Here is a 139667-nt window from a genome sequence, read left to right as displayed (position 1 = left end):
CCTTAGTTCCATCTAAAAAAAAAAAAGAAGGAATTTTGGCTGGAATTAGGGGGTGACAGTGGACCCCCCCCCAAATCTCATTTTTTCTTTGGGATAGAACGTTATGCCTCCCCCTTCCTCTTCCCAAAAAATCCTTATCCGAGGGGAGAGCAGCGCTCCGGGGGTTCCGGGATTATCCCTGGAATTCGGGATCCCGGGGAAAAGCGGAGCCTTGGATGAGGATTTTGGGAAGAGGGGGAGGGGAAGCCAGGCTCTATCCCAAAAAACCCCGACGGAATTTTGGCTCCGACCTCTCTCCCGGGGCTGGAATTCGGGGGGGGTCTCTGTCATTCCCGATGATCCAAATCCCATTTTTGGGGGGGGCTAGAACCTTCTCGCCCCCACCTTCCTCTTCCCAAAAATCCGAGGGGAAAGCAGCGCTCCGGGGGTTCCGGGGGTTCCCTGGAATTCGGGATTCCGGGAAAAGCAGAGCCTTGGATGAGGATTTTTGGGAAAGGGGAGAGGATCCCGGCTTGCATCCCAAAAAACCGCGGGATTTGCTCATCCAGAGGGGTTTGGATCACAGCACACCCCAAAATTCCAGCCCCGGGAGGGAGATGGGAGCCAGAATTCCTTTGGTTTTTTGGGATAACCCCCCCTCAAATTCCTCATCCGAGGGGAGAGCGGCGCTCCGGGAGTTCTGGGGTTATCCCTGGAATTCGGGATCCCGGGAGAAGCGGAGCCTCTGTTCGCTCCTTATCAGCGCCGAGCCCAAACAATCCCCTCGGCTCCGCGGCTCCGCGGCTCCTGCCGGGATAAACAATTCCCAAAAACCCGCCGGGAACGCTCATCCCGACCCCTCGCACCTCGGAAATGACGGGGGCGCGCTCAGGGGCGCCCTTGGAATTCCAGAGCGGGGGGAGCTGGGCTGGTTCCCAGCGGGATATAAGCGCGGGGCCGAGGCTCGGCGCTGGGAATCCCAAGGATTTTCCGGGATGCGCTCCCACATCCGCCTCCTCCTGGCGCTGCTCTGCGCGGCCCCCGCGGCCTCGGCGCCTCCGCCCTGGGAGCCGGCGTGGAGCGATCCCAATCCCAATCCCTGGGGCTGGGGGGACGAGCAGCCGCGTTCCCATTCCCGGCCGCATTCCCGAGCGCAGCTCCCGGTGGAAGTTCAGTGCCAGGAGGCGCAGCTGGTGGTGACCGTGCACCGGGACCTGTTCGGCACCGGCCGCTTGGTCAGCGCCGCCGAGCTCAGCCTGGGCCCCGCCGCCTGCAAGCATTCCCGCCTGGATCCATCCCAAAAAACCGTCACCTTCAGCGCCGGCCTGCACGAGTGCGGCAGCACCGTCCAGGTGAGCCCCGCCTCTCATCCCCGGCATTCCCAACGGGATTCCCAACGGGATTCCCAACGGGAGCGGCTCCCGGGGTCCTGGGGATTCCCGGGTTTGAGTCTTGTCCCGATCCCGGCATTCCCACCGGGAGCGGCTGCCGGGTCCCTGAAAATCCCTGGTTTAGAGGGAGACCCAGGTGAGTCCCGCCCCGATCTCGGGATTTCGCTCCTATCCTGGGATTCCCCACCGGGAGCGGCTCCCGGGGTTGTCCGGATCCCAGGTTTTGAGGGAGATCCAGGTGAGTCCTGTCCCGATCCCGGGATTCCCACCTGGATCGGCTCCCGGGATCGTGCGGATTTCCCCAGTCCTTGTCCCGATCCCGGGATCCCGCCCGGGAGAGGCTCCAGGAGATCCCGGCGTGTCGGGGGAAATCCAGGTGAGTCCCGTTCCCATCCCGGGATTCCCACCGGAATTCCCACCGGGAGCGGCTCCCGGGCTCGTGCAAATCCCAGATTTAGGGGGAGATCCAGGTGAGTCGCTGTTCCCATCCCGGGATTTCCAACTGGAGCCGCTCCCGCGGTGTCCGGGGAGATCCAGGTGAGTCCTGTCGGGAACCCGGAATTCCCACCGGGAGCGGCTCCCGGGATCGTGCGGATTCCCGAGTCCTTGTCCCGATCCCGGGATCCCGCCCCGATCCTGGGATTCCACCCGGGAGAGGCTCCAGGAGATCCGGAGGTGCCGGGGGAGATCCAGGTGAGTCCCGTTCCCATCCCGGGATTCCGCTCCTATCCCGGAATTCCCACCTGGAGCGGCTCCCGGGGTTGTCCGGATCCCAGATGAGAGATCCCCGTGAGTCCCGTTCCCATCCCGGGATATCTCCCGGGAAATCGCGGGATGTGGGACAATCCGGGTGAGTCCTGTCCGGATCCCGAAATTCCCGCCGGGAGCGGCTCCGGGGCCGCGCCTGTTCCCGGTTTCGCGGAGATCCAGGGGCTGGATCCGGGATCGTTCCAGGGGAAGGAGCCGCCGCGATTTCCTGGGAATTTGAGCGGTTTTCCCGCAGCTTTTCCCATTCCTCTGGGAAAAGCCTCTTTTCCCTTGGGTTTAATTCAACTCCCTAAAAACTGTTATTTTCCATTCCTTTTCCCCCTTTTCCACCCCATTTCCACCCCATTTCCCCCCTTTTCCATCCCTTTTCCCCCTTTTCTCCCTTTTCCACCCCATTCCCCCCTTTTCCATCCCTTTTCCCCCATTTCCATGAATTCCCCCAGCATTCCCAGTCAGCCCAGTGGTGCTGCTGGGATGAGGAGCGGCCTCTCCTGTGGAATTCCCCACTTTTATTCTCAAATCACCCTGAATTCCCCGATTTCTTGGAATTCCCACTCACCCTGCTGACACCCCTGACTGGAGACCCATGGAATCCCTGGTTTTTATTCCCAGATTCCCCCATTTCTTTCAATTCCCTCATTTTCTGGGTTCTCTTTTCCCATGGATTTCCCAGTTTTCATTCCCGGATCACCCCAGATTTCCTCATTCCTTCCACTTCCCGCTCACTCGGGGTTAAGGAACCCCTTTTTCCCCAAATTCCCGGTTTTCATTCCCATATCACTCTGGATCCCCTCATTTCTTTCAATTCCTGCATTTTCTGGATTCTCTTTTCCCATGGAATTCCCGGGTTTTATTCCCAGATCACCCCAGATTCCCTGATTTCTTCCGCTTCCCTCTCACTCGGGATTGAGGAACACTTTTCCCACAGAATTCCCAGTTTTTATTCCCAGATTCCCTCATTCCTTCCGCTTCCCTCTCACTCGGGATTGGGGAGCCCCTTTTCTTCTGGAATTCCCGGGTTTCATTCCCAGGTCACTCCGGATTCCCTGATTTACCGGACGCTCCTGAGCTACGATCCCAGCCCCGGCAGCAACCCGGCCATCGTGCGCAGCGACCCGGCCGTCATCCCCATCGAGTGCCACTACCCCAGGTGCTCCCGGATCCCATCCTGCCTTCCCAGCATTCCCAGGAATCCCATTTTCATCCTGGATCCCATCCTGCCTTGCCAGCCCTCCCAGGAATCCCATTCCCGTCCTGGCATCCCTTCCTGGCCTTCCCAGGAATCCCGTTCCCATCCCAGATCCCATCACAGATTCCCGGCATTCCCAGGAATCCCATTCCCATCCTGGGGTCCCTTCCTAGCATTCCCAGGGATCCCATTGCTATCCTGGGATCCCATCCTGACTTCCCGTCATTCCTGGGAAACCCATTCCTGTCCCGGATCCTATCCCAGATTCCCAGCATTCCCAGGAATCCCATTCCCATCCAGGGATCCCATCCCAGATTCCCAGCATTCCCAGGAATCCCATTCCCATCCCGGATCCCATCACAGATTGACGGCATTCCCAGGAATCCCATTCCCATCCTGTATCCCTTCCCAGATTCCCAGTGTCCCATTCCCATTTCCAATTCCCTTTCCCAGGTGGGATAATGTCACCAGCAGCTCCCCATTCCCACTGTCCCCATTCCTGCCCCACTGTCCCCATTCCCAGTGTCCCATTCCCATTCCCACTGTCCCATTCCCATATCACAATCCCATTCCCTTCTCCAGGTGGGATAATGTCACCAGTGGCTCCCCATTCCCAGTGTCCCCATTCCCAATTTCTCCATTTCCATCCCGATGTCCCCATTCTTGTCCCAGTGTCCTATTCCCAGTTTCCCAATCCCCAGTGTCCCCATTCCATCCCAGTGTCCCCATCCCAATCCCATTCCTGATCCCATTCCCGACCCCATTCCCTTTTCCAGGCAGGATAACATCTCCAGGAGCTCCCAATTCCCAATGGCCCCATTCCCATTCCCGATCCCATTCCCGACCCCATTCCCTTTTCTGGGCAGGATAACGTCTCCAGGAGCTCCCCATTCTCAATGGCCTCATTCCATCCCAGTGTCTCCATCCCAATCCCATTCCTGATCCCATTCCCGATCCCATTCCCAATCCCATTCCAACCCCATTCCCTTTTCCAGGCGGGATAACGTCTCCAGCGGCTCCATCCGTCCCACCTGGGCTCCCTTCAACTCGGCTCTGGCCTCCCAGGAGAAGCTCCTGTTCTCCCTGCGCCTCATGAACGGTGCGGGATCGGGGCTTTCCCACACTTCTCCTCCTTTCCTGTCCCTTTTCCCTCCCCTTCCCATCTCTTTTCTCCCTTTTCCATCCCCACTTTTCCCGACATTTTCCCCTTTTTCCCCCTTTTCCCCTTCCCCATACCTTTTCCCCCTTTCCTATACCTTGTCCCCTTTTTCCCCTTTTCCCCATTTCTCCATCCCTTTTCCCCTTCAGGGTGGGTTTGGGGTTGACCCCATTGGGTTTTCCAGAGGACTGGAGCTCCAAGAGGGTCTTTTCAGGATTCCCCCTTTTCCAGCCCTTTTCCCCCTTTCCCCCCATTTCTCCATCCCCTTTTCCCCCTTTTCCATCCCTTTCCCATCTGTTTTCCCCTTTGGGATCGCTTTGGGGTTGATCCTGTGGGGTTTTCCAGAGGACGGGAGCTCAGACCGGGATTTCTCGGGATTCCCCCTTTCCCATCCCTGTTCCCATTGGGTTTTCCATAGGACTGGAGCTCCAAGTGTCAATTTTTCAGCATTCCCCTTTTCCCATCCCTTTTCCCCTTTTGGGGTCGCTTTGGGGTTGATCCTGTGGGGTTTTCCAGAGGACTGGAGCTCAGAGAGGGATTTCCTGGGATTCCCCCTTTCCCATCCCTCTTCCCCTTTTGGGGTCACTTTGGGGTTAATCCCGTGGGGTTTTCCAGAGGACTGGAGCTCAGAGTGGGATTTTTTGGGATTCTCCCTTTCCCACCCCTTTTTCCCTTTTGGGATCAGTTTGGGGCTGACCCCGTGGGGTTTTCCAGAGGACTGGAGCGCGGAGCGGGATCTCTCGGCGTTCCGCCTGGGCGACGTGCTGAACATCCAGGCCGAGGTGGGCGCCCACAGCCACGTCCCGCTGCGGCTCTTCGTCGACTCCTGCGTGGCCACGCTGGGCCCCGAGCGGGCACCGAGCCCCACTACGCCATCATCGACTTCAACGGGTGCGCCGGGGCTGCTGGGGACATCTGGGGACATCTGGGGACATTTGAGGGTGTTCTGGAGACATCTGGGGATGCTTAGGGTTTATGGGGAAGGTGGCAGCTCATCCTGCCCCACTACGCCATCATCAACTTCAATGGGTGCGCCGGGGCAGCTGGGGACATCTGGGGACATTTGGGGATATTTGGGGACATTTGGGGATATTTGGGGATGTTTTGGGGATGTTTGGGGACACTTTGAGGTCTGGGGGACACCCAGGGGGTGGTGAGCTCTCCTTGTCCCGCTACGCCATCATCGATTTCAACGGGTGCGCTGGGGCTCTTGGGGACATCTGGGGACGTTTGGGGACATCTGGGTGCATTTGGGGATGGTTTGGGGACATTTGGGGATGTTTGGGGATGGTTTGGGGACCCCTCAACGGGTACACTGGGGACATTTGGGGACCTCTGGAGATGTTTGGGGTTAATTTGGGGACATTTGGGGACAATTTGGGGTCAGGGACACAGTCAGGGGGTGGTGACACCTCGTCCCTCCCCACTACTCCGTCATCTACTTCAATGGGTGGGTTTGGGGACCTTTGGAGACCTTTGGGCACAGTTTGGGGACATTTGGGGACAATTTGGGGTCTGGGGGGACACACGGGGTGGTGACTTCAATGAGAGAGCTGGGGACATTTTGGGCACATTTTGAGATCTAGGAGGTGCTGAGCACTTGTCGCTTCCCCAGCCGATCTGGGGACACTTGGGGACGCCGCAGTGCCAGCCAGGGCTGTGACCCTTCTGTCCCCAGGGCTGTGACCCTGCTGTACCTGGGGCCATGTCCCCGTTGTCCCCATGAGTGTGACCCTGCTGTCCCCAGGGCTGTGACCGTTCTGTCCCCATGGCTGTGTCCCACTGTCCCCAGGGCTGTGACCGTTCTGTCCCCATGACTGTGACCCCACTGTCCCCATGGCTGTGACCCCATGGCTGTGACCCTGTCCCTATGGTGTGACCCTGCTGTCCCCATGGTGTGACCCTGTCCCCATGGTGTGACAGCTGCCTGGTGGACGGGCGCTCCGATGCCACCAGCTCGGCCTTTGTCACCCCCCGGCCGCGGCAGGACGTGCTGCGCTTCCAGATCGACGCCTTCCGCTTCGCCGGCGACCCCCGCAGCCTGGTAAGGCCCCGGGGACACCCCGGGGACACCCCGCTGTCCCCAGCGCCACCCCGGTGGCCCCGCGGTGTCCCCAGCAGTGTCCCCTGGCGCAGATCTACATCACGTGCCACCTGAAGGTGACACCGGCCGAGCAGAGCCCGGATGCGCTGAACAAGGCCTGCTCCTTCAGCAAGGCGCGCAACACGTGAGTGTCACCTCCCTGGTGTCACCTCCATAGTGTCACCTCCCCAGTGTCACCTCTGTAATGTCACCTCCCTGGTGGCACCTCCCCAGTGTCACATCCATAGTGTCACCTCCCTGGTGGTGCCTCCCTGGTGGCATCTCCGTGGTGGCACCTCTGTGGTGTCACCTCCCTGGTGGCGCCTGCCCACCCCGGTGGCACTGGCTGACGGTGTCACCTCCCTGGTGGCAGCTGGGCGCCCGTGGAGGGGACAAGGGACATCTGCAGCTGCTGCGAGCTGGGCAACTGTGGCCGGAGGCCAGCAGAGCCCTGGAACGGCCACCGCTACCGCAGACACGCCGGGGACGGTGAGGGGACAGCAGGGGACAGCGTGGGGACATGGGGACACTGGGGATACCAGGGACATGGGGACATGGGGACATTGGGATGGGGGACAGCGGGACAGGAGGACAGTGGGATGTGGGGACAGGGGGACATGGGGACTGTGGAGAGGGGCTGATCCCTCCTCACTGTCCCCACTGTCCCCTCTCTCCCCTCACTGTCCCTCACTGTCCCCTCTCTCCCCTCACTGTCCCTCACTGTCCCTTGTCCCCAGGTGCCACCTCCGAAGCTGACGTTGTCATCGGTCCCGTGCTGCTCTCGAGTGCCCAGCGTGGCCAGCGCCCCGAGGGCCAGCAGGGTGAGTGCCTGAGGTGACACCGGTGACACTGGGTGACACTGGGTGACACCAATGACACCGGGTGACACTGGTGACACCGGTGACACTGGGTGACACCAATGACACTGGCTGACACTGGGTGACACTGGGTGACACTGGGTGACACCAATGACACCGGGTGACACCGGTAACACCAGCTGGCACCGGTGACAATCCCCGCTCCCCTCCGTGTCACTCGGTGTCCCTTTGCAGGCACTGTGGCACCGCTGGCTGTGGGGACAGCGCTGGCCTGTGCGGTGGCCGGCGTGGCCGTGGCTGGAGCCGCGCTGGCCATCGGCCTCAGGCGCCGGAATTCCCTGTGAACCCCGGAATGACCGACGGAAATGCCGATAAATCCCACAAGGACCAATGGAAATCCCAAACAATCCCACAAGGACCTATGGAAATCCTGATAAATCCCACAAGGACCAATGGAAATGCCGATAAATCCCACAAGGACCAGCAGAATTCCCAATAAATGCCACAAGGACCGATGGAAATCCCGATAAATCCCATGACCCACGGTGTTCGAGGGGTCACTCTGGGAGGGAATCCCGGGAATGGGGCGGGGAGGGTGACCAGTCCTGTCCCAATGTCCCCATTCTCATCCCAGTGTCCCCTTCCCATCCCAATGTCCCCATTCCCGTCCCAGTTGTCCCAATTCCAGTGTCACCATTTCCAGTGTCTCCATTCCCATCCCAGTGTACCCAATCCCATGTCCCCAATCCCAGTGTCCCCATTCCCATCCCGATGTCCCCATTCCCATCCCAATGTCCCCATTCCCATGCTGATGTCCCCAGTCCCACTGTCCCCATTTCCACTGTCCCCATTCCTGTCCCAGTGTCCCCATTCCCAATGTCCCCAATCCCATTCCCAATGTCCCCAATCTCAATGTCCCCATTCCCAATGTCCCCATTCCCATTCCCAATGTCCCCATTCCCATTCCCAAGGTCCCCAATCTTGATGTCCCCATTCCACTCCCAATGTCCCCATTCCCAATCCCACTGTGTCCCACTGTCCCCATTCCCAGTGCCCCCATTCCCAATGTCCCCAATCCTGTTCCCAGTGTCCCCATCCCATTCCCAATGTCCCCATTCCCAGTGTCCCCATTCCCAATCCCAATGTCCCCAATCCAGTGTCCCCATTCCCAATGTCCCCATTCCATTCCCAGTGTCCCCATTCCCAATCCCACTGTCCCCATTCCCAATGTTCCCATTCCCAAGGTCCCCAATCCCATTCTCAGTGTCCCCATTCCATTCCCATTCCCAGTGTCCCCATTCCCAGTGTCCCCATTCCCAATCCCAATGTCCCCAATCCAGTGTCCTCATTCTCAATGTCCCCAATCCCATTCCCAGTGTCCCCATTCCCAGCGTCCCCATTCCCAATCCCAATGTTCCCAATCCAAGTGTCCCCATTCCATTCCCAATGTCCCCATTCCCAATCCCAATGTCCCCAATCCCATTCCCAGTGTCCCCATTCCCAATCCCAATGTCCCCAATCCAAGTGTCTCCATTCCCACTGTCACCATTCCCGACCCCATTCCCAGCCCAAAATTCCCAAATCCCAACTTCCGCTCTCTCCAGCAGGAAAACAGAAAAAAAAACAACCCTAAAAAAATTTATGGGATTTCCCTCCCCAAAATTCCCAGGACTGTTTCTTTCCCCCCACTTGGGGACATTCCCAGAAATTCCCAAGGATTTGTAGGATCACGAGGATTTTATGGAGCGTTTTGGGGGTCCCTGCTTTGATTCCAGCCTTGGATTCCCCCGGGAATGCCGGGAAAATTCAGGATAAAAACGATTCCCAGGAGTCCTCGTGGCTTCCCCTCTTTTTATTGGGAAAAGGGGGAACTTTGGGAACGCAGCGGAGCCACCTCGGGAACTTCCCGGGAAAGGGGACGGGTGACACTCCTGGGGTCCTGCTGCCATCAGGATCTGCAGGGAAAACGGGAAAATCCCATAAAATTCCATGGGGAAGGAGGAAATTCCCAATTGCCACCCCAAATCCCAGAAAATTCCATGGAAAAGGAGGAAAAAACCAACCCCAAATGGGCAAATCCCATAAAATTCCATAGGAAAGGAACAAAATCCCGATTCCTACCCCAAATCCCAGAAAATTCCATGGAAGAGGAACAAAATCCCAATTCTGGCCCCAAATCCCATAAGATTTCATGGAAAAGGAAGAAATTCCTGATTCCCACCCCAAATCCCATAAAATTTCATGGGAAAGGAGGAAATTCCCAATTGCTACCCCAAATTCCAAGGAAAAAGAACAAAATCCTAATTCCAAAAATAACCACCCCAAAAAATCCCCAATTCAAAAAAATCCCCATTCCAAAAATCCCCATCCCCCAAAAATGGGGATTTTTTTGGGATTGGGATTTTTTGGGATGAGGGAATTTTGGGATGAGGGTTTTTTGGGGATTTGGGTTTTTTTGGGATGGAGGATTTTTGGGATCAGGGTTTTCTGGGGTTGGGTTTTTTTTGGGATTGGGGTTTTTTTTTGGGATGGAGTTTTTTGGGATGGGGTTTTATTTGGCTCGGGGTTTTTGGGATGGTTTTTTGTTTTGAGATGGGGTTTTTTTTGGAATTGGGATTTTTTTCAGGATTTTTTTGGGGATGAGGATTTTTTGGAATGGGTTTTTTTGGGATGGGGTTTTTTTCTGGGATGGCGGGTTTTTTTAATTGGGTTTTTTGGGGATCGGGGCTTTTCGAGACAGGGATTTTTTGGGATTGGGGATTTTTTCGGGATGGGGTTTTTTGGGAGTTTTTTGGGATCAGGGTTTTTTTTGAATTGGGGTTTTATTTGGGATGGGGGATTTTTAGGATGGGGTTTTTTGGGGGATGGGTTTTTGGGCTCCGGGTTTTTTAGGATCAGGGTTTTTTTTTAATTTGGGTTTTTTTGGACTTGGGTTTTTTTGGGATCAGGTTTTTTTTGAATGGGTTTTTTTTGGGCTCAGTTTTTTTTGGGATCAGGTTTTTTGGGCTGGGTTTTTTGGGGGGGGATGGGGTTTTTTTGGGTTTTTTGGGGGGGATGGGGGTTTTTGGGATTTTTTTTTGGGAGATAGGGTTTTTTGGGATCAGGTTTTTTTTATTTGGGTTTTTTTGGGCTTGGGTTTTTTGGGGATCAGAGTTTTTGGGGATGGGATTTTTTGGGGATGGGTTTTTTGGGACCAGGGTTTTTTGGGATGAGTTTTTTTGTGATGGGATTTTTTGGGATGGGATTTTTTGGGGGATGGGATTTTTTTTGGGATGGGTTTTATTTGGGCTCAGGGTTTTTTAGGATCACGGGTATTTTTATTTGGGTTTTTTTGGACTTGGGTTTTTTTGGGATCAGGGTTTTTCGGGATGGGTTTTTTTTGGGATCAGGTTTTTTTGGGATGGTTTTGGGTTTTTTTTTGTGATGGGGTTTTTTGGATGGGGTTTTTTTTCATGATGGGGTTTTTTGGGATGGGGTTTTTTTGGGATGGGTTCTATTTGGGGTGAGGAATTCCTTACTGGGCGATGCGGCAGTTGGAGGCGGACACGAAGCGCCCGGTGTAGTGGATGTGGCAGCGCACGACGTTGTTGGTGAAATCCGACTCCAGCACCAAATATTTGGGATTGACCTGGACCTGGGGTGGGGGAAAAATCCGGGAAAAGGATCCCAGAAATCAACAGGGAAAAAAAACAGGGAAAATCGAGTGGGAATGGGGGAAAGGGAAAAAAAATCCCAAAAGGGAAAAGGAGAATTAGGGGATATCCCAAAATAGGGAAAGGGAAGGGGGAAAAAATCCCAAAAATTAACAGGGAGAAGGAAACTAAAAAAAAATCCCAAAACAGGGAAAAGGAAAGGGAAAAAATCCCCAAATAACCAGGGGAATGGGAAAGTCAGGGGGAAAAAAACCCCAAATATAACCAGGGAAAAGGGAAGGGGGGAAAACCCCCAAAATAACCAGGAAATGGGAAAATAGGGGAAAAAAAACCAAAAAATAAACAGGAAAAAAGAAAGGAAAATAAAAAACCAAAATAATCAGGGAAATGGGAAAATCAGGGTGAAAATTTAAAATATAACCAGGGGAAAGGGAAGGGGGAAAAAATCCCAATATGAGGAAAAGGAAAGGAAAAAAATTCCCCAAAATAACCAGGGAAATGGGAAAATCAGGGGAAAAATCCAGAAAATTAACAGGGAAAAGAGAAGGGAAAAAAATCCAGAAAATTAACAGGAAAAATAAACAGGGGGAAAAGAATCCCAAAATTAACCAGAGAAATAAGAAAATCGGAGGGGGAAAATATCCCAAAAACCAACAGGGAAATGGAAAAATCAGGAAGAAAAATCCAAAAAATAAACAGGGAACAGGTAAAATAAGGGGGGGAAACCCCCAAAAAATAAACAAAAAATAAACAAAAAAAAACCCCAAAAAATCAAGAAGGAAATGGAAAAATCAGAGGGAAAAACTCAAAAAATAAACCAGGAAGAGGTAAAATAAACTGAGGGGGGAAAAAATCCCAAAATGAGAGGGAAATGGGAAAATCAGGGGAAAAAAAGACAAAAAAATCAAGAGGGAAACGGAAATCAGGGGAGAAAAACTCCAAAAATAAACAAAATATCCCAAAAATGAAAAGGGAAAATCAGGAAAAAAAATTCCCAAGAAGTCAATAAGGAAATGGGAAAATCAGGGGAAAAAATCTCAAACAATAAACCAGGAACAGGCAAAATAAACAGAGGGAAAAAATAGAGGGAAATGGGAAAATCGGGGGGGAAAACAACCAAAAAATCATGAGGGAAGGGGAAACTGGGGAAAAAAACCCTTGGGAAATAAAGAAAATATCACAAAAATGAAAAGGAAAATCAGTGGGGGGAAAACCCCAAAAAATAAACAAAAAAAAATCACCAAAAAAATCAAGAGGGAAAGGGAAATCAGGGAGAAAGAAACTCAAAAAAAAAACCCCAAAATACCCCAAAAATGAAAAGGGGAAATCAGGGGGAAAAAAACCTCAAAAAAAACCCTAAATACCCCAAAAATGAAAAGGGGAAATCAGGGGGAAAAAAACTCAAAAAAAACCCTAAATACCCCAAAAATGAAAAGGGGAAATCAGGGGGAAAAAAAACCCAAAAAAACCCCAAAATACCCCAAAAATGAAAAGGGGAAATCAGGGGGGAAAAACCCAAAAAAATAACCCAGGAAAAGGGAAAAAAGCAGGAAAATCACCCTGGAAAAAAATGGCAGGGGTGGGAAAATCCCGATCTGGGCTGGAATTGGGATTTTCCACCCCAAAATCCCAGATGCCCCAAATGTCCCCAACCTTGAGGATGTAGTTCCCAGGGGGGACGTCGGTGATGTCGATCCACTGGCAGTCGATGTCGGCGTTGTAGGTGTCATAACAGCCCGGGCTGAGCCCCTGCAGGGGAAAATGGGGTGAGAAATGGGGAAATTGGGCAAAAACGGGGGAAAGGGAGAAAAAAGGGAAAAAATGGGGAGAAAAAGGGAGAAAAAAGGTGAAAAAATGGGGGGAAAATGGGGGAGAAAAGGGAAGGCTTGGGTGTTGTAACAGCCTAGGCCTGAGATCCTGCAGGGGGAAATGGGGTTAGAAATGGGGAAATTGGGCAAAAATGGGGGGAAAATGGAAAAATGGGGAAAAAGGGGGCAAATGGGGAAAAAAAGGGAGAAAAATGTTAAAGAATGGGGGGGAAATGGGGAAAATGGGACCAAGAGGGTTCTGTAGGTGGTGGTGTCATAACAGCCCAGGCTGAGACCCTGGGGAGGAAATGGGGTTAGAAAAGGGGAAATTGGGCAAAAATGAGAAAAATGGGGAAAAATTGGGAAAAAACGGGAAAAAAGGGAGAAAAAAGAGGTTAAAAATTGGGGGGAAAATGGGGAAAAACTGGGGGAGAATGGGGGAGAAAAGGGAACCCTCGGGTGTTGTAATAGCCTGGGCTGAGACCCTGCGGGGGGAAATGGGGTGAGAAATGGGGAAATTGGGCAAAAATGAGAAAAATGGGGAAAAATGAGAAAAAAGGGGGGAAAAAAAGGTTAAAAAATTGGCGAAAAAATGGGGAAAAAAGGGGAAAAACAGGGGAGAAAAGGGAACCCCTTTGTCCTCTCAGTGTCACCTGGGTGCGGGCAGTGCAGATGTAGTGCCACAAATGGGGACAAAAGGGACAAAAAAGGGACAAAAAAGGGACAAAAAATGGAGAAAAGGGGACAAAAAAGGGACAAAAAGGGGCAGAAAGTGACAGAAGTGCCAAAGGGTGCTGTCCCCTGGTGTCACCTGGGTGTGGGCGGTGCAGGCGTAGCGCTTGAGGTGGCCGAAGTCGCAGGTGGTGTCCTCCAGGCAGAAGCTGGCCTTGTGTCCCTCGGCCACCCGGCGGCCCGAGGTGACATCCAGCAGGTCGTAGTGGCTGAACTCGGCCATGCTGTGGTAGTGCCTGGGGACATGGGGACACCGTGGGGACACCGTGGGGACACCAAGGGGACATTCAGGGGAACACTCAGGGGACACTCAGGGGACACTCAGGTGACATCCAGCAGGTCGTAGTGGCTGAACTCGGCCAAGCTGTGGTGGTGACTGGGGACACCAAGGGGACACCATGGGGACACCGTGGGGACATCACATGGACAGGCTGGGGACACAGGGACACTGTGGGGACACCAGGGGGAGAGGCTGGGCACACCATGGGAACAGGCTGGGGACACCATGGGCACACTATGGGGACACTATGGGGACAGGCTGGGGACACCATGAAGAGTGTCCACTGTGGGGACATTCAGAGGAACACTCAGGGGACACTCAGGGGACATCCAGCAGGTCATAGTGACTAACTCCACCACGCTGTGGTAGTGCCTGGGGACATGGGGACACCGTGGGCACACTATGGGGACGGACACCGTGGGGACACTATGGGGACACTCAGGGGACACTCAGGGGACATCCAGCAGGTCATAGTGGCTGAACTCCCCCATGCTGTGGTGGTGCCTGGGGACACCATGGGGACACTTTGAGGACGCTCTGGGGACAGGCTGGGGACACTCAGGGGACACTTAGGGGAACAATCAGGGGACAATCATGGGGACAGTCAGGGGACAAGCTGTGGGATAAATCAGGGGACATTCAAGGGGACACTCAGGACACAGCGGGGGCACCCAGGGGACATTCAGAGGAATAATCAGGGCACAATCAAGGGACACTCTGGGGACACTCAGGTGACATCCAGCAGGTCGTAGTGGCTGAACTTGGCCATGCTGTGGTGGTGCCTGGGGACACCAGGGGGACACTTTGGGGACGTTCAGAGGACAATCAGGGCAATGGGGCAATCATGGGGACAGTGAGGGGACACTCAGGGGACAGTCATGGGCAGAGCCAGGGGACAACCAAAGGAATATCTGGGGACACTCAGGGGACACTCAGGGGACATCCAGCAGGCCATAGTGGGTGAACTCAGCCGTGCTGTGATGGTGTCTGGGGACATCATGGGGACACCATGGGGACGTTCAGGGGAACACTCAGGGGACAATCAGGGGACAGTCAGAGGACAGCAGGGCACAGTCAAGAGACAGTGGGGACAATCAGGGGACATTGAGGGGACATTGAGGGGACTCCTCCACGCTGTGGTAGTGCCAGGGGACACCATGGGGACAGGCTGGGGACAGCTGGGGACACTCACTGGTGGCAGCTGTGCCACTGCCACCATCATGAATGGTGGCACTGGGGACAAAGAGCTGAAGGAAGACCCCAAAACAAAGCCACCAAATGGGGAAATGCCACCAAAGTGCCACCAAAGGCCTTGGAGCTGCCACTGGTGTTGGTGCTGGTGTTGGGGACAGCCGGGGACACTCACTGGTGGCAGCTGTGCCACTGCCAGCGGTGGCGGGGCTGGCTGGGCAGGAAGTCGGCCGTGCCCTGGTTCTTGACGCGCTGCGGGAAGCGCAGCAGCACCCGCACGTCGTAGTCGGTGGCCTCGGCCGCGTACGCCGTGCTGGGGACGGGGACAGGGGACACCGCTGGCACTGCTGGCGCCGCCCCGGCCCCTGCCCTCGGGGGCAATTCCCTTTTCCACAGGGAACTCTCTCCCGTGGGAAAGGAAGGGAGGAAATTCTGGGCTTGTTCCCGATGTCTTTTGCTTTTCCTTTTCCTTTTCCTTTTCCTTTTCCTTTTCCTTTTCCTTTTCCTTTTCCTTTTCCTTTTCCTTTTCCTTTTCCTTTTCCCCTTCCCCTTCCCTTCCCTTCCCTTCCCTTCCCTTCCCTTCCCTTCCCTTCCCTTCCTTCCCTTCCCTTCCCTTCCCTTCCCTTCCCTTCCTTTCTCCCTTTTCCCATTTCCCTTTTCCCTTTTCCATTCCCTTTTTCCCTTCCTTTTTTCCCTTTTTTCTTCCCCCTTTTTTTCCCTTTCCCCCCTTTTTTCTTACCCCTTTTATCCCCTTTTTCCCTCCCCTCCCTCCACCCTTCACTTCCCTCTTCCCTTTCCCATTTCCCCCTTTTTCCCTTCCCTTTTCCCTCTCCCCCATCCCTCCCTCTCCCCTTTTCCCCTTCCCTCCTCCTCCCTCTCCCCCATCAGCACCTCCCCCTTCCCCACCCCCAACCCGACCCTCTCTCCCTGGGGTATTCCCATCTCCCCTCATCCCAGGATTCCCCCCTCCATCTCCCTCTCCCCCTCATCCCAGAATTCCCTCTGTCCCCATCTCCCCTCACTTCACCCCCATCCCCCCATCCCCTCCTTCCCAAAATTTCCCCATTTCCCGCTCACCCCAGCCCCCTTCGCCCCCCTCCCTCCCCGCTTTTCTCCCCTCATCCCCCCAGCCCCAGAGCGCTCCCATTCCCAGGAATCCTCTCTCCCATTCCCAGGAATCCTCCCTCTCCCATTCCCGGGAATCCTCCCCCCATTCCCAGGAATCCTCTCCCCCATTCCCAGGAATTCTCTCCCATTCCCAGAATCCTTTCTGGCATTCCCGGGAATCTTTTCTCTCCCATTCTCGGAATCCCATCCCACATTCCCAAGATCCCATCTCTCCCATTCCCATATCCCATGTCCGATATCCCATGTCCCATTCCTGGATCCCGTGTCCCATATCCCATATCCCATACGCCCTATCCCCTATCCCGTATCCCATATCCCATATCCCATATCCCATATCCCATATCCCATATGCCCTATCCCATATCCCGTATCCCATATTCCCATATCCCATGTCCCATATCCTGTGTCCCTTGTGTCCCTCGTATCCCATCTCCCCTGCATTCCCGTGTCCCGTGTCCATGTGTCCGTGTGTCCTTGTGTCTGTGTGTCAGTGTGTCCATGTGTCTGTGTGTCCGTGTGTCCGTGTGTCCCTGGTGTGTCCATGTGTCCGTGTGTCTGTGTCTGTGTGTCCGTGTGTCCATGTGTCCCCGGTGTGTCCATGTGCCCCCGGTGTGTCAGTGTGTCGGTGTGCCCCTGGTGCGTCAGTGTGTCCACGTGTCCGTTTGTCCCCGGTGTGTCCCAGGTGTGTCCCCGGTGTGTGCCCGGTGTGTCTGTGTGTCCTCGGTGTGTCGCTGTGTCCGTGTGTCCCCGGTGTCCGTGTGTCCGTGTGTCCCCGGTGTGTCCCAGGTGTGTCCCGTGTCCCCAGTGCGTCCCTGGTGTGTCTGTGTGTCCCTGGTGTGTCCGTGTGTCCCTGGTGTGTCAGTGTGTCCCTGGTGTGTCCCTGGTGTGTCCCCTGTGTGTCCGTGTGTCCCCAGTGTGTCCCCGGTGTGTCCCCGGTGTGTCCGTGTGTTCTCGGTGTGTCCGTGTGTCCATGTCCCCGGTGTGTCCCCGGTGTGTCCCCGGTGTGTCCCCGGTGTGTCCGTGTGTCAGTGCGTCCCATGTGTGTCCCTGGTGTGTCCCCAGTGTGTTCCTGGTGTGTCCCCGGTGTGTCCCTGGTGTGTCCCCGCTGTGTCCCCGGAGTGTCCGTGTGTCCCCAGTGTGTCCCTGGAGTGTCCCCGGCATGTCCCTGGTGTGTCCATGTGTTCCCAGTGTGTCCGTGTGTCCATATCCCTGCTGTGTCCCCGGTGTGTCCCCGGCGTGTCGCACCTGGCCAGGCAGCGCTCCTCAGCGGCGCAGCGCAGCGAGTACAGGTGAGCTCTCTGCACGTACGTGGAGGCCTGAACGTAGTTGGGGTCCGGGACCAGGTCTGGGAGCCCTGCGGGAAACGGGATCAGGATTGGGGAAACCTGGGATTAGGGAAATCCGGGGTCAGATCTGAGACCTTCCGAGAAATGGGATCGGGATTGGGGAAACCTGGGATTGGGGAAATCCAGGATCAGATCTGAGACCTTCCGGGAAACGGGATTGGGACTGAGGAAATCTGGGATCGGATCTGAGACTGGGAAATGGGAAAGGGGATTGGGAAAATCTGGGATTGGGGAAATCTGGGAGCAGACCTGAGACCTGCCGGGAAACGGGATCGGGATTGGGGAAATCTGGGATTGGGGACAATGATTGGGGAACAGAGATTGGGGACAGGGATTGGGGAAATCTGGGAGCAGATCCAAGACTGGGAAATGGGAAACAGGATTGGGGAAATCTGGGCTGGGGAAATCTGGGATCAGATTTGAGACCAGCCAGGAAATGGGATTGGGATTGGGGAAATCTGGGATCGGATCTGAGACCTGCGGGAAACAGGATCGGGATTGGGGAAATCTGGGATTGGGGACAGTGATTGGGGAACGGGGATTGGGAACAGGGATTGGGGAAATCCGGGATAGATCCAGGAGACCTGCCAGGAAATGGGATCAGGATTGGGAACAGGGATTGGGGAAATGCAGGATCAGATCCGAGACATGCTGGGAAATGGGATTGGGATTGAGAACAGGGATTGGAGAAATCTGGGATCAGGTCCAGGAGACCTGCCGGGAAATCGGGAATATGGACTGGGGACAGGTATTGGGGACACCCGGGATCAGATCAGGGAGATCTGCCGGAAAATGAGAATGGGGAATGGGGACGGGGATTGGGGAAATCCAGGATTTGGAACAGGGAACAGGGATTGGGGAAATCCGGGATCAGGTCTGGGAGATCTGCTGGGAAATGGGAACAGGGACTGAGGAAGTCTGGGATCAGATCAGGAAGACCTGCTGGGAAAATAGGGACATCACTGGGGACAGGGACTGGGGACAGCCAGGATCAGACCTGGGGGACCTGAGGGACACAGGGACATCCCCTGGGATTGGGGACACAGCTCCTGGAGACCTGGGCACCTTTGGGATTCGGGTCTGAGCGTGGGGACATCCCTGGGGACAGGGACTGGGGCCATGCTTTTCCCTGGTTTTCCCCATTTCCCCCATTTTTCCCCATTTTTCCTTGTTTTTCCCCATTCTCTCTCATTTTTCCCCATTTCTCCTGGTTTTCCCTCTTTTTTCCCATTTTTTCCCAGTTATTCTCTGTTTTTCCCTATTTTATGCCTGTTTTTCCCCTTTTATCCCCATTTTTCCCCATTTTCCTCTGGTTTTCCCGATTTTGCCCTGGTTTTCCCCTTTTTCCCTCTTTTCCCCATTTTCCCTGTTTTCCCCCATTTTTCCCCATTTCCCTCATTTTTTCCCCACATTTTCTCCATTTTCACCCATTTTCCCCCCAGTTTCCCTCATTTTCCCCCATTTTTCCCCAGTTTTTCCCCATTTCACCCATTTTCCCCCCATTTTCCCCCATTTTTCCCTGGAAAGGAGAACAATGCCTCCTTGTTTCTGGGCCTGCCTTCCCGGGAGGGATCACGTCATTCCTTTGGAGCTCATTTCCTGCCCCATTCCCGCTGATGTAATTCCCGGGGGGACCCAAAAAAAAAAACGGGGAGAGCTCGGAAAAAAACTTCTCCCCCCATCCCTTAAAAAAATTCCTAAAAAAAAACCCATGGAAAACCACCCCAGGCCGGCCAAGGAAAAGTTTTCCATCCTTTTTCAGAATTTTTTCCTCCCTGCTGTTGTTTATTCCAAGGAATTCTTGGAAGCCCCGGAGCGAAATCCGACTCCAGGACCAACGGGGAGTTTTATGGGATTTGGATTTTCCCCTTTCCCGCTGGATTCTGCCCTGGGATGGCCCCGTTGTTTTTATAGGATCTCACTCCTCCTTTTTGGGGTCAAACCTCTGGAATTCATGGGATATCGGGATTCCCACCTCTGGAATTGTCCCCATCCCACCCCAAATTCTGGAGGTTTTTGCTGAGGTTTCCCAAAAATCCAGGGAAAATCGGCCCCAGATCGGGACAATCCCATTGGGAAAAGGTTTTTGGTTTTCCCACCCAGCCCCTCGGCCGCCCCGGGAGCTGCCAGAGGAGATTTCCATCCATTCCCGGGGAAAATCGGGATCATGGGCACTGTTTGTGCAGGTGTATGGGATCAGCGGGAAAATCCCACAGGGAGAACCCCATGGAAAAGTGGGAGTGGGGGAGGCTGGGAATGGTGGGAGTGGGGATGGCCGGAGAGACCAAGGGGATCCCAGCTTCCCATCCCATCAATCCCATTCCCAATCCTAATTCCAGTTCCATTCACAACCCCAATCCAATTCCATCAATCCCAATCCCATCCCCATCTCAATTCCAATCTCATCCCATCCCATTCCACCAATCCCAATCCCATCCCATCCTATCCCAACCCTATCAATCCCAATCCCATTCCCAATCCTAATTCCAGTTCCATTCACAACCCCAATCCCATCCTATCAATCCCAATCCCATCCCCATCTCAATTCCAATCTCATCCCATCCCATTCCATCAATCCCATCCCATCAATCCCAATTCCATCCCATCCCATCCCAATCCCAATCCCTCCTCCATCCCCATGGATTCCCGGGATTCCCAGCCCCCAGAACCACCCCAATCCCAAATCTGACCCCACCACAGGGAGACTTTCCTGGGAATTCCGACACCTCCCGGCCCCTCCGGGGGTGACACCAAACTCCCACTTGGTGGGACCCAAATCCTCAGTGCCCCATGGAATTCCCAAATCCCGCTTTCCTTCCAAACCCAACCCTGGGGACCCAATCCATGGGGTCAGGGAGAAAAACCCTCCTGGAGATGGGATCGGGGTTGGGAAAGCACTGGGGCTGGGATCAGGGTTGGGATCGGGATGAGGAACCCCTGGACATGGGATTGGGGTCAGCATTGGGGTGTGGAACCCCAGGAAGTGGAATTTGGGCAGGGACTGGGGCCAGGAAGTTTTGGAGATGGGATCTGGGTTGGGATCGGGGTGAGGGAACCCCTAGAGATGGGATCGGGGATCAGGAAGCTCCCGGAGATGGGATCCAGGTGGGGATTGGGATGAGGAAACCCCTGGAGATGGGATCTGGGTTGAGATTGGGGTCGGGAAGATTTTGGAGATGGGATCAGGGTTGGGATCAGGACGAGGAACCCCTGGAGACGGGATCAGGATGACGAAACCCCCTGGAAATGGAATCAGGTTTGGGATCCGAGTAGGGAAAATTTTGGGGTCTGGATCCCCTTCCCTTCCCCACCCCCCAGAGCTGCCCCTGTCCCTCCCACCTCTGGATCAGGCCTGGAATTTTCCCAGCCCCCGTTCCCAGATTTCCCCAGGCCCCCATTCCCCCAGAAACCCCAAGAATTCCCGGCTGGAAGCAGCGGGATCGGATTCCGTCCCTCATTAACCCCGGCCGGGGGCCGGCAATGCCGAACATTCCTGGCGGATCCGGCCGGGATTAGGAGGCTCCCGAGGAGCTTTGGCCATGGAATTAATCATTAATAATTAACAATTAACAATTAACACCGGATCCGGTGCCAGCCATCGTTTGCTCCAATTAGGATCCCCAGGAGGTGACAGGGAGGTGACAACATTCCCAAAACACCGCGAGTGGCCCGGAATTTGAGGGGATCAGCTGAATTCCCGTGAAATTTCCCCAGGAAAAGGGGGAAGCTCAGGGAATTTGGGTGTCCCGAATTCCCTGGCAGAGCCACCGACACCTCGCGGGATCCTGGAAGGACACGGACGCTGCCAATGGGGAACTTGGCCGGAATCTTTCCCGGGGAATTTGGCCGGAATCTTTGCCGGGTCATCGGCAGGGCAGCTGTCCTCGAGTGTCCCTCCAGAGCCTTGGGAATTCCAGCATTCCCTGAATGTGTCCCCAAATCCCTTCCATCCTTCACCCCCCGTGCTCCATTCCCAGTTTCTCTGCAATCCCAAAAATCCCCATTCCCAAGTTTTTCCTGCAGCGTTCCCCCTCTGTTTGTGTAGGGCAGGGCTGGGTCCTTCCCACCAACCCAAATCCTCCGGGATGGCTTTTCCCAGAAAGCTGGGATGGGGCTGGGCAGGGCACGGGGTCAGGCTGGGATGGGATTCCCGAGGGATGGGCTGGGAGCGGCTCCGAGGGCTCGAAAACTCTTGGAAAGCTCAGCCCAAATCCATGGGATTTTATCGGGATGGGGAGGGAGCGACCCCAGAGTGACCCCGGAGTAACTGGAGCACGGATCCATCTGTCATTCCCAAATATCTGGGAATGGAGCTTGTCCTGGCTGGGATAACCAGGATCCAGCCCTGTCCCATCCCAAATATCCCATGGAAAAATGGGATCCAGCCTGTCCCATCCCAAATATCCCATGGAAAAATGGGATAAACACCCCACGGATAACCAGGACCCAGCCCCATCCCATCCCAAATATCCCATGGAAAAATGGGACCCAGCCCCATCCCATCCCAAATATCCCATGGATAACTGGGATCCAGCCTGTCCCATCCCAAATATCCCATGGAAAAATGGGATAAACACCCCACGGATAACCAGGATCCAGCCCTATCCCATCCCAAACATCCCATGGAAAAATGGGATCCAGCATGGAGTTACCTGGGACAGACCCCAGGAATGCCCTAGGACACAGCACAGCTCCATCCCATAAATATAGGATTACCTGGAACACAGCCCAACCTCATCCCACAAATTTGGGGTGCCCTGGGACACGGCGCAGCACCATCCCAAAATTATGGGATGACCTGGATACAGCCCAGCCCCAGACCCCGGAGCGAGCCCTGCTCCTCCTCTCCCCGTTCCCATCATTCCCAAACTCCCTGTGGCGAATCCCGGGAATTCCGCCCATCCCAAGGAAACCCCGAACTCACCTCTGGCCCCAAAGCTGGGCCTGTAGACGCTGCCCACGCTGAGCCGGGCTTGGCTGTCAGGGACGGCCTGAGGAATTTCGGGAATGAAGGGCTCGGGATGAGCGACCCCAAAGGATTCGGGCGCCCGGAACGGCGGCTGTGCCTCGTGGGGCGGCGGGAACTGCGCCCCAAATCCCAGATTTTCCATGGATCCCGTGCCGGTTTGCGCCTCGGGGCCGCCGTCGTGGTACAGGCTGTGCGAGTAGCGGCGATCCAGCGGCACTCCCGCCGCTCCGTAGGGATGCGGCTCCTCCCCGAAATCCTCGGGAAGCGCGCGGGGCTGGAGCGGGAACGCCGCCCCCGTCCCTGTCCCCATCGGGGTCCCCATCCCTGTCCTCAGCCCTGTCCCCATAGGTGTCCCTACTCCTGTCCCCATCGATGTCCCCATCCCTGTCCCCATCCCTGTCCCCATAGGCGTCCCCATCCCTGTCCCCATCGCTGTCCCCGCCGCCACCGCGCCCCGCGACGCGGGGACACCCTCGGGGCGCTCCCCGTGCGGTGCCACCCCCGCGGCGACAAAGGGCGGCTGTCCCGCCACCCCCGCGGCGACAAAGGGCGGCTGTCCCGCCGAGGCGAAGGCGAACGACGACACGGCCACCCCCGAGGCTGTCGCCTGCCGCCCGCGCGCCGCTTGTCGCCGCTGTCCCCCCGCGCCGCCGTCGCCCAGCGCTCCGTCCCGCCAGTTGGGCGGCACCTGGCCGAAGCCGAAGGGATGTCGCGCTTGTCCCCGCACTGTCCCCGAGGCGGGGGCCTGGCGGCGGACGCTGCCGGCTGTCCCCGCTGTCCCCGCTGTCCCCGCGGTGCCCGCGGTGCCCGCCAGCCACAGGCGGCTGCCCGCGGGCCGCTCCTGCCCGGCGGGCACGAACTCGGCGCCGCTGTTGAGCAGGCTGTAGAGCCGCCCGTTGTTCTCCCACTGGATCAGCTGCCGCCACGGCTCCTGCGCCGCCGCCAGCAGCAGCAGCGCGGCCCAGAGCGCCCCGCGCCGCCACAGCCCCGCCGCCATCGCCGCCGGACGGCCCCGGGTGGCTGCACCGCTGCTGGCACCGCCGCTGGCACCGCTGGCACCGCTGCTGGCACCGCCGCTGCTGGCACCCCCGGCCGGGGCAGCGCCGCTCGGGCCCGTCCCGCTCGGAGCGCGCCGGGAGCGCGGGGCCGGCAGCGCCTCCTCCTCCTCCTCTCCCTCCTCCTCCTCTTTTTCCTTCTCCTCCTCCTCCTCCTCTTTTTCCTTTTTTTTCCTCCTCCTTTTCTTCCTTCTGCTTCTCCTCCTCTTTCTCCTCTTTTTCCTTCTCCTCCTTTTCCAAGCCTTCCTCCCTCCGCTTCCTTCTCCTCTCCTCCTCCTCCTTTTCCTTCTCCTCCTCCTCTTTTCCTCCTCCTCCTCCTCCTTCTCCTCCTTTTCCTTCCTCTCCTTTTCCAAGCCTTCCTCCCTCCTCCTCCTCCTCCTCCGACCCCGCCTCCTCCTCCTCTTTTTCCTCCCCCTCCTCCTGTCCCTCCTCCTCCTTCTCCTCTTCCAAATCTTCCTCCCTCTCCCTCCTCTCCCTCCTCTTTTTCCTTCTCCTCCTTCTTCTCCTTTTCCAAGCCTTCCTCGTCCTCCTCCTCCTCTCCCTGTTCCTCCTCTTTTTCCTTCTCCCCCTTTTCCGAGCCTTCCTCCCTCTCCCGGGAGGAATCCTGCTGGAATTCGCGGGATTCGCTCCAAGGCTTCGCTCCCAGAGCGGTTCCCGCACTCCGGAAGTTCATCCAGGCGGGAAAAAAAACTTGGAATTTTCACTTTTCCCCACTTTTGGAACCCCGGGGTGACTCCCGGAGTGAATTTTGGGTGGAATTCCTCGGGATTCAGTCCCTGGAAGCGCCTCCAGAGCGGGTCCTACCCTCCGGGAGAAGGCGGGAATTGCGTCCAGCCGGGATAAAAAAAAGTGGAATTTGCCTTTTCCCCACTTTTTGAACCCTTCAAAAATCCATTTTCCCGCCCAAATCCCACCACTTCCCGATTTTCCCGGGAAAAGCCCCTTCCCAAAGGAAAACCCTGCCCAAAAATGGGATTTTCTCCCAGATTTTGCCTCTTCGGGGCCATTTGGTATTTTCCCCCCGGATATTAAATCCTGAATTATGGGAGAGAACGCCTGGAATTAATCGGGAATTTGGCTGGAAACTCCTTCTTATTTTTTTGGGATGTTGAATAAAAAATGGGATTCGAGGAGGGAATCTCCAAATCCCAAATCCTGTGGCTGGTGGGACCCCAAACCCCTCTGGATCCCCCCAAAATTCCAGGGTTTTTCTCCTCTGGGAATGCCGGAGTTGATGGAGCAGGGCGCGATGGAACTCCGGGACAATTCCCAAATCCCAAACCCAAAATCCCAGATCCCAAATACCCAAGTCTCAAATCCCAGTCCCCAAACCCCAGATCCCAAATCCCTGTTCCCAAACCCCTAATCCCCAATCCCAAACCCCAAATCCCCAAACTCCAAACCCCAGATCCCAAATCCCATACTCTAAACCTCAAATCCTGGATCCCAAATCCTGGATTCCAGATCCCAACACCCAAATCCCAAACCCCAAATCCCAAATTCCCAAACCCCAAATTCCCAAACCCCAAATCCCAAACCACAGCTCTCAAATCCCACATCCCAAATCCCAAACTCTGGATCTCAAATCCCAGATCCCAAATCCCCGGATCCCAAACTCCAAATCCCAAACCCCGGATCCCAAATCCCAAACCCTGAATCCTGGATCCCAAATCTCAAACCCCAAACCCTGGATCCCAAATCCCAAATTCTGAGCCCCGGATCCCAAATCCCAGATCCCAAACCCCGAACCCTGGATCCCAAATCCCAAATCCCAAATTCCGAGCCCTGGATCCCAAATCCCGGATCTCAAATCCCAAATCCCGGATCCCAAATTCCGAGCCCCGGATCCCAAATCCCGGATCTCAAATCCCAAATCCCGGATCCCAAATTCCAAATTCCGAGCCCCGCGGGTGCCACGGGCGGTGTCGCGGCCGCCAGGGGGCGCCAGGAGCCCGCGCTGGAGCGGCCAATCCCGGAAAAACCCGGGAATTTTTGGGATCGGGATTTCTCGGGATAGCGGGACCGGGGAATCCCAAACCCCCGGCTGGAACTGGGGAATCGCCTCCGTCCCGACATTTCCAGCAGGAATTCCCCGCGTTCCAGAAGGTTCTGGGGCTCCGGAAGGTTCTGATCCCAACACCGGGGCGGGAGAAATTCCCAGATCCAGGGGGTGGAGAGAATTCCCAAATCCCCAGTCTCAAATCCCTAAACTCCAAATCCCCAATGCAAATCTGAAATCCTTTGGATCCCCCGCTGGGGTTTCTTCTCTTCCCAAAATCATTCCATGGATTTTATCCCTGGATCTGCATTTCTGTTCTTCCCATAAATCCCTGTCCTGATATTCCCCCAAATCCCTGTCCTGGTATCCCTGTGGATTTTTGGGATGAGAACATGGAATTCATTTCCTGGGATGTCCCCATTGTCGCAAGGTGGGAATTACAGAAGGAGATTCCCACTGGGAATTCCAACACTTCCCAGGCCTGATATCATCCTGGGAAAGGCCATTCCTATAAATCCCTGAAGTCCAGGGACAGAGCCCTGTTGTGACGTGGATGGATATTCCCAGATGGATTCTGGGTTTGGAGTGAATCCCTCCCATGCTGGGATCCCGCCCATCCATCCATCCATCCATCCATCCATCCATCCATCCATCCATCCATCCATCCATCCATCCATCCATCATCCATCCATCCATCATCCATCCATCCATCCATCCATGGATGTTTCCCTTTCCTGGGATCACTCTCCCCCATCCCAGTTGGGTTTTTCCCGGATCCCACAAAAATCATCCCCAAATCCCCCTGCATGCGTCCATCCATCCATCCATCGAAGGAAGGGGAGAAAAGCAGGAAAAGGGAGACACATCCCAAGGGAATGTCCCCAATGCTGCCTCAGTTTCCTGAGATCCTATTCCCACTCCATCCCCGCTCCATTCCCCATCCCTCTCCCCTCCCCCATCCCTGTCCATCCCTCTAAGGAAAAGAAAAACACATCCCCGGCCCCTGCTCCATTTCCTCGCTCCATCCCCGCTCCATCCCCGCTCCATCCCTCTCCATCCCCGCTCCATCCCTCTCCATCCCCTCTCATCCCCGATCCATCCCCGCTCCATCCCCTCTCCATCCCTGCTCCATCCCCTCTCCATCCCCGCTCCATTCAAGCTCCATTCCCTCTCCATCCCCTCTCCCTCCCCGCTCCGTTCCCGCTCCTTTCCCGCTCCCGGTGCCTTTAATTCCCGTTTTCCCGGCGCAGGCCCGGCCCCTCCGGTGACACAGCAGCGCCGGCGCGGGGCCGGGCGGAGCGCGGCGAGGCTGCGGCCGGCAGGGCCCGGGCCGGGCCCTCCGCCGCTCATGGCCCTGCCCGGGGCCCGCTCCGCCCGCCCGGAGCCCGGGGAGAGCCCGGCCCTGAGCCCGCAGCGCCGCCGGTGCGTCCGGGGGCCCCGGGAGAGGGGAGCGGGAGGTCCGGGCGTGCGGGACCGCGGGGAGGCTCCGGTGCGTCCCGGGGGAGCGGGAGCGGGGATGGGGGCACCGGGGGAGGCTCCGCCCGCCCCGAGCACGGGGACAGCCCGGCCCTGCCGAGCCCGCAGCGCCGCCGGGGCGTCCCGGGGGTCCCGGAGAGGGGAACCGGGTATTGGAGACGGGATGCGGGAATTGGGGAATGGGGATGCGGGATCCGGGGATGGAGGAGGCAGGGAGCGGGAACCGGGGATGGAGGAACCGGGGATGGAGGATTCGGGAACCGGGGATGGAGGAACCGGGGATGGAGGAACCAGGAACGGAGGATTCAGGAATAGGGGATGGAGGATGCGGGAACAGGGGATGGAGGATCCTGGGATGGAAGAACCGGGGATGGAGGATTCGGGAATGGGGAATGAAGGCTCCGGGGATGGAGGAACCGGGGATGGAGGATTCGGGAATAGGGAATGGAGGAACCGTGGATGGAGGAACCGTGGATGGAGGAACAGGGGATGGAGGCTCGGGGAATGGAGGATGAGAGCGGCGGGGACAGACGCAGGGGGATGCGAGGAGCGGGAATGGGGAATCCGGGAAGAGGGGATGGAGGATGAGAGCGGCGGGGCTGGAGGATTCGGGAATAGGGGCTGGAGGATTCGGGGCTGGAGGATTCGGGAACCGGGAATTGAGAATTCGGGAAGCGGCTCTGGAGGATCCGGAGAGCGGGGCTGGCAGGTGCGGATACCGGCACCCTCCATCCCCGGAGCACCGGAGGACGCGGGGACCGGGGCTGGGGGATGCCGGTACCGGGAATGGAGGTTGTACCGGGGATGGGGGATGCCTGTACCACGGATGGGAGATGCCGGTACAGGGAAAAGGGAGTGTCGATACCGGGGATGGGAAATGTCAGTACAGGGAATAGGGGTGCCGGTACCGGGGATGGGGGATGCCGGTACCGGGGATGGGGGATGTCAGTACAGGGAATAGGGGTGCCGGTACAGGGGATGGGGGATGCCGGTACCGGGGATGGGGGATACCGGTACCGGCGAGGGAAGCGCGGCCCTACCGGCTCCCCCTCCCCGTGCGCAGCCCCGAACCGGCTCCCCCCGCCCCGCCCCGCTCCCCCCGCGCCGTTCCCGGTTCCCGGGGGGCACTCGGGGGCACGGCGCGTTCTCCCGCCGTCGCGGCCGGGGCGGGGCCGGGAGCCGGAGGGGGGGATGGCGGCGGGAAGGGCTCCGGGAGGGGCCCCGGGGCCGCGACCACCCCCCCGTGGGGCTGTCCCCGCCGGTAACGGGTCCCCCCCGCGGCAGCGAGCGGAGCAGAGCGGCCCCGGGCCCCGCGGGAAAGCCCTGAGGGAGGCGGGAGCCGGCGGCGAGGAGGAGGAGGAGGAGGAGGGGGAGGAAGCGAGGGAAGGAGCCAGGGGAAAACAGGAGCGGGAAGAGCTCGGAGCGGAGCCCGGGAGCGGCCGGAGCGCGCCGGTGAGTGCGGAGTGTCCCCGTGTCCCCCGGGGCGTCCTGTCCGTGTCCCTCTGTCCCTGTGTGTGTCCCTCTGTCCCCGTGGGTGTCCCTCTGTCCCTGTCCGTGTCCCTCTGTCCCTCTGGGTGTCCCCGTGTCGCTGTCCGTGTCCCTCTGTCCCCCTGGATGTCCCTCTGTCCCTGTGCGTGTCCCTGTGTGTGTCCCTCTGTCCCTGTGTGTGTCCCCCTGTCCCTCTGCATGTGTCCCTCGGTCCCTGTCCGTGTCTCCCTGTCCCTGTGGGTGTCCCTCTGTCCCTGTGTTTGTCCCTCTGTCCCTCTGCGTGTCCATGCCCCAGAGGTCCCACCGTGCCCAGGCTCAGCCTGGCGGGGACTGAGGGATGCCACAGCGGGGGGTGACATTCCCAGTGACATTCCCAGGCCCCATCCTGCCCCCCACAAACTGGGGGAAGGAGCGGCCAGAGCCCTTCCCAAGGATCTTCCCGGCCCTTGTCCCTCTGTCCCCGCAGGAGGACAGCCGGACACCCCCACAGCCAGCACCGGACCCGCCACCTCTGCTCGGCGACACCGCGCCTCCCTTTCCCGCTGGAATTCCGCTTCCCGGCAAACCCCGTCCTCTCCTCCTCCTCCTCCTGCTGCTGCGGCTGCCAGCAGCGGTGTCACCGCAGGGCCACCAGCGGAGTGTCCCCGCATGGTGCGGCCGTGAGCGGCGGCGTTAAGATGGTGAGAGCTGCCCGGGCCGGGCCGGGCGGGGAGCAGCGGCATGGACACCGGCCCGGCCGCCGCCTAGGGAACGATGGACTCGCGGAGCCGCCGGGATGCGCAGCGCACGGAGCGGCCCGGCCCCGCCAGCACCGGCACCGGCACCGCCAACACCGGCACCGGCACCGGCAGCGGCCCTAGCGAGGGCGAGGGAGAGCGGGAGCGCATCCGCGGCCGCATGAGGATGGTGATCGGGCAGCTCGAGGGCATCCTGCGGGAGCTCAAGGAGGTGGCCAAGGAGCTCCGCGAGGTGGGGAAATCCCGGGAGAACGCTGAGCGGGAAAAGGGAAGGGGTTGGACCGGGTTCGGCCGCTCCTGGCTCGGGATGGGGCAATGCCGCGGGGAATTTCCTGAGGTGGATTTCCAAAAGAGAGAAGGAAGTTTGGGAGTCCCTGAGGTGGATTTCCAAAAGAAAGGAGGAAATTCGGGCATCCCCGAGCTGGATTTCCAATAGAGAGAAGGAAATTTGGGTGTCGCTTAGGTGGATTTCCAAAAGAGAGGAGGAAATTCAGGAGTTCCTGAGGTGAATTTCCAAAAAAAGGAGGAAATTCGGATCTCCCTGGGCTGGATTTCCAGAAGAGAGGAGGAAATTTGGGTGTCAGAGAAGAGGAAATTTGGATGTCCCTGAGGTGGATTTCCAAAAGTGAGGAGGAATTTCAGGAGCTCCTGAGGTGGATTTCCAAAAAAAAAGGAGGAAATTTGGGTGTCCCTGAGGTGAATTTCCAGAAAAAGGAGGAAATTCAGATCTTCCTGGGCCAGATTTCCAGAAGAGAGGAGGAAATTTGGAAGTCCCTGAGGTGGATTTCCAAAAGAGAGGAGGAAATTTGGGTGTCCCTGAGGTGGATTTGCAAAAGACAGGAGGAAATTCGGATCTCCCTGGGTTGGATTTCCAGAAGAGAGGAGAAAATTTGAGTGTTAGAGAAGAGGAAATTTGGATGTCCCTGAGGTGGATCTCCAAAAGTGAGGAGGAATTTCAGGCGTTCCTCATTGGTGGCTCCAAGCTGAGGTGGACTGAGGTCCCCTCAGGGCCACCCAAGTGTCCTGGATTGGTGACATTGGGGTGTCCCCATGGAGGATTTGGGAATGTCCATCCCAGTGTCCATCTCTGCTCAGGGCCACCAAAGTATCCCGGCAGTTGTGGCAATGGGGTGTCCCCACGGAGCCACCATGGAATGTTTGGAATGTCCCTGGCTGGTGGCTCTGAGCCGAGGTGGGATCACGGATTGGGGTCCCCTCAGGGCCACCAAAGTGTCCTGAACTTGTGACATCCTGATTTTCCCGGTCTCCCTCCTTCCTTCCTATCCCTTTGTGTCCAGAATCATTCCCGGGCGTTCTGCGCTGGGGGAAACAGTGATTAAAATCCTTGGATGGAAAAATCCTGTTCAAATCCCCCAAAAATTCCCATGGGAAGGGCCCATCCTGTCTGGAATTTCTGGAATGGGATCCAAGGGGTTCCCTCCCAGCCTTTTCCCTGGAAAAATCCTGTTGGTGATTCTCCATGGGAATAAATCCCCTAATAATGCTGAGATCAATAGGGGATTAACTGGGAATGCTCAGGAAGGTCCGGGGACTGTTATCCCAAAAATAACAGCTTTGGGAGAGGGTTGGGAATTATTTAGGAGCAGGGCTTTGGGGAATTTTGGGAGCTGGATTTGGGGGATTTTGGGAATGGGTTTGGGGATTTTGGGGAGCTGTGTTTTGGGGGATTTGGGAACTGGGTTTGTGGGATTTTGGGAGTAGTTTTGGTGGGATCCAGGCCTGGATCTCTCCATCATGGGCCTGGATTGACTTCCAAATCCTCTTCCCAAATCCCTGCGGGGATGGAGGGGGCATCAGATCCCATCCTTTGATCCCATTGCATTGCAAACCCTTGATCCCATCAGATCCCACCCCTTTGATCCCATTGAATCCCATCCCTTGGATCCCACCAAATCCCATCGTTTGATCTCATTGGATCTCAAGCCCCTTGAACCCATCAGATCCCATCCTTTGATCCATTGGATCTCAAACCATTGATCCTATCAGATCCCATCCCTAGGATCCCATCAGATCCCTTCTTTTGATCCCATCCCTTGGATCCCATCCCTTGGATCCCATCAGATCCCAACCCTTAGGATCCCGACATCCCAACCCTCTGACCCCATCAGATCCCACGCTTGGATCCCACCGGATCCCACCCCTCTGATCCCAGCCCCAAATCCAGGATCTGGAGCCACCAATCCCAATCCCCAGCAGGAACCTCCAGCTTGGCCTACAGCCAAAATTCCCCAAATCCCATAAAAACAAGGATGGGGCTCCAGCTGTCCCACATCTGCCTGAGCTGGGTGGGAACATCCCAGATGGGATTTAATTGGGAAGCTCCTGGGAATTCCCCCCAGTTCCTTGGGAACATCCCAAAGGATTCATCCCAAACCTCCTCCCCTGTTTATATAGGGAAAAATCCCCTGCAATTCCCTGGGGGACAAATCCCCCCAGTTCCTTGGGAATATCTCCAGGGATTCATCCCAATCACCTTCACGTGCTTGGAGGGAACAATTCCCCCCAAATTCCCTCATCCCAAACCTCCTCCCCTGCTTGTGGGGGATGAATCCTTCCCAGTTTCCTGGGAATGTGTCCCCTACAAGCAGGAAAGTGGGTTTGGGATGTTCCCAGGGAATTGGGAGGGATTTTCCCCCCTACAAACAGGGGAGGACGTTTGGGGTGAATCCCTGGGGATGTTCCCAGGGAATTGGGGGGATTTTTTCCCCTATAAGCACATGACGAGGTTTGGGATGAATCCATGGGGATGTTCCCAGGGAACTGGGGGGGATTTTCCCCCTACAAACAGGGGAGGATATTTTGGGGTGAATCCCTAGGGATATTCCTGGGAAATTGGGGGGATTTTTCCCCCTCCAAGCTGGAAAAGCTCCGCCAGCCTCGGTGAGGGAGGAAAAGGGGGGGAGCAAATCCCAAATCCTTCTTTCCGTGTTAATCCCCCGTGGGAGCCGAGTGTCACCGGGGGATTTAACCCCCGGCTTAAAATAGGGAACGATCCTAAATATAGCCTGGAGTGACACTAATCCTGCGATGGGGACAGCCACAAGTGACACCAATCCCGGGATGGGGACGGGATTGGGACTGGGATGGGGACAGGTGTGAGTGGCATCGATCCCAGGACGGGGACAGGATTGGGATGTGTCTGGAATGGGGACAGCTGTGACAGCCGTCCTGGGATGGGGCTGTTTTTGGGATTGGGATGGGGACAGGATTGGGATGGGGGCAGGACTGGGATGGGGGCAGGACTGGGATGGGGACAGGATTGGGATGGGGACAGGATTGGGATGGGGACACGACTGGGATGGGGACAGGACAGGGATGGCGATGGCCATGAGTGGCACCAATAATGGCTGATTTGGATTGGGATGCACTTCCTGCTGTCCCTGCTCAATCCCAGTCCCTTCGGTGAGGCTGGGAAGGGACCTCAGGTGACAGGGACATGCTGGCCCTGTCCCAGAGCTGAAATTCCCGTTAGGAACAGAGGGGATCCCATTCCAGGAGAACCATTGGGTAACAGGGTATTCCCAAAGATTCCCAAGCTTCTTCCCAATTTTTCCTTGTCCCAAAAATAAAGAGGTCAGAAAATCCCTTTTTTTACTCTCTTTCTCAAGTTCAGCTCTTTCTTTTCCCAAAAAGAAGAAAAAATAAAAGGAAAGGGGATCTGGAAAGGGAAAAAGGAGTTTTCCTGATTTCCAGGCTTCCCTGGGGATATTCCCAACAAGCTTCAAAGCCGAAGCTTGAGAGATGGAGGGATCCCACTAACTCTGGAAGTTTTGGGGTGGGAAAACAACACAGAAATCCAAGGGGAGGAGTGGGGACCATCCATCCATCCATCATCCATCCATCCATCCATCCATCCATCATCCATCCATCATCCATCCATCCATCCATCCATCCATCCATCCATCCATCCATCATCCATCCATGGATCCATCCATCCATCCATCATCCATCCATCCATCCATCCATCCATCCATGGATCCATCCATCCATCCATGGATCCATCCATCCATCATCCATCCATCCATCCATCCATCCATCCATCCATCCATCCATCCATCCATCCATCCATCCATCCATCCATCATCCATCCATGTCCATCCCCATGTCCATCTCCCTCTCCACAGGTCGTGTCCCAGATTGACCGCCTGACGTCGGACTTTGCTCTGGACCTGGAGCCGGACGCTTGGACTCCGGCCACGGCCAGCAGCACGTCCAGCAGCGACCGGGGTGGCGCCAGCCTCGAGCTGGGCCCGCTGGACTTCGCCGCCTCCGACGTCCTCTCGGACAGCTGGGAATTCTGCTCCTTCCTGGACGCCTCCACGCCCTCGGACCCCGGCGACTGCCCGGAGCCTCCGCGGCCGCCGCCGGCCCGGCTGATGAACGGGGGGGTCCCCGTGGCCAACGGCCCCCGCGGGGGCGGCGGGACCCCGTATTCCTCCAGCGAGGAATGTTTCGGGAGCGCCGCCGTTCCCAAAATCCCGGCCCAGCGGCCGGCGGGGACGCGGGAGCGCGTCCGCTTCAGCGACAAGGTGCTCTACCACGCCCTGTGCTGCGACGACGATGGCGACGCTGACGACGGCGCCGACGTTCCCGACGATCCCACCAGGAAGGGGCCTCGGGAGCAGCTCCCGAGGAACCCGGGCGTGATCCCGATCCGCAGGGCCACGAGGAACAGCAGCACCCAGACCGTGGCCGACAAGAGCACGCAGACGTTGCTGCCGTACGTCCCGGCCAGGCAGAGAATTCCCAACAAAAACTGAGCCCGGATCTGGGTTTGGAAAGGGTTTGGGGGAGGGGGAAAATCCCTGGGAAAGGGGCTGGAAAAGATCTATATATAAATATAAATATATATTTCAATAAATCCGTACTCCTCATAAACGCTGAGTGAGAAGGTGGCAACAAATATCCCGATATCGCCATATCCCAGTATCTCAATATCCCAATATTCCAATATCCCAACGGCTTTCCAGGCTCAGGGAATTTTAAATGATTTTTTTTTTTTAACTGGATCGAAGGAGCTCAATAAATCATCCAGCACAGAGAAATCCCAACCACGACACGGATGCGCCAGGAGGGGCCGGCCTCCATTCTGGGGCATGGATTGGAATGTGGGAATGCTGCAGGGGGTGGCAGGATCAGGGAGGGGGAATTTCCCTTCTCTGGGATGTGTTATCCCTGTTTGGTTTCGGGAAAATCAGCGGGGTCGGGCATTTCTGGCTGAGGGGATTTGGGAGGGCTCCAGGATGTCGCTGGAATGTCAGTGGAATATCATTCCCAGCTCCAAGAGGAACAACAAGGGGATCACCAAAACCCCCAGGAATGAGGACCTGTCCTTGGGAGCCCCTTCCCCCTGAATTCCCAACTTTTCCGGCAGAAATATCCCTGACCCCGAGTCCTGCATCCATCTGAAAAAAGTCCCGCTTTTCCTGAGCTCCCTAATCCTGCTTTTCCAGATCCAAACACTGATTTTTCAGGGAAAGAAATCAGGTCCTGCTTGGAAACGAAGGAATCTAGAGCTCCAAATCCACCGTGGGCGTTTTTCCGAGGTATCCAAAGGGGTCGGAGCAGCAGCTGCTCCCAGGACAATGTTCCCGTGTCCTTCCCGCCGGCGCCTCATCCCGCAGGGACACATTTCCATCCCAGAGCATTCCTGGCACCAGGCTTTGCCAAGGTTTTTCCGAGCCAAAAACGCCACCTCGGCTCCTGACGGTCGATCTGGGTGGGAAGAGCTGCATTCCCGAGCAGCTTTAGGGTGGGAAAGCAATGCAGAAATCCAAGGGGAGGAGCTGGGACTGACCATCCATGGATCCATCCATCCGTCCATTCATAGGTTGATTGATCCATCCATCCATGGATCCATCCATGGATCCATCCATGGATCCATCCATCCATCCATCCATCCATCCATGCATCCATCCATCCATCCATCCATCCATCCATCCATCCATCCATCCATCCATCCATCCATCCATCCATCCATCATCCATCATCCATCCTTGGATCCATGGATTCATCCACTCCATGGGGAAGGATCCCCCAGGAATTCCCACCCCACAAGGAAGGATCCCCTGGGAATTCCACCCCATCTTGGCAGCAGGATTCCATTTAGGAGCCAGCTCAGGCATCCCTTTGGGATTTTCCTCCTTGTGCTGGGGCTCCAACAGGCCCTGGAAATCTTTTCCTCCGGGAATCCCAGCCCTTACACCATTCCCAGCCAAACCCTGCAGAGTACACGGAGCCAGGAGGGATCGACCGACACGGTCCCACATTTATTTGTCAAGGCACGGGAAACGCCCCAGATCCCGGATTTTAAAGAAGGACTCGACCCAAGGAGCTCTTGGGGACCTCCCGCGCTCCGGGACAGCAGCACTCGGGGCGTCCCCACGTCCCCAACAGCGCTGGGGGGACCCTGGGACGCACCCGGAGCCCCCAATCCCAAGGGAATGACGAGCTCGGGATATCCCCAGAGGTGTCCCCACAGCAGGACCTCACCCGGCCAGCGGGTGCTCCCTTCCCAAAAACGCCCCGGGATCGCTCCCGGTGGGACAAACCTGCCGGGATCCAGCGGTTAAGGCCAGGACAAGCCCGGAGGGACTCGGGGAGCGGGAAAGGAGCGTGGGGAAGGGGCTCCCGGAGCCCCCTGAGCCCCAGCCGCCATTCCCGAGGCTCCGGGCTTGGGAAGGGCAGGGAAAGGCACCCGGGGCAGCACCAGAGCAGGGAACGGGGAATGTCCCGCTGGGATGGACACGCAGAGGGACACGGGGACACCGGGCAGGTCCTCACCTGCCTTTCCCAGGAAGGACGGGAGGTGGGGAACGGCAATGGGGTGGGGCAGGCGGCAGCTCCGGGTCCTCCCTGCTGGGGCACCCCGGGGGTGTCACCACCCAGAGGTGTCACCGGCCCGGGGGTGTCACTGCCCAGACGGGGTGTCACCACTCCAGGGGTGTCACTGCCCAGACAGGGTGTCACCACCCCAGGGGTGTCACTGCCCCAAGGGTGTCGCAGCCCCAGGGTTGTCGCCAGCTTGGAGGCGTCACTGCCCCAGGGTTGTCACCCCCTCAGGCGTGTCACCGCCCAGAGGTGTCACTGCCTCAGAGTTGTCACCACCCCGGGGGTGTCACTGCCCAGAGGGGGTGTCACCGACCATGGGGTGTTGCTGTCCCGGGGGTGTCACCACCCGGAGGTGTCACTGCCCCTGAAGTGTCACTGCCAAGAGGCGCCACCACCCCAGGGGTGTCACTGCCCCGGGGATGTCACTGCCCCGGGTCATCGCCAGCTTGGAGGTGCCACCATGCCAGGGGTGTCACCGCCAAGAGATGCCACTGTCCCGGGGTGTCACCGCTCCAGGGGTGTCACCGCCCCGGGGATGTCGCCGCTCGCTCGGGGACAGGCGGGTGGGGCCGGGGCTGCCGTCAATCGATCTCCTGCTCCCGATCTGGGCGGGGGAAAGGGAATTGAGAGGGAGAACATGGAACTGCCGGCACGGGGAACTCCCGGGATGGGATTGATATATCAACAGATTAACGAACTAATGAACTAATAAATCAGCAGAGCAATCAATTAATGGATTAATGAATTAATGGATTGATAAAGTATTAAAGTAATAAATCAACAAATCAATGAATTCATAAATGAATAAATTGATAAATTGATACATTAATGGATTATTGGGGCCACAGGTTGGAAAACTCTGGATCCTTTTCCAGGCTTGGAAAAACTCTGGATCCTTTTCCAGGTTGGGAAATCCCTGGATCCCTTTCCAGGCTGGAAAACTCTGGATCCTTTTCCAACCCCAGCGATTCCCATCATCCCAGAAAATCCATGGAAACCCCAAAAAAACCCCAAATTCCTCCCAGGGTTGGGTGTGGGGAGGCTTTTCCCCATCCAGAGTGGCCGGGAAAAGGAGGGGATGAGGGATGCAGGAGCCACTGGATTCCAGGAGAAACCAGGAAAAACTGGGAAAAACCATGAAAAACTGGGAAAAAGGGAAATGGAAAACGATAATTTGGGAAAATCTGATGGAAAACCCGTGGGAAAATGAAAATAGGGAAGGGAAAATACCCCTTGAAACCTGACAAATGTTTCCCACACGGATTTTAGGGAGAAAACGGGAATTATCCCGGATTTGCCAGAAACATCCACTCACCCTCTCTGCTCTCCGTGTTTTCCAGCAGCTGCAGAGCTGGGAAAAGAGAAAAACATCTCGTGGTCAATCCCATCCCCATTCCCAAAGGAAAAGGCCCCAAAATCCCATTTTTGGGGGATAAACCCCAAAAGCGACCCCGTTCCCAATTTCCCTGCAGAATTCCCAGGGTTTGGTCCTGTGCCAGTGGAAAAAGGGAATCCCCAGGAACACCACGGAGCTGCTGGATGCTGGGAAATTATGGAATTGGGAGGCTTGAGTTGGGAATTCTGATGTTCTATTAAGGAATTGGGAGGTTTAATAAGGAATTTTGCCATTTTATTAAGGAATTCTGTCACTTAATTAAGGAATGGGGAGGTTTTATTTGGGAATTGGGAGATTTGATTAAGGAATTGGGAGGTTTTATTATGGAATTCTGTCATTTTTTTAAGGAAATGGGATGTTTTATTCAGGAATGAGGAGATTTTATTAAAGAATTGGGAGATTTTATTAAGGAATTTGGATGTTTTATTCAGGAATTGGGAGGTTTTATTAAGGAATTCTGTCACTTTATTAAGGAATTGGGAGGTTTTATTCGGGAATTTGGAGGCTTTATTCGGGAATTTGAAGGTTTCATTAAGGAATGGGGAGGTTTATTAAGGAGTTGGGAGGTTTTATTACGGAATTCTGTCATTTTATTAAGGAATTGGGAGGTTTGATTTGGGAATTGGGAGATTTTATTAAGGAATTGGGAAGTTTATTCAGGAATAGGGAGGTTTTATTATGGAATGGGGAGGTTTTATTATGGAATGGGGTGGTTTATCCAGGATCAGGGGTGTCAGAAAATCGGGAATAGGGAAGGGGCCACCCCGAACCAGGATGGGGCACCCACCTGTCTTGGGCTCCTCCCCCTCCTCATCCCGCTCCTCTGGCCCTGGAAAACAAGGATCCCGAGGTGGGCACCCCATTCCCGGGATTCTGGGGGTGCCCCTTGGAGCATCCTGGCCTTTCCAGGGCACCTCATTCCCAAAAATCCCAACGGGAAAAGCCCCAGCTCCGAGGGACAGCCGCGGGGTTGGTGCCACTAAAAACCACCTGGAGAGGGATCCCTGGATCCCCCAAAATTTGGGATAGCCCAAATTGCAAGGCTCTTCCCTCCTTCCAGTGTCCACCGGGATCCTGGGAGCAAAATCCATGGAAAAATCCCATGGAAAAAGGTAATTCCTGAGGGAAACTGGGAGCAAAACCAATGGAAAAAAATCCATGGAAAAAAAGGTCATTCCCAAGAGAAATGGGGAGCAAATCCATGGAAAAAAATCTGTGGAAAAATGGTCATTCCCAAGAAAAACAGGGAGCAAATCCATGGAAAAAAGGTCATTCTTGAGGGAATTTGGTGGCAAATCCATGGGAAAAAAAAAAAACGAGGAAAAAAAGGCAATTCCCAAGAGAAACTGGGAGCAAAATCCATAGAAAAAAATCCATGATAAAAAGGTCATTTCCAATAGAAACTGGGAGCAAATCCATGGAAAAATGGTCATTCTTGAGGGAAACTGGTGGCAAATGCATGGAAAAAAAGTTCATTCCCAAGAGAAACTGGGAGCAAATCCATGGGAAAAATCTGTGGAAAAATGGTCATTCCTAAGGGAAACTGGGAGCAAAATTAATGGGGAAAAAAAATGGAAAAAAGTTCATTCCCAAGAGAAACTGGGAGCAAATCCATGGGAAAAATCTGTGGAAAAAAGGTAATTCCCAAGAGAAACTGAGAGCAAAATCCATGAAAAAAACCATGGAAAAAAGCAATTCCCGAGGGAAACTGAGAGCAAAACCCATGGAAAAAAGGTCATTCCTGAGGGCGGCAGAGCCATTCCGGGAGCTTTTTTGGGAACAAATCCCCTGTGGTGCAAACACCACCCCATAAAAATGTGGAATACGACCCAAAATGGGAGAGGGCATCAGAGATGTCCTGGCCATGGGGAAAGGGGACAGGCGTGGCAGTGCCACCCCCTGGTGTCCCTCTGGTGCCAGCGGTGCCACCCGTCCCCCGCCAGCCTCTCCCGGGGCTCACCCGCGCGCTCCTCGTCCTCGCGGCAGCTCTCGCGGATCTTCTGGTGGCACACGAAGGCCAGGACGCCCAGCAGGGCCACCACGCACACGGCCAGGGCCACCGTCACCCACAGGGCCACCGCCGGGAATGCCAGGGGCTGGCCTTGCGCGGAGGGACGGAAAAGGGCCTGGATCAGCACCCGGCAATGGCGGGGTGACCCCATAGCCGGGGTGACCCCATAGCCGGGGTGATCCCACATCCAGGGTGATCCCATAACTGGGGTGATCCCATATCCAGGGTGATCCCATATCCAGGGTGATCTCACATCTGGGGTGACCCTATAACTGAGGTGATCCCATAACTGGGGTGATCCCATATTCAGGGTAATCCCATAACTGGGGTGATCCCATATCCAGGGTGACCCAACATCCCAGGTGATCCTACATCTGGGGTGATCCCATATCTAGGGTGATCTCACATGTGGGGTGACCCCATATCCAGGGTAATCCCACATGTGGGGTGACCCCATATCCAGGGTAATCCCATAACTGGGGTGATCCCATATCTGGGATGATCCCATATCCAGGGAGATCCCGTACTCAGGGTGATCCCACATCTGGGGTGATCCCATAACTGGGGTGATCCCATATGCAGGGTGATCCCACATCTGGAGTGACCCCATAACTGGGGTGATCCCATATGCAGGGTGATCCCACACCTGGAGTGACCCCCACATCCAGGGTGATCCCATATCCAGGGTGACCCAGCACTCAGGATGATCCAGGGTGACCCCACATTCAGGATGATCCCATATCCAGGATGGTTCAATATCCAGGGTGACCACATATGTGGGCTGATCCAACACTGAGGGTGATCCCACATCCAGGATGATCTAGGGTGACCCCACAGCCACAACGATCCAGGGTGACCCCACATCCAGGGTGACCCCACATCCAAGGTGACCCCACACCCAGGACAACCCAACACTGAGGGTGACCCCACAGCCACAATGATCCAGAATGTTCCAAGATGATCCCACATCCACGTTGGACCACAACCCAACCCAGAACTGCTCCTGGGGGCACAGAGCCCCCATGGAAGACTTAAATGTCACCTGCTGCCACCCCCTGCCATGGCAGTGCCCCCTCCCACTGTCCCAGGCTGCTCCAAGCCCTGGGGCACTGCCGGGATCCAGGGACAGCCACGGCGCTCTGGGAATGCCAGCCCGGCCAGGAATCCCTTCCCAACACCACCCTCTGTGTGGCTCTGGGTGCCACTGCCACCTCCCCAGCCCTCCTGGGTGGCCTTGGGTGACAGTGTCACCACGGCCACCTCCCTCCCAATGTCTCCTGGATGGCTTTGGGTGACAGTGCCACCATGGTCACTTCCTTCAATGCCTCCTGAGTGGCTCTGGGTGCCAGTGTCACCTCCCCAGCCCCTCCTGGCAGGCTCTGTGCGGCACTGCCACCTCCCCCTGCCCTCCTGGGTGGCTCTGGGCAGCACTGCCACCTCCCCAGCCCTCCTGGGTGGCTTTGGCTACCACTGTCACCTCCTACAGCCCCTCCTGGCAGGCTCTGGATGGCACTGTCACCTCCCCAGCCCCTCCTGCCAGGCTCTGGGTGGCACTGTCACCTCCCCAAGCCCCTCCTGGGTGGCTTTGAGTGCCAGTGACACCATGGTCACCTCCCCAGCCCCTCCTGGCTGTCTCTGTGTGGCACTGCCACCATGGTGACCTCCCCCAGCTCCTCCTGGGTGGCTTTGGCTACCACTGTCCCCTCCCCAGCCCCTCCTGGCAGGCTCTGGATGGCACTGCCACCTCCCCAGCCCCTCCTGGCTGTCTCTGGGTGGCAGTGTCCCCTCGCCAGCCCGGGCTCACCCGTGATGGTGACAGAGGCGTGGCCGTGCTGGCGCAGCGCGGCGTTGAGCACCAGGCACGAGTAGGTGACGCCGGGCTCCACCAGCACGCGCAGGACGCTGCGCACCTCGAAGAGCCCCTCCTCATTGGCCACCTGCCACGTGGTGACGTTGGCAGTCAGGTTGGCACCCCGGCTGTCCTGCCACAGCACGCTGGCCTCGGGGTAGCCGCGGGACGCGTGGCACGTCACCTCGGCCACGTCGCCCGGCTTCAGCTCCTTGCTGGGCTCCAGGTGCACGCTGGGCTTGGAGTAGGGAGCTGTGGGGACAGGGGGGACAGCGGTGAGGACTGGGAGCAGGAGTGGGGACAGCCAGGACTGGGATGGGATCTTGCAGCTGCCAGGACTGGGATCTTCCAGGGCCAAACCCATCCTTGGCTGAGGGTCACTGCTGGCTGAGGTGGCCCCTCTCTGTCGCTCGCCTGGGAACATTTTGGGGAGGTGCTGTGGGGGACAAGAGGGAACTGGAGTGAGGATTGGGATGGGGAACTGGGCCAGCCCCAAATGGGATGGGGTTAAACCCATCCTCAGCTGAGGGTCACTGCTGGCCGAGGTGGCCCCACAGCCAGGAGCCTCAGCAGGGCACGGATTGCACTGCCCAGGGAACATTTTGGGGACAAGGGGGGACCAGAGTGAGGACTGGGATGGGGAGCTGGGATTCCAGCAGGATTGGAATCTTCCAGCTGCCAGGATTGGGATCTTCCAGCTGCCAAACCCATCCTCGGCTGAGGGTCACTGCTCGCCAAGGTGGCCCCTCAGCCAAGAGCCATCAGGACACGGATCCCAGCACCCAAGGAACATTTTGGGGCGGCGCAGCCATCACTCCCCCACCTGCAGGGGCTCCCACCTGCCACCTGCAGCGCGACGGCGGCGCTGTCGTAGTCGCGCACGCGCACGAAGCAGGTGAAGCTGCCCTCGTCGGCGATGCGCACGCGGCGCAGCAGCAGCGACACGTTGCCCCGCTGCAGCTGGTCGTAGAAGAGCGCCGTGCGGTTGGCGTAGCCCTGGCCCTGGTCCTGCAGCCGGTCCTGGCCCCCGGAGAACTCGTGCACCAGGCGCTTGGTGTCCGTCAGCTGCCAGATGAGGCTCAGCTCGGCCACGCTGAAGTTGGCCTCGGGGGAGAAGGAGCACAGCAGGGTGGCGTCCTGGCCAAACAGGGCCACCACGGGCTCCTCCGGCACCTGGATCTCCATGGCGCCTGCGGGAGGAGATGGGGACAAGCTGTGACACCTGCAGGAGAACCGCCTGGATTCTGCTCCTGCATGGTGTCTGAGAAAATGGAGGGATGCTCATGGGAGGGACACGTGGGCAGGTGGCTTCTCAGGACTGTCCCCAGCTATGCCACCCTGCTGGAAGGGGAAAATTCCCACATCCAGCACCAAACTGGGGCACCTTCAGCTGCCAGGAGCTGCCATGGGCACCCAAACCTGCTCGGGGGCCCAGAGCCCAGGTTGTCCCCACGGGGACAGGACGGCTGGTGGCAGTGCTGGGGACACAGTCCCCAGGAGGAGCCAGCCCTGGCTAGGCTGGCAGCACTAGGTGGCACCAGTGCTCCAGCACGGTGCCAGCCGGGGTGGCACAGCATGATTCGAGCTCATCCCAGTGCCATGGCATGATTCCAGCCCCATCCCAGTGCCATGGCACAATTCCAGCCCCATCCCAGTGCCCTGGCATGATTCCAGCCCCATCCCAGTGCCATGGCACAATTCCAGCCCCATCCCAGTGCCATGCAATGATTCCAGCCCCATCCCAGTGCCATGGCACGATTCCAGCCCCATCCCAAGAACAAGGGAAGAGATAACAATGAACACCAGGAGCCAGCCTGGCTGGAACTGTGGTGGCACTGCCAACTGCTCTCCTGGGAAGGGGGATCCACCAGGATTGCGTGATGCCATGGCAGGAAGGAGCTGTCCCCTGCCAGGAGGTGCCACCCGAGGCTGTCACCCCACGGAGCACCAATCCAGGAGAAACACCCGGTGGGAGATGCCAGCTCAGGGCACGGCTCTGTCAGGACATGGGTGGCACAGGCTCTTGCAGGGCGGTGCCACCAGCCCCACTCACCTGCCAGGCCAAGCGCCAGGATGAGCAGCGGGAAGGGCATCCTTGGCACGGGAAAAGCCGGGGTGAGGGAGCAGGAGCGGGAATCCTGGTGGGGAAAATCCTCTCTGGGAACCCGGAGCTGAGGGAAAACACAAGGAAAGGCTGGGATGGTGCTGGGATGGAGGGACAGAGTGAGGGAACAGGCCAGGGATCCCACAGCATTCCCAGGGATCCCACACCAGCCATTCTCATGGATCCCACTGCAGCCATTCCCAGGGATCCTGGGGATCCCACACCAGCCATTCCTGGGGAGCACCACCCCATCAGACACCACAGGAAGGGGTTCAGCTTCAGCCAGGCATGGCCAGAGGGACTGCTGCATTCCCGGCACTGATGGAGCCGGCTGTGCCCCGGGGAAGCCATGTGAGGCCCTTCCCTTCCCTTCCCTTCCCTTCCCTTCCCTTCCCTTCCCTTCCCTTCCCTTCCCTTCCCTTCCCTTCCCTTCCCTTCCCTTCCCTTCCCTTCCCTTCCCTTCCCTTCCCTTCCCTTCCCTTCCCTTCCCTTCCCTTCCCTTCCCTTCCCGTCCCGTCCCCTGCATTGCCCCCGCTCCAGCCCCGTGCTCCACGAGGAGCTCCCAGGGGCCGGGATTTCTCTCCAAGCCCAACGGGAGCAGCTCCAAGGGCCAGGGCTGCGGATTCCCGGCAGCTGCGGGGCAGCGAGGCTCACCCCTGCCCGCAGGGAGGCAGGAGAAGCTCCGGGATGGGTGCCCGGAGCAGGGCAGTTAAAGCGGAGCTGGACGCGGGGAAGGCGAGGGCAGAGCGCCCGGCGCCGCTGGGCTCCCGAGGAGCCGCGTGACTCGCGCTGCTCCCGCCGCAGGAACCGCTCCGGGCAGCGGCGCCACTGCGGGGCCCTCCCTGGGCCCCACCGTGTCCCCTCCCTGCGTCCCACCGTGTCCCCTCTCTGCGTCCCACTGTGTCCTCTCCCTGAGTCCCACTGTGTCCCCTCTCTGCGTCCCGCTGTGTCCCCTCCCTGTCCCTTCCCTGGGTCCCACTGTGTCCCCTCCCCGGGTCCCTCCCTGCGTCCCACCGTGTCCCCTCCCTGGGTCCCACTGTGTCCCCTCTGTGGGTCCCACCGTGTCCCCTCCGTGCGTCCCACCGTGTCCCCTCCCTGGGTCCCACTGTGTCCCCTCCCTGTCCCCTCCCTGAGTCCCACTGTGTCCCCTCTCTGCGTCCCGCTGTGTCCCCTCCCTGTCCCTTCCCTGGGTCCCACTGTGTCCCCTCCCTGAGCCATCCCTGTCCCCTCCCCGGGTCCCACCGCGTCCCCTCCCCGCGTCCCACCATGTCCCCTCCCTGTCCCCTCTCCGGGTGCCACTGTGTCCCCTCCCTGGGCCATGCCAGCCCATCCCAGGGTCCCGCTGGGACCTGTGCCTGTGGGATCACGGCACTGCCACACCTGTAGGGTCACGGCACTGTCCCTCCCTGTGCCATCCCATCCCCGGGTCCCGTTGTGTCCTGTCCCTGTCCCTGTCCCCTCCCTGTGCCATCCCATCCCAGGGTCCCACTCTATCCCCTCTCTGTCCCAACACATCCCATGGTCCCATTGTGCCCCCTCCGTGTCCCCTCCCTGTCCCAGCCCATGCCAGGGTCCCAGCCCGGAACCCCTGGCACTGGCACCGCCACCCCTGTGGGGCCATGGCACTGCCACTCCTGTGGCTCCCACGGGGAAACTGAGGCACGAGGGGAAACTGAGGCACAAAGAGGGGAAAAAGGTCCAGGGAATGGGGGAAACTGGGGCGCAGGGAATGGGGGAAACTGAGGCACAGGGAATGGGGGAAACTGAGGCACAAAGGGGGAAACTGAGGTACGGGGAATTGGGGAAACTGAGGCACAAAGAGGAAACTGAGGCACAAAGGGGGAAACTGAGGCACAGGGAATTGGGGAAACTGAGGCACAAAGAGGAAACTGAGGCACAAAGGGGGAAACTGAGGCACAAAGAGGAAACTGAGGCACAAAGGGGGAAACTGAGGCACAGGAAATGGGGAAACTGAGGCACAAGGGGAAACTGGTGCACAGGGAATGGGGAAACTGACACACAAGTGGGAAACGGGCACAGGGGGAAACGGGGGCACAGGGAATGGGGGAAACTGAGGCACAGGGAATGGGGAAACTGAGGCACAGGGAATTGGGGAAACTGAGGCACAAGGGGGGAAACAGACACGGAATGGGAGAAATTGAGGCACAGGGAATGGAAGAAACTGAGGCATAAGAGGAAACTGAGGCACAAGGGGAAACTGAGGCACAGGGAATGGGGAAACTGAGGCACAAAGGGGGAAACTGAGGCACAGGGAATGGGGGAAACTGAGGCACGGGGAATTGGGGAAACTGAGGCACAAGGGGGGAAACAGACACAGGGAATGGGGGAAACGGAGGCATAAGAGGAAACTGACACACAAGGGGAAACTGAGGCACAGGGAATGGGGAAACTGAGGCACGAGGGGAAACTGAGGCACGGGGAATGGGGGAAACTGAGGCATAAGGGGAAACTGAGGTATGGGGGAAACTGAGGTATAGAGGGAAACTGAGGCACAGGGAATGGGGAAACTGAGGCCCATTTGTACCCCAAGAGCCCTAAGAATGCTCCCCCTCTCCTTCCCTCCTGAGCACGAGGCAAAACGAACGATCCGGGATTTTTCCCAGCTGCTGTCCCAAACTTTTCCCAACCAAAGCCATCCCAGGCAGCCGGGAAGGAGGGAAAGGGCGATGGGGGGAGAGGGAAACCCCGACTCGCCCCCCTTGGATCCCTTCCCTTTCCCTGGGGACATTGAACAAATCCCCTACAGTGACCCTACAGTTCCTGCCAGGCTGGTGACAGGAGGGTGACAGGAAGGTGACACCCGCGTCCCCAACCACCGCGCTGTGACTCAGTTTCCCCAAGCCTGGGGTGGGATCCCCAAGACCTCAAGTGGGGATTCCCCATCGGAAAACTTCCCTCCAGAAAGGCAAGGGATAATTAAATCCCCCAGAAGCACGCCTCACCCTGTTCCCTGGGTTTTTATAATCCCAAATTATCCCCCTGGCCTCCCACTGACCATTTGCAAACCCCCAAGGAAGCTGTTAACCCTTTCAGTGCTTCAATCCTCCCTCCTTCAATTCTCTCAGTGAGAGAAAGGAACAAGATGTGAAAGAACAACATGAAGACATCTAAATCGATGAAAAAGAAGTCCCAAATGGGAAGGATGAAGAGATGCCTTAATTTAAGGGTTAAAATCATCTTGTAAGCTATGGAGAAAATATTCTTTTTTCCTTATAACACATGAAACTATAGGGAGATAAAAAGTACAAATTAATATTGAGCAAAGGGCTCCATGCTAAAGCAAGCAGATGTTAAGGTAGCTGTGATCCCATGAAAAGTTTAAACAGAGAAAAAAATAAAAGTGTGAAAACCTGTGCCCCCAGGAAGGAAAAGAAACAGATCTCTGTTCCAAGAGATGAAGAGAATTTTAGAGCTAGATAATGAGAACTTTTACCTTGGAACAACTCATCTTTCAAACAATACCCCATAAGTGAGCACAACCCATAAACAAGCCGTGGGAAGGCTTGTAGGAAATAAGAGAGGCTTCAGGATAACAAATAATAAATTTCAGATAATAAATTTTCCCCAGGCAGCTGCTATTTGTAAAAGAACCACAAGAGAACTCGCAAAAAAAGTCTCCACAACACCAACAAGGAAGACTTCTCTCCCTAAGTGAACTAAAGAAAGATTATTTTAGAAGCAGTAAACGAAATAAAAATTTAAATTTTGGGGTGCCTGGGTCAGCCCCCACTTTGCCCCTCTCCTGGAGCCAAGAGCCAGGCTCTGCTCAGGATTATTTTTAGGTCCTGCTCAAGTTGTGGGCGTGCAGCAGCAAAGCCTCACGTGGGACTCTGTGGGGACAGGGTGTGCAAAGATGGGACACGGCCCCCAAACCCCATCGGGGGTTCAGGGCGGGGTGTTTGGGGCTAGGAAGGGACCAGGATTCAGGGTGACACCTGGCAGGAGGAAGGGATGAAGATTTGGGGTGATACTGGGAGGAGGAAGGGATGAAGATTTGGGGTGCAACACCAGGAGGGAGGAATGGATGAGGATCTGGGGTGCAATACTTGGCAGAAGGAAGAGACAAAGATTTGGGGTGATACTGGGAGAAGGAAGGGATTTGGGGTGATACTGGGAAGGAGGAAGGGATGAGGATTTGGGGTGCAATATGTGACAGAAAGAAGGGACAAAGATTTGGGGTGCAATACTGGGAGGAGGAAGGGATTTGGGATGATACTGGGAGGAGGATTTGGGGTGATACTGGGAGGAAGAAGGGATGAAGATTTGGGGTGCAATACGTGACAGAAGGAAGGGACAAAGGTTTGAGGTGCAATACTTGGAAGGAGGAAGGGATGAAGATTTGGGGTGGAATAGGTGACAGAAAGAAGGGACAAAGATTTGGGGTGCAATAGGTGACAGAAAGAAGGGACAAAGATTTGGGGTGCAATACTGGGAAGGAGGAAGGGATTTGGGATGATACTGGGAGGAGGATTTGGGGTGATACTGGGAGAAGGAAGGGATTTGGGGTGATACTGGGAGGAGGAAGGGATGAAGATTACGTGACAGAAAGAAGGGGCAAAGATTTGAGGTGCAATACTTGGAAGGAGGAAGGGATTTGGGGTAATACTGGGAAGGAGGAAGAGATGAGGATTTGGAGTGCAATACTTGGCAGAAGGAAGGGACACAGATTCGGGCTGATCCTTGCCGGGAGGAAGGGACAAGGACTCGGGCTGATCCTTGCCGGGAGGAAGGGATTGGGATTCGGGCTGATCCTTGCCGGGAGGAAGGGATCGCGGCTCGGGATGCCCCAGCGGGCCGGAGGAAGGCTGGGCGGGCACTCCCTGGTCTCGGCGGGGGAAAAAGGGAACGAGCGCTTCCTCCCGGCACCGCGGGCCGCCTCCAGCCCCGCATAGCCAAGAGGGCGCTTCCAGTGGGATTCCCGAGCATCCCGGGGTGCCACCCTGCCTGCACCCACCCCTGCCTGCGCCCCGGGGCCCGGAGCGACCCGCGCAGCCCCCCAACCCCCGCGGGGCTCCCCGAACCCCCTGGAGGAGCCCCATTCATCCCTCCCTCCTTCCCTCCCCCATCCGCCCGGAACCCCGCCCGGCACCGAGCGGGGCGGCCCCGCAGCTCCCCCGGGCTGGGCCGGGCCGCGGCCGCGCCCCCCGAGCCCCCCGGAGCCCCCGCACTCACCGGGCCCGCGGCGGAGACAGCGCGGGCGGCGGCCCCGGCGCGATTGGCTGGGAGCGCTTCCTGCCGGGAACGGGCGGGAGGAGCCTGGAGCGGGACACAGTGCCAGGGGATTGGGGAGCCTGGAGCGGGACACGGAGCCGGAATGGGGATTGGGGAGCCTGGAGCGGGACACGGAGCCAGGGGATTGGGGAGCCTGGAGCGGGACACGGAGCCGGAATGGGGATTGGGGAGCCTGGAGCGGGACACGGAGCCGGAATGGGGATTGGGGAGCCTGGAGCGGGACACGGAGCCAGGGGATTGGGGAGCCGGAATGGGGATTGGGGAGCCGGGAGCGAGACACGGAGCCAGGGGATTGGGGAGCCGGAATGGGGATTGGGGAGCGGGAATGGGGATTGGGGAGCCTGGAGCGGGACACGGAGCCAGGGGATTGGGGAGCCGGAATGGGGATTGGGGAGCCGGAATGGGGATTGGGGAGCCGGGAACGGGGATTGGGGAGCCTGGAGAGGGACACGGAGCCAGGGGATTGGGGAGCCGGGAACGGGGATTGGGGAGCCTGGAATGGGGATTAGGGAGCCGGGCATGGGAATTAGCTAGCCGGGAATGGGGATTGGGGAGCCGGGAGCGGGACACGGAGCCAGGGGACTGGGGAGCCGGAATGGGGATTGGGGAGCCGGGAACGGGGATTGGGGAGCCTGGAGCAGGACACGGAGCCAGGGGATTGGGGAGCGGGAATGGGGATTGGGGAGCCGGGAATGGGGATTGGGGAGCCTGGAGCAGGACACGGAGCCAGGGGATTGGGGAGCCGGAATGGGGATTGGGGAGCCGGGAGAGGGAGGCGGAGCCAGGGAACTGAGGAGCTGGAATGGGGATTGGGGAGCCGGGAATGGGGATTGGGGAGCCAGGAATGGGGACTGGGGAGCTGGGAGCAGGACAGTGAGCCAGGGAACTGGGGAGCCGGAATGGAGATTGGGGAGCCTGGAATGGGGATTAGGGAGCCGGGCATGGGAATTAGCTAGCCGGGAATGGGGATTGGGGAGCCTGGAGAGGGACATGGAGCCAGGGGATTGGGGAGCCGGGAATGGGGATTGGGGAGCTGGGAATGGGAGAGGGAGTGAGGGGATTGGGGAGCCTGGGGGTTGGGGAGCCTGGAATGGGGACTGGGGAGCTTTGGGAATTGGGGAATGGGGAGCTTAGAGCCAAGCATTGGGGAGCATGGAGAGGAGGATTGGGGAGCAGCGAGCTGGGGATTGGGGTGCCTGGGATTTTGAGATCTCAAAGTCAGAATGAGGTGCAGGGAACCAGGGATTTTGGAGATCTGGAATTTGGGATGAGATACACGGAGCCAGGGATTTTGGAGATCTCAGATTCAGGATTTTGGAAATCTCAAAGTCAGGATGAGGTGCACGGAACCAGGGATTTTGGAGATCTAAAATTCGTGATTTTGGAGATCTCAGATTTGGGATGAGGTGCACGGAACCAGGGGTTCTGGAGATCTGAAATTCAGGATGAGGTGCAGGATTTGGAGATCTCAAAGTCGAGAGGTGTTGCACAGAACCAGGGATTTTGGAGATCTCAAATTGGGGATTTTGGAGATCTCAAATTCAGGATTTTGGAGATCTCAAATTCAGGATTTTGGGGGTCCCAGATTCAGGATGAGCTGCATGGGACCAGGCAGGAGGGCTGAGCCATGTCCCGTGGGGAGGACAAAAGGCAGCTGGAATTGGCCAGGTGGAGCCCAGGCTGCTTCCCAGGAAAATCCTGGTTCATGATTTCCCCGCTCCGTGCCAGGCAGAAAGCGCTGCTGCGCTCACGGCGTGTCAGAGTTTGACACGGGAGGGATTTAGGGAATTAACCTAAATTAACGTCAAATTAGAGGTTAATTTGAGGGTAAAAATCTCAAAAAAAAAAATCTAATTTTTTTCCTCAAAAATTTCAAATATCACATTAGAAAAATCTCCAATTTTCAAAGTTGATCTTAAATTTTAAACATCAAAAAATTTTTTTTTTGATTTTTCAAATCAAATCAAATCTCAAATTAGTGAATCAAAACCACTATGCAGGGGAAAGCCCAAAATTTTGGGAGCCCTGGCAGTGGAAGGGGACCCCCGAAATGAGGGTGGTTTGGGCCTTTCTTGGCTGCAGAGCACAGGAAGCTCCTCAGCCTTTTGATTACAGGGGAAAGCTGCAACACCCAGAGCTGGAGAGCTGAAAATGGAAAGGTGAGAGTTAAAATAACCCCAGACCTGCTATTTTTAAACCATTCCATGTTTGGTTTTGGGTTTTTTTGGTTTTTTGGTTTTTTTTCCCCTGGCAGGCAAGGGAGGATTTTGATTTTGCACATATGTAAACTTTGAGATAAGAAATGTTGATTTAGAAATGTTATGGGATAGGATGGATATTGTTGAGAGAGAAAAAAGTTTTAAAGGGTAGCTTTAGAAATAAGATTAGATGCTTTAGAGAGACGGAATTACGAAAGATGTAGTAGGATTTATGAGGGGTTGTTTTAGGTGATTGGTTTTAAGGTATTTAGAGTATGGTGTGGTAAAAAGTTGATTGGTTAAGAAATATTTATAATGTTTTGTAATTAGGAAAAAAAAAGACATAAATCCCCCCCAAAAAAGACATGAACCTTCCCCAAAAAAAGAAATAAATTCCCCCCCAAAAAGACATGAATTCCCCCACAAAAAAAGACATTAATTCCCCCCCAAAAAAGACATAAATCCCCCACCAAAAAAGACATGAATTCCCCCCAAAAAGACATGAATCCCCCCCAAAAAAGACATGAATTCTCCCCCAAAAAAAGACATAACCCTCTGCAAAAAGACATGAATTCTCCCCCCAAAAAAGACATGAATTCCCCCTAAAAAAAAGACATTAATTGCCCCCCAAAAAAAAGACATAACCCTCCCCAAAAAAGACATGAATTCCCCCCCAAAAAAGACATCAATTCCCCCCAAAAAAAACATGAATCCCCCCAAAGACATAAATCCCCCCAAGACATTAATCCTCCCAAAAAAGTCATAAATTCGCCCCAAAAAGACATGAACCCTCCCCAAAAAAGACATAAATCCCCCCAAAAAGACATCAGCTGCCAGCAGTGCCCAGGGCAGGGCTCCCCATCATCCCACAGTCCTGATTTTGTCCCTTGTCCCACCAGTCCAGGTGACAAAAGCAGCACCACTGCTTTGGTTTCTCAGCTGCTCTGCTCCTGGTGGTGTTTGGAAGCACCTGGAGATTTCTGAGGGTTAAACAGAAACACCAAAAAATTAAAACAAAAAAAAACAGGAAAAACAAAGAAGGTTGGAAACAAAGGCGGGTTTTAACACCAAAATTAAAATCCATGCTGCTCATAATTAACAATGGAAAGGCTTCCAGGGGGGAGTTTCAGTCGGGGATGTCACCATCCCAAATGATTCTTTTTGGCTTATTTTCCTTCCCCAAACCCTGCAGCAGCCCGGGTGTGTGTGTGGGGAGAAGAAACGTGCATAAAAATGACCCAAAACCCCACAGAACGGTGAAGCATGGGGCTGGGATTTGCAAGGCTAATTCTTGCAAAAAATAAGGCCTGGCTTCGGTCAGGAGGAGCAGGAGGGAGGCGCTGGGACACACCCAGGGTGGGCTCAGGGGCTCAGGGCTGTTTCTGCTGGTGAAAATTCCCATTGTCACCATGGAAATGCTGTGCACAGCTCTGCTTTCCAGCAGTTGAGATCTGGGAATCAAAAGTGTGGGGCTCAGCAGGATCATTCCCAAATTTCCACCCAGCACCCAGCAGGCTCAGGACTGACCCAGTGATGCCTTGGGAAGGGATTTATATTTATATAGAATGTTTTTAGATATTATTGAATTTTATATTATTATTTTATTAGTTGTTATTGATATTAATATTGTTAGCAGTAGTATATATATGTATAATATTTCTATTTAATAAAGGGATTTATTAAAAGGATCTCCTCAATGCATCCACCTTGGGCAGCACAAGAGCCCAGCCAGGGCTGCACCCAAAATGGACCCAAAATGGTCACAAAAATGGACAGCTGGCCATGGGGACTCTCACTTTTGGAAATTCTGCTCCATTTGCATATTGGAGTTAATTGTCCAATTCCAGGTTTAGGTTATGAAGTCCCATCCTTGTTTTTCTCTCTTCAGTCCACCAGTGTTTGTGCTCTTGGGCCCGAAATTTGGATCATTTGTCCTTGGTGCCTGTGGTGTTTGCTGGGATGCCCTGACAAAGGCAGGAATGATGCATCTGACTCCATGGGGTTATATATTATATTATATTATATTATATTATATTATATTATATTATATTATATTATATTATATTATATTATATTATATTATATTATGTTATGTTATGTTACGTTACGTTACGTTACGTTACGTTACGTTACGTTACGTTACGTTACGTTACGTTACCTTACCTTACCTTACGTTACCTTACGTTACGTTACATTATATTACATTACATTACATTCTATTATACTATACTATACTAAGGAATACAGAAAGGATACTTCCTGAATGCTAAAAAGATAAAACCAAAAACTTGTGACTCTTTCCAGAGCCCTGACACAGCTTGGCCCTGATTGGCCAAAGAGTGAAAACAACTCACAGCAGAATCCAATGGAACAATCACCTGTGGGTAAACAATCTCCAAACACATTGCACATGAGCACAACACAGGAGAAGCAAATGAGAGAAGAATTGTTTTCCTTTTTCTCAGGCTCTCTATGCCTTTCAGCTTCTCAGGAGGAAAACCCTGGCAGAAGGGATTTTTTCAGAGAATGTGAGTGCCACAGGTGCCCAGCTAGAGCAGGACTTGTTTTGTCTCCCTGCTCTGTGCAGACAGCTCACCATCCCATAATATGAAGCTCAGGGCCACACACTAAATCTGAAAAATAGAAAAGCTAAACCTGAGGCATCATTTCTCCCCAATAAAAGGGTAAATCCCCCCTTCCATCCCCAAAAACCTGCTGACATCAAGGAGGGTTTGTGTTGGCAAGGACTTCAAAGCCCATCTGGTGCTGTCAGATTATTCCCAGCTTTTACAGATGGGGCAACTTTTTGAAAAGATTTTATTCCATTCTCAGTCTCATTGCAGGGTGAGACATGAAAATGTGTAAAACTCAATGCCATTCCATCAGAAGCCAGCCTATTTCCTGGGTAAAATACCTTATAAATGGTTCTCAGCCTATTAGCTTTCCACAATGATGCTAATTCTCCTAACACCAATCACCTCTATGTTTACCTGGAGTTTATCTCTATTTTTACCTGTATTTTTACCTGAATTTAACACTAATCACCTATTTTTTTGCCTATAATTTAGCTATATTTTTATCTATCTTTAACACAAATCACCTGTATTTTTACCTATATTTAACACCAGTCACCTGTATTTTTACCTATATTTAACACCAATCATCTGTATTTTCACCTCTATTTTTATCTGTATTTTACCTACATTTAACACCAATCACCTCTATTTTTACCTCTATTTTATCTTTATTTTACATATATTTTTTAGCTATATTTAACACCAATCACCTCTATTTTTACCTATATTTAACACAAATCACCTCTATTTTACCTATATTTTTAGCTCTATTTTTACCTATATTTAACACCTATCACCTATTTTTAAATTATATTTTTACCTATATTTAACACCAATCATCTGTATTTTCACCTCTATTTTTACCTGTATTTTACCTATATTTTAACACCAATCACCTATATTTTTACTTATATTTTCACCTGTATTTAACACAAATCACCTCTATTTTAACCAATATTTTTAACCTACATTTAACACCAATTACCTATATTTTTACCTCTATTTTATCTATATTTTTACCTGTATTTAACACAAATCCACCTCTATTTTAACCTATGTATTTAACCTATATTTAACACCAATCACCTCTATTTTTACCTCTATTTTATCTATATTTTTACCTGTATTTAACACAAATCACCTCTATTTTAACCTATATTTTTAACCGATATTTAACACCAATCCCCTCTATTTTTCCCCCACGTTGTCCTGCTCCGATGCACATTCCAGTTGAATTCTCCGGAATTTCTGCTCTTTTTGCACGGCCACCTTTCCCAGCTTGTTCCTGGTTTTTGGTTCCACATCTCTCTCTCAGCCCAGGCTGTTCCCTGCTCCTCGGGGAGGGCTGTGCCCTTTCTCAGAGGCTTTTCCAGGATGAAAAGCTCCTCTGTTCTGGGAGGAGCAAAGGGATGAGGAGCCAGAGCCCTTCCCTCCCCCAGGCATGGAAAATGAGGCTTTTCCCTTCTCCTTTCCTCCTGCTTCCTCCCCACGTCCTCCCCCCAGCTCTGCTGCCACCAGCGCCCCACATCCAGCAAGGACAGCAGGAAGAAGGCAAAAAAAGTGGATTTTTTTTGTCGGATTTAACCCTTTTCTGACCCAGAGATGGGGCAGCTGAGAGGTGTTTTAAAAGCTTTTATTCCATTTTCAGTCTCATGAGAAGGGTGAGACAATACAGATGTTATAATTCACACCATCACAATCAGAAGCCAACTATTTCCTAATTACATTATAAGCATTTCTTGGCCTATCAGCTTTTGTCACACCATGCTGGAAATGCCTTAAAGCCAATAATCTAAAATTCATCTTTCATAGTTCTGTTTCTCCAAAGTATCTGGTCTTATTTGCAACTTTGAAAGTTGTTTCTAGTTCCATTTCTCTCTCCACAATGTCTGTCCTATTCCATGGCATTTCTCAGTCAGCATTTCTCATCTCAAGGTTTGCATACAGATATGTGAGCTTTCTGTCAGGCCCTGAGAATTTTCTATAAATTCATTTTTCCCCCCACAGATTGAGGAAATATGAGACCTTCTCCCCCAAAGGCATCACCCTTGGTGCTTTGCCATCCCCCCTCAGTCCCTGGAGCCGGGCTGGAAGGCAGCAGGAGCATCCACCTGGCAAAATTCCTGGCCAAAATTCCACCTGAAATTCCCAGAAGAGCAGGAAGGAAGGAGCCAGAGGTTCCTGCCCCAGTCCCAAAGCACGTGCAGGGTTTTGATCTCCCAGGGAATGAATTCAGCTCAGAGCAGCCCAGCTATCTGTAAATATCAGCCAGGTATTTTGTTATCAGAGAAAAGCCACCAGGCTTTTCTTTGGCCCAGCTTCCAGCGTGGCTTTCATCCCTTCAGGGTTTGGGGAAAAAGAGCTGTTATCTCTAAAAGGTTTCTTTGAGGTCTTTCCTTCAATAAACTACAAACCCCACGTTGCTACAACAAACAAACTCCTTTGGGGGCAGCAGAGCAGGGGCAGCCAGGCAGGACAAACGCCTGGCAGTGCCCACGGGGCCACCATGTCCCCAGGGAAGTGGGGACACCACGGCCCAGCCACGTGGAAGTTCAAGAGAGGTGTCACCAGGGAGGGACCTGCCATGCCCAGGGCAGCCAGGGCCAGCTGGTACAGGGTGGGGATGAAGGACCTGAGCTGCTCCCTGTCTGTGGGCACACCAGAGAGCTGACAGACCTGGAGGCTTCACCCCACACTTTTATTTACCCTAGAGTTACCTGGAGTTGGCCAAATCCTAAAGCAGGGCAGCCCGGAGCAGCTGTGGCTGCCCTGGCAGTGCCAAGGCCAGGCTGGACAGGGCTGGGAGCGCTCAGGACAGCGGGCACGATGGGGTTAAGTCGCTGTGGGATTCTGGGATCCCAGGGGCTGAGGCCCATCCCGAGATCCTCTGAAGATCTGCTCCTGGCTCCTGCCCGCCCGGGAGGTGCCAGCAGCATCACACAGGGCCTGGCAGAGCGCCCCGTGTGCCCTGAGGGATTGCAGGGCACAGCCTGCTGCACACGGACACACGGACAGATGGACACGCTGCCCCAGGGGCAGATCCTGCTGCACATGGATACACGGGCAAGCAGACATACGGACACCCAGATACACAGACGCACAGACACATGGATGCATGGACACATGGACAGATGGACACACTGCTCCAGAGGAACATCCTGCTGCACACGGACACACGGACAGATGGACACACTGCCCCAGGGGCACATCCTGCTGCACATGGATACACGGGCAAGCAGACATACGGACACCCAGATACACGGACGCACAGACACATGGATGCATGGACACACGGACATATGAACACACGGACACACAGACACACGGACGCACACACTGCCCTGTCCTGTCCCACACCACATCCCAGTGCCCCTGAGGCACATCCTGCTGTGCACAGACACACGGACACACAGACACACTGCCCTGTCCCACACTGTATCTCACTGCCCCAGAGGCACATCCTGCTGCACAGAGACACAAGGACAAAAGGACACATGGACATGCAGACACACAGACACATTGCCCTATTCTGCATCCCAGGGCCCCAGAGGCACATCCTGCTGCCAGGCTGTGCACGGACACATGAACACATAGACACAGATGTACAGACACATGGACACACGGACACACGGACACACAGACACATTGCCCTGTCCCACACTGCATCCCACTGCCCCAGAGGCACATCCTGCTGCCAGGCTGCACGCGGACACACAGACACAGGGACACACGGACACATCCCCACAGCCCGGGCTCCTGTGAATGTGCCTGCGGTGGGACACTGCCCCTCTCCCTGCCCAGCCCAGTTTCCCAGCAAACCCTGAAACTCTGCGAGCTCAGGGCTCCCAGCAGCCGGAGCCGGGCAGGCAGTGCTGCTCCAGCCCAGCCAGCCCTGTGGCTGTCCCAGTTACCCCAGCGCTGGGAAAGGGCTGATCCCATGGGAAGGGGGCCTGGGATGGAATAACCCCGTGCTGCTGCTCATGGAGGAGCTGTGAGCACACTGCATTGCCAGGTTTGCTTATTTTTGGAGCCCGCCCTGTGGCACACAGCACGGAGGTTTTTTCCAAGAAAAGCCCTTCCCAAAGCGGCTTCTCCACCTCAGCAACGTCCTCCTTCTCATTCCCCTTCCTCTGAGGCAGCTGCCAGCACGGAAGGATGGGAAAAACACCTTCACTCTCCTGTGAAAATGTAAAACTTTTAATAAAGGACAGGAGGAAACAAGGACCACAGAGCAAAGGTTATTGTGGCATCAGCCAAGAGCACCCTGCTATCATCAGGGATACCCATTAAATACCTTTTAATTCCATCCACGTGTAACTTTTTAAATGGTCACAGGAGAGTGAACTGTGTTTTTCACACCCACTCACCATCAGCTGGCTGCTCCAGGGCAGGGACCCACCTGGGGATGGGCCTCGGTCCCCTCGGGAGCACAGGGGCAGCAGGGCAGCTCTCCATGGAAACACAGAGCCTGTTTCACCTTTTGTCTGGGTTTGAACAGACAGGTGTCTGCTAAGGAAGGGAGCAGCCTCCCTTGAAATGGAAAATGTAAACTCACTCACTCTGAATTATTGTAATTTTGAAATTAAGGGGCTTTCAGGCAAAGATATGGGAGTAGGAATAACAGTTCTTTATTAGGGAAGAAAATAAAAATGAAATAAAAATGCAGTGGTACAAAACCATCATTGCCAGAGTCAGACCATGCCCTGGCCCCCTGTGTGTCAGGGGGTGGCACAGCCCCATCCCATGGGGGCTCAGCCCTCCTGCAGTGCCAGCTGTGCTGCTGCTGGAGCAGGGATCCTGCACAAGGGGGGAGTTTTCCTCTGCAGCTCCAGGGCTGCTGCAGATGGGCCTGGGCTCCCTCTGGGAATGCAGGGCAGCAGAAAGCTGCTCCTCTGGCAATGCAGTGGGCAAAGGCTGCTGGGGTGTCCCAAACCTCAGGTTGTATCCAGGTAGGAATGCTTGGCTCCTCCCCTAGGCAGAGCATCTCCCAATGGGATGGAATTTGATCAGCCATGCAGGGACACTCACTGGCCCATGAACAGAAGATAATTAATAATTAATGGCCCATTAACAGAAGAGATTTCCTGGAGGGAGGATTGGTTGTGGAAGAGATAAAGAAAACTTCCCAATGAACAGAAGATAACTGCCCCACCCGTAACAGATGTCAATAGAACACACACCCCAGGCACATTTTGCATTTTCCAAGCAGGGCAGCTCTCCATGGAAACACGGAGCCTTTTTTAACCTTTACACTCTGCTTGTTTGCTCAAACAGAGCCCAGAGAAGGGCAGGTGTCAGCAAAGCCTGGCATAACCTCTGCACCCAGCACCAGCAGGGTTTGCCCGAAGTTTGGAAGTCATTCCCATGATCTCTGTATTATAAATAACAAATATCAGTATTAGCTTTTGCATTTATCTATTAGCTTTTGCAAGTTATTATTGATCACAAAAATCCTGATAAAGTACAGTTTGTAATTACTGCTGTAATTAAGATGTAGTATAATCTGTCAGTTTATGTATGCACTGAATAGCTTTTATAAGTAGTAGTTTAATATATAATATTTTAGACTGTAGCATAACAAAGACTAAAATGTTAAAATGCTTTTTCATGTAACTAACTCAGAAAATGGTGTAAAATAATGAGGTGATTTCCCACATTTGGGGACCATCTTGCCTGAAAGACAAGATAACTGAAACAGAAACCACAGCACCAAAAAAGGGAAGAATTTATTGACCCTTGTTATCAGGGAGTGAAAATACAACAGGATGGAGCCACAAGAAGAAATAAAATATATTGGTTTAATCTAGAAGGTGGCATGAAGACAAGTCAAAGGTTAAAAACAATCAAAACATCTAAACTCAAAGAAATGTTTGGATATGTAAAAATTCCTATGAATATGCATGTACCCCCTGTAATTTCACAATATATAGAGAACATGGTTTAAGTTAACCGTGTGCTTTTGGAAAATAGTCAAGCACCCCAGTGCTGCATTTTATCCCTTTTATCCCTTAATAAACTTTTAAAAATTCTAAAAAGTGAACTTTGTTTTTTTCATCAGGGAGCGGCAGTGAGTGCTGGAGCCCTGGATGAGGACAGAGGGTGGAGCTGCTCCTGCACAGCCCCAGCTCCACACCCACCCCAGCTCTGGAGAGGCAAAGCTGCTCCAGGGATGAGATTTCCAGCCCTGCTGTCACTGTCTAGCCTCTCAGAACCCTCAGGGATGAGATTTCCATCCCTGCTGCCACTCTCCAGCCTCTCAGAACCCTCAGGGATGAGATTTCCAGCCCTGCTGCCACTCTCCAGCCTCTCAGAACCCTCAGGGATGAGATTTCCAGCCCTGCTGCCACTGTCCAGCCTCTCAGAACCCTCAGGGATGAGATTTCCAGCCCTGCTGCCACTCTCCAGCCTCTCAGAACCCTCAGGGATGAGATTTCCAGCCCTGCTGCCACTCTCCAGCCTCTCAGAACCCTCAGGGATGAGATTTCCAGCCCTGCAGCCACTCCCCAACCTTTCCCAGCCCTGCCTCTCCCTCCTGTTGAGCCCAGAGCTGCTTTTCTTCCCCCCAGGCCCAGCTTCTCCCTCCAGGGTCCCTTTCACAGACAATCCTTTGCTCTTCTTTAGCATTTCCTTACTCAGTTCATCAGTCTTACCTTGAAAGATGTAGCTGGGGTGTGTTTTCTATTATCATCTCTTGGGTGTGGGGCAGTTCTCTTCTGTTCATTGGGCAGTTTTCCTTATCTCTTTCACAACCCATCTTCCCTCCAGTAAATATATTCTATTAATGGGACATTAATTATTAATTATCTTCTGTTCATGGGCCAGTGAGTGTCCCTGCATGGCTGATAAAATTCCATCATCCCATGGGGAGATGCTCTGCCCAGGGGAGGAGCCAAGCATTCCTACCTGGATACAACCTGAGGTTTGGGACACCACAGCAGCCTTTGCCCACTGCATTGCCAGAGGAGCAGCTTTCTGCTGCCCTGCATTCCCAGAGGGAGCCCAGGCCCATCTCCAGCAGCCCTGGAGCTGCAGAGGAAAACTCCCCCCTTGTGCAGGATCCCTGCTCCAGCAGCAGCACAGCTGGCACTGCAGGAGGGCTGAGCCCCCATGGGATGGGGCTGTGCCACCCCCTGACACACAGGGGGCAGGGCCTGCTCTGACTCTGGCAGTGATGGTTTTTACCACTGCATTTTTATTTAATTTTTATTTTCTTCCCTAATAAAGAACTGTTATTCCTACTCCCATATCTTTTCCTGAAAGCCCCTTAATTTCAAAATTACAATAATTCAGAGTGAGTGAGTTTACATTTTCCATTTCAAGGGAGGCTGCTCCCTTCCTTAGCAGACACCTGTCTGTTCAAACCAAGACAATAATTTTTTTCCCAAAATGTATTACTTTTTCCCCCTAGTTCTGCTTTCTAAAAGCACATGGGAATGTTTCAGCCTTTCCACTGAGGCTGTTTCATTCCTCCACTTGTGCTTCCCTAAAAGCGTAATTCAAATAACTTTAATTGTACATTATTTTCTCTCTGAATTGCCCCCAAGGATAATTTATCTTCTCTTATTGTAGCTGGAGGGAGTACAATCTTAGCTTTCAGCTCCAGCAAGGCTGACAATTTCCTATCTTCTGATGCTTCTGCTTTTCACTATGTCGGGGCTTTGTTAGAGAGTTGATTAAAGCAAAATTGCCCTTTTTTTTTCTGCAATTTTGCTGCAATCTAACCTAGAAATGCCCAAAGAATCACAGTCATCTTTCACAATGCTCCTGTGTTCACTGCTATAAAAGTCTCTCCTGCCCAGGCTGGAGAATTCAGCACCAGCTGTAATGTTTGCCATCAATTAAAGCTCCCCTCCTGTCACTCTGAGCTTTAGGAGGTGAAATAGTTGGGATATTCAGCCCAGTCTGGTCACTCACTCTTGCTCATTTCCCCCTGTTGATTAAAAAAAAAAAATCTCTTCCTAAATTGCTTTTCTTTTACTGAGTGCATCCAGCTCTTCCCAATTCTCTGCACTGCAATTTCCTCAGCTTGTTTCTCAGGAGCCTGAAGGCCAAACATTGTCCTCAGCGCACACTAAAATCCCCAGTTCTCCCAATTTCACCCATTTCCAGCCCTCAGTGGGGCACAGAACTGTGGAATACCCCGAGCTGGAAGGATCAGCAATCCCAACTTCACAGGACACCCCAAATTGTGGCACCTAACCCTAACCCTGACTCCACTTTTGGGGGGTTCTAACAATGATTTTGGGCTGGCCTTAGGTGACTTTGGGGTTTTGGTAACCCCCAGCCAGTGGGAGAAGGTTTTAGAACGTGGGTTGTGCATCACGCCTCAATCTTGGGACAGTTTGCACCCCACCTGTGTCCTTGCAGATCCCAACATGATGAAAATGGCCCTTTCCTGAGCTGGAAGCCCAAATTAGGCCGGATTCAGCACATTCGAGCTCAAGCTAAGAGCAGCTCCCCGCGGCTGGGCTTGCACGGAGCAACAGCAGAGGGTGGGTGGTGGGTGGGGGTCCCAGGTAAAGCTGCCCCAGGCCATTAAAATCCATCAGTGCCCCCCTGGCTGGGCCCTGCTCTTTCTCATGGCTGGGGTTTATTTTGGGTGTCACCCTCCCGAGGGAGGAGGGAGCCTCAGGTTTCATTAAATCACTTTTATTGCATCACTGGCTGAAGTGAATGTGCCCCAGGGCAGCAGAGAACGCTGATCAGAGCGAACCATTAGGGTCAGCACCACCCGTGGCTAATGCAGGGCTAGGAAAATGATATTTATCATTTCCAAGGCCAGCTGATAGCGCTCGTTTGGATTTAGCTGCTGAAGGACGAGCTGCAGGAGCTAGGGAAAATAAATATCCCCCACAAGAGATGTGAGAAGCAGCGCGGTGCTGCTGCTGCCAGCTCGGCAGTGACCTCCTGGCTGTCCCCTCTGTCACTGCCACACTGATCGCAGCCCATTGTCTTCATTTCATGTTAATCACTGCTCTTTAGGCTGATGGATTATCGGCCTTTCTGCCTGGCTGCCTGCGCCCTGCGGCGGCTGGGGCCGCTCAGCTGCCATCACTGCACCGATCCCATCGATGGCTGGGACACGGAGCTGTCCCCAGTGCCCAAACCAGCTCTGGGCACCCACAGTGACCCCTTGGGGACACACACCGTGTGGGACAGGAGCCAGGAGGGAATCCTGGTGCTCTGAGCACCCCACAGTGACCCCTTGGGGACACACGCTGTGTGGGACAGGAGCCAGGAGGGAATCCTGGTGCTCTGTGATGGCCATGACAGCACAGCTCACACATCAATGGCTGGGACACGGAGCTGTCCCCTGTCCCCAAACCAGCCCTGGGCAGCCCAGAGTGACCCCTTCGGGACAGACACCGTGTGGGACAGGAGCCAGGGGGGAATCCTGCTGCTCAGTGATAGCCATTGCAGTGCAGCTTCCAGGGAGCTCTCTTGTGCAGCATGTAGGGACTCCTAGCTGCTCTCCTTCCCTGCCAGCCACGGCATTGTCCTTTCCTTTCCTTTCCTTTCCTTTCCTTTCCTTTCCTTTCCTTTCCTTTCCTTTCCTTTCCTTTCCTTTCCTTTCCTTTCCTTTCCTTTCCTTTCCTTTCCTTTCCTTTCCTTTCCTTTCCTTTCCTTTCCTTTCCTTTCCTTTCCTTTCCTTTCCTCCCTCCCCTTCCCCTTCCCCTTCCCCTTCCCCTTCCCCTTCCCCTTCCCCTTCCCCTTCCCCTTCCCCTTCCCCTTCCCCTTCCCCTTCCCTTCCCTATGCCCAAAGTCACACCCAGGCCACTAAAACTCCAGAGTGTCCCGTGGGGAACCCCCCAGCACACGGGGTTGTCCCTGCAGCCACCACAAGAGCCCAAATCCCTGCTTTTTTTGGAGAGGAGCCCAGGTGCAGGCCGTGCCCAGCCTGGCTGGAGCCAGCCCTGTGCTAATCCAGGGGTGCCACCTGCCGTCTGCTCCTGCCGGATCAGCCACATCCTGAAAATTCCTCCAGATGTTCCAAGTTTCCCCCTCCCCGTGCTTTCCTGGAGACTCTCACTGGCACCCAGGAGCAAGCTGGGGTGTAGCAAAGCTGCCTGTGGCTGGGAGGAGCTGCTCCCAACAAAAGTTATCCCTTCCCTCAGGGTAATAACGAGGTCAGGGAACAGCTGAATTGTTGGACCCCATTCCCTAAAAAACTGGGTGGGGAAAAACATTAGAGTGTGGCTGAGCTGGGAGAAGAATTTGCAATGGAGACAAATAATTTTGGGCTGGGTCAGAGAGGAGGGAGGAGGGAAAGCAGTTTGATTTGTGTCCCTCTTGTTCCTTCTGTGCAGAAAATAAGGTCAGGCAAGCTCCAGCTGTCTGTGCTAACAGCTGATCTCAGCCCTGCTGAGATTCCTCCCCGGACTCCGTGTGTGCATTCCAAACCAGCCTGCCCCAAATCGCCCGCTGTTTGTTTTGCACAGAAAGCCATTTCTGCGGGGAGGAAAGCACGGAGGGAAGCAGACTCCAGTCTGACCGCTGCCCACAGCAGCTGTGAGCACGGGAGCTGGCTGGGAATAACCCACGGGATTGGGAAGTGGCAACTCAGCTTCCTGCTGAGGCAGAAAGAACATCTAGATTTTTTTATGACTACCTTGAGGTCGTTAATTGGTTTGCTTGCACCATTCCTCTCATTTGTTTTTTTGTTTTGGGTTTGGTTTTTTTTTTTTGAGCAGCTTTGCCTTTGACTCCTTTCCCTCAGAACACGTCACTGTGTGATTTTTCAAGCTCTCCCTTCTCTCATTTCTCAGAGCACGGGCGTTTTGTTCACTTTAATTTTTTCCCGGCTGTTTAGGATGAGAACTGAAGGGCTCACCTGTGCAGCAGGGTGTGAATGAGGCCTCAGTGGAGCAGGAGGCTGTGAGCACAGGATCTGGCTGGGAACAACCCGCAGGGTTGGAAAGTGGCAACTCAGCTTCCTGCTGAGGCAAAAAGAACATCTAGATTTTTCTATGACTACCTCGAGTTCGTTAATTGGTTTGCTTGCGCCATTCCTCACATTTGTTGCATTTTTTTTGTTTTGTTTTGGCTTTGGTTTTTTGGGGTTTTTTTTGAGCAGCTTTGCCTTTGACTCTTTTCCCTCAGAGCACGTCACTGTGTGATTTTTCAAGCTCTCCCTTCTCTCATTTCTCAGAGCACGGGCGTTTTGTTCACTTTAATTTTTTCCCGGCTGTTTAGGATGAGAACTGAAGGGCTCACCTGTGCAGCAGGGTGTGAATGAGGCCTCAGTGGAGCCTCACCCCGATGTTATCTCACGGGGTTAATGTCGTTCTCCAGCTGCCATTGTGCCTCTGGGGAGATGAATAGCCATTAATCAGGTCGCAGTTACCTTTTGGGATCGCTGTTTTCCTGGCAAGCGGCCCTGTGGGAGCATTATCTGATGTTATCCAGGGTTTCTCAGCCCTGAGAGCAGCTGCAAAAGAGGAGTTTTGTGCTGGACTCTGTTTCGGGCTCTGCCCTGGCCCACAATACATTCAAAGGAAGGTGAGTCCATGTGAGGCAAAGCAAAGAGATTCTTCCCTGTGAGGGTGGGGAGGCTCTGGGATGGAATTCCCAGAGCAGCTGTGGCTGCCCCTGGATCCCTGGAAGTGTCCCAGGCCAGGCTTAACGGGGCTTGGAGCAGCCTGGGACAGTGGGGTGGAATGGGATGATCCTTGCAACCCTTTCCACCCCAACCCATCCTGCGAAAGCTTTCAAGTGCCAAAGCACATCACTAAACACATGGAAATAACAGGGATCTCTCAAACACTCACAGCTGCAAGAAGACAAGCTCCAAATTCCCCCACAAAATAAGGATGATGCCTCTTTGCTGCTATCTCAGAACTGAAATTCTCCTGAATTTCCTGCTGATTACAGGGTTTGGGTTTTTTTTCGCTTCCTCTTTGCTTGTCTGGCTTCCAAGGTTTTCTGTCTTCCTCGTTCTGAAGGAGTAATCAGAATTGAGCCACCCCCCCAGGTGAAAATATGGGTCTTGCTTGAAGGGAAAACGCAGGGATTGGGAAACTTTGCAGAAAACTGAGTTTCCTCTGGCATTCCTGAGGTCAGGAATCACCATCCCCACACCAGGCAAACACATCACCCTGCTCAGGCTCCATCTGCTGGAATCCCAGGGTTCTCCTCACTACCGAGCCACCGTGGTGTATCTAGGGCTGGCAAATCCCCTTTTCCTGCACAACTCCAGTTTTAAGAGGATTCCCTCATCCGTGGGACAACAAGAGAGTGGGGGTTTTTTTTGCCACAGTTGATATGGCTGGATACCTGAGTACTTTGTTATAAATTGTAGGAATTTGTAGGAACTCTATGCTCCAAGAGACTCGGGATCAGACCCATGAGGACATCTCCTGGCCATGGGAACTTTCTGCTCTGGTTTTCTTGCGCTGTATGATCACAAATCCATGGCTCAGCTCCGTGCAGAGCCTTCATTCCCTGCCTGGGGAACAACCTCCAATGGAGACCTTCCAGGAATGCTCCAGGTGACAGCAGAGCAGAACCAGAGGAACACAAGTGACAGCTGAGTTATGCAACTGTGGAGAGAAACTCCGAGCTGGTGACAGAGGAGGGGGGAAAAATTCCTCCTGCTAAGTTGGGCTCGGGCCTGTGGCAGCGTGAGTCACCCTGAGCTGCCATGGTTACTGAGCAAGGATTGCTGAGCAGATCCAGAGCCTGCTCCCAGCGCTCACTCCTTCCAAACTTGGAAAACAGGCACTGGAGGTAAGGCCTAATAGAGAGTGGGTGTCTGCAAGGAGCAGAGTTACAGCGAAATCCTGGGAAAACAGAGTGCAAAGAGCAGTGCGAGGGGCAGCGCTGGGTAAAACTGGATTTCTGGGTCTCTGTTCCCCTTTTTGTCTGGTTTGCAAGGGCTGCTGTCAGGATTGTTCCACACAGAGTGAAAAAAAAAAAAAAAGAGGATGTTTCCATGCCACGGTGAGAAAAAGCAGAGTAGTGTCACACAGATGAATCAGCTGGCACCAACAGTGAGTCATGGAAACGCACGGTGGAAATTCTCCAGCGCAGTGGAATCTCTGAGGCACATCAAACCTGGCATCCCTGGGGAGCCAGGGGCAGCCAGGATGACGTGGAGCACCAGCACACGGCCAAAAACCTGCTGCTCCTCACGTGTGAGCTCGCCCCTGCCATCCTCAGCCGAGGCCTGAAGCGCTCAGGGAGGGAGGGGTTTCAGCAGGGTTTTCATGGAAAAGGTGTGCCTGGTCCTTGCTTTCAGTGAGTCACAGCAGCAGTAAAAGGACGTGGTGGAGTCTGTTTGCTGATGATCAGCTGAGACTGACCTGGGCAGGGTGAAGGAGGAGGGACACAAAGTCAAGAAACCGGGGCAGTTTGGGATGACACCACCCATTAATTCCCAGCCCACCCCACTACGGGCACGCTGGTGACGCAGGGCTCTGCAGAAAGCTGAAAATCTGATCTGGAGGATTTTCTGCTGTTTTTTCCCCCAGTCTCCTTCTCTGCTGGTCTGTCCCATGATCTCCTACAATCCTCATATCTCCCCACCATCAGCTGCGCTCAGAACAAAGTAAAAGCAACCAGCAAATCTGACCTGGCATCTGTGATTTATGAAGGGAAAATAGAGAAAAGCCACCCAAAGCTCACCAACAGCCAGTTTCCAGCGTGCCTGGCTTGTCCAGTCATCCATGAGAGAGTTTTTGTGCTCTTTGCCCACAGCTCCACTGCTAACATGGAGCAAACACCTTTGCTTCATGTGGCCTCAGTTTCCTACTTGTGCAAAAATGACCCAGCCCTTGAAAAATCTTTTGTGTGGAAGCACAGATGGATAGAATGGTGTTTAAACTGATATTGGTGTTTTGTGGGTGCATGGACCTTAAGCTGAACAATTCGGGGTGGAATTGGGTTCTTCTGACACACTGTGGCCTCTGCAGAAAGGCACAGAAACTCCTGAATTGAGTATGAACAGAGCCAAATACCAGCTCTTGCCTTGTAGTCACTAGTGTTTTAAGCCCATGAAGAACAGAAGTGAGGAGGAGTGTGGTGCTTCTCACATCCCAGCCAGAGGGGCTCTGCCATGGTGTCCCTGAGGGGATGGATCCCTCAGGCGGGCTCCGCCATGGCGCCACTGAGGGGATGGATCCCTCAGGCAGGCTCCGCCATGGCGTCTCTGAGGGGATGGATCCCTCAGGCAGGCTCTGCAATGGTGGCCCTTAGGGGATGGATCCCTCAGGCGGGCTCCGCCATGGCGCCACTGAGGGGATGGATCCCTCAGGCGGGCTCTGCCATGGCGTCTCTGAGGGGATGGATCCCTCAGGCGGGCTCTGCCATGGCGGCCCTCAGGGTAGGCTGCCTCAGGCAGCTTCTGCCATGGCGGCCCTGAGGGGATGGATCTCTCAGGCGGGCTCTGCCATGGCGGCCCTGAGGGGATGGATCTCTCAGGTGGGCTCTGCCATGGTGCCGTTTTTGCCCCTGAGGGGATGGATCCCTCAGGCGGGCTCTGCCATGGCACTTGCAGGGATTGATCCCTCAGGAGGGCTCCACCATCTTGCCCTCAGTGGCCCTGAGGGGAAGATGTCTCAGCCAGGCTTCAACATGGCACCCACAGGGATGGGTCCCTCAGGCGGCATCCTGCCATGCTACCGTGCTCTCAGTGCCCCTGAGGGGACAGATGCCATGAGCTCCGCCATGGTGTCTGCGAGGTGACGGATCCCCAAAGAGGGGTTGCACCACTGGCACCCTCAGTGCCCCTGAGGGGACAGATCCCTGAGGTGGTCGCTACCATGGTGTGTCTGAAGGGACAGATCCCTGAGAAGGGGCTACGCCATTCCACTCTCAACGCTCCTCACGGGAAGCTGCCTCAGGTGAGCGCCACCATGGTAAATCTGAAGGGACGCTTTTCTCAGGCGGGCTCTGCCATCGGGTCCCTGAAGGGACGGTTCCCTCAGGCGGGCTCCGCCATTGCGCCCGAGGAACGGCTGCCTCAGGCAGCCTCTGCCATGGCGCCCCTGAGGGCACGGCAGGAAGGGCAGGGGGCAGCTCCCCGCCGCCTGGGCGTCCCTGTCCCGCGGCCAGCTCGGGAGCTCGGCAAGGAGGAGAAACTCTGGGACAGGGGAAGCGGCGGCGCTGAACCGGGCCGAACGGGGCCAACATGGCGACGAGGGGCGGGCGAGGCGGGTGCTGACACCGCCCCCCCGCCTCGCCCGTCCCCTCCCCGGCGGCGTCGCCCCCCGCCCCCGGCGGATCTCGCGAGAGCGGGCGCTGCGCTGCGGTAGGAGGTCGGCGGAGAAGGACGGACGGAGCCGCCGCCGCTCCCGCCGCCGCCTCAGCCTCCTCGCCTTCCTCCTCCTCCTTTTCCTCCTGCCCCTGCCTCAGGAAGATGCCGCGCTCCGGGCCGCTCCCCGCCGCCTTCTCGCTCCTGCTGGCGACGGCCGCGCTGCTGCCGGGACCCGCCGCGGCGCAGAACGGTGAGGGAGGGCGGCGGCGGCGGGGGGAGCGGGGGGGGCGGCGTTGCTATGGCGGCGGGTGCGCTGTGGGCAACCCCGCGGGTGGGGGGCGACCCCGGGTTTGGGGGAAATCCCTGGGGATTTGGGGCCCCTCAGGGGAAGGGGGAAGGAGGAGAAAAGGGGGGGGACAGGCTCGGCCCCCCCGGCTCCTCCCGAGGCGCCTGGTGCCTCCGGTAAAATGGAACATCTCCTCATCTCCTCCCGCCTACTGAACCTGCATCTGCCGGGCCGCCTTAAATCATTTATAATGCAATAAAGCCCGTAGTTCCTTAGCAACTGGAGAGGTCCTTCTGATAGGAGAGTAAAAGAAGGAATTAAGGGGAGAAAAAAAAAAAAAAGAAGCAACAACCAACCCACCACACCCCAAGCCTTCTCCGTTCCTTGTAGGCTAGCGTGAGCTAAATCCAGCGCGGCTGCCTCCTCCCCGGCGAGTTCGCAGCCAAGTGCATGACAATTAGTGGCAGAGCGGAGCGGGGCCAAGAGGCTGCTCCATCCGAGCCTCCTGCTCCAAGGAAATCCCGCAGCGCCGAGGAAAATGCCTGTGTGCTGCTGCCAGGCCGGGCAGCGCTGTGTGCTCCCGGTGCAGCATCATGGTCAGCGCCGCCCGGGCCTGGAGGGCCGGCAAGGGCAGGGAGCTCGGCCTGCGGGAGGATCCGCTGGGAAAAGCTGCCTCTCTCACACACCAATCCCCCCCTAGTTTCATCATTTCATCCTCCTTTCTCGCTCCTTCCTTTCTGCTCTGCAGATAATGTTCAGTCCTAGAGTTTCCCGGCTGTTGAGGGGAATTTCGCCTTGGCTCTGTGCTCCAGGGGAATCCTGGGATCACAGGAGTGTGGAATCTCGCAGCCTGGTTTGGGTTGGAAGGGACCTTAGAGCCCCATCCCATTCCACCAGGCCAGCATTAGGGCTCTCAGGGTGTTTGACAGTGCTATCCAGATGGGGAAAATGCTGTCCTAAAGATCCCAGGGGAGAGTTATTCCCTGAGCACGTGCAGATTTTGCAGCGTGAAGCCAGCAGTGAGCTCTGTGCCTGTTAACCAGAGTTTGGCATTGGCGCTGTGAGTGAAAACCGGAGGCTCTCTGCAGAGTGAGGCAGTCTGGGAACACCCCGCTGGAGCTGGGTGGGATTTAGAGATCCGGCAATGGGGCTGAGTTGTGGGTTAAATATGGTTCTGTGCTCCCCGTGGCACTGCTGAGTTCCCAGAGACATTGCAGCCTTGGGTGGGAAGGAGTTAAATGGAAATGGGTCGTGTGTTCGTGCAGAGAAGGTGTCAGGTGCCAGCAGCCGGGGTGACAATCCCGCGTGGCTGCGGGACACTGCAAACATTTGGCGTTTGGCAGCACTGGGGGAGTGTGGGGGTCAGTGATAAAGAGAATTTTGGGGAGAGCTGGAAAGGGGCTTTGTCCCCACCTAAGTGATCTTGGTGTGAGGGAGATTGCAGTGTGTCCTGGAAGCTGATTAATTGTGATTTTTAATGAAGTGGTGAGGGACACTCGGAGTTTCTGGGAGCTCACACAGGTGAGTGAAAATCTGCTTGGGAAGGGGCGGAGCACCCCAAGCCGAGCGAAAGGTTGAGATCTTTGTGACTTAAGGTTTATTGCTGCTTTAATTTTAATGTGAAAAAGGCTCTGCTGCGGAGGAACTGGGCTTTTTTCAGCAAATAATGGCCCGTGGGGAGCTTCCTGAAACAGAACAATTCCTCTGTGGGTGGAGAACAGGTCCAGCCGTTTCCTGAATTGTGCATATTCCTTGAGATCTCCTTCAGAAACAGCTTCTCACCTATGGGTGTGTGCTGGGAAGGGGCAGGAATTTGTTATCTTTTATTGATGTGGAACCATCCGAGTGATGAAAGGTGAATAGTCCGAGTCAGGGTGCTGAAGGAATGGCCACGGACCTGTTGGAACTCACCTGGAGCAGAAAATCCCCGCTGGAATGCTGAGTGTTGGTGGGATAAAAAAGCTTTTTTTTCCAACACTGACAGGAGATCACTGCTGAATTCCCAGTAGTTTTTTCCAGATTTTAATGCAACCCGGAATATTTGGAGTCAGGCTGACCTATGGATTTAATCTTGCTAAAACTAGGATGAAGGTTTTATTTTAAAAGGTTTTATTTTTGAGACGTTTTTATTTTGAGGGTTTTATTTTTGAGGGTGGCTTTATTTTGAAAGCTCTTGCATCAGCACCTTAAGATCTCAGGGAAATGTGGCAGGAATTGAACTTTTCCTGAATATTTTGCTGGGAAAATGATCAGTTTCTGCTCATGGCTTACATCCAGAGCAGAGTTCTGATGGAAATGGGGAAGGATGAGGAGGAAGAGCTGGAAAAAGCCAGTCAGGAAGATTTGTGTGTAACCTGCACTTTTTAAGTTGGAAAATCACTTTAATGCTTCCAAGCATGGAGGGAAGGAAAACGCGATTTTTCCACCATTGTTTTACCTTTAAAATATCTTTATTTCCAGACAAGGAGCTGGAAAACCAAGGGCTTCAGTGCAGTGATAATTCCACCCCAGAGTGGCTGGGATTTAAAGGTTATTTTAGTCTCTGAAATTGCTGCTTGGGCTGCCCCAATCTGGGAAATCTGCAGTGGATTTTTAGCTCACCAGCACAGGAATTGGAGTGAGAGCAAACTGGCAAGTTCTGCCCTAAAGTGCAGAGAATCCTTCACCCTAAAATTGCTTGGGTTGTTCTAAGCTGGGCATGAGGGAAAAGAAACCCAAATAAATTCAGGTGGTGCTTGTTTAGTTCATCCTCTGCATGGATGGAGGAGGAACCAGCTGGCTAAAACCAGAATATGGATTTTCTGTTGGCAGAAACCAGCATAATAAAAGTGACCATAAAATCAGGAAAATTAGCTAAGCTAATCAGAATTCTGAAAATGAATTTCTTCTTGAAGGAGCCAGTGAAAAAACTTTGCTTTTATCCTTGTTGGTGCCCACCGAACTTCTTTCATTCCTCAGCACCTGAGCTCTGCTGTGCCTTTTCCTGGTGCCCAGATAAATGTGAGCATTTTTGGAGCCTGAGTGTGGGCTGAGCAGTGAGAGGAGAACATTCAAAGTTCTCTTCTTCTCCTCCCCACCAGTGCTTCTCTCCCTCCTCCTCCTCCTCCTCCTCCAGGCAGGATCTCCCCTGTTTCTGCTGCTTTATGTCCCCAGCCCAGCCCCACATGGCTTTGTCACCCTCAGGGCCCATCATGGATTTTATTTCATTATTTTATTTTCATTTTGGTCATTATTGCAGCTCCTGAAATTCACACACGTGCTGCACTTGGCTCCGATGGTGAGATTTTATTTTTTGGGGTGGTTTTCTGTAATCAGGACAATTCCAGTTCCTCTAAAGTTTGGTTTTGATTAAAGCAGGAGGTGCAGCAAAGCACAAGGAGCCCTCACAGCTTGGGTCTACCTTACCTCAAGCCCTTTTTGCCATTTTTTCAAAGTTTCCAAGCAGAATTCTTCTTTCTGAGGGCTGGAATTATGGGCTGGCTGCTCTGGGATTCCACAGTCTGATCCTTTGGGTGTTTGAGGATGGGCTTTGTGTGTTCAAACTCCTCAAAACAGGAGTATTTAGGAATAAACACAGTGATTTTTTCCCCATTTAATTCCAAAATACAAATCCTGGCTTCTGTAAACCTGAAGGACAGAGCTTGGCTGTTAAAACATGACAAAGCTCTATCAAATCCAATAGCCAAGCATTCAAATAATAATAATAATAATCCATAATTTTATTTTCATGGCAATTTATTCTCACTCCAGGTTAAACATTTGTTTGATGCCTGGTGCTGCTTTTGGTGTTGGAGATTTGCACTATGAAACATTTTTTCTAGAGAAAAAATAGATCAAAATGTCCTGTTCTGGTTTGAATAAACAAGAAAAAAAAAAGGTTTTTTTGCTCTAATTCCTATAGTTTTAAAATCCACAGCAGTGACTGGTGTAGCTATTACATTTTAGAGGTACTCACAGGAATCTTGTGGCTCTTCCATTGGTTTGGAAATGTAAAATAAGACTTTATTTATATTAAAAAAAAAACCACTTCCCAGCATTTGTGTTGATAGAATAGGAAAACAAGAGGAAAGGGAATATCAGAGCCTGGAAAAAATGCACTCCAACCCAAAACTTCAGCTGGAAAAGCAGCTGGGAGCGCATGGAATTGCAGGAGTTTGGGAAAAATGACAGAGAAGATCTTGGGAGTGCTGAGGGGATGGGTGGAAGTGCCCAGGGAAGGCTCTTGGCAGTGCAGAGAGCTCCCAGCAGCCTGCAAGAATTTGCAATAATTCCGTGAGGGCGGACAGCAGGAGTTTGCACAAAACAGATGCTCGGAGCAATTTTAAACCTGAGCGTGCACCAGCTTGGCTGAGCACTCCGGGGGTGATTTTTTTTTTTTTTTTTTGTTAGGAAAAGCTTTGTGGTGCTTCAGCAGAGCCTGCCTCGGGTTCAGGCTGCAAATGGGGTTTGAATTGCTGTGGTTTGGAGCTGCTCAGAGGGAATCAAATGGTGCTGGAGGGGTTCAAAAGCAGCTCTGAATCACGGGTCAGCTGCTCTGTCTGTTGGCCTGTGGAATCTGTGCAGGTGATGGGGTGTTAGGGAGCTGCTGGACGCTCAGAGGATTAGGAAATGCCTAAAATAAAGGTTTGGTTTTGGTCTGCTCTGACCAAATATGATGCCTTGTGAAGGCTGAGCTAGAACAGAGACTAGACAGAGCTCAAGAATAAAATAGGGATTTATTAGGAGACCTCAATGGGTCCACCTTGGGCAGCACAAGAGCCCAGCCAGGGCCGCACCCAAATTGGTCACAAAAATGGACAGCTGGTCATGGGGTCTCTCACTTGTATGAGTTTTGGTCCATTTGCATATTGGAATTGTCCAGTTACTGCTCCAGCCCATGAGGTCCCAGATTTCTTGTTTTCTGTCTTCAGTCAAAGATTGCAGCTCTCTGTGGGGTCCTGGTCCAGGGCAGGATCAGGGATTGCAGCTCCCCATGGGATCAGGGACTGCAGCTCCCCATGGGATCAGGGCAGGATCAGGGATGTTGTTTCTGCTCTTGGGCCTGAGATTTGGATCATTTGTCCTTGGTTCCCAGGTAGAGCAGGAATTGTTTTGTCTCCCTGCTCTGTGCACAGAGCTCACCATCCCCTAACTCAGCTCACCAGACCCACACACTAAAGCAGCACAGAATGTGAACACACAAAAGCCAAACCCGAGGCATCGCTGTGTGTGTTCAAGCAGCAGCAAAGCCCTGTGTGTGACCCTTCAGTGAGCACTTCAGGGTTTCTGATGCATGGAGTGCACCTGGAGCAGCCTTCCCAGGGAATTTCATGCTTGCAAGCAGCTGATTCACAACTCCCAGGATGGTTTGGGTTGGGAGGGACCTTAAACTCATCCATGGGCAGGGACACCTTCCACTGGCCCAGGCTGCTCCTGGCCTGTCCAACCTGGCCTGGGACACTTCCTTAAATAAACCTCACCTGTTTCTGAGGGGATGGATCACACCTCAGAAAAGAACAGGCTTGGATTTCTGTGCTTCCCAGCAGGAAAATGCAGCAGAGCAGGCAGGGCCCAGCTTCCCAATTCCCATAAAACCAAGGAAGAGCCATCAGGGGATCCCAGAATCAGGATTTCCATCCCACAGCCTCACCACCCTCACAGGGGAGAGTTTCTCCCAGTATTTAACCTAAACCTGCTCTGTTTCACTTTTTAGCCATTCCCTGTGTGCTGTCCCTCCATCCCTTGTCCCCAATCCCTCTCCAGCTCTCCTGGAGCCCCTTCAGGCCCTGGCAGGAGCCCCAAAACCTCCTCTGCTCCAGGTGAGCACCCCAGCTCTCCCAGCCTGGCTCCCCTTTTGGGGCATCCAAGGAATAAATGGCATGGAGAAAAGAAATAGCTATGAATATTTATCATTCCAGCCTGCTGGATTGAGCAGAATAAGAATGTTTTAGCTCAAAATGGGCAGTTTGCACTGACCAACCAGCTGGGTTTCCACTTCAGGATCTGGAATCACTTCAGGATTCCAAGGAATAAACTGGAAGTTCATTATTGGAGAGCTCATTTGGATTGGATTTGGCCAGAGGAGCTCTGCAGCTCCCTCCTCTCCTACTGCCACAGAAACTGGGAGCTGAGCACTTCAAGGGGCTGGGAAACAAATCTTTGGGAAGTGTTCCCCAAATCCCAGAGCACCCAAACATCTCAGGGTTGTGACTCAGAACCTGCACTTTGGGATCCCCTGATGGCTCTTGCTTGGTTTTATGGGAATTGGGAAGCTGGGCCCTGCCTGCTCTGCTGCATTTCCCTGCTGGGAAACAAAGAAATGCAAGGCTGTTCTTCTGTGCTGTGTGATCAGAAACAGGTGGGGTTATTTAAGGTCCAATAAAGGTAAAAAATCCCTTTATAAAGGGAAAATCTCAGTGTGCCTTCAGGGCTGGGCACAGAAATTCCAAATACAGGTGGCGTTGGGACTTTGGAGTTGTGCTTGGAGAGCTCTGAGTGAAAAATAATCAGTGTGCCACTCTTTGGGCTTCACTTTGCTGTAAGAAATGGGATATTTGGTGCATTTATTCCCTCTAGCCTAGAAACTAAATTATTTTCTATGGCAGCCATTCTATAATGCTGTAGGATCACTGTCACCTCTGGGTGCTCCCTTTCAGTGTCACCTCTGACTTTTATCTTTTTGGGAATATTTCAGTTTTATCCCATTCCTGCCAATTCTTGATGCAGCAGGGTTGGGAGTGATGCTGTAACCCCTGGGTACTGGGAGAGCTTTTCTGTTCCCTGTCAGGCACGAGGGTAATTCAATATTTTAATTTATTTTAATTAGATTTTTTATTCCCACTATCATTGGCTTTTTTTTGCTTCCAAAACCAAAACAGAGCCAGGACAATTCCCATTTCTCCCCCAGTTTTGAGGGTGCTGAAGCTGATAAGGGGCTGGAATATTGTATTGATGGTTTCCTTCAGCTTTTATTTTGTTGCATTTTTTATCTGACAGGGTTTTCAGCGCTTTGCTGAGCAGTTCAAAACCTGCAGCAAAGTGCTGAAAACCCTGTCAGATAAAAAAGCAACAAATTAAAGCTGTTCTCACCCCAGGCTCTGAGCTGCCTCTTTGGGGTCTCAGGCTCCCAAAGCTCCTATTTTTAGTAGTGATTTGGTGACCCCAATCTTGAGCCATATGGAGTAAAGGGAAAAAAAATAAAAAAAAGAAAAAGCTAAAAAAGAAAAAAAAAAAAAAAAGTGGGGTTTGGTTTGCAGGAAGGGAATTAGTGGGAGAATGGAGCCAAAACCACAGCAGGGCACTGCCCTGGTGCTCTCCTGCTTTGGGGCCTGACAAAATGGGTTTAGAATTCCCAAAAAATTTCCCAAACACGACCCTGTTGTCATCCTTTTGCCAAGTGAAACATCTCAGAGATGGGGAGCTGCTAAATCAGGATTTTTGGGTGCTTTGTGGCAACCTGCATTTGCTTGGGTGGCTTTTCCTTTGATTCAGGAAAAGCCTCAGCAGCAAATTCCTGGGGGCTGGCAGAAAATCCCCCCGTGCTGTGCCATTCCTGTCACACTTGGATCAGTTTATCGCTGGGATAAATCCTCCCGTGCTTTTGCTGGGCTTTATTCAGGTATTTTGAGGGGAAAAAAAATCTTTTAAAGCTGCTGTAAAATTGCCGCACAGCTGAGTGTGGTTGGGGAGCGTGAGGGACCCTGTGAGGGGCAGCTTGTAGCACTGGGTACAGAGCAGAATTCTGGGGTATAAAGCAGAATTCTTGGGTAGAGAGCAGAATTCTTGGGTATAAAGCAGAGTTGTTGGATATAAAGCAGAATTCTGGGGTATAAAGCAGAATTCTGGGATATAAAGCAGAATTCTTGGGTAGAGAGCAGAATTCTTGGGTATGAAGCAGAATTCTGGGATATAAAGCAGAGTTCTTGGATATAAAGCAGAATTCTGGGATATAAAGCAGAGTTGTTGGATATAAAGCAGAATTCTGGGGTATAAAGCAGAATTTTTGAGTAGAGCAGAGTTCTTGGGTATAAAGCAGAATTCTGGGGTATAAAGCAGAATTCTTGAGTACAGAGCAGAGTTCTGGGATGTAAAGCAGAACTCTGGGATGTAAAGCAGAACTCTGGGATGTAAAGCAGAATTCTGGGATGTAAAGCAGAATTCTGGGGTAGAGAGCAGAATTCTTGGGTATGAAGCAGAATTCTGGGATATAAAGCAGAGTTCTTGGATATAAAGCAGAATTCTGGGATATAAAGCAGAGTTGTTGGATATAAAGCAGAATTCTGGGGTAGAGAGCAGTATTCTTGGGTATGAAGCAGAATTCTGGGATATAAAGCAGAATTCTGGGGTATAAAGCAGAATTCTGGGGTATAAAGCAGAATTCTTGAGTACAGAGCAGAACTCTGGGATGTAAAGCAGAACTCTGGGATGTAAAGCAGAACTCTGGGATGTAAAGCAGAATTCTGGGGTAGAGAGCAGAATTCTTGGATATAGAGCAGAATTCTTGGGTATAGAGCAGAATTCTTGGGTAGAGAGCAGAATTCTTGGGTAGAGAGCAGAATTCTTGGGTATAAAGCAGAGTTCTGGGGTATAAAGCAGAGTTCTGGGGTATAAAGCAGAGTTCTGGGGTATAAAGCAGAGTTCTGGGGTATAAAGCAGAGTTCTGGGGTATAAAGCAGAGTTCTGGGGTATAAAGCAGAATTCTGGGGTATGAAGCAGAATTCTTGGGTAGAGAGCAGAATTCTGGACTGTAAACCAGAACCTTGGATATAAACCACAAGCAGAACCTTTTTACTCAGCTTAAGGGATGTGGCTGAAATGAGATTTTGTTGAGGTCACCATTTCTGTTCCTCTCAGACACCAACAAATCCCTGCAGCGTGATTAAACACAATTATTGTTGGTACCATGGTGGTGATATTAATTTTTTTAATTTACACTGAGCAAAGAAAGCTTCTCTCAGTGTTTTTTTTTTTCTGGCTCTTTGAAGAGCCCAAATCTGCTTGGCTTTTAATTGGATTTTGCTTTTGTTGGGAAAGCTCTGCGAGCTGCTCTGGGAAGAGCTGTGGGGTTCACCCTCAAGCTCATCAAAATAACCACAAATTGGCATTTTTGGGTTTTTTTTTTTTTTTGCCCTTTAGCACAGGAATTATGTGAGGTGTGAGTGACCAGCCCAGGGAGGTGATTCCTGCTGGGGATTAGGATGCACTAATCCTGCTGGAGTGGAATTCCAGCTCAGGAATGGGGTGCAGGAGGAGCTGCCCTGCACAGGATATTTGTGGCCCCATAATCTCAGCAGTGTCAGTAGGGCTGTGGAGATCAAACCTCCTCAGGGACAGGGAGGAGCTGAGCTCTGCTGGATCCCATCCTCATCCCAGCTCCCAGGGCTTTGGGGAGAAATGGGAAATTGTATTTCCTGCCTGCCACTTCCCTCATGTGCCACAAAAAAGCCAAGAACTTCCCCAGGCAATAACACAATTTACAAAACCCCTCTGAAACCATGGCTGGCAAAGCATTCCAGGGAAATGGCAGCTTCCAGCATCCCTGTATGATGCCGTGGAGAATGCAGCTTGGAAGCTGGGCTGAATCCCTCCCAGGGAGATTTCCTTCCATGGGCAATGTGTCCCTCTTCTCCCAGAGGTTTTCCCAAGGGTTAAACCCCCTCACACTCAGCAAAGGCAGGAATTGTTCTCTGCTCTCTCCCCATTCTTTTCCCAGAGGTTTTCCCAAGGGTTAAACCCCCTCATGCCCAGCAAAGGCAGGAATTGCTCTCTGCTCTCTCCCCATCCCTCTCCCAGAGGTTTTCCCAAGGGTTAAACCCCTCATGCCCAGCAAAGGCAGGAATTGTCTGTCTCTCTCCCCCATTCTTTTCCCAGAGGTTTTCCCAAGGGTTAAACCCCCTCATGCCCAGCAAAGGCAGGAATTGCTCTCTGCTCTCTCCCCATCCCTGGCAGGGAAGGATCCCCCAAGCCAGCAGCTCTGCTCTCATCCCTTCTGAAGGGAATACAGGAATTTGAGTGCTGCAGCTGAGGAATGGACAAGAATCCCTCCAAAGCAGGAAGGCTCCTGGGAAGTGCCCAAAAAAATCCCTGTTAACAACTAAAAACCATTCCCTGGAAAGCAGTGGGAAGGGATTCAGCTGCAGCACAGGAAGCACAGGCTGAGCAGGCAGCAATTTCAATTTGTCTGCAGCAGCTGAAGCTGAAGAGCTCAAAAAATTGCTTGGGGAAAAATACCCCTAAAAATACAATTTTTAAGCGGGAGCTCAATGTGCACAGCAGAGGAAATCTGCTGCACAAAGTGTGCCATCTCTGCTGCTTTTTAATCCATCTCCTCCTGCTTTCCTCTTCCCTGTGCCTGGAATTGCAGCGTTCTCCTGGATGCACTAAGCAGGGGCAGCAATTCTTTCCCACTCTGGACAGCCTCAGCTTGGGATAATTAAAGCATCTCTAGCCCCATGGCCAGCAGCAGGGCCAGGATTTCACACATCAGGCAGCTGAACCTCTGGTTGAGGCTGCAGAACGTGCTGGCAGTGTTATCCCCTGTGCTGCTGCCATTCCCTGTGCTCGCTGAGGAATTATTTTTGTGGCTGAGCAGCTTCTCCTCAGCCTCTGTTACATAATCCCCAATTCAGCAAAGGGCATTTCTTGTGAAAGGTCGCTGCATGAAAATGTCCTTTCCCTCTCTCATGAGGATGTGGAGCAGCTCCTGCTCCTGCAGAGTGAATAAAAGGGGGGAAAGCAGCTTTGCTGGAGAGAAATGGGATCAGTCTCCTGTCAAACACATTTGTTGGATCAGGAAAGGTCAGGGGAGAAGGGGGAGAGCTGAAAACCGTTGGTTATTTAAAACCCTTGCACCACGCCATTAGAGAACCAGGCTGAGGATTTCACAGTGCTGATCTGACACAAAATCATTTTTATTACCAACCTTTGAGGTGTTTTCAGTGGCTTTGAGACAGAAATTTAATGCTGTTTTAAATTTTTTTGAGCTCTTCAGCTGCTGCAGACAAATTGAAATTGCTGCCTGCTCAGCCTGTGCTTCCTGTGCTGCAGCTGAATCCCTTCCCACTGCTTTCCAGGGAATGGTTTTTAGTTGTTAACAGGGATTTTTTTGGGCACTTCCCAGGAGCCTTCCTGCTTTGGAGGGATTCTTGTCCATTCCTCAGCTGCAGCACTCAAATTCCTGTATTCCCTTCAGAAGGGATGAGAGCAGAGCTGCTGGCTTGGGGGATCCTTCCCTGCCAGGGATGGGGAGAGAGCAGAGAGCAATTCCTGCCTTTGCTGGGCATGAGGGGGTTTAACCCTTGGGAAAACCTCTGGGAAAAGAATGGGGAGAGAGCAGAGAGCAATTCCTGCCTTTGCTGGGCATGAGGGGGTTTAACCCTTGGGAAAACCTCTGGGAAAAGAATGGGGAGAGAGCAGAGAGCAATTCCTGCCTTTGCTGAGCATGAGAGGGTTTAACCCTTGGGAAAACCTCTGGGAAAAGAATGGGGAGAGAGCAGAGAACAATTCCTGCCTTTGCTGGGCATGAGGGGGTTTAACCCTTGGGAAAACCTCTGGGAGAAGAGGGACACATTGCCCATGGAAGGAAATCTCCCTGGGAGGGATTCAGCCCAGCTTCCAAGCTGCATTTTCCACGGCATCACACAGGGATGCTGGAAGCTGCCATTTCCCTGGAATGCTTTGCCAGCCATGGTTTCAGAGGGGTTTTGTAAATTGTGGGATTCCCTGGGGAAATTCTTGGCTTTTTTTGTGGCACATGAGGGAAGTGGCAGGCAGGAAACACAATTGGTATCTCCTGTGAGCACTCCAGCACTTCTGCACTGATATTTCTTAATATTTCCATTGAAATGTGGGAAAAAAGTGCTGTTTGAGGCACTGGACTTGCTGTGGACCTGGGTTCACAGGTTAGTTAGAGTTGCTCCATCTTTATCCATCTATTATTTATTCCAGAGTGCTGATCCAAGAGTTTTAGCTAAATCAGATATTTTCCATGCTTCCTGCTGAAGTGAATATTTGATATCAAGTCTCCAGTAAGACAAAAATGGTTTTGCACTCAGCGTGGCCCAAAAAGACAGAAACACTTCCATAAACTGCATCCTTTAAATTCCCAAGGTGCAGAGCCCTGGAATTCTGTAGTTCACACCAAAGACTTGGGAGCAGATGGGTTTCAACAGCAGAGCTGGGGAGGGAAGGAGCTGGAAATTGGAGCTGGGGCTTGCATGGTGGAGCAGGAGCTGTGGAGGGACTCAGGGCTCCCCTGGGGGGACACAAGTGACATCCCAGCTGTCCCAGGGGTCTGGCTGAGCTCCCTCATGGGCTGGGCTGCCTTGTGGAGCCAGGGAACTGCCAGGGCTCTGTTCTTGCCAGCTAAAAACCAGGAAATATCTAGTTTTCTGCTCTCCAGAAGGTGACACTGGTTATGGAGCCACAGGTTATAAACCCTGTCCTGGTGATTCTTCCCAGTGGGACCAGGCAACTGCCTGGGCTTTGTTCTTCTTGGCCAAAAACTGGGGACAATCTCCATTCCTGCTCTCCAGGTGACACTGGTCATGGAGCCACAGTTTATAAACCCTGTCCTGGTTGTTATTCCCATGGGATATCTCAGCCTTGTCTCAGTTGTCACCTGCACCCTTCAGGTGGGTTGTCACCTAGAATCCCTGGAATTGTGTCCTGAGCCCAGCCAGGAGGGGATTTGGGGGAAGGGAATTCCCTGGAGCTGGAGAAGTGGGGCTTTTCCTCCCAGGGCTGTGCTTGGATGTGTTTCCTCAGGGAATTGGGGCTGCTCAGATCAGGTTTTGCACCATAAAAGCGGCCATAAAATACCAGTTGTGTTTCCAAAGTGTGGAGGGAAGCATCCCTGGTTTTATTCCAGTGAAACTTGGATAAAAGTGTCTGGTGGGGAGCAGGGTGGGAGGGTCTCAGGCTGATCTGAGGGGTTTGTGGGGCCAGAGGACCTTCCACAATCATTTCCATCCTAAATTCCTGATTTATCCCCAGGAACTGATCCCTGTGTCCTGTCTCCATTCAGGAATCCTTTCCATCCTAAATTCCTGATTTATAGAACTGATCCCTATTCAGGAATCATTTCCATACTAAATCTCTGATTTATCCCCAGGAACTGATCCCTGTGTCCTGTCCCTGTTCAGGAATCCTTTCCAGCCTAAATTCCTGATTTATGGAACTGATCCCTGTTCAAGAATCCTTTCCATCCTAAATTCCTGATTTATGGAGCTCATCCCTGCTAAGGGATCCTTTCCAGCCTAAATTCCTGATTTATCCTTAGAAACTGATCCCTGTGTCCTTTTCCTATTCAGGAATCCTCTCCAGCCTAAATTCCTGATATATAGAACTGATCCCTGTGTCCTTTCCCTGTTCAGTAATCTTTTCCAGCCTAAATTTCAGATTTATCCCCAGGAACAGAGATCCTTGTGTCCTTTCCCCATTCAGGAATCCTTTCCAGCCTAAATTCCTGATTTATGGAGTTCATCCCTGCTAAGGGATCCTTTCCAGCCTAAATTCCTGATTCATCCTCTGTGCCCATCTGTGCCAGGAATTCCCCCTCGGGCACATTCCCAGGATGGCCACACCCAAACCATTCCCTTCAGGATGAGTTTTTTGGAATGTGCCCACAAATCTCCTGTGCAGGGAAATGAGGGATGCTGGGCTGGATGCAGGGAATGTTTAATCCCAGTCCCGTGGGTTGAATCCTCAGGTGTCCTGCCTGTGGAAGGAGCCCCGTGCCCTGGCACAGCTCCTGCATTTTAGATGATGCTCTCTGGGCTGGGTTCTCCTCTCTCCCAGCTCTGGGAAGCTGCAGGATGAGAGGGCAGGAATGAAATCCAGAAATTAAATCCAGGGATAGCTCTGGGCTCACCTGGGCGCCTCAAGCCTGGCTTAAAGCTGGCAAAAATTAATGGGATTTATGCCAAATTTCTCATTTTGTGCTTCCTGGTGAGAACAGAATGGGAGAGCATCGATCCTAAGGAAAATGGGTGTGGACAGGCAGGATGCTGCAGTGCTTTCCTGGGATTTATCCCCAGGCCTGGGTCCTGTCCCTGTTCAGGAATCCTTTCCATCCTTAATTCCTGATTTATAGAACTGATCCCTGTTCAGGAATCCTTTCCATCCTAAATTCCTGATTTATGGAGCTCATCCTTGTGCCTGTCCCTGAACATCAGAGTGTTTCACCTCTTCCAGCTGTCACTGTTTGTGTGTTTAACTCATTTCCAAGATTTTCAGTGCCCTGGCAAGGAACAAATCATTCATCAGGGTGGTTTTTTTCCAGCATCACTCTGCCAAAGTGAGATTTCCCCACCCTCAGAACTCTTTGGCACTTAATTAAGAGAAGGAGAAGGTGTTAATTAGCCAGGGCACCTCATTAAGACAGCCCAGCTGAGGGGGCAGCTCCTGCCTGGATTTTCTGAGATATTCCCATCAAGTTGTCCATGTGGGAGTAAAGCAGAAATCAGCTCAGGTGAGGGCACAGCAGAGCTGAGCAGTTCTTGCCTTCTCCACTTGCAATTTTGTTCATTTATTTGAAGAATTTTAAAAATCAGACTGCATAATTAAGGGAAATAAACCCTCCAGAACTCTCCTGAATGCCTGAGAGCAGTGAAATACAAATTTTTGATGTGCTGAGAGGTTTTTCAGGCAGGTTTTTGCTGTAAAGACAGCCAGGCTTGAAATCATTCAGTCCCACAGCAGTTACACTTTATTTATTGTGGCTCCAGACTGAAAATCAGGTTTATTTTTGCATTTTAGCCATGTAGACTCTCAGTTCTGAGCTTGGAACTGTGCTTTGTGCTGTGATTTCAGTGGGATTTAATTGATATAATTGATTTAGTTCACCTTGAGCAGCAGCCTCAGGATGGGGTGGGAGCATTATCCTGCTTTTTGGGGTTCCTTGGTTACAGTTGTGTTGGTTGGGATTGAAAACTTCCTTGGAAATCCTTTTATTTTTTCCTTCATTTTGATCCTAATTTGTCCATTCTTTGTGTGTCTTAAACCTGGTTTTTGCTGTCTTTGAGCCTGGCTTAACATTTTTCCTCAACTTGGCTTTTAAGGCAAAGCATTTTTATTTTTTAAACCCTTTTTTACACCAGACTTAACCTGGGGAGATGAAAATTCTCCCTGCTCTGCTCCTCCAGGGCCATTCTCCTTAATTCCTTTGCACCTTGATGAAATTTGAGTTCCAAAAGGATATTTTAATTATTAAACAATAATTTCTGAAGTTCAGGGACTGCTTTGTGTATTCTCACCCTGGCAGGTTTTACAGGAGCCCTGAAAATCCTGTTTGTTCTCAGTTGGGGATTTAATTTTCTTTCCCCAACACAAATGTTAAGGCAGAGTTTGGAAATGAGGGGAGCCCCTGGAAATCTGTTTGGAGACTGAAAAGTTTCCCTGGTTTTAGGGCATCAATCTCTCCTCATCTCCATCCACACAACTGGGGCATGAGATCAAATCCTGAATAAATAAACCACTTCCAGAAGGGGTTTTAGGTTAGTCCCAAATCTCTGGGGTTAAGCAGAGCACAGTCCCAAATATTTGGGGTTAAATCAAATTTAGTCCCAAATCTTTGGGGTTAAATCAAATTTAGTCCCAAATCTTTGGGGTTAAATCGAGCAGAGTCCCAAATCTTTGAGGACTGTGTTAGTCCTCAAATCGAGTTTAGTCCCAGATCTCTGGGGTTAAACCAGGCACAGTCCCAAATCTTTGGGGTTAAACAGAGCACGGTCCCAAATCTTTGAGGTCAAGCAGGGCACAATCCCAAATCACTGGGATTAAACCGAGCACAATCCCAAATCACTGGGATTAAACCAAGCACAGTCCCAAATCTCTGGGGTTAAGCAGAGCACGGTCCCAAATCTTTGGAGTTAAACAGAGCATGGTCCCAAATCTTTGGGGTTAAGCAGAGCAGAGTCCCAAATCTTTGGGGTTAAGCAGAGCATGGTCCCAAATCTTTGGGGTTAAGCAGAGCAGAGTCCCAAATCTTTGGGGTTAAGCAGAGCACGGTCCCAAATCTTTGGGGTTAAGCAGAGCACGGTCCCAAATCTTTGGAGTTAAACAGAGCATGGTCCCAAATCTTTGGGGTTAAGCAGAGCAGAGTCCCAAATCTTTGGGGTTAAGCAGAGCAGAGTCCCAAATCTTTGGGGTTAAGCAGAGCACGGTCCCAAATCTTTGGGGTTAAGCAGAGCATGGTCCCAAATCTTTGGGGTTAAGCAGAGCACAGTCCCAAATCTTTGGAGTTAAACAGAGCATGGTCCCAAATCTTTGGGGTTAAGCAGAGCAGAGTCCCAAATCTTTGGGGTTAAGCAGAGCATGGTCCCAAATCTTTGGGGTTAAAAAGAGCAGTCCCAGATCTCTGGGGTTAAACCGAGCTCAGTCCCAGATCTCTGGGGTTAAACCGAGCTCAGTCCCTTGAGGCAGCCCTGCTCTCGTGGCTCTCTCTGGGTTTGGGATTTTGTTGTGCTGCCGTCACTGGAGCAGGAGCTGAGCTGTGGGGCAGGCCCAAGAAAGGCAAGGCCGGGCTCTGGCAGCTCCCACGTCACCGGGACCTGCCCAGTGTCACTCGCTCTGTGCTGGGACAGCCTGGAATCCACTGGCAGGGCCCAAAGGCAGCAGCACTTCCCTTCCCACCGCCCTGTGCTGCAGCCTTGGGAATAATTCACCTTTTCCCCATTTTTTGGGGTTTTTTTAAGCATTCCTGCTCGGTGCTGGCAGACCCCAGCTCCTTGTGCAGCTCCTGGCTGGGTGTCCCCATGAGCAGTGGCCCTCTGGTGGCATCACCTCACTCACTGCTGCTGTTTGTGAGTGGCTGGAAATGCAAAATATTAACCCACAACTGCCCCTGGTAATTGAAATATTTGTTAATTTATGTATGGAGGCTGTTTGGCATCCCAGGGAATGCTGGTTATTGGGGTGAGGGAGAGCTGGTCATTTAGGATTAGGGGGCACTGGTCATTGGGGTCAGTGCTGGTCATTTAGGATTAGGGAGTGCTGGTCATTGGGGTGAGGGAGAGCTGGTCATTTAGGATTAGGGAGCACTGGTTATTGGGGTCAGTGCTGGTCATTTAGGATTAGGGGGCACTGGTCATTGGGGTCATTGCTGGTCATTGGGGTCAGGGAGTGCTGGTCATTGGGGTCAGGGAGTGCTGGTCATTGGGGTCAGGGAGTGCTGGTCATTGGGGTCAAGAAGTGCTGGTCATTGGGGTCAAGAAGTGCTGGTCATTGGGGTCAGGGAGCACTGGTCATTGGGGTCAGTGCTGGTCATTTAGGATTAGGGGGCACTGGTCATTGGGGTCAGTGCTGGTCATTGGGGTCATTGCTGGTCATTGGGGTCAGGGAGTGCTGGTCATTAGAGTCAGTGCTGGTCATTTAGGGTCAGGGAGCACTGGTCATTGGGGTCAGGGAGTGCTTGTCATTGGGGTCAGTGCTGCTCATTTAGGGTCAGGGAGCACTGGTCATTGGGGTCAGGGAATGCTGGTCATTGGGGTGAGGGAGAGCTGGTCATTTAGGATTAGGGAGCACTGGTTATTGGAGTCAGTACTGGTCATTTAGGGTCAGGGAGTGCTGGTGATTGGGGGTTGTGGCTGTTCATTATTGGGGTTTGTGGTTGTTGGTCGCTGAGGGCTGTGGCCTTTAGGGGGCTGTGGCTGTGGTCACTGGTCACTCATTAAATGCTGTTTAAGAGTGCTCCAAGTCCCCATTTCCATTTTCAAACCTCATTGATTTGCCTCTCATCCTAAACCAAGCCAGGAATGCCAGGCCAAGGATGGCACAATCCAAGGACAGGGATGACAGGCTCTGAGTTTTCCTGGTGTGACACTGTCCCTCCCCACGCTGCCGATGTCCCCTGCCCCAGCAGAGCACCAGGATGGGTTTTGCTGCATAATCTGTCTGGCCAGCTGTGTCCTAATCCTGCAGTTTTAGGAGGGGCCTGGGGGAAGGGCGTGGTGTTGAGGCACTGCTCTTCTCCTAAATATCTTTGGCAATAGGATTGAAGGGCAATTTAATGTGTGTGTGTGTGTGCTCCCAGCGGGGCTCTGGGGTAAGTACGGAGGATTTAGGATATCCAGAATATCCTATAACTGTGGCCTGAGCAGGGATGTCAGCCCTCTCCACACCTGGGGGGAACTGCTGAGGGCCCTTTGTGGGTTCCTAACAAAACAACCTTCTGGCCTGTGAGTGTTCATTCTGCTGAAATTCCCTTTTTCCCAGAGCTGGGCTGATCAGGAAAATAGGTCACTCGTATCTTGGGGAATTCCCTGCCCTGGAAGTCCTAAATAGATGGGAGAGGAGGTGAGAGCAGAGCTCACAGCTGGCACGGGTTTGGGATTTTACCCCTGGTGGCCCCGTGGGTGGGTCAGGTAAAGAAACCTCCTGAGGGAGCCGATCCCTGAGCAGGGACCCTGAACCCTGGCACATCCCGAGCTGCCCAGGGCTGGAAAAGGCCTGGAAATCCCTCGGGGAGGGTGCCAGGGGCTGCTGCCGGGGAAGGGAGGAGCAGGGATATCGGGAATTCCTGCCCTGCAGCCTTGGCCACTGCCAGTGCTGTGGGTGTCCCCAGGCTGTGTCACTGCCAGTGCTGTGGGTGTCCCCAGGCTGTGTCACTGCCAGTACCATGGGTGTCCCCAAGCCATGGCACTGCCATTTCCATGGGTGTCCCCAAGCCGTGTCACTGCCAATGCCCGGGGTGTCCCCAAGCCACCCTGGGTGTCCCCAAGCTGTGTCACTACTGGTGCCCTGGGTGTCCCCAAGCCACCCTGGGTGTCCCCAAGCTGTGTCACTACTGGTGCCCTGGGTGTCCCCAAGCCATGTCACTGCCAATGCTATGAGTGTGTCACTGCTGGTGCCATGGATGTCCCCAAGCTGTGTCACTGGCAGTGCTGTGGGTGTGTCACTGCCGGTGCCATGGGTGTCTCCATGCCACCGTGGGTGTCCCCAAGCTGTGGGTGTCCCCAAGCTGTGCCACTGCCGATACCGTGGGTGTGTCACTGCCAGTGCCCTGGGTGTCCCCAGGCTGTGTCACTGGTGGTGCCCTGGGTATGTCATTGCCAATGCCATGGATGTCTCCCAGCTGTGTCACTGCCGATGCCCTGGGTAGTCCCCAAGCCGTGTCACTGCCAGTGCCCCGGGTGTGTCACTGCCCATGCCCTGGGTGTCCCCGAGGTGCCCTGGGTGTCCCCCAGCCGTGTCACTGCCGATGCCATGTCTCTAACTGTGTTTTCTGCCCCGCTGCTGTGTTGTGTGTGAGCTCTGTTGTTTTCTGCCGCTCTGTCACTGCGTTTCTGCTGCCCCTCCCTGCAGCCGGGTTTGTCAAGTCGCCCATGTCAGAAACTAAGCTCACGGGGGACGCCTTTGAACTGTACTGTGATGTGGTTGGGAACCCCACTCCAGAGATCCAGTGGTGGTATGCGGAAGTCAACCGGGCAGAGGCTTTCAAACAGCTGTGGGATGGCGCTCGGAAGCGCCGTGTCACCATTAACACTGCCTACGGGGCCAATGGGGTGAGTGTGCTGAGAGTAACCCGCCTTACCTTGGAAGACTCTGGGACTTACGAGTGCAGGGCCAGCAACGATCCCAGGAGGAATGACTTGAGGCAAAATCCCTCCATTACGTGGATTCGAGCCCAGGCTACTATAAGCGTCCTGCAGAGTGAGTCCGGCCCCCAGTAGTGGCACTGTAGTGTCTAGAGGCAGTCTGGTGACCCCGCCCCCGTGTCCCCACCCTCTGCCACACCCTGTCCTGTCCTCCCGACGCGCGGGCTCTTCCTCCTCCTCCTCCTCCTCCTCCTCCTCCTCCTCCTGGCCTGTAGTGCTGACCCCGTGTGCCACCCGTGTCTCTTCTCCTTAGGACAGAGCACTTGGGAAAACCTCGGGATGTGTGCTAGAGCTTCCGTGTGAAACCAGCCCGCTGTCGGATTTGTGTTTGTTCCCTCCTCCCTTTAGTCTTGTAGGAGGTTTCCAGCCTTCCCTGGCTCCTCCACCAGTGCCTTTCTCTTTGATTTCCATGTTCTTTTCCCAACTCTAACTGTTTTATTTTGATTTCTTCCGTTCTCTTGGAATTTCTGGGAATGCCTCCTCACCTGGTTTTGGTTACATATCTGCTTCTGGATAAATCCTTCCCTTTCAGTTCCACGTGACCTTTCATGTCTGGATTTTTCCATGAAGTTGTGGTGTTTCTTTTCCTTCCTGGCCAGCAGCATGTTCCTAAAGAGTTCTCTGATGCAGCAGCACTGAGGAGGTGCAGCCATTCCTAATCCAGCCTGTGGGAGCAGGGGGAACATCCTGCCCAGTGCTGAACCCAGCTTTGAGCTCAGTGACTCCATCCAGGGTGCAGCTCCTGGCAGCAGCAGAGCTCTGGGAGCGCAGCCTGTGCTTGGCCCAGAATTGCTTTTTGTTCTTGCTTGTGGCAAGGCTTCCCTGCCTTCACTCTGCTTTTTTTGGGAGTTCATATGGTCAGATTCTGTAGAGAAGAATTTAGGGCCAGATGTAAAACTTGCATTTGCCTATGGAAATGGCTGCTGAGTTTCAGGTGGAGGGAGTTAAATCTGCAGTGTGCAGGTACAGGAGAGCTTGTTTTGGGTGGTTTCTCAGTGCCCTCAGCTGACAGAAGAGCAGAGCAAAAGTGTGGTCTTGCTCCTGTGCTCTGTGCACAAATAACCCTTTAATGCCCTACTGGGTACAAAACTCTATTTGGATCTTGATTTTTTTATTTGGGTACCTTGAAAAATCCCCCCCAAAGCTGTCCCCGAAGCCTGGTGCTGCCGTGGGCACTGCTGGATCAGAGAGCTTCCCTCTGGGAATGGAAACAGCCTTGGTGCACGTGGAGAGATGGCTGGTGACCCTGTGCTGTGGGGTGACTGCAGTGACACCGGCTCCCTGAGCTGGAGCTGCTCAGCCCCAGCCCTCCCCTCGCCCCTCCCGTGTCCTTTGGGCTCCCAAAGGGCTGGAATGCTTGCATGGCCTCCAGCAGCAGCTCTGCCATCCTGGAATGATCCTGGAAATGTGTCTGCTAGGGAGGGCTGTGTGCTGGAGAGAGCCCCAGGGCTCCAGCATTGTAAATACAGATCCACCAGCGGAGGAAGGAGTGATGAGGAGGATCCCATCTTATCAGAAGGCAAATTTATTACTTCACGATACTATATTATATTAAAGAATACAGAAAGGATACAGACAGAATGCTAAAAAGATAAAATGAAAACTGGTGACTCTGGAAAGAGCCCTGTCACAGCTTGGCCCTGATTGGCCAAAGAGTGAAAGCAGCTCACAGCAGAACCCAATGGAACAATCACCTGTGATAAACAATCTCCAAACACATTGCACATGAGCACAGCACAGGAGAAGTAAATGAGATAAGAATGGTTTTCCTTTTTCTCTGAGGCCTCTCTCTGCCTTTCAGCAGAAAAACTTTGGGTGAAGGGATCATGTTCAGAGAATGTGAGTGCCACACTCCAGAGCAGCTCAGGGGGACACAATCCTGCTGGTGTGCAGAGCCAGCCTTTGGGAGCACAGCTGTGTCCCTGTGGGCAGGGGCTTCCCTCCCTCAGGCCCCTGAGCTGCTGCAGGGACTGCACTTCAGCCTCTCCTCCCCTCCCAGGTTGTTGCAGCTGCTGCTGGGTGGGAGCTGCCTCCTGAGTGCCTTGTGTGGGATCACACTGCTCTGGGGCTCTGCTGTGTGGGACAATATGGATCAAACCCCTGAGTGCCTTCCCCTGTGTGCTGGGACAGCTCCTGCTGGGAGGATGAGCCCATGGACATCAGCTCCTGCCTGAGCCTGCTGGAGGAAGAGGAGGAAAACAGGGACGAGGTTCCCAAGGTGTCCCTGCAAGTGGAGCCCCTTCCCTCAGCCTGCCCAGATGGCCTCAGCTGCTCCATTCAGTTTGTGTTGGAAATGGGAATTGTGTGGCTCAGCGGAGTTGGAGTTTCCAGCTGCTGGTGGTGGCTGCTGCCCTGCTGTGACACCAAAGCCCCACAGAGCACAGGCTCCGTCCTGGCCTCTGCAGAGATCAGCTTGCTTCTGCAAATCTAGCACCCAGGAACCACCATCTGCCTTCCACCTCCTTCTGGATTTGCAACCAGAATTTCACTTGCTGGGTGGTTTTTTTTTTTAGTTGCTTTGCTTGGGTTTTAACTGTAAAAGCTGAGCTTACATAAAATGGGCGCTTGAAGTGATGTGTAAAAAGTGATCTTCTAGGTGAGCATCCTCCTTTGGTGCTGCTGTCCCAGTATTCCAGTTGCAGTTTGTCTCCTGCAATTAAATCAGGAGGCTGATCCATCAATTTGCTTTTTTAATAACCAAATCAAAGTAACATAAATGCAGGTGAAGCTGGAAATGAGACTTACAGCTGCCTTCAGTTCTGCTAAACTAAAACTGAAAAGGTTGCAGGTCAGTCACTGAGTTACTATTTCAGACACACTCCAAAAATATTCCCAGAGCTCTGTCAGTGTTTTTGTGGGAATGCAGATGAGCTTTTTGGGGGTGGAAAAGCACACAGGGCGGGCCAGGAATGGTACATGATATGAGAATAACACAACAATTTTGGGCCCAAACAATCCTTGAAAGGATAAAATACCCAGTGTGGGAGAAACGAGGCCGAAACAGAGTGAAAATTTAATCACACAAACAGCAACTGCAGTGTTTCTGCAGTTAAAGAATGATTGAGAGAGCTGGATTTCCAAGAAGGTTATCCAGGACTGGAATGCTGCAGGTTATGAGGATGAGCATTTTTCCTTCCTGGGCAGTAATCTAAGGATTAGATTAAAAATCCAAACATGAAAGATGCCATGGGATTCAGGGATGTTCCTTCCTTGTGCGGAAAGCTGGGATGGTTCTGACACAAAATTGGGATTTTCTGTTCTCTCCTTGTGTTTCATAACCTGCATTCCAGAGGCTCCAGGGATCATAAATTTATATCCCAAGCTGTCGCCACAAGGCATGGCAGAGTTTCCAGGATCCAAACTCCTTGGATGACTTGCAGAAATCAGGGAGATGTTTGCTGCTGCTCCTTCCTCAGCCTCCTGCAGCCAGAGGGGAGGGAGGAAGGAGCAGCTGGAGCTGCACCTCTGGAATCTGCCAGGAATTCATCCCAGGCAGGGCACACACAGCAGCATTTCCACCCACAGAGCCTCTGGGCTGGCCTGCAGGCCAAGCTGACCCTAAAAACCTCTTTTTCTTGGAAGACTAACGGCAAGAATTGTGACATTTTTAAAGCCTGCCATCCTGTGTGAGGTGGTTTTTCACAGAATGCTTCAGCCCCGAGGTGAGGCACAGGCCCTGCAGCAGAAAGGTCTTTTTGCCAAGGTTGGGAAGCAATTTCTGTGACTGAGAAGGAGGCAGCTGCGTGTGCTGGAGAGCAGCAGCACCTGCAGGGGCTGGAGGCAGCGTGGTTCTCAAACAGCAGCGCAGTGCCCTCATTGATTGTAGCACTTCTGAAAGGCTTTGCCCTAAAGAATGGGAATTTGGTGTTGCCAGGTGAGGCTGTGGAGTGGAACAGCCCCAAAGCAGCCAGCAGAACTCCTGGGCTCTGCTCATGCACTGGGGCTATTTTTGTTCTTTATGAATGTTTGTGCTCAGGGTTACTTCAGACACAAGTTGCAGTCTGATTTTAGCCTGCTGTGTATCCTTGCATTTCACTGGCAGGTTCTGGGGGCTGCTCTCCCTCAGCCTCCTGCCTTCCCCACTGCCACACACCAGGGAAGTTGTGCCTTGTGGAATCTCCTGGCTGCACCTGGGGCCACAGCAGCCTTTGGGCAGGGAATCTGCAAAATATTTCTGAGAAGCCTAAATTTGAGTGCTGTTTATATAAAAAATGGGTTTGTTTGAAACCTCAAGGAGAAGAATCCACAGAATTGACAGAATCACTAGATTGGAAGACGCCTTCAAGACCATCAAGTCCAGCCCAGCATCAACACCGGGTGCCACATCCAGGCTTTGTTAGACACACCCAGGGATGGGGACTCCACCATTCCAGAACTTTATCACCCTCTCTGTAAAAAACTTTTTCCTGATATCCAACCTCAATTTCCCTTGGTGCAGCTTGAGGCTGTGTGCTCTGGTTGTGTCAGTGCTGCCTGGAGAGAGAGACCAGCCCCAGCTGAGCACAGGCACCTTTCAGGGAACGATAAGGTGGAAGAGTGATAAGAACCAAGTGCCAGCCAGCAAGAAACTTCTGGAGGAGTAACTGCGGCCTCACGTGCAGCCCCAGGAGTTGGTGTGGGAAGCACAGAGTGTGTCAGGGGTCCCTGGTGTCACCTGCAGTGTGGGGATTCCCAACAAACCGTTAACCCCTCCTGTCTCTCCCCAGCAGCGCGGCCCCGGGGCGCTGCCGCGCCAGCTCCGAGCTCTTTGGTTTGGTCGTGCTTCCTCCGTGTGTCCCGCAGTGCCATCCCCCGTGTGGTGCCCTCCCCTCCCGCCCCCTGTGCCACATAGAGTAGCTGGCACTGTCCCCAGGGCTGGCTCTGAGCACTGTCCCTGCCTTGCAGAGCCGCGGATCAACGCCAGCGAGGACGTGGTGCTGCACGTGGCCGGCGTGGCCGTCACGCTGCAGTGCAACCTGACCAGCAGCCCCAGCCCCCTGGCCGCCAGCTACTGGGTGAAGAACGGAGAGGAGATCCCGGGCACCAGGAAAGCCTCCAACACCACTGAGTACAGGTGGGTGCTGGGCTGGGAACAGGGGCATTCCTCATGGTCCCACAGTGGTGGCTCAGTCAGACCCTGGCAGTTCAGAGCTCTTCTCCTGGGTTCATGGGTGGGTGTGTTGCTGCACATCCTTCCAGAGCCCAAAATCCCAGCTGGAATGAGATGAGAATGGGGATGGTGTTCCTGAGGTGTGGGTGGCCTGGGCTGAGCCAGAGGACAAGGGCACTCCTGGTGGTCCCACAGTGGTGGCTGAAGTAAAACTGTCAGTTCACAGCTCTTCTCCAGGGCTCATGGGTGGGTTTGTTGTTGCACATCATTCTGGAGCCCAAAATCCCAGCTGGAATTACATGAGAATGGGCTGGGGATGGTGTTCCTGAGGTGTGGGTGGCCTGGGCTGAGCCAGAGGACAAGGGCACTCCTCGTGGTCCCACAGTGGTGGCTCAGTCAGACTCTGTCAGTTCACAGCTCTTCTCCAGGGCTCATGGATGGATCTGTTGCTGCACATCCTTCCAGAGCCCAAAATCACAGCTGGAATGGGAAATGGGAATAGGCAGGGATGTTGTTGCTGCCCTGGGAAGAGCAGGGAGGGATGGGATGATGTTCGTGCCCTGGGGAGGGCTAGGGATGGTGTTCCTGAGGTGTGGGTGCCTGGGATAAGCCAGGGGAGAAGGGCACACCCGGTGTTCCCACAGTGGTGGCTCAGTCAAAATCTGTCAGTTCACAGCTCTTCTCCGGGGCTCATGGGTGGGTTTGTTGCTGCACATCCTTCCAGAGCCCAAAATCCCAGCTGGAATGAGATGAGAATGGGCTGGGGATGGTGTTCCTGAGGTGTGGGTGGCCTGGGGTGAGCCTGGGGAGCAAGGCACTCCAGGTGGTCCCACAGTGGTGGCTCAGCCAGTTCAGAGCTCTTCTCCAGGGCTCATGGATGGGTCTGTTGCTGCACATCCTCCCAGAGCCCAAAACCCCAGCTGGAATGGGAAATGGGAATGGGCAGGGATGGTGTTCCTGAGGCGTTCCTAGGTGTGGGTGGCCTGGGCTGAGCCAGGGAACAAGGGCACACCCGGTGTTCTCACAGTGGTGATTCAGTAGAACTGTCAGTTCAGAGCTCTTCTCCAGGGTTCATGGGTGGGTCTGTTGCTGCACATCCTTCCAGAGCCCAAAATCCCAGCTGGAATGAGAAATGGGAATGGGCAGGGATGTTGTTCCTGAGGTGTTGCTGGGGTTGTTTGCTCATGATTTGGTTGTTGTGGGGTGATCCCAGCCCTTGGCTGGAGCTGGTGGGATCCCGTGCAGCTCCCTCAGTGATCCCCTCAGAGTCTGTTCCCTCTGTGATTTTCTTGCCCTGGTTTTTCTTTCCATCCATTTTCCCCCTTGATGCACAGCAAATCCAACTTCCAGTTCCACCTTAAGCCAAGCTGAAGAGCTCTTCAGAGACATTTTAACCCCTGCTGGCAACTTGGTCTCAACTGTTTTCTGTCTCTAGAGGGGCCCTTTTCTCCCTGCTTCACTGACACAGGATTAGGGTATATTAGGGGATATTTAATTGTAATTATGCTGATTAGGGGATGTTCAGGTTTCCATGGCCTTAGCAAAGCAGCCTCTTATCCACAGTATTTTGGAAGTTGGGCTTGATCCTGATTAATGATTTGTCCTTTCATTTTTCCCTTTTAGCTCACTTTGAATTACCTGGGTAATTTTGCAATTAAAAACAGAGTTTCATTTCCTTCCATAATTCCTTCCTGACCCTCCCTCAGTGCAGTGTTCAGCCCTGGGCCTGAGCTTTGGGGGCTCTGCTTCCCTAAATGGGAGTGGTGCTCAGGGTTCCTGGGAATTGCACAGCATTGCCCAGCAAGGGCCTGGCTGACTCCTGTTCCAAGCCAGGCTGGATTTTTCCTTCCAAATTCCTCTGTAAAGGAAGATTTAGGCTTGGCTTCAGTTTTATCTGCTGGAGAAGGATGGAGTGGAGTGGGACAGCACCACAGTCCCCTTGTCCCCAGGGAATGGAGGGGAGTCCCAGCAATCCCAGGGACAGCTGGAGAAATCCCAGGTTTCCATTTGCAGGGTAGATCCTGAATTCCTGAGCACTCCTGGGCTGCTTTGCTGATGCTGGAGTTCAGGTTCTCTCTGCTCTTTGGTTCCATTTTAAATCCAGGAATTCCAGGTTTTCTCAGTGAAAAGCAGCAGCAGCGTAGCTGTGGCTAACAGAGGGTGTTTCCCTCTCCCATTTATTTATATTTTATATCAGTTCATCTTTTCTGTTTATTTCCCTTAAGCTCTTCAGGTTCTTGTTTTTTCAGTCACTTTGTTTTGCTGTCAGATGTTCTTGGTGCTTGGAGTTCAGAGCTGGCTACTTTCATCATCCAGAAAACTCCAGAATTTAGAGATCAAACTGTATCAATTAAAAATCCTGCCTCTTCCAGCAGTGGCAGTGGAGTGAACCTCTCCTAACCCTTCCTGCAGCTCGGGGTGCCTGTGAGCCCTTGAGCTGTGTCAGTTTGCAGCTCCTGAATGATTGATGGCAACCAGAGCCCGGGGAGAGTCACAGAACTCCACCTTGTCCTTCCCCTCCCCACTCTGGGCATGGCCTGCAGGTGCTCCGAGTGGGGCACTGAGCTGCTCTGCCATTGCAGAGTTCCTTATCTGAAATGAATTCACTTTATAACTTGAGATTGGGTGTGTGAGCAGCTTTTTCCATGTGTCTCAGCAGTTTCCACGTGTCATTAAATGATTTTATTGCAGGGTTTGTGTTCTTCTGCCGGGGCTTTTTTTTGCTGGATTGAAAAAGAATTAATGAAAAAGGGAAGGATAATAAATAAAAGAATTAATAATAAAATAATAATAAATGAAATAATTAATAATGAATGAAATAATTATTAATAAATTAAATAATGAATAAAAAGGAATAATTTTAAAGGGAATAATTAATACAAATAAATTAATAAAAAAGGAGTCTTTTGGGGGAGGAAACTGCCTCAGAGTGTGCTGGGGAGGGTGGGCGTGCCCTGGTTGCACCAACAATTAGTGGGTGCAATTAAGGGGTATTAATTGAGTGCTGTGTGCTGTCCCTGCAGGATCCTGAAGGCCCGAGCAGAGGAGTCAGGGGAGTACCTGTGTGTGTTCGTGTTCTCCGGCTCTCCCGTGGCCAACGCCACCATCGAGGTCAGAGGTACTGCTGGAACCCTCCCTGTCCCCTTGTCCCCTCCCCTGCCACCTCAGCAGCCCCACAACGCAGGAAAGGCCTCCTCACCGTGCCTGGGTTCATAATCAGAAGTAATAATTTGTTATCATAGATAAAAGCTCTGGTTTCCAGGGAAAGAGCTCAGAGATGGGAGCAGCCGTGGGTTTGTGGGCACTGAGCACCTCTGGGTCTTGGGCACCTCCTGGAGCCTGAAATCAGGAATAGAAGCTGCAAAATGGGCAAGGTTTGCCACAGGTGGGGCTGTAGGGGAGCCACAGAGCAGTGCTGGTGTCAGGGAATTCCCAGGGAATTCCCACAGGGCTGCCTGCAGGAGGCTGAGGTTGGGAATTTGTGTGGAATTTGGCAGGCGCTGGGATCCAGCTGGGGGGATCCCTCAGTCCGTGGGGAAGGGAATTCCACCACCCTGTGCCTCTGAGGAGCTTGGCTGGGTGTTCAGGGTACACAGCTGGAGGGATTCCATTTTCCTTCTTTTCTTGGGGATTTTTTCTTCCATCCTGCCCTTTTGCTCTAATTGCTGAATCTCCTAATGTTAATTAAAACGTAAAGCTCCTGCTGGCTCCTCTGGGCTGCTTTAGGTGACAAAGCACTCCTGGAGAGGGGAAATGCAGCTTTGGGAGTGGAGCTCTGATGGTCTGTGCAAGGCCCTTGGGGATGTTTGCCACAGGGCTTGGCTGCTGCTCTGCCAGGCAGGGCCACCAGCAGAGCTTGGCAGGGAGCTGGGAGCGCGCTCTGGGGGAGGAAAAGTCAATTTCTGTCATTGAAGTGCGAGGAGAACTGATCCTACTCACTTCCCACAGGTAATTTGCACCTCAATACTCCTCCTGGGAAGCTGGGGACAGTAAATGGGGATTGCACTTGGAGCAGATGTGAGGACAGTGACACCACCTGGGTGCTCAGGCACACCTGTAACCTCATATTTACCTTCATGAGTCCTGTTGGTGCTCGAGCAGTTACACTCAGATTTAATTGTAATTATGCTGATTGTAATTAGGGTGCAGCTCTCACTGCTGATGCACAGGGGGGGAAGGAGGCTGCTGAATGCCAGAGTGCTCGTGCTCCAAAAATAGGGATTTTGTGACAGCTTGTGAACAGCTTCCCCAGAGCCAGGGCCAGGGCCAGCTCCCCTGGTGTGCTGTGCCCCCTGGCCCTCCCTGTCCCTGCAATGGCCCTGGAGCAGCCTGCCATCGTGGGAAGTGTCCCTGCATATGGCAGGGCTGGCACTGGATGGGCTTTGGGTCCCTCCACCAAAACCATTCTGGGGTTTTTTCTCAAAAAAATCCTTGGGGTAGAGGTGTGAGAGCGGGTCTAGGGAATGCAGCAAATGCTGGGTGTAGGGAAATTCTGGATTTAGGGAATGCAGGAAATGCTGGGTATAGGGAGATGCTGGATTTGGGGAAATGCTGGATTTAGGGAATGCAGGAAATGCTGGGTTTAGGGAAACACTGGATTTAGGGAATCCAGCAAATGCTGGGTTTGGGGAATCCAGCAAATGCTGGGTTTATGGAAATGCTGGATTTAGGGAATCCAGCAAATGCTGGGTGTAGGGAAATGCTGGATTTAGGGAATGCAGCAAATGCTGGGTTTGGGGGAACACTGGATTTAGGGAATCTAGCAAATGCTGGGTTTATGGAAATGCTGGATTTAGGGAATGCAGCAAATGCTGGGTTTATGGAAATGCTGGATTTAGGGAATGCAGCAAATGCTGGGTTTATGGAAATGCTGGATTTAGGGAATCCAGCAAATGCTGGGTGTAGGGAATGCAGCAAATGCTGGGTTTAGGGAAACACTGGATTTAGGGAATGCAGCAAATGCTGGGTTTGGGGAAAGGGCCCCTTGGAGCAGGGATCTCGTGTGCCCTTTTCCTTGGCCCTGGAGCAGGCTGGGGGTGATATTGGTGGGGTGGTGGTGCTGCAGCTGCCAGGCCTGGCCAGGGCACCCCCTCCTGCCCCTGGAAGGGGATCCTTGATTGCTGCATTTCCACCTGGGGCATCCCTGCCATGCTGGTGTGCAGCTCTGGAGGACTGAGTGTGAAAAGAACCCCAAACAATGAACTGCAGCCCTGGAGAACTCCAGGATCTGGGGAGCAGGGGAGAGGAAACAGCTGCTGCAAGGAGCTTTTGAATTCCCTTTCCTGCCAGGCCTTTCTGCCCTTGCCTCATCAAGGGATTCCTCCTGCTCCCTTTGCACTTTCCTGTTCCCTCCTCCCCAGTTATTCCTGGGGAAGAGCCTGGCCCTCAATTGCTGGCTGTCTCAGCAAACCTCTGCTGCAGCCTGGCTCCTCTTTACCAGGAATAAATTAAATTGGACACTCTTTGAGCCCACAAAAATCCTCTCACATTCCCCCTTCTCCTGGTGCCTTCAAGCTCCAGAGGGAGACAGGGGTTGGAATCATAACCAGAAAAAGAAACTTTGCAGAGCCCTGTTCAGGTCACCCCTCAGACATCCCAGTTTGCAGTGCAGGAATATTTTTAGGTGCTTTGCCCTTGCTTTAATTTTGTCTGTTAATGAGAAACTTGAAGGTAACTGGGCCATGGTTTGGAGGTGTCACACATTTAAATTTCCCTCTCCTTTTTCAGTGCTAAAGAGCTTGGAAGGGCTGAATGGCTCCTTGTATGAGGAAATGAATTTTCCTGGCTGTGTGACCCCCAAACCCTTCAGAAAGCTGCTGCACACTGAATTCTGTGCTGTTGGGAGCCCCATGGGCACTCTGCCACAAACCCCTTTCCTCCTGTGTTTAGGTTTAAAGCTATCAAAACTATGCTGCTTACAATTCCTCTCATGTCAAGCATGCCTAAATGTCTATTTATTTTTCCTTCTTTTAGTAGCGGTTAATTTAAATTAACTCTGCTTCTTTTTGCTCTTTGTGAGGTGTTTCCAGCACACCTTGAGGATTTTTCCTGCTTCACATGCAGGAATCCAGACCTCCCTTTGCCAGGGGCATTCTGCTGGTGCCAGTGACCAGCAGTGACAGAGCAGAGAGGGGGCTCTGCTGCCCTGAGAGCTGAAATCCAAATCCTTCCCACCTGAACCTGCCTCACCCTGATGCCCTGAGGAGCTGGAGCAGAGGCTGGATGGAGTTAAGGGGAATAAAGTAGAGATTTATTGAGGTGCCCTCAAAGGGCACACCCTGGCAGTGCCCAGATGGCTCCAAGATGGATGCAAAACAGAGCTTGGTCTGAGATCTCACATTTTTATAAGTTTTAGTCCATTTGCATATAGGAGTTAACTGTCCAATTAACAGCTTCAAATGATGAAGTTTCATCCTCCTTGCTTGCTTGCCTGCTCTCCTCTTCTCACATTGTTTATGCTTTGGGCCTGAAGTTTGAAGAGATTGTCCTTGAGTCTCCAGCTGGAACAGGATTGTTTTGTCTCCACCACCCTGTGAAAAGATCCCAGTAACAATATAAAGCTGCACACCAACACAGAACAGAAAAATTAAAACCTAAGGAATCAACCCTGGGCTTTGGCTGACAAAGAGCAGGACGGTGCAAGGAGCAGTCCTGGCTTGAGAAGCTTCCCAGGAAAACCCTGCTAAAGCTGGGGCTGCAGGGTTCTGGGGCCAGCAGGACACTGCTTCCTGCATTGTTTGGGACAGAAAATGCTGGCTTGGTGTCTGGTGGTGGCACTGAAACCCCAGCAGTGCACAGAGCCCCCTGGGTGCTCCAGGAATAGCCCTGGCCCAGCAGAGCCAGGGAGGAGCAGAGGTATTCTGGGCTCTGCTGGGATCTCCCTGGGAGCTGGCCTCTCCTTCCTGCAATGTCATTGTGTCACCCTGGAGCAGGAGTGGAGGTGTCCCAGAAAGTGTTCCCTGTCCTTCCCTGTCCCTTCCCTCCCTGCCAGCAGCCTGACACAAACTGGGCCAGCTGGGAATGCTGTCCCTGTCCCCTTTTCCAGGCTCAGCCCTGTTCAGGGTGGCACTGGAGGCCAGCAGCTTTGAGCTGCTCTTCCTCATGGGAGCGTTCCCAGCTTGCAGCCCCTGGTGGCATTGCAGCAGTGCCAGCTCTGGGATCATGTCCTTGTCACCGCTGGGCTCTCGTGCCCCTAGGCTGGAGGAGATCCCTCCTTGGCCTCCTCCCGGAAGCAGAAGCCACAGGGGGCTTTAAGAAGGTCCCAAGCCCAGCTGGGAGGCGGTGGCACCTCGCAGTAGGTCCCCAGATGACAGTCCCCTCTGGAGCCGTCATTATTTGGGATAAATGCCATTTTCCTCTCCCAGGCTGGGGACAGAGGGTGGGAGGGACATGGCAGGTGCTCTGCAGGGCCTGGGTCCTGCAGCAGCACAGCACACCCAGCCCCAGAGCTGAGTGATTCCCTGCCTGAGCACATGAATTCAGCTCAGGAGCTCTGTCTGCTCTGGGTGTTCCTGCCCCTGGCAGGCAAAGGGATCACCTGGCACGTGGGGGATGCTCCTCCCAGCTTCCTTCAGCTTCTGGCAGCTCCTTTCTGTACAAGGCCAGGGGGCTGTTTGGATCTGGTGCCTTCGTGCAGGTCAGCTTTTATGTCTCTCAGGGTTTTTTTTATGTCTGTGTGGAAAGATGCATTTTGGGTGGTGGTGGTGTTCTCAGGGGTCCCAGGATGAGAGAAGAGATGAGAATCTTGACTCCGTGTTTCAGAAGGCTGATTTATTGTTTTATGGTATATATTATAGTAAAAGAAAATTATATGTTAAAACTATACTAAAAGAATAGAAGAAAGGATTTCATCAGAAAGCAAGCAAGGAAAAGAAAAGGAATGATAATAAAATCTTGTGACTGACCAGAGAGTCTGAAACAGCTGGACTGTGATTGGTCATTAATTAAAAACAACCACATGAGACCAATCAAAGATGCACCTGTTGCATTCCACAGCAGCAGATAATTGTTGTTTACATTTAATTTCTGAGGCCTCTCAGCTTCTCAGGAGAAAAAAATCCTAAGGAAAGGATTTTTCATAAAATATGCCCGTGCCACATTTTGGGTGTCAGTTTTCCTAAATAAACCCCTTGATTTTGTTCATTGCCTGTTCTTACCTATCATGCTGTAGTGGTTTTGGCATCATCTTGGAATTAAGGAGTTGGCATCTGGTTGGGCTTCATCCTCTGGTCAGGACTCCTGCAAAGCCCAGGAAATGCTGGGTTGGAAATGCTGGGTTGGAAATGCTGGGGTGGAAATGCTGGGGTGGAAATGCTGGGTTGGAAATGCTGGGGTGGAAATGCTGGGGTGGAAATGCTGTGTTTGAAATGCTGGGGTGGAAATGCTGTGTTTGAAATGCTGGGGTGGAAATGCTGGGGTGGAAATGCTGGGGTGGAAATGCTGTGTTTGAAATGCTGTGTTTGAAATGCTGTGTTTGAAATGCTGTGTTTGAAATGCTGGGGTGGAAATGCTGGGTTGGAAATGCTGTGTTTGAAATGCTGGGGTGGAAATGCTGGGGTGGAAATGCTGGGGTGGAAATGCTGGGGTGGAAATGCTGGGGTGGAAATGCTGGGTTGGAAATGCTGTGTTTGAAATGCTGGGGTGGAAATGCTGGGTTGGAAATGCTGGGTTGGAAACGCTGGGGTGGAAATGCTGGGGTGGAAATGCTGTGTTTGAAATGCTGGGGTGGAAATGCTGGGTTGGATATGCTGGGTTGGAAATGCTGGGTTTGAAATGCTGGGTTTGAAATGCTGGGTTTGAAATGCTGGGGTGGAAATGCTGGGTTGGAAATGCTGGGTTGGAAACGCTGGGGTGGAAACGCTGGGGTGGAAACGCTGGGGTGGAAACGCTGCTGGAATTCCATGGGCATTGGAGGATGCCTGGGGCCTCTCCTGTGTGCCTGTCCAGGTGAACACGCACCAGCAGGAGCTGAGGCCCAGGCTTTCCTACAACCTGGGTTTGCTGTGCTTCACAACCTCATTTGGATAATGCTGTTGCTGTCCAAAAAGGATCTGAGGCACAGGATGCTCCCTGTACCCAAACCCCTTTGACACAGCACAGTAGGAAGCGCATCGGCTTGCCAGGCATTTTCCCAAAGATTGGTGCTGCAATTTTGGGGAGAGCAGGCTCAGCTGCTGTCTGCTGGCACGAGAGCTTTTGTTCCCTTTAAACAAATTCCCCTCATGATCTCAGGCTGCAGCTGGAATTGCTGGCTCTGTGTGCACCTGCAGGGAATGTGCTGCTGGAGCAGGGGAGTCTCCTGTAGGAAATTCCATTTTCCTGGAGCAGCCAGGCTGGCCTGGGCTGGATTAACAGCTCAGAGCTGCCATCACACATCCAGCCACGTGTGCTGTAATTAGGAGCTGCAGCTTTAAAGGTGGGCCCTGCAGCCTGGGGCCATCGCCGGGCCAGGGGTCAGCCCAGGCACTGCCCTGAGCCAGCCTAAGCTCGGGGGGGCTTAGGGCTGCTCCGAGGGACACACAGGCTGAGGGACACACAGAGCACAGGGGTTAGAGCTGAGGGACACACACAGGGCACAGGGGTTAGGGCTCAGGGACACACACAGAGCACAGGGGTTATGGCTGAGGGACACACAGAGCACAGGGGTTAGGGCTGTGCTGAGGGACACACACAGAGCACAGGGGTTAGGGCTCAGGGACACACACAGAGCACAGGGGTTAGGGCTGAGGGACACACAGAGCACAGGGGTTAGGGCTCAGGGACACACACAGAGCACAGGGGTTAGGGCTGAGGGACACACACAGGGCACAGGTTTAGGGCTGAGGGACACACACAGGGCACAGGGGTTAGGGCTCAGGGACACACACAGAGCACAGGGTTTTTTTCACACAGGGCACAGGGGTTAGGGCTCAGGGACACACACAGAGCACAGGGTTAGAGCTGAGGGACACAAGAGGGGGGTTATGGCTGGGGACACACACAGGGCACAGGGGTTAGGGGTTGCTCAGGGACACACACAGGGAGAGCACAGGGTTAGGGCTGAGGGACACACACAGAGCACAGGGGTTAGGGCTGAGGGACACACACAGAGCACAGGGGTTAGAGCTGAGGGACACACACAGAGCACAGGGGTTAGAGCTGAGGGACACACACAGAGCACAGGGTTAGGGCTGAGGGACACACACAGAGCACAGGGGTTAGAGCTGAGGGACACACACAGAGCACAGGGTTAGGGGCTGAGGGACACACACAGGGCACAGGGGTTAGGGCTGAGGGACACACACAGGGCAGCACAGGGGTTAGGGCTGAGGGACACACACAGAGCACAGGGTTAGGGCTGAGGGACACACACAGAGCACAGGGGTTAGAGCTGAGGGACACACACAGAGCACAGGGTTAGGGCTGAGGGACACACACAGGGCACAGGGGTTAGGGCTGAGGGACACACACAGGGCACAGGGGTTAGGGCTGAGGGACACACACAGGGCACAGGGGTTAGGGCTCAGGGACACACACAGGGCACAGGGTTAGGGCTGAGGGACACACACAGGGCACAGGGGTTAGGGCTCAGGGACACACACAGGGTTAGGGCTGAGAAAAGGCACAGGGGTTAGGGCTCAGGGACACACACAGAGCACAGGGGTTAGGGCTCAGGGACACACACAGAGCACAGGGGTTAGGGCTCAGGGACACACACAGGGCACAGGGGTTAGGGCTGTGGCACACACAGCCAGGGTTCTGAGGGACACACACAGAGCACAGGGGTTAGAGCTGAGGGACACACACAGAGCACAGGGGTTAGGGCTGAGGGACACACACAGGGCACAGGGGTTAGAGCTGAGGGACACACACAGAGCACAGGGGTTAGGGCTGAGGGACACACACAGGGCACAGGGGTTAGGGCTCAGGGACACACACAGGGCACAGGGGTTAGGGCTGAGGGACACACACAGGGCACAGGGTTAGGGCTGAGGGACACACACAGAGCACAGGGGTTAGGGCTGAGGGACACACACAGGGCACAGGGGTTAGGGCTCAGGGACACACACAGGGCACAGGGTTAGGGCTGAGGGACACACACAGAGCACAGGGGTTAGGGCTGAGGGACACACACAGAGCACAGGGGTTAGGGCTCAGGGACACACACAGGGCACAGGGGTTAGGGCTCAGGGACACACACAGGGCACAGGGGTTAGGGCTGAGGGACACACACAGGGCACAGGTTTAGGGCTGAGGGACACACACAGAGCACAGGGTTAGGGCTGAGGGACACACACAGAGCACAGGGGTTAGGCCTGAGGGACACACACAGAGCACAGGGTTAGGGCTCAGGGACACACACAGGGCACAGGGGTTAGGGCTGAGGGACACACACAGAGCACAGGTTTAGGGCTGCTCCCAGGTACACACACACACAGAGTTCATCCATAACATCCCCTCGGGTGGCAAAGCCCAGCTTCCAGGAGCAGGAGGGATTTGTGTGCAGGTGAGTGAAAGAAGCCTGTTTGTACTTACAAGCTGCTCTGTTGTCTCGTAGCCACTCCTGACATCACTGGGCACAAGAGGAGCGAGAACAAAAACGAGGGCCAGGAGGCCCTGATGTACTGCAAGTCCGTGGGCTTCCCCCACCCCGAGTGGGTGTGGCGCAAGAAGGTCAATGGCGTGTTTGAGGTGAGCAATGGGGTCAGGATGTCTGACCCTGCCCAGACCCCTGAGAGGGAGGAGAGCAGCACCCTGGGGTTGGGGATGGGCTGTTAAAGGAGCTTTGTGACGTGTCAACGTGCAGTCCCTCCAGAGTGTGAGTGAAGGTGGATATTTTGGCAGCAGTGAGGATGGATGGGTGAATATAAAATTGATTTTTTATATATCAATATCGATATAAATATATAAAAATATAAATATATTTAAATTAAAAATTGATAGTTTTATTATTGGTAAAAAAACCTGCTCACTGCACTGCTGAGCAAAGTTAAGAACTTACCCTGAAAGCCATTTTCTGGAAATTGCTACAAACTGCAAGACTAACTTAGAAATGTGATTTAAAACCACACTGGGTTATAAATTCTTCCAAGTTTTACTGGTTGAGCTCACAAGACTTAATATGAGGAGGTGGCAGTGATCCCTGTTAGAGCTTGGGTGATCTGTTTGTTCCGTGTAGCCAGTGATGTAGTGAGCAGGAAAATGTGACCAGCAGTGAGAACAGCAGAGAGGAGCTGGGAATTTCCAACCCCTCCAGCCCAGCTGTTTCCTGTTGCTGCATGGATTGGATGGATGGAGCCAGAATGTGAAGCAAATAGCAGGATGGGATGAGTGTTCCCTGCTGAGTGTGAGCTGGAGGTTTTAAGGAGTGGAGGTTTTAAGGAGTGGAGGTTTTAAGGAGCGGCTCAGTGCTGGCAGTGATCAGAACCCTGAGTGCAGAGTTCCCTCTGTGGTGTTTGGAGAGACAAACACCGGGCCTGGGCTCCTCCCTCAAATCTCCTGTTCCCGTGCCACAAAGACCTTAAAGCTGTTGCCGTTTCCCACCCCTGTCCCTTTGCCAGGACATCAACAACTCCTCGGGCAGGTTCTTCATTTCCAACAAAGAGAACTACACCGAGCTGAGCATCACAAACCTGCAGATCAACGAGGACCCCGGCGAGTACCAGTGCAACGCCACCAACCAGGTGGGCTCCATGTCGGTCACCACCATCCTGCGTGTGCGCAGCCACCTGGCCCCGCTGTGGCCCTTCTTGGGCATCCTGGCAGAGATCGTCATCCTGGTGGTCATCATCGTCATCTACGAGAAGCGGAAGCGGCCGGACGAAGTTCCCGACGGTAAGTGCGCCCCGCGCCGCCGCTGAGCCGCCCGGCCCCGCTGCTGCTGCTGGAGGAGCCGCTCTGCAGGAAGGACCAGCAGCGCAGCCTGTCCCGCTCCACGCTCCTGCCTTTCTCCTCTCCTCCCTCTCTGGACATGAAGCCCACAGGGGTGCAAGGCCCAGGGCTGGATCTCAGGGGGGGTTGTGGATGTCTTTAAAGCTTTGTCCTCTCTGTGTGTCCGCCCCAAGGAGCAGCACAGGGGCAGAGCTGGCGGCACCCTCAGCCCTGGTGGCATTCCCTCCTCCCCGTGGATGGACACTGGGCAGAGGCTGTCAGGGGACATTACACTCAAACCAAGGAATCATTGCACTTCAAGGGATTGGGGCTGCAAAGGTGCTTCAAAATGAAAATGTGTGCGGGGTTCAGAGATGGGGGGAGGGCTCTTACTCTGCTGTGTAGCTGAATCTGTAGTTAAGGAATGCTCTGGAACCCATATGTATTGTAGCCACTGATTAGATTTTATAAAAATAGGGCTTATTATCAGGTTTGATGGTAGCAATAATTAATTAATTCATCTGTGTTTGGTACATACAACTAGTAGTAACTTTTATCTGTGAGCTCCTGCACACCTTCCCCTGTGCACAGCTGGGGAAAGGGGCAGTGTGAGGCTGAATATTTGCCACACCCGTGCTGAGAAACAGCCTTTAATGTGCTGCTAGCAGCTCACTCCAGTTTGTAGCAAGAAAATCTCTGCAAGGACTCCTTGGGGGAAGCAGCAGGAACGTCGTGGTGCTGCAGGAACACGATGGAACAACCATGGGGCAGGTGGAGGGCAGCTGGAGTGATCCTCAGCATCATCCTGGGCTGGCCAAGCCCTTCCCAGGGAGAGCTGTTTCCCAGGGCAGCTGGGTGTGGCTGTGGGGCTGCAGGGGCCCTCACAGGGCATGAAAACAGAGGTGTGAGACAGTGATGTGCATGTGGGGTGGGCACAGCCACCCTCACGGGCCTCACACGGGATGCACAGAGAGGAGAGCTCGTGGAACACAGCAAATGGAATAACGGCAGCAGGGCCGAGGCTTGGATCAGAGCTGGCTGAGGTAGTGCATCCCTAGAGGAAACCAGCTTTGGTTGTAAGCCTTGAGTAGCACTTACTAACTGCTTACAGAGCATGTGTGGGGGCTGCTCTCAGGGTGGAGCCCCCAGTTGAACCGTAGTGCATGTTCTGTGCATCACTAACAGCTTCCAGTGGCTCCAGGGCTTGTCCTGCCCTCATCGTGGCCTCAGGGACCTTCACCAGCCTGGAAAGCTTGGAACAGACAATTTTCATTTGCCTCCTCCTCCATGTCAGTGATTACAGTTCCCCCTGTTCAGAATTTTCATTGGATGGAGTTTCACAAGGACCAAAACAAGGTCTTGGGAATTTGATTCACAAATATTCCCTGCAAACAGCCGCAAATGGACGGAATCCAACAGGAATTGGCTGTGGTGTGAGCAGATCACACTGGAGCTCACACTGGAGGTGAAGAGTTCACTGCCCCTTTCCAAGGCAGGAGTTCTCCTGGCTGGTGTGACCACTCCCCAGGTACCCGAGGAATTCAGGCTCATCATCCCCCTGGAGCTGTCCAGGATGATGAGCCAGGGAGCTGAGGTTACTGCAGTGCTCACTGGGGCTGCTGTTGTGAAGGCAGAGCCCTGGGGAGTGACATGACACTCCTCCATAGGGGTCAGATGTTCTCCCTGTCCCCTTTCCTGCAGGAGAAATCCATGCTGAGTATGACAGTCCGTAGCTGGGGATGAGGTTTGCCTGGCTGATGGACACAGCTGGCACCATGCCACCCTGAGTCCCACATTCCTTCTGGGAAAGTTGTGCATTTTCCTTACTGGCACCGAAGCTTTCTGTGCTGCCGTGGCAGGGAGCGCCCCAGGAGCAGGGCATGTACAAATGCACACGTGGGAAATCATCAGGAGCCTCCTGATTGCCACGTGGGGATGTTTGACTGGGGTTATCCTGAATTTTCTTGTTTTCAAGACATGGTTATGAAATGCCAAAGTTAATGCTGATATGCAGCGGCGTGCTCGGAGGTTGGGATTTCAGCTCCCCCTTCCAAAATCCCACCTCCGCCTCCGCTGCTGCAGGGAGCTGGGGAGGGAACGGCAGGGAGCTGTGGCTGAGGCCAAACTCACAGCACTCCTTATCCACAGCAGCTGGCACCAGCCAGGATCTCTGCTGGCTTTTCCAGCCCTGCTGTCATGCTCACCTTTAGGGATGTGCTCATGGCAGAGCTCCATGTGGGCTGGTGCTGCCCTTCCTGCTGGGATGGGAACGTTCTCCTTGGACCTCTCCAAATTTAGACACTGGGATTGTTTTATCATCACCACCCTAACCCCCTCCTCCCAGGGTGGAATAAGTCTGGAATGCTCTTCTGGAGTCCCCAGGTGTGTGTCAGCCCAGGTCCCACTGCAGGTGTGAGGGTGGGTGCCCCTGTGGATCTGTTGCACGTCCTGCTGGGGAATGGCTCTGGCTGCAGATCCCTGTAAAGATCCCGAGGGTTGGGTGCAGGTGTTGGACCTGTGGTGTCCCCCCCTCTGCAGGTGCCACACGTCCACCTCAGGGTGTCTGCCACTGTCCCTCAGGAGTCCTCTGATGTCCTGGCCGCCACCTGGCCTGCTGAGAGGAGTGCACAGAGAATGGAAACGTGGCTTACTCAAACCACTTGTAGGGATTGTTTCTAAAATTTGGAGAAAACCAGTGCTGCTAAAGGAGGCCACTTCCTGTGCTCAGGAAAACCAAAGGCTTTTGGAGCAGAAGGAGCTGTTAATGAGCTGCTGGAGCACACCTTGGCTCCTGACTGGGGCAGTGCAGGATGAGCTGCTGGTTTTGGAATCTGCTGGGAGCTGCAGGTGCCCACGATGAGCTCTCACCTCGTGCTGTGCCCAAGTGACACTTTAGGGCTGGCTCAGTTAAACCTGCACCAGTGACAGTGTTTGGGGTGTGCTGGGTCAGCTCCTCAGGTGAGACCAGTCTGGTGCTGGGCACAAGTGCCCAGTTAGTCCTGAGGGACATGACTGGTGGGACAGAAGCGTTCTCTGGGTGAGAGGATCCTCAGGCCTCTGGAACTTTTTCCCCAGCACCTGGAAATTCTGCCTGGCCAGCCCAAAGAAACAATTGAATGTTTCCCTCAGATCTCCATGTTCTACAGGCTTCAAATGCCCTGGCTCAGCATGCCCGTGGGAGGCTGGGGAGGGTGATGGGCTCCTGGGTACACTTGGAGCAGTTCAGTGTGAAGATGTTCCCTCTGTTGGAAGCGCTGCCATGCTGGAAGAGCAGGGACACTCCTTTAACTTTGGCATTTCTGACTGCAGGCCTCGGTTTTGCATGGACCTGGCTTTGTGTGTCCGTGAGCTGCTTGGTGTGCCTCGGGCCAGGGCTGCTCAGGAGCTCCTTTGCTGATGTTTCCTCCTTCTCAGGACTCTGATTTGGGACTTGATTCTTTTTCCTGCTGCTGGAGAGCAGGAAAAGGAACGTTGCACCCGTGAAATCCCTGTTCCCACCAAAGCAGTGGCATCAGGGGGTGCCTGGAGCATGGTTTGCTGTGGATGTTCTCCCAGCGCACCAAATCGCGTGCTGGAAGGAGGAAGGGAGGGCAGACAGCGCTTGAATTCCTGCATCCTCTCAGAACGTGAGTTCTGAGCTGCCTTACACCTGGCAAGGCAGCGTCCAGCTCGCTCCCTGTTCCCAGAGAGCAGCCAGGGGCTGGCACACCCCGAGGGGCTGGCACACCCCGAGGGGCTGGCACACCCAGAGGGGGCCGGCCACAGGCAGCGTCCATGGCTTTGGGGGTGAGAGCTGCATGAGCTGGCATGCCCTGGCACGTGGCTGCATGCCCAGGGGAGGAGGTGCCAGCAGGGAATGCCAGGGTGCTGCCCTGGGCAGGGAGAGAAGGGAATGGCTTTGTTCTCTGTAGTACAGCCTGAGCTGCTTGGTTTCCATAGCTCAGCCAGCACCACCTGAGTGTAGCCTAGCAGAGGTTCCTAAAGGAGTGGGCTTTCTGCTGTTGTTGCATCCTGTAGTCTAAAATCAGCACAGCCCCTGGCTTAAAGGGTGTTTTCTGGGGTAAGTAGAAGGTAAAAGCCCTTGGCTCCATTCCCCATAGGAATGGGAGTGGTTTGTACTTGGAATCCATAGCCCTGGGGTGGCTGGGTTATAACATGTCCCTTTTCCTTCTTCCCCTCTCATTCCTCAGCCTAATCCAAAGACTTCCCATAAATGTGTTTCCTCTCCTGGCTCTGCAGAATCCCAATCCCCACATTCTTTCTAACCCTCTTTTGCTTTTTTCTTGACTTTCCCTGTTCCTGCTATTACTGTAAGTAATTGAAAGAAACAAACTGTTTTAACTGCAACCATTTACCTTTTGTAACCAGTGATTTTGATGGGTTTTTTTTTTCCCTTCTGTGCACATCTTTCTCTCCCACACTTTAAATTTGTCAGGGTGAGGTAGGTACACAGTGAGGCCATAGCCATCAGCTGTTCCCAGCAGCATTGCTGTATCCCAGTGGGAATGGACACAGGACCCTGAGCTGTCACAGGCTCTGGAGCTGCCCCTGCATCCTTGGCAGTGCCCAAGGCCAGGCTGGACAGGGCTTGGAGCACTCTGGGACAGTGCAAGGTGCCCCTGCCCATGCCACCATCCATGGTGGCACTGGATGAGCTTTAAGGTCCCTTCCAACCCCAACCAGGCTGGGATTGATTCTTTCCAGGTTTTAAAGCATGAGCTGAGATGTAGAATCCCTTCAGAAGCAAAAATTGGAATCTTAGTGCTGGAAGAACCCGCTAGTGTTTCATTTTTAACTCCACCAGTCACAAGATGCTCCCCAGGATTAATTTGATACTAAAAATAAACCCTGTAGCTTTCCAAAGGCGGTTAAATAAACTGAGTGACATATAAAATGCCTGTAAATTAAGGCTGAAAATGGGAGGGGGGGGGCACAAAACACATTCCTATCCAAGTGGAGGAGCTAAGGGAGATCTACTTGTCATCATCTTCCAATTTTAATTCCCAGATATTTTTGCCTGCAGAGATCGATTACCTGTGTTACAGCCAAGCAGCACTTCTCCAATTTTGGCTCAGAGTGTGCAGTTTTGGGAGCCCATGAAGCAGGTCATTCCATGCCCTGAGGAAAGGCCTGCCTGTGGGGTTATTGCTGTGCTCTGAGCAGGGGGGTTTTGGAGATGCCCAGTGCCAGGGCAGGTGCTGCAGGAGGGGCTCAGTGTGCTCACATGGCTGCTCCCAGTGCTGGGGAACCTTTCTGTGCCATAGGTGCTGCTGACTGTCCTAGAGCAGGGCTGTGGCATTAAAGCTTTGGGTGGTATTGATCTTGTCGGTTACTATGACTTCTTTTTTTTTTTTTTTTTCCCCCCTTCAATTGCATCATACCCTTAAAAAATGGTGGTAAGTGAGAGCTCTGCATGCTTTGGAGTTTGTTTAACCTCCGCTTCAGTCTATACAACGCACAAGTCATAACGTTAACACTCTTGAAAACTTCCTCATTCACGTTCACAACTAATTTGGATTTCAGTTTGCTGTTTTGAGCCTTTTCTTTAGTCTGATTTTGTACTGGTTTTTCTGTTGTTCTGTTGCCCCTGGTTTCGCTGAGGGTTCGGTCTGTGTCTGTACTGTACTGGGGATGCTTTGCCAGCACCTAACGGCTGACTGGGAATTTCCCTTGGTCTTTTTATCTGTGGTTTAGCTTAGAGATGGGACAGGGAGGAGTCATGGGGATCCACCAAATAGAGTATTCCCAGTAGGCTTTTTTGTGGGATCTTCGTGAGGAATCACCGATGGCAGCTTTTATCAATTTAAAGCTGCTGGTTTTTTTGGGTTTTTTTTTTAATTTTTTTTTTTTGACAACGCAAACTTGCTGATCTGAAACGGGCATTTAAATCTTTGAGCAGAGAAGGATAAAGGTTATTTTGTAGCGAGTGTCCACGGTGCAGTTTGCTATTGCTGAAGTCCAGCCAAACAAACTCCCAAAGCAGTGGATGGTGCTTGTTGGAGCCGAGTTGGGTCTCGGAGGCAGCGCTGGCCTCGGGGGCCAGGCTCGCTGTCCCGCCCGGAGCTCGGCTGCTCTCAGATCCTTGGTTCCCAGAGATGTTTGTGGAAGGAAGCCATAGATTCCTCTGCTGTGCTTTGTGTTTGAGTACCTGATGTGTCTCTGTATATCTCACTGTATATACAACAGCACATTGATGTCTGGCTGTCCTTCCTAGTCCCAGTTCTCTGTACCGTGTCCGATAGTTACTGTTGCTGGTACTGGAATTCTGTGGACACCGGTGTGTCGCTAGTCTGTTACTTTGGCTGTAAAGCTCTTGGTTTGTGGTTAGTTCTTTATTTTTGAAGTATTTTCTGTTCTGGTCACTGTCTGTGCTAGCGGTGGCTTTGCCTCTCCGTTGCCTCGAGGGCCCAGGTGGAGTAATGTCCCCTCTCCCTGGCATTACTCCTGGCGTGTGCTCATGCGGATGCCTACACTGTAAGACTGTAATTTCCATAACTGCTTCATGTGCACTAAGCACCCTTGTGGAATCCTGCTGAGAGTTTCTCAAAGACTTCCCTGAAAAATCCCTCCGGCACAAGGTGGGAACAGCAACTGTCAAGTGCCAAAACCAGCAGGGCCTGAATTGGTCCCCCCAAAATCCATCTGTGGTAGCATTAGGCTCCTGGATTGACTCTTGCACTGTTGTGTAAATGCATTTTTTTCTTCTGTACTACAGCGTGGGTGAAAATGGTGTTTGAGAATTCCAAAACAAAGCCCAATTGGTCGTGAGAGTTAATATGAAACATTCCTCATTGGCAGATTCCCCACCCCCCGCCAGTTCCTAAATGAGTTTTGCCAAGGGCCATGGGCAGGACGTGCTGTCAGTCCTCTGCAGCTGAAGTGTGTCCGGAGGTGTCCCAGCACCCTGACTCCTCCTGGTGACACTGGATGCTGCTGCCCAAGGACCATAGTTGGGGCTGGAATCGAGTGTTCTCCTTCAGCCTCCTCCTAACCTGGTCCCTTCTAATTAAACACTGAGAAAAATGGGGGATGTAGAGGTTGTTTCATCCGTGGGGGAAAATGAGTGTGGGGTATGTACCCTCTGGGGTATATACCAGGAGTTATCCATCAGCAGTGGAAAAACGGCTTAAAAATTAAAATACATATTCAAAAAAGTCAATGCAAGCAAACATCCAGCAGGATTTTACAACTGAACCGTTGGTTTGTCTCCTCATCTATTTTTTATGAGATTGAACCACTGGAACTTGGGGACAAGATGAGTCTTGATCATGTTGCACCAATCTGTCCGCTACAGTTGCAGTCCTTCATGACCAGCATTCCAAGTGTTAACTAAACCCATTGAAGCAACATACCTGCCATTAAACCCGAATCCAGAGCAGTAACTCCATGATCCTTGCACTCCTGACTGGAATGGCCTTTGATGCTGTAGATAGATCAGTTTGCTGCTCGTTGTGGCCCCCTGCAAACACTGACTCTCTTTTTCTTTCCTTCCCTTGTCTCTCCCTGGGTGCCTCGGGATGCCTTGCTGCAGATGATGAACCAGCTGGGCCAATGTAAGTGTGTTTTTGGGAAAAAAATACTCTTTGGGATAATCTGGGGGGTTGTGGGAGGTGATAAATCGTAGGATTGATATTGCATGTGACATTACAGATGGTGTTGGACCGTCTGGTGCGTCTCTTAGCACCGGAGGAAAGAAAAGCAACATCTTGCTAGAAAACAAATACTGGGCTAGAATACAAAGTCTAAAACTGTGTTGTCTTCAGCCAGTTGAAGGGAGGAAGACTGAAATGCTGCCTAATGAAGTACCAATTATGTCCATTTTCCCTGTACCTGTAACTAATTTTTGATGCATTTCTCTTCCATCCCTTTCTGCAGGAAAACCAATTCTACAAACAATCACAAAGACAAAAACTTACGTCAGAGAAACACAAATTAAAAATGCTCATCATGTAAGTATTGCCTGCGCCCGGCCGGGAGCAGGCAGGCCCAGCCCTCCTGCCCGCAGCGCTGGGGGGCAGCAGCAAAGCGTTCCCTGCATTAAACATTAAACATTCCTGCTGCACCTCAGGGACCACGGGGGGGGACCAAACATTGATTTCCTCAGACAGGCGGGGGGTTTAAGGACCTGCTTGCTAAAATCTAGGCAAAGCTGCCGAGCCCTTCTGATTGATTGCTCCCTAAAAGGTGGAGCTGGGGCTGTCGGGAGCCCCGGTGGGAGCGCGGGGGTTGCAGGCTGCGGCGGCTCGCGCTGTTCACCATTGACTAGCACCTCTTTCTCGTTTCTTTTTTAGAGCTTTAAGTTTCTGAGAGACTGATGGCAATATGACCTGCTAAATTTAAGGGTTGGAACTCTTGGTTCTAGAACTCCAGTTCTGTCTGATTTCTTTTTTTTTTTTTTTTTCTTTCCTTTCCAAGTGAGCAACAATATGACTGTCTAACGCATGCCTTATTTAGCCTCTCCTGCAAGGATGACCTAGCCAGATGAATTTTAATAATGCTTCCGTGTAGAAGGTGTAAACTCTTTTGGGCTTGATGTGCTGTGAATGTTGCTTTTTTTTCCTCCTTTCCTCTCTTTACACGAGCAGTAGCCAGGCGGGTTCACGCATGCGCTGTTTTTTACTTCCTGTAGCTGTTAAATTCGGCACCGCTCAAACCGCACCGCTGCCATCTAGTGAGACTTCTTTTGTAAAGTACAGCAAAACTTAAAGATATATACAGTATATATTTATATTTGGGGGAGGGGAAACCAGAAGTCGTTGTGGTTCATTTTGAAGCTGCTGATATTCATTCCTTACTGTATGGCTGGAAGGAGGGAGTGATGCCGGGCCGGTGCTCGCAGCAGGGACATTGGAATTTCCTTAAGGGCTTTAATGGAGCGCGGGGTGTCCTGTTGGGCGTCGGGGCTGGGTGGTGCCAGGGGCTGCTGGTGGTGGTGGGATGCAGTTGGAAACAAAAACAAACCTTCAGTTTATAAATATATATATATGATTGCTTTTTAAGTGATTTTTTTTTTTGTTAACTCATGTAAATTCTCAAATCCTTTTGCACTGATGTGTTCGACATATTCTTGTACATTCAATTCAGGCAAACTTTTATAATTTTTTTTTTTTTTTTTTTTGTTTTGTTTAAATGATGAAATGTTACAGCATGGTGATATTCTATGCAACTAGTTATTCCTCTTTAGTTTGACACTGTAATTTCTCATGATTTAAAGATTGTAGAAATAGACCTACCAGGGTTCTCATGATGTGCGTAACTGTAGCTGCATGAACTCGTGTTCTGTGTATTTGTTGAAGTGCAATGATGTATAAAACGTGGATTCACCTGTTTTTAAAAATAAAACACCGACAAAAACCGCTGTAGGCCTTGTTTTTCAACCTTTAATCAGCAGAGCTGCATGGACCCTGGGGTGCCAGGTGTGCCTCATTCCTTGGCCAGCCTGTGCAGCTCCCTCTCCACGTCCTCCACGAAGGCAGGGAAGTGCTGGTCCATGAGGCAGAGGCGGATGAAGTTTCCCAGCTCCCGGGCGCTCCAGGCCGGCTGCCGCAGCGCCGCAGGCAGCTCCGGCCGCTGCCGCAGCACCCACTGCCAATGGAAGGTGGGAAGGGGGCCCTGAGTGGGACACAGGGACACAGCCACAGCCCAGCCCTCCTGGGTGCTGCAGGAACATGGAGTTGCCTGGGTTGGAGTGCCATCAGTCAGCTGGGATCTGTGTGTGTGAGCTTTTCTCTGATGCCCGGGTGTGATTCCAGTGTAGCTTTTACACTGCAATTATTTCAGCTGGAAATGGACCCTGGAAATGCCGATCTCCTGGGTACTGTGGCTTCCTGTTGAGTATCCATTCTGTAATCACTGTACACTCTTTATGAGCTGTACGTGCTGCCACATGGATGTGTGGGGATAACCAAGTGTGCACTTGCAAGCTTTTCATTTAGCCAAATGTTTTTTAGAAGTAAACTATGGGGCTTTTATCTTAAAACTTCCTTTTCATCCGTGTTTAATCCCCTCTCCCAGCTTTTTCCCATGGTGGTGGGAGAACTCTGGGCATCGTGGCACTGGGGTTGGAATGAGGTGACCTCTGAGGTCCTTTCCAATCCATCCCACTCTGGGATTCTATGCTTAGCCAGTGACTACTAAAGAAGGGTTGGGAAAACACAGAGAAGGAACTGCACCAAACCAGAAAAGAGCAGTTCTGCTCACCTGCTTCTGCACTGGCCTGAATTCCAGTAAATGAGCAACTGTTGACTTCCAGGTATTTACCCAGAACTGCTCAGTGAAGCTGTCCATGGAATATGGGGATGCTTTGCTGTGGGTCAGGGTTGAGAAGGGTCCAGGGGAACCTCAGAGCACCTGTCAGTGCCTAAAGGGGCTCCCAGAGAGCTGGAGAGGGACTGGGGACAAAGGAGAATGGGTTCCCACTGCCAGAGAGCAGGGTTAGATGGGATATTCTGTGATTCCTTGATTGATATTTTCAGGCTTCAGCTCTGATCTGCACAAGTCATTTCTGCAGAGTCAAACCAGTGCCAGAGCCATACATTTTGGATGTTGCCTCTGGGTATTTCTTTGCTCTCAGTGTGTCATTTATTCCTATTCAGATGGGTGATTACACCACCAAACACCTTGTTTTGCTGCCGATTCCCTGGCTCTGGATCATTGCACAGATCCAGTGTTTTGCTGGTGTACTTGATGGCATCCCAATGCTCAGGGAAGGCATTTCCCAGATGGAATCTGAGACAGCTCATTCTCAGGCTCAGTTACAGACTCTAAACAGGAGATGTTTGTTTTTTACCTGTGCAAGCTGTGCTACAGATCTTCTTTCTCCAAGGCTTGTGCAGGAGTCTGAGAGAGGCTCATCTGGCTAGAAAATACCAAATGCAAATAAGGGCTTGTTACCAAGCAGAGTGTGGGTATGTGCAGGGGGGGAAGCAGTTCCATTTTTAGCACTGACGGGAAGGGAATGTGCTCAGCTACCTTCTGCAGTAAAAAGACATCTTTTTATGGAACCTGCATGCACATCTGCTCCAGTCTTTAAAAATTAAAGACATGACAGTTTAACTACAGGCCTGTTAGCCTGTTAGCTGAACTGAAGTCACAAACAACTTCCTAGGAGTAACTTCAAAGAATGTTTTGGATGGATGCTCACAAGAGCACACTGCTTCTTTTCCATAGATCCAAATACCCAAGAGAGCGGAGATTTTGGAATAATCACCCTGGAAAATGCTGTCTGTCTCTGCCTTTTCCAGTGACCTGAGGATTTTGTCTTGGAGAGGGGAAACATTCTGTTCCTCCTGAGATGGCTTTTAGATGTGCCAGGTTAGGATCAAATTGTAAATATGCAGTTGTAGCAGCTACTACCACTGCAAAGCAGGAGCACACAGAAAGGAGCCAGGAGCCAGGGTGACTTTGTGGCTCTGATAATTTTTTGCCCTGTCCAACTAATTTCCCAACTCCCATTTCATGCAGCCAGTGTCAGAGCTGTGAGAAACTCCTCACATGCAGCTCTGGCAGGCAAAGGTGAGTGCTTCTGGGTGTGTGTGCTCACTTACTGCGTGCTCGGTGTCCATGGCCTGGCTCTCCTGGCTGAGGCTCTGCTCCTCAGCCCCCTGCACCGGGAGGAACTGGCTGAGTTTGTGGACGCAGCTGCAGCAGTGCTCCTGCACCTCCTCCCTGCAGCTGCCTCCGAACTGCACGCGGAACATGCGGCACTCGCTCTGCTCAGAACCACAGGGAAAGCAAATCAGCCTGGAATCCCCTCCAACTGCTTGGATTAAATCCATGCTTGTTGGAGTCGAGAAGAAGGCAATAGATTTGTGGATAACTCTGCCAATTTAAAAACAAACAAATATGTTTTCCTGCTGTATTTTTAGTTTTTCCCAGCAGCTTAACCAGAAGACTGTGATTGCTGATTTGAAAATCAGGTGAAAATATGCAACAAAAGGGATAAGTGATGCAAGGGCACCTGTCATTAATTCAAGTGGACGAGCCTTGCCAGGACTCAGCTTTTACACATAGCAGGAAAATTAAAGTTTTATTGTTGCTGCAGGTAGTATACTGTAAGGTGTGCCAGCTCTGCATAGTTATTTGTGACACAAAAATGGCACAAGAGTAAGCAGAAGTTAACTCTGGATCTGAACTAGAAATTCTGGGAATGGCATAGACCAGTTAGGATTTATGTTCCTGATACAAAGTCAACCCTACCTGGTCTGCCTGTGTGGAGCTAAACCAACACATTCAGTTTGGCTCTCACCTAAATGTTCCTTGAACAGAAACCAGCACGTTGAATAGGAGTGCAGGAAATTCAAATGCATTACTTCAAAGAGTGAAATGATACTAAAAATTATTGAAAACTGCCAGATAGCTCTGACCCCCCAGAGCAGGTTGTTGGGCTGTACCATAATTGGTATTTTAAATAAGTGCCCCAGGTTCAGCAAAGTGCCCTGAAATGGGGATGGAATCAATGGTGTGTGATAAGCTTGGCCTAAGCACCTTGAGCTGACGTAAGGGAGGTGCATATTCAGTGTTTAGAGAGTGAATTAATGGAACTTTCTGTTTGATCTTGAAATTTCAATTTTAAAAAACTTTTTAAGTACTAAAAAAGCAGCAAATTCTCCTTGGCCCAGCCTGGTTTATTTAGGTCTCCATCTTCCTGAGGTTCCAGTGTCAGCCCCATTTTCAATGCCCATTTTAATCCCACAGTGCTGGAACACGAGGACACCTCTCACTTTAAAGCTCCTGTCTCAGAGATGAGGCAGCTCTTGTTGACAGCCCCTGTGTTTACATGCCTGCTGCTTGAAGATGTTGGAATCCCATAAAAAGATTTTTAGGGCAGGGTAAGCACAAAAGCCTGGCTAAGTGTTTTCTAAAGGGAAAAATGTCAAACTAATGTGAAGTGTGGCACTCATTGCCAGTGCCCAGCTGGATTTGCCTTCATTAATTAAGGAACTGGGGCAGCCTCCCAGAGCCAGGCACTGAGCTGTGCAATGCCAGACAGGTGAGTTCTCATTTCAGTGACACAAAAGGAACTCGGCTGGAGTTTCCTTAGGACACTTTCAAAGAGCACTTGCTTGTTTAGATCCCCAAATTAATTTTGGGGCTGAGCTATTTGGACTCCTTTGGGTTTCTCACAAGGACTGGTAAATACTTTAGTTTGCAGTTCATAAACAACAGTGGACTTTGAAAATTAAACATTGTTCCTTTGTGGAAAGAGAGCTGTGATATGTCAAGGTTTATAGCATAAACTGAGGGCTGGGCAGTCACACCTGAATCACACAAAAGCTGAAGTATTAAAGACCCCTGATGTCATGGAATCATTACATTTGTACCTCTTCCATGCTGGGCTGGGGGGCTGAGCTCAAGGAAACAGTATGAAGGGAAATTATTTCTTGCAAAATTATTAAGAAGATTAATCTTGTTCCTGTCCATAGTTTTGAAACTCATAGTGCTGGCTAAGAGCCACAGTGCCCCACTGAAGCCATGTTTGAAGTGATGAGCAAGTTGCACTGTAAATGCAGTATTAATGACTTACAAAAAACAAGGAGTACAAGATAAACCAGAAGTTTATCATAAGGATGAGCCCAGAAGCTGCATCCACTGTTGGGATATAAAGTAGAGAAGCTGTGTGGTAAAACCACTGCAGTTGAAATTGGGTGAATTTATGGTAAGTAAACACTGAGATGCACCAAATTAATTTCAGGCTGTTGAAATTCCTCCTTTCCCGAAGTGCCCCTCAGAGGTTTGCTGGAGCCTGGCAGTGAGTGTGATGTTGGTTTTGTCTTGCTGGTGAGAAGCAGCAGAATCCCTTGGTGCTGCACTGGGGGACTGGCTCTGGTAACTGGGAAGGAACAGCCTGCAGGTTCAGCAGAACTAATTCCTGCCCCAGCTGCCTTCATCTTTGCCAGGTTTTCTTAACAAGCTGATAGAAAGCAGAGTGCAGAGGTGTTTTAGTTTCAGGCATAACCCATGAATTTAAAACACTAAGATACTTACAGAGTATCAGAGTTCATCTAAGAACAAAAAACTCTGATTTTTACATGAATTGGTAAGAAGAAAGTGCTGTTTGATTACTTAAAGGCAAACCAACCACTTTACATCAGGAGAGCTGAGTGGCTGACCAGAAACCCATGTCGTTTTTGTTTCCTTGAGTACCAAACACCTTAACCACCACCCTGCTGCTGTGCCAGGAGCCACAAAATGGCTCAGTTATTGCTTGGTTAGAGAGTTTGTTTGCTGAAGTGCATTCTGACTCAGAGGAATCTTGGAAAAGATTTGCTTCATCTTTTTGTTAGCCATGGCAGATAGAGGGGGAAATAAAACCAGTCTGGCTGTTTTAGCAGCTAACTGTCAGAGAGCAGTCTAAAAACTGAATATTAGCAGTTACAAAAGATATCAATATTTAATCTATTCTTGTTTACTATCGAGTAAAAAAATATTCTAATTTACATAGATAATTGACACCTTCTAGTTTAATGTAGCCAAAAGGGAGAGGTTTTCTCCATCTCTGTTACACGTTAGGGATGTTGCAAGGAGCTCAGCTCACCTTGGCCTGTGCCTGGAGCAGCAGGCACTCTGCTCTCCTCACTATCTTCAGCCACTTGTGGGAATCGATCAGGGAAAAGCCTTCCTAAAATAAAGCACAAACCAGTAGCCCAGCAAACAGCAGCAGCCAGGAGCACATGTTTAAGTTGTGTGATGTAATTAAAGCCCTAATGAGGATCAGTCACTGCAGCTATGCAGTTTTTGGAGCTGTCAAACAACTGCCACTGTGGAAGTTTTACCACTCCAGGGATTAAATCCAGTAACAACACTGTTGAAATATGTTGTGATTTCCATCCCTCTGTACATGTACATTTGTGCATGCTATGGAACCCCTGAAAAGCAGAATAAAGCAGGTGGGAGTGGAGCCCTGAGCGCTGAAGTTGCCCGGGAGGGCAGCAGAGGGCAGGCGAAGCCGGGGAATGGCACAGCCCCGCTGTATCCCAGCCCCGCGGGATACAGGCTCCAGGTGGCACTGAGGGAACCCAGCAGCAGCTTCCTTAATTGGATAAAGATGTTTTTATACTCCACTTGCATCACTGTCAGTCTCTTCAAACTCGACAGGCTGCTCAGCTCCTGTAAAAACACCTCAGGAAAGGGAAAAGCAACTGCAAGGCAACGGACTGTGTCTGCCAAGGCACTCTGAGCCATTACTGAGCAAAGTCCAGGGGAAAACCCCAAACAATTAATCAGTGTTAGGGCAGGAGGACATCAGGCACCCGTTTTATCCAAACTCACAATACTTTCAGTGACCAAGGGCTTGAGCCCGGGCTGCTTTCAAGGGGTCCTAAGGGCCAAACCCCACAAGTCAGGTCCATCCTGAAGGCCTGTGGTGTTTGCCACAGTCGCCATCCATGTTAGGTGGGTCCAGGCTGCAAAACCATCTGCCATCCTATTTAGGAACAGGAATCACCTCAGTGACTGCTGCTTTCCTGTGCTGCCACTGGCTCTACAGTCTCATGCAGATTTTTAGCTGCACTTCCCAGAGGAATCTCTCAAAAACTGTGAAGAGTTGAAGCAAAGGCAGACTGGATGGCAGACACCTGCTGTGACAGACTCCAGAATGTCAGCCAGCAGGGAAGGGCCATTCCCAAAGGAGCTGGGCTCAGAGGCAGAGAGGAACTGCCCTGTGTGCTGCAAAAGCAGGTGCTGACAGCAGGTAAGAGGGCCAGTCCTTGCAGTGTCTCTGCACTGAACACACTCAGAACGCCCCAAGGCAGGATGTGCTAAGCAGGAAAGGCCCAAAGGTCAGAACAACAGGGAGAGATCACCTGGGGAACAATGGGGAGAGGCTGAACCAAACCCCAAATGCTGTCAGTGAAGCAATTCCAAACCATTCCCTCCCTAGGCTACTTGTGCTTGTTCTGTTCATTTCAAGTAGTTTCTGTTTTGGAGACACACCAACTGTTTATTTAAATATAGCTATTCCCATATTCAGTCTGGTTTTACAGTGTTTTTCCTTTCACTGGAGATGGAGGTTGAACAAATGTTGTCTCCTTAAAATAATAACTGTTTTCAAAGAAATTATAGAAGGCAGTCACCGTTTAATTTTCCTACTAACTATTTTATTGATGTTTCCCAGGTTCTTTCATATGTTCTGCTTCTGAGGTAAAACAAGTGGGAAAAGCCAGCATTTGGAATTTTTATTTATGTACTCCTGATTATCCAATTCCAACCCCCAAATTCGATTTAACTGAAGTATAAATTTAACCACTTTATTTTTAAAATCATTGTCCCTGTATTCCCAGAATCACAGCCTGGTTTGGGTTGAGAGGCACCTCAAAGCTCATCCAGTGCCACCCCCTGCCATGGGCAGGGACACCTTCCACTGTCCCAGGGTGCTCCAAGCCTGGCCTGGGGCACTCCAGGCAGTGCATGTGGAGTCAGGTGAATTAATCAGAGCAACAAGAGGAAGAACACAACGAATGTGTCCCTTGCCTGCTGGAAGGCAGGAGGATCTGTGCGTGGGGCAGGGCCTGGGAGCTGCAAGGCAGTAATTTGGGATTACAGTCCACTGAGCCTTCGCACAGGTGATGGACTGACCCTCGACACGCTCTGGGTGTGGGCGATGGCACAGAGAAAAGCAGCGTTCCTTCTGCCTCGGTGCTGCCACCAGGCTGCCAGAGCAGCGAACCAGCGGCCGGTGCTGTTCCCTTGAGCCAGCCAGGCAGGGCAAAGCCAGAGGGCAGTGTAAAATTAACCAGAATATGCCCAAAACGCAGCCTGGAACGGGGCAGGGACACGAGAGCCCAAATGTTCATCATGTGAAGAGAGAAACAGCAACATTTTATTTAGTTTGGTCATCAGTGTTCAGTCAAGCACATAGCCTGTTATTCTCCATGACAGAACTTGTAACTAAAGTGGGGTAAAGGAAAATTCTTCCCTACATCTGTGACCAAAATCTAAGTTTCTCAGAGGGAGGACTGAGTGGAATTAAGCTGAAGGGGAAAACAAAGCAAGATGTTTCCCAAATGTTTTGGAAGCAGGCAAGATGTGACCACAGCTGCCAGGAGGCAGGAGCCAGAAATGCTGATCCAGCCTCACAGCCATAGATCCAGCACTGACTGGGAAATACTTGTGTTCTGACTTCACATTTCAGCATTCAGAAACCTGCTGTGTAATGAGGGCTGTGAGCTGTGCTGGAAGGTATTGTGTGTGATTTATGAATATTTTTTATTGTAGCATTTAGAAACCCTGTGGTGCTAAACAACACAGGAATAGATTATCTAAGTTTTGTTAGACTGCAACCCTATCTGAACAGAAAATGACTCTGTATCTAAGAAATGTTATTTGTGTAGCAGTTCAGCTATGCTGGCTTGCATCACTTCTTTGGACACGCTCATGCACGAGCCAGATGTTTCCAAACAAAACTCTCTGTAAACAATAGCTTAGGAGGAAAAGCTTTTCCTTGCTCACAAACATGATCTAGTCTGCCCTTAAATCACAACCAGTACTAAAAAAGACAAACCAAACCCCAGAATGGTCTAGAGACACATTCTCCAGTCTGGGCTGCCTCTTCTACCAGGCCAATGAAATGCAAATGCACCAGTTTGTTCTTCAATTTCCCAGCTCAAAGGAATGTAGGTATTGTATCCTGCTATGGAGTAAGGACTCAGCTGGGAACAGGAAAGGATGAGGTCAGTTCTTTAATTGACTTACTTAGTTTTGGCTTTAACTGTTTTAATAGTCTCTAGGGATTTTGAGGGGATTTTTTTCCCCTTCTTTTTTCTCTGGGGATTTTTCTAGTTTTTAGTTGTTGGTTATCTCTGTTTCTTTAGGGAAATCTTGACACGGATAGGTGTTCTTCACACAGGATTGCTACTTCATGGTTTTTTTGGGTTTTATTTGTTAAAGTTGGGATTGAATTGTAAGATGGTATTTTTGTTTACATTTAGATGTTTATGAGTTTTTATTTATGTTATAGTGTTTTGTTTTAATAAGGTATAAAATGGTTATGTATTTCTAATAATTTTTTTCCTAGAATAAGCAGTTTTCTATTTTAAAAGTACAAATTCTTCCTTAATGACTGTAGAATAAAGTTGTGAAAATTAAACTTCCAACATAATTTCACTCCAGTCTTCATTACTACCTTGTAACACACCTGGAAATTTTTGTAGCTATTTCCAATATCTAAGTAAGGACAAATACACCAGGCTTGATACATCAGCCATTTTACAGTTTTTTCCTAGAATAAGCAGTTTTCTATTTAAAAATTAAAAGTTCTTCATTAATGACTGTAGAATAAAGTTGTGAAAATTAAATTTCTAACATAATTTCACTCCAGTCTTCATTAATGAACACCTGGAAGTAGAAATTTTTGTATCTATTTCCAATATCTAAGTAAGGCCAAATATATCAGGCTTGATATATCAGTCATTTTACACTTTTTTCCTAGAATAAACAGTTTTCTATTTAAAAATTAAAAAGTTTTCTATTTAAAAATTCTTCATTAATGACTGTAGAATAGAGTTGTGAAAATTAAACTTCTCACATAATTTCACTCCAGTCTGCATTATAAACACCTGGAAGTAGAAATTGTAACACACCTGGAAGTAGAAATTTTTGTATCTATTTCCAAAATCTAATCAAGGCCAAATACATCAGGCTTGATTTCTGCAGCATGAGCTATCTTGAAAATTGAGTCAAGATCAGAAAAGCCAACATGAACAAAAAAATCCCTAAAAAATCCCAAACCAAGACAACCTGTAGAGCAAGGGAAGCACAAAGTTGTCCCTGCAGACATTTCCAACCCTACCACTCAAGACACAGAGACAGGAGTAAGGAACAAAAGGATGTTAAGCTTTGCATGATCCTTTTTTGAGCCTCAATCTCCTAGACCCTCCCATCTTGCTCTGAAGCCTGTCTGACTGTGGCAGAGAACACACAGGGCTGAAGTCATTCAGCAGAGTGCTCTATGTGCACTATGGAGGGGTTTAATAGCTACTTTGTAAGCAAAGCTAAGTTAATAGAAGAAATAATAATTAATGATTTTGAAGTGTATTTATAGCAAAGAAAAAACCAAAACTGTTAGCATAAAAATAGGTTTTAAAAAATACATGAAATTTTTTATAAATTAAATTATGTGCATAAATAAATGTATATACATATTTTATTAAATATTATTTTATTAAAGTGTTATAAAAGTTTTTAGTTATATTAACGCTAATTGCTTTGAACCAAGAAATATAATAAATTGTTGTAATATAATTAATAACTTAAGATCACGCTTTATTAAAAGTATATAAGCTAAAAAACACATCAAAAAACCCCTTTTTTCTTCTCAAACCCTAATTATGTATAAATATGTCCCATCCAAGCTAACAATACCAGTGCACACAGGCGGGGAGGCTGGAGAGGGAGGGAATGCAGGGCACACAGAGCCACCCCTGAGGGGACAAGGCAGAGAATGGCTCTGGCCAAAGTGCAAACACTGCCTGCAGGAGCAGGGCTCTGCATGGCACAGCAAACACAGGCCCTCCCCTCAGCACACACCTCAGTACCTCAGTGACAGCCTCAGCTGCTCTGGGGATTTTTTCCCAGTGACACAGAGAAGGGAACTGGATGCTCAGGGATGAGCTGGCTGAAGCTCTTTCAGGGTGTCTCAGTAATGTATTCTTTCATTCTCAGTGTAAAGTATGTACTTCCCAGACTGATAGCACACATTAAACTCCAGGGTGAATATGCTTCATTAATAGACATCACTAATCTCAAAAAATAAAAATTCTAAGAGCTTAGGTGTGACAGTGGTCACTGGGGTTTTCAGGTGAGGGAAGAGACGAGAATGTTGACTCCATGTTCAGAAGGCTTGATTTATTATTTTATGATATATATATATTACATTATAACTATACTAAAAAGAAAAGAAAGAAAGGCTTCCTCAGAAGGCTAAGCTAAGCTAAGAATAGAATAGGAAAGAATCATAACAAAAGCAGCTCTCTCGGACTCTGTCCGAGATAGCTCGACTCTTGATTGGCCATTAATTATAAACATCCAAGATGGGCCAATCACAGACGGACCTGTTGCATTCCACAGCAGCAGATAACCATTGTTTACATCTTGTTGCTGAAACTTCTCAGCTTCAGCAGGAAAAATCCTAAGAAAGGATTTTCACAAAAAGGATGTCTGTGACACTTAGGTTTAGGAGAATTGGGGCAAGAGAAAAGGAAAGAGCAGGAGCCCTTGACATGGAACAGAAATGGGAAAGCTGATGCAGAAGGAGACTCTCAGCTCGTCCAAAACAATCACGTCCAACAGCACATGTTGAAATAAACAACCTGAAATTGAGATTGTTGAACTGCAATTGTGGTACTAAATAATCCAACAAAACTTGAATAAAAGAACAACTTCTGTGGCTTTGCAGGGCTCTACTACAAAGCAGCATTAGCAACCTGCTCACTGCCCAGCTCCCTGTCAGGAGCCCTCATTTATTGCACAGGGACCAGCTCTGCCCAGGGCACTGCTGTGAATCTCATCTGCAAAATTTGGTGCCTGAGCTTCAGGCCCTGCAAAGAGAGCATCAGGAACATGAGGATGCCTGCTGAATGCTTGCCTAATTAATGAGTTAGAATCTACTGTACCCTAAGCTTATTGGAAGTCATGAGGGGAGCAGGAGGGCACTAAGGACATTCAGTCTACACTTCAAAAGATCAGGTCACAAATCAATTATTCTGGATTAATTTTATCCTATTAAGTAAGTCCTCTTCACAATTTCAATTTGTTTCATTTGTAGGATATTATGAATTCTAGCACCAGAAATAATTGCACTGAATAAAACACCAAAATATAATTTCCATGATGTGTTGATAGAGAGGGGAAAGGAAATAAGAGTTGTGGTAAATGGAACATGATGTATCTTGAGCATGGCCAGAAATTACCAGAGATGCTGTTGAGATATTCTGTAAAATTCCACTGACTACAGTAGACAAGAATGAGGTTTTTGTACCATCAAATATGCAGTCTGTTAGACAACACTGCAGCAAAAACAGCTCCTAAAAATACATTCTATAATTTAATTCCAAATGAAGAATCTGGTTTAAAAAAGAATAAAATAAAATAAAACAAAACAAATCAAAACACTCTTTAATTTGCATTACGCATCAGAGATTTTTATGTTCCATGCTCTGAAGTTCCATTTACCTCCTCTTCATTCCATTACACAAGGAATAGATGGTATTTCAGAAGGAAAACAGTTGTTCCTGTATTTATTAAAAACAACAGTTGTTAGGATATGCGAGTATTTTATTGCTATTTTATAAATATTGTTCTTAGAAACGGATCATAAAAGAGCCAGTGGGCCCTAAGGAAAAGGTTTCTTAACTTTCCTACTTCAATAAAATTAAAAGGACTAAGAGAATATGTAAGTACACACCCATCACAGAGAGAATATTTTGATAGCAGTCAGAAACACTTGAATATTGTTCCTACTATGGATACTGATCCAGCCATCAGCAAAACAGAAATTTTTCTTCACAACTCTCAGTTTTGTGCAAATGTTGTTCACAGGTGAGAAACAGAAAAAAAAAATCCTTTTATTATTCATCAATGAAAATGTTACAAAAATTGAAGTTCTGCACGTTGAGAAGGAAATGTGTCCCTGTGACCCAGATCTTGTTCCTGTGCAGAAGTACAAAGCTACAATAATTGTTATCCAGTTCTCTCAAACCAGGAGCCTGGAGCACATGAAAAGGGCTGCAAAGTAGGGATTAGGAGACAGATCAAAAGACAATGCAGCAACAGTTTAAAGGATGCAGTTCTGTGAGCACACCAGAGGGAATTTCAATGTAAGGCAGCACACAGGTGTGGGAGGACACCTTGGCAATCCAAGGGACACAGCCCAGGCCAGCCAGAGGAAGTGAGAGCACAAGTGACATCGTGCCAGCAGCTGCAGCATCCCACCAAAGCTGCTGCATTCCCTGTGGAGCAGGAGCTGTGCACGATCCCCTGTGACAGAACAGGACAATGGACCCCCAGTGAGTGGATCTGGAGTGTGACAGGCTCCAGGCACGGGCTGTACTTGGTTGTGCAAAGCCTGCTTAAATATTGTGACAGGTTTGTGACAGCACTGACAGCTGCACTGGAGGGAGATGGAGCCACTGGGATTAACCATTTCTGATGATTTCTGCAGCAAAATACAGCCTGAGCAGCACTGCAGGGTGGTTTGTTTTTATGTGGCATCTCAGGAAGGAGTTTGCAAAATGGCCCATCCCTGGCAGTGCTCAAGAGCAGGCTGGCTGGAGCTCTGGGGACAGTGCAAGTGTCCCGGCCCCTGGCACTGCATGAGCTGTAAGGTCCCTGCCAGCCCAAACCACGCTGAGATCCTATGAAAATGAGCACATGGGGTATTTGGGGGGTTTTCAGCCCCTCAGGCAGGCTCAAGAGGACAAGGGAGAGGACTGCAGCTGCTCCAATCTCAGAAACCCACAGTCCCAGTACGTACCAGTCTCCCCAGCTCAGCCCTGCAGGCACACAACACACCTGTGCCACCAGCCCAAACACTCCTGCTCAAAGAGCTGCACCCAAAGCAATCCACAGGCTGTAAAACCAACTTTATGTAACTTTTCTTTAACAAATTCGAAATGTTAGTCTGTCAACTTTAAGGTTGCCAAAATTAATGTTTGAAATAAACCAAAACAACTTTTTTTTTTCTTTTGAACTCTCAGTATTATATTTTGGTCACATCTACCAAGCATGTCTGTTCCACCTCTCTTGCACTATGTGATAGCTCCCACAGTATCTCAGTGTCTCACAGAAGCTGGAGCAGTCCTGATACATCATAGAAATTCCTCATCTGGCATTTCAAGCAAAGCAGCTGCCTGAAAGCTTCACTGGCCACTAAACACAAGAGCTGCAAGAAAGTGCTTTTCTCAGCCAAGTTTTTGGCAGCTTTTCTGATCCTTCATCCTTCCCCACAGCACACTTTTATCTGCCCTGTTACTTGCCAGATCCAGCCTTTGCCAGCCAAGTCTTTGAAGGGCTGCAGCTCTGGGTTGTGCCTTTTCTGCACTTGGGTTAGTTATCAGAAGTGCTGTTAGCTTTTATATGGTTATCTCAAGGACTTCAGAGGAATGTCAGTTACTGGTCACTGACAGGAACAGGAGCATCCTGCACTGAGCCATTCCAAGCAGAATGGGCTAAGGGATGGCAGCAAGTCTCATTTCCATCCACATTTTCAAAACCTCTTTCCTTTTCCTTATTCAACACAACTGCTAAAATGCTTTCCACAGTCCCTTTTTACCTTGTTCTCACTAAATGAGCTGAGGGCCATCCCCAGTAGCAGCTCTCTGTTAGATCATGCATTAACTATTCAATGTTCTTAACACACAAGCCAAAAAAATTCAAGGGTATCCATGGTTCTGCCCTATACTTAAATTTCTATAAGTTTATGACCCTTTAAGAGGCACAGTAAAAACTAATTTATAAGCTTATACATATTTAAAGCTGCAACACAGTCTCATACATTCTGTTAAAAAAGCTTTGCTATCTTTACACTGCAGCATCTTCCAGTAGTTTGTAATACCTTTCTAACACATTTATCAGCCAGCTCCTCCTCGTTATCACCACTGAGTACTGGTGATGTGCACTGAACACACTTAATTCCACCTTCCACAAGGTCTTCTGTGTCAGAGCACCAAACCCACTCCTTCTAGACACAATTTTCCTTTTGGTGTCATTGTGAAATCTTCAGTTTAGTAGCTGGGTATGCTTAAGCAAGTGCAGGTTACAGGAAAACCATTGACACAAGTTTGGATTTTGTCTCCAAGGATCTTACGTTGTATGTTAAATCTCATCATCCAGCATAGAAAATACAAACTCTTTGATAAACTAGATTGTCAAACCAAAATTCCAGCAGGTCATTGGCAAGCAGTCAGCTGGACCATCCAGCAAATTATAGTTTTACCTATTTCTAAACATTGTTTAGAAATGTTCCTGTTTTCTTAGAAGAATCATGAAAAAAAACCCCAAATATCTTTCAACATCAGCAACACTTAGCATTACCTCTTAATCTAGATTTTTAGAACAGCAGAAGAAATCTGGATCCTCAGAAGGAAATACTGCATTTAGTATTATTCTGATAAATGTGAAGGGAAAGCAGCACATGAGAATTACCATGAGCAAAACTAAATTGACAGTTCCCACTCAGTGGGAGAGAAGATGAAGCTGAGAAACGAAACCAAGTCAATTCTGATGGTAACATGAAGGAAAAATGTTCCTTATACATGACAAACTTACCAGCACTGTTCGCCCTTGGGAAATAAAGAAATGGCCAGACTCCACAATGGTAAGGACAAGAGGGCCTGATTCTTCATTTGATTCAAACACCTTTAAAAAGACAAACAAAGGAAAATCTGGCCCTGCAAGCCCAGAATCTACAATTCCCATTTCTAGTGCCAAATAAAAGGTCTCAAAGGTTGCTGTTAGAAGCCAGGTATCTAATTCATATCTCACTAATGCAACTTACCCTTCAGTCCCACAGACAGGAGGCCCATTAAATTATTTTTTCACTAATTATACCTCCAGATTCAACTACTTGGGACAACCCTCTGGATTCTTCCACCTTCATCTCTAGATTTTAATATCACAGGTTACTGCTGAATGAAGGAATAAAAAAAAAGTGGGCCACTAACACTCTGATGTATCATCATTAATAATTCATGAAATAAAATCTCTCCCGATTCCTGCTTTAGCTCTGGACTCGCAAAAAGACACCTGAAAGACCTCATTTATTCGTGTTTGCCTCAGAGCAGAGTCAGTTACCCCACACCGTCCCACCGCCCTCCCCGCGCCGCCGGCACCTTCCAAGATGTGTTGTGCCCCTCATCGTCACCGTCCTTCGGGGGGAGGAAGCGACCGTAGCGCTTCAAGGGCCACACCGTGGCGCTACCGAGGAGGGAGGTGTCGCCGGCGGCGCCCGGTGCCGAAGCCAGCCCAGGCTGGGAGCCACGACCGCCGCCAGCTGCCGCCATCCCGCGCTGAGGGCTCTGAGGGGGCTTAGGGCTCTGAGGGGGCTCAGGGTTCTGAGGGCTCTGAGGGGGCTTAGGGCTCTGAGGGGGCTCAGGGTTCTGAGGGCTCTGAGGGCGCTGAAGGGGCTGAAGGCGCTGAGGGGCGGCGGCGGGCAGCGCGCGGGAGCTGGGCGGGAAGCAGCAGCCAATAGGAAGACGGAGAGGGCGAGGGGCGGGAATTGTTCGCCAATCAGCGCGAGGCGCGCGGGGGCTCGCGCGGCACCTTCCGTGGCTGCCCAGCCTTTTGAGGTGCGGTCGTTTCGTTCGCCTCAGCGATGGCGCGCACAGCTCCTGGCTCCCTTCTCTCTTTCGTCTCCTTCCTTTTCCTCTTCTTCCTCTCCCCCTCCAAGGGCCGCGTGGCTACAGCCTCTCCCTGCTCCCAAGCAGCCCACGGCCGTGACGATGTGGCGCGTCCGGCTGTCGGCGCTGAGGGGAGAGAGGCGCGCGGAGGCCGTGGCCGCCATTTTGTGGCGTGAGGGAGCGCGGTCGGAGCTGCACAGCAAGGAGGAAAACGAGAATGTGAATCTCTCTCTGTCCCTGCCCCTGTGACATGCCCGTGGAACCTGGCCAAGATGTCAGCGTGCATCCTTCCTCAGGTAGAAAGCGACAAGTGTGAAATACAAAGCTGTGTTTCGTGTCAGGTACAAACAGGCAACGTGTGTATTTGTGAGTGCACCGACAGTGGGAGAGCTGTGAATTTTAATAATAACTGAGGAAAATAAAGCATGGAAAAAGGCCTTTGAAATTTACCCTAGTTGATTTAGGAGCATTGGAATTAAAGCGTTAAAGATGTTGCTTTTTGCTTATAGTTCATCCATAAAGAGCTCTGCAACAATAACCTTTTGAAGTATAATTTTAGAATATTACTTATATCCTTGAAACTATAGCTTTGGAAAATATATAAAGGAGATATGCTTATCTCACACCCAATTGAAGCAAAGAAAAACAGCTTGAGAGAGGAAGATGACCACCACCTCCAGGGTTTATGGTTTCGACCAAGGGAAGCTGGACATCACTGTTATTAGATTTATAGTCTCTGCAATTAAAAGGTTGGACCTACATCTGGGGAGCTGGACTGCACCAGATGGGATTCGTCTTCCTTCTGTCGGAAACTGGACCACCACTATCTGGGGATACTCCTTTAAAAACACATCCTGAGAAAAACTAAATCACAATAGTGTATAGAATTGTGATGTAATAATTTGGCATAAATATTGCTGATGAATAAAAAATTGGAAATAGAAACTGCTGAAAAAAACTGATGAGTACCCCTATAAATACCTGTAATCCTCAATTATTGGCGTGCAGTTGGAGGGAACACTTCCCCCACTGTACCCAGCGCTGTATTGCTCGTACTTTACCATATTAAATAATAAATTGATTGCTGCTTGAATATTGGCCTAGTCAAGCTTCTTATTTATAGCGCAAGTCTTTGTAAAAACGCTGTCCTACACTCTCAATTCCCTTTCCATTTCTTGCTGGCGTTCACTTCCTAAAGTTGCCACAGGGATACCTGAATTGAGGTCTGTTGAAAAAGCTGTTTTCAATGTGTGCGATGGTTTTAGCCAGCCTGAGCAAACAGCTGGATTAATAAATCAAAATTGCACTCTCCTCGCCATTTCAGCTATTAGACGTTTCTACAGTGATGTAATGCTGCACTTCCCTTGGACAAGGAGTGATGGTGACATGACTGCACTTTGATATTCCATTTATAGTACATACATTGGCCCATTAGCATTAAAAATGTGCATGAGCTGCCTGAGGTCATTGAGGGGACCCAGAGGAGCCTGGCACCATTCAGGAGTGTCCCAGGTGGGCTGGTGGATGCCCATCACCATGAGTTCAGCCATGCCCTGCCCTGAGAGTGCCATCCCAGTACCTTTAATCCCAGTTCTGTGCATTACAATACACCTGACCAAGATGAAACTTGGGTAAATAATCAAATTAAGCAGAAAAAATAAGTTTATGGCATTTTTTCCCTGCTTTTCTTTACCGGTATGCTTTGCATTGATGATGTTGTGTTGGCTGATATAAATAAAATTAAATAACTACTGTCTCATCTGAAGTAAAACCTTCAGGGATGAGGTTAACCTATTAAACTGTGATGGTTTAATCTGCATGATTTAATCTAGATGGTTTAATTAGAAAATATTAGATTGACATTTATGTCCTGTGGCCCTTGTGTTTTTTCATCTGATGCTGCACCCGAGAGCCAGTTTAGCATCCAAGGAACTATTTCCAAAATAAACAATTTTACAGAGTTTCCAAAAGGGAGGTGTTTATCTAAACATTTTGCAGATAGGGAAAAGCAGGCAGAAAGGCATTAAATGACTTGACAAGGTCATCCAGAGACATCAGTAATGAAACAGGGAATACAGCGTGGGCTTCCCAGCTGCCAGTTGCCTTCTCTAATCACTGCTTCCCCACGAGGCTTTCTCGAATTGTGCTTGTCAAACGTTCAGAATTTGCCAGTAGACTTGGGACTTTCTTGGAATCTATAGAAGCTGAACATTTTTGTCAGAGAAAAATACGATGAGTACATGTAGGTAAAATATTTTCCCCTATTTCAGCAGGAAACTGTTTGCAGCATTTATTTTCTGTAGAAAACAGTTTCCACTGACTTATTTTCCAAGAGTGATTTTTGGCTTCTGCATGAACAAAACAAAAACTTAATACTTTACTAAAGCAAAAATGTCAAAGTGTGAGTGTGAGAGAGGCAGATGGAAACCAAGAGCATCAGACACTTCAATCTCCTCATAGATTTTTGCTTTATTAGCCTCTGCTAGGACATTTTTGGACATGAATGTGTGATTTTACATATAAATATATATATATAAAGTCAAATGAGCATTGTGTTGAGACCAATACACAAGCTTTTGCAGATTCTAATTTCCTTGGGGGACTGCATGATTAGCTTTGGATTCAGAGAGTAGACATAGAGGAAAATGGTTAAAAGATGGTTTGATTTTTTTTTTTTTATCAGAGGCTACAGAAGCTGCCAGTTTTTAAAAATTATGGAATTAAATGTAGAAGAAAGAGACAAGTAAAAGCTGTCAGGAGACTGACAGGTTAAAAGGTGTTTTATAAGAGATGAGATGGCAAATCCCATCTAGATGCCAAGGGTTTGTCACTGTTGTGTGCTTCAGGTTTGCCTCAGCCTTCACAGGCTGCAGTGGTACAAGTTAATTTTCTCACTGCAGAAGTATCTGCTCCTGTTAATAAATTAGAGAAAGTGCCAAAAGCAGAGCTCAGTGCAGGGACACAGATCCCTCCTTACACCATATGGATTTGATAATGTGCTGATAATTGTTAGGTGTACAGCAGTCCATTCTGGTACTGGGTGTTTTGCTGAACAATCTACATTATTGATTTTTAATAATAATGGCGGTGATAACAGCAGCAATAAAATCACATCACCGTGACTTTATTGTCAAGTGTGAGCACAGATTTGCCACAAGTGCTGGGGATGGACAGAAGCAGCTCACACAGTTTGGACAAATAATGTATCAACACCATCGAGGGTGCCAGATGCATGAAATGGATCGAAATGAGCAACAAAAGGTGCTTTTTAGCAATTCTGGAGTTTCCCTGTGGTACTGACCACTTCCCATCTGCTTCTGCCCAGCTGTGTTCAAGGTGTGAATGGGATTCCTCACAGTGGCATAAATCAAAGGCTAGTGAAAACGTTCTCTTCAGAATATTTGGTTTCTTGCTTTGATTGCTGTAATAATTACTGCTGTCTTGTGCTTTAGTTGCTTTGTTGGTAGCTGTGGTATTTCCCCAGGTTCATTGCATTAATTAACATTTCACACAGTTCCTACTTTCCTTGGAATGTGGTCTGTGGGCAGCAGCCTCCCTGCCCAGGTCTCTCAGAGCTGATGAAATCTCAGCATCTCTGATTAGTGCACAGCACTTCTGTGCCCTGCTCTCCCCAGAACACCTCATCCAGTCCTGTCAGCCTGATTCAGCCTGGAGGCAGATGAACTCTGAGGTTTCTTACTCAGAAATTGCAAGGTGTTGTTCTGGGCTGTGCTACCATGGCCTCTGCTGACCTGGGGACTGTCAGGTGTTCACACAGTCACTCACCTGTGGGAACTGCAGGCACTGAATTTTACTCATCACTTTTATGCTGTTCCACTTTTTTCCTTGATAAAATCTACCCCTTTGCAATAAGCTTTACATTTTCAAGTGAATATCTGAGGCCAAATCAATGTGGTTTTGATGTTGTGTACTGCAGGTATCAGTGTAAGGTAGAAGTAAAGTCTGATAAATTGTGTTTGGCACCCACAAAATCTCAGAAAATGGTTTGGGTTGGAAGGGTCCTTCAAGCCCATCCAGTGCCATTCCCTGCCATTATCCCAGGGTGCTCCAAGCCCCAGTGTCCAGCCTGGCCTTGGGCATTTCCAGGGATCCAGGGGCAGCCACAGCTGCTCTGGAAAAAAATTCATTCCTACTATCCCATCTAAACCTGCCTCTGGCAGTTGAAAACCATTGCCTCCTGTCCTGGCACTACCTGCCTGTACAAAAAGTCCTTCTTTATTTTTTAAGCCTCCTTCAGGCCCTGGCAGGGGCTCTGAGGTTTCCCTGGAGCCTTCTCCTCTCCAGGTGAGCCCCCCCAGCTCTCCCAGCCTGGCTCCGGCCCTGAGAATGTCTCTGTGCCCTCCTCTGGGCTGGCTCCAGCAGCTTCAGTCTGTGATGCACTGAGGACCCCAAGTAATTTGCAGTTACACTTCACAGACTCTTTCCTGTGGCCATATCAGGATTAAGATTGGCTTGAGAATCCACCCTTCAAGCACCATGAGCTCCCAGCTGAGTGTCTTCCATTATCCTTTCTATTTTCAGCAGTTACTCAGTTGTGTGTCTCCAAAGATTGATCCCGTAAGTTCCCATCTTGTTTCTGTTTATCTGAGGGGTGGCATTCCTAACTTGTCAAATATCACATTCCTCAGTGACACCTTCACTGGATGATTTTTAAGATCCCTTCCAGCCCAAACCATTCTGTGCTCCTTTGATCTTACTCCCCAGATGACATAATCTGTGAAGGTGTTTGAGCTTCAGAGGGCATTCCCAGAGCAGTGCCTGTGATGGGCACACAGACCCAGGAGCCGTGTGGGTCTGTGCATCATGGTTATCATGGGCTGTGCTGGGGTGCTTCAAACAGAGCCAGGAGCTGGGAACAGCTCAGGGGCCAGAGATGCCACAGAAGCTTTATCTCCTGAGGCCTGTGTGGCAGGCAGGGACCAGCCTGTGCCAGGCCTTTGGTGAGCAGGTGCTGGGGACAGAAAGCAGAGCTGTCCTCTGTCCCTCAGTCAGCAGGGACACACCAAAGCCAGCGTGTCACCCTGACTTCGTGGGGTCTGTGACCTTGTATGATTTGAGACTCTGCTGCATAAAGCCTTGCACTTTTTCCAGGGAAGGTCACATTTGTTCAAAACATAATTTATTTGCATTTCCTTTATTTTCTTGTAAGTTGTCTAACTTTAGCACTTGGGGCACAGATGAAGGAGCTGCTGCCTCACAGATTTTCCATTTACATAAAAACTCCACCCACAAACACCCTTCACTGTCAGTGCATCCATTTTGCTGAGTGCTTTTCATTTTCCATGACCTTGAAAACATTAGGGCGTTTATTAATTAATTCAGATTTACAGCTGGGTGGAGGGGAGAATTGCAGATCGGAGATAAGCAATTTGTTGTGTGCCCCTTATTTGATGAGGATTACAGCAGAAAGAGTCCAAGCCATTGCCAGGACTTCCCATCACAATCAACTCTGTTTTTCATTTAACCGCTGGATGAAGAGTGACCCTAGCAGGGGGAGAGTCTGAACTGAGAGGGATTGTTGTAAACTGAATTCCTGACAGTCTTGGATATGAAGAGGAGCTGGAATTACCTCTGCTTTTAACTCTTGCACTGATTAACTCTGAACATTTCCTAAAGTAAACCTTTACATACTGCTATATAAACACAGCAGTAAAGGGAATTCGGATTTGGACGACTCTGTCAAAGTTTGTTTCTTTCATAAAGAAAAATCAAATTTGTTTTCCCTTTAGGTTGCCTTATACTGATTTTAGCAGTTCTTGCAGTGAGCTTGTAGAAGAAAATACATCTTTGATTCTTTCTTTAAGCCTCAGTCCCAGAGCTGATGTCAGGGAGAGTTATGTGTGCATAAAGAGGAAGAAAATGTCTTGAACTTCTGTGCATTCTCAAAGCAGGATATTCCCTCCTCACCACCCTAATTCTGAATTCTCTTTCTAGACTACTGGATTATCATGTGTTCAACCAAGGATTTAGTGTAGCAGGTGAAGAGAGGACTCTAAATATGTCTAGCTAGTAATATATCTGTGTCTCTTTGTGCCTGAATAGAATAAAATGAAACAGAATATTATGTTTCAGCTTCTGTTCCTAATATACAGCCTTTTACAGAGAAAAAAATGTCTAATGTTAGTGACATGAGATTTTGACATGCACCTGAGCAGTTGCTGTGCCTTCCACTAAGAAGTGTGACACTGAAACCTGCCTTGCCACGTTCAGCTGTCCCTCTGTCACCTGCCTTGGAATCTGTGCCACATGAGAAGGAGCCTTTAGTCCCCTGAACCCCACACTGGTTAGGAAGCAAGCAGCAGAATGCTAATAAATTTAATTTACTTGCTTAATCTCCCCTGTGTTTTGTATTAATATGAATAGCATTACAGGAGCAGGGATGTGCTTATATAACAAAATGTTCTCCTTCAGCTTAAGGTTAATGTAGTTACTCGTATTTGCCACACACCAAATGGGGGCTTCATCTCCTGCAGCAGGAGCAGTGACTTGTGTGGAAGTTCTGTTGTGTGCCAGGAGCCTCTGAGTCAGGGACTGGGATCTCACCTCTGAGTACCTTCCCCAGATCCTGGCATAGGAGATCCTGGAGATGTTCCTGTCTCACCACAGATGACACAGAGGGAATGTGGAGAACAGTATTGATCCAAACATGGATTTTCCTTGTTTGCTTTCATAGCCTAAAACACAAGTAAAGGCCTGATTTTTCTCTGTCACTCAAAGGCTCCTGCCTTGCTATTGGATTGCATATGGTGCAGTGTAGAAATGATGCTGTGCTGTAATGTACACTGGTCTGTTTTTGTTAATTAAAATGAGAGAGATTGATCATTTTTTCCTGTCAGCACTGGGGGTCAGGTTGCCTTCAGCCCGCACTGATGGAGTCTCACTGGTGACTGCACTAAGCAGCCCTGCAATGTTTGTCTGACTCCCCAAGGAAAGGGGATGTGCCATGACATTATCCTCTCTCAGTCAGCACCAGGCACAGGCATCTCCCTGTTTTGGGGTGCTCTCTTCCTGTACATCCTAAGAAATTAATCTGTGAAGTTGTAACAAGTGCAGATATGAATATCCCATCCTCCTGCTCTCCTCCATTGTCCCTGACTTCACAGGGGACATTTGCCAAATGGGCAAGCATGATTAAACTTTGGACATGTCTTCAGGATACGGTTTTGTAACCCAATTTATCTCTGAGCCTGCTTTTGTACCTCTTGGACGTGAGCTGGCTTTGTTTTCCTGTCCTTTTATAGAGCCAAGATAATACCAGCATTTCATAAGCATGGAATAGCTTCTCTGTGCTCCATGTTTTTGTTAATTTTGAGACAGAAGGCAGCTGCTCAGTTCAGTCTAATTTATTTTCTGCATGAAAATGGAGAGATGTCTCTTGTCATTCTGTGCAGAACCTGGGCATGATTCTGATCATCCAGCAACTTCACAGCCTAATTTTGCCAGTTTCAGCTGATTCCTTCCGATACTGTTTGATAGAAAGAAGACTGAGAGCCTCACTCAGTCTTATTTGTGGTTGTTACACAAAACCTGGATAGACAGGGATGCAAATAAATCCAATCTTAGTTGTTATTCTCAGCAAAATATCAAGTGTGATAGCTGGAATGTCATTTGTGATGGAAGAGATTTTGTTTTCCTATCTCAGCTTTCCAGAGATAGAGTGTTTGCTAACGTTAACAACAGCCTGATGTCAGTGGAAAACTCAGATGCCATTTGACATAAGCTCTCACATTAATCAAGAAAAACGAAAGTTCTGAGAGGCATTTCTGCTACCTGAACAGAAATGAGGCTTGGGGTTGCAGTGGAAGGTTGGAGATCATTCTCAAGCTGCTTTTTCTC

At 51.7% G+C, this 139667-nt stretch overlaps 6 protein-coding genes across 8 annotated transcripts; 3 read left to right on the top strand and 3 right to left on the bottom strand.

The window, feature by feature from the left end:
- Positions 1–974: 974 nt before the first annotated feature.
- LOC115907497 (zona pellucida sperm-binding protein 3-like) lies at positions 975–7731 on the top strand. Its single transcript, XM_030955441.1, is given in 10 exon segments — positions 975–1331; positions 3170–3288; positions 4323–4426; positions 5201–5335; positions 5338–5377; positions 6410–6530; positions 6623–6714; positions 6943–7086; positions 7317–7390; positions 7622–7731. Coding segments are annotated over 10 exon segments (1296 nt in total).
- A 1468-nt stretch (positions 7732–9199) lies between these two features.
- LOXL1 (lysyl oxidase like 1) lies at positions 9200–22899 on the bottom strand. Its single transcript, XM_030955360.1, has 7 exons — positions 22450–22899; positions 17425–17533; positions 15227–15364; positions 13660–13816; positions 12694–12789; positions 10906–11021; positions 9200–9342 (listed from the first exon to the last, which is right to left on the bottom strand). Exons 1-7 carry the CDS (start codon positions 22886–22888, stop codon positions 9336–9338), a joined length of 1062 nt encoding a protein of 353 aa, XP_030811220.1. The 5' UTR covers positions 22889–22899; the 3' UTR covers positions 9200–9335.
- Positions 22900–26950: 4051 nt separating this feature from the next.
- INSYN1 (inhibitory synaptic factor 1) lies at positions 26951–34152 on the top strand. Its single transcript, XM_030955375.1, has 4 exons — positions 26951–26970; positions 28309–28476; positions 28979–29481; positions 33395–34152. The coding sequence occupies exons 3-4, from the start codon at positions 29266–29268 to the stop codon at positions 34028–34030; spliced, it is 852 nt and encodes a 283-aa protein (XP_030811235.1). The 5' UTR covers positions 26951–26970; positions 28309–28476; positions 28979–29265; the 3' UTR covers positions 34031–34152.
- Positions 34153–35524: 1372 nt separating this feature from the next.
- CD276 (CD276 molecule) lies at positions 35525–48740 on the bottom strand. Of its 2 annotated transcripts, XM_030955230.1 has the most exons (8): positions 48655–48740; positions 43411–43528; positions 42197–42547; positions 41313–41609; positions 39458–39598; positions 38285–38326; positions 37417–37452; positions 35525–36705 (listed from the first exon to the last, which is right to left on the bottom strand). In XM_030955230.1, the coding sequence occupies exons 2-8, from the start codon at positions 43448–43450 to the stop codon at positions 36683–36685; spliced, it is 930 nt and encodes a 309-aa protein (XP_030811090.1). In that variant the 5' UTR covers positions 43451–43528; positions 48655–48740; the 3' UTR covers positions 35525–36682. The 2 variants fall into 2 exon arrangements, with proteins under 2 accessions (XP_030811090.1, XP_030811091.1); XM_030955231.1 differs by lacking the exon at positions 38285–38326.
- A 19968-nt stretch (positions 48741–68708) lies between these two features.
- On the top strand, positions 68709–115835 carry NPTN (neuroplastin). 2 transcript variants are annotated; one of them, XM_030955114.1, is made up of 8 exons: positions 68709–68931; positions 93426–93594; positions 96654–96748; positions 105167–105300; positions 106170–106443; positions 114011–114032; positions 114355–114428; positions 114771–115835. In XM_030955114.1, exons 1-7 carry the CDS (start codon positions 68844–68846, stop codon positions 114413–114415), a joined length of 843 nt encoding a protein of 280 aa, XP_030810974.1. In that variant the 5' UTR covers positions 68709–68843; the 3' UTR covers positions 114416–114428; positions 114771–115835. The 2 variants fall into 2 exon arrangements, with proteins under 2 accessions (XP_030810974.1, XP_030810975.1); XM_030955115.1 differs by lacking the exon at positions 68709–68931 and adding an exon at positions 87978–88596.
- Positions 115836–115902: 67 nt separating this feature from the next.
- On the bottom strand, positions 115903–131474 carry REC114 (REC114 meiotic recombination protein). Its single transcript, XM_030955116.1, has 6 exons — positions 131304–131474; positions 130741–130830; positions 121016–121099; positions 118026–118190; positions 117269–117337; positions 115903–116064 (listed from the first exon to the last, which is right to left on the bottom strand). Exons 1-6 carry the CDS (start codon positions 131472–131474, stop codon positions 115903–115905), a joined length of 741 nt encoding a protein of 246 aa, XP_030810976.1.
- Positions 131475–139667: the final 8193 nt, after the last annotated feature.

Source organism: Camarhynchus parvulus, chromosome 10 (assembly GCF_901933205.1).
Source record: "Camarhynchus parvulus chromosome 10, STF_HiC, whole genome shotgun sequence".
Classification (NCBI taxonomy): domain Eukaryota; kingdom Metazoa; phylum Chordata; class Aves; order Passeriformes; family Thraupidae; genus Camarhynchus; species Camarhynchus parvulus.
Note: the sequence above shows the minus strand (reverse complement) of the source record. Positions and strands in the feature narration are given on the sequence as shown.

Bases quoted from the DNA above. Each gene is read 5' to 3' on its own strand.
- LOXL1 (XM_030955360.1), bottom strand. From the start codon at position 22,888: ATGGGGACAGGGATGGGGACATCGATGGGGACAGGAGTAGGGACACCT. The intron at 13,817-15,226 runs GTGAGTGTCCCC...CCATGTCCCCAG, and splicing joins CAGTGGCACAGCTGCCACCA to GCACTACCACAGCATGGCCG. The intron at 11,022-12,693 runs GTTGGGGACATT...CCCCCACCCCAG, and splicing joins CTGGGAACTACATCCTCAAG to GTCCAGGTCAATCCCAAATA.
- INSYN1 (XM_030955375.1), top strand. From the start codon at position 29,266: ATGGACTCGCGGAGCCGCCGGGATGCGCAGCGCACGGAGCGGCCCGGC. The intron at 29,482-33,394 runs GTGGGGAAATCC...CCCTCTCCACAG, and splicing joins TGGCCAAGGAGCTCCGCGAG to GTCGTGTCCCAGATTGACCG.
- CD276 (XM_030955230.1), bottom strand. From the start codon at position 43,450: ATGCCCTTCCCGCTGCTCATCCTGGCGCTTGGCCTGGCAG. The intron at 38,327-39,457 runs GTGAGCCCCGGG...CTTGTTTTCCAG, and splicing joins CGAGGACGAGGAGCGCGCGG to GGCCAGAGGAGCGGGATGAG. The intron at 37,453-38,284 runs GTGGGTGCCCCA...CTCTTTTCCCAG, and splicing joins GGGGGAGGAGCCCAAGACAG to CTCTGCAGCTGCTGGAAAAC.
- NPTN (XM_030955115.1), top strand. From the start codon at position 87,987: ATGTCATTGCCAATGCCATGGATGTCTCCCAGCTGTGTCACTGCCGAT. The intron at 93,595-96,653 runs GTGGGTGCTGGG...CTGTCCCTGCAG, and splicing joins TCCAACACCACTGAGTACAG to GATCCTGAAGGCCCGAGCAG. The intron at 106,444-114,010 runs GTAAGTGCGCCC...GCCTTGCTGCAG, and splicing joins GCCGGACGAAGTTCCCGACG to ATGATGAACCAGCTGGGCCA.
- REC114 (XM_030955116.1), bottom strand. From the start codon at position 131,474: ATGGCGGCAGCTGGCGGCGGTCGTGGCTCCCAGCCTGGGCTGGCTTCG. The intron at 130,831-131,303 runs GTGCCGGCGGCG...GTCTTTTTAAAG, and splicing joins GGCACAACACATCTTGGAAG to GTGTTTGAATCAAATGAAGA. The intron at 118,191-121,015 runs GTGAGCTGAGCT...GGTTCTGAGCAG, and splicing joins TGCTCCAGGCACAGGCCAAG to AGCGAGTGCCGCATGTTCCG.